Genomic DNA, 144179 nt, shown 5'->3' on the forward strand with positions numbered 1-144179 from the left:
TCATTGACCTATTGTAATACACTTTGCAGAGGAAACCCTTCAATAGTTCTATTTGATTATATTTAAATATTTACCTCATTTCCCCTTTAACGCTATTTTATCAACAACTGAAATACAGTACTTTAACTTTGCTAAGGCCACAACACAACACTTAAAAAAAAAAGAAATAAATGAGTGAAGTCATGTGATTGAGACAGTAAGGTTGACTTAATTATTATGTTGCATGTAGGTTTGGCAGCAGTATCCACGCATTGACATTTGCTTGATTTCGGTTTACTGTTAGGGTAATGTTGTGCTCTAGTTTCTAGTGGTAGAATTTATTTTTCCCATCACATCCCAAATCACCTTGAGTGTGCACTGTTTTTAGACATATTTGTGGTATATTTTTTTTTGAATTTTATTATTTCAGGACTTAAGTTCTATTGTCCAATTATAATTATGCAACATACTACATGGATCCAGCATACTACTTTATAAAGAAACAAAATAAAACTTGGAGTTATGCTACTCTCAATGACATTAATACAGAGATGAAGAAATGGAACCAGAAATGGAATATTGTAGTTTTTGGAACAATTGCTAGTTTTTGGGTAGCACCTTTTGTAACAACTGCCAGACAGTGATTCATCCACAAAACATAATGATATTCATCCATTCTCAAGATTGATTCACACTTTCACCTACATCCACATTTATGGACAAATGAGAAAATGATAAAAAAATTATAAGTTTCAAATCTGCTATTACTCCTCTGAAAATAATTTCATTTCCTTATATAAAAAGCATCATTACTGGCAGTATCTCTGTGTTTTATATGTGTGCAAAAACATTGATAGGATTTTTCACTATACTGCTCTAGGATGGCGCAGACTTATTCTCCCAACTCCTGAAACTGAAAATATTGCATATCTGTTCTTGTTTTTACCATACTTCTATTATAAAGGTAAAGGTAAATGTTCCCACACACATGCGTGCTAGTCGTTTCCAACTCTAGGGGCTGGTGCTCATCTTCATTTCAAAGCCGAAGAGCCAGCGCTTGTCCGAGGACATCTCCGTGGTCATGTGGCTGGCATGACTAGATGCCAAAGGTGCACGGAATGCTGTTACCTTCCCACCGTAGTGGTCCCTATTTTTCTACTTGCATTTTTACGTGCTTTCGAACTGCTAGGTTGGCAGAAGCTGGGACGAGTAACAGGTGCTCACTCTGTTACGCAGCACTCGGGATTTGACCCGCCAAACTGCTGACCTTCTGATCGACAAGCTCAGCGTCCTAACCCACTGAGCCACCGTGTCCCTTCTATTATAAAAGGGCCCATTTTGTGCTGTTGGTAGAACCATTACTCTCCATATTTTGCCATGTCAACATGGTCTTTACAGACACTGTTTGTAAACAATAATGTGCAATAATAGGGAATATGATAGCCTTTTTCAGCCTGATACTATCTGATTTGAAATTTTAACAGGCATCCTATCAACACATATGGAGGGTATCAAGTTGCAAAAACTTGACAAAGATTCATAAGAAAAAATGTATTTTAAAATGAATATTACTTCCTAACTTTGAAATTGACATGATCAGAAAATATAAGAATAAAGATTTCATTATGTCTTGATAGATAATCTAGTGAAATATATTTTAGAAGGAAGAATATTTTTATATGATGAATTTGAAAATACAGGATAGGGGGGGGGGAAGAAAATGAGAATAAGTATAACATAACCAAGCAGGATGGATAAAAAAAAAATAGATTAAATTTCCTGGCTGGAAAAAAAAAAGATTTTCGCCACTTAGGCCCAAGCATTTCTCATATACCTTTTTCACTTTACATTTTTGGAATTGTTGTTTTTTGAGAGTTGTTCTTTAAAAATCTTTTTTTTGAAAAAAGCTTATATGAAGCAAAATCTCAAAAGCAGAGTTTTCTTTAATATCCCAAAGGCCATATGCCTATCAACATCATGCATTCAGATAGGGAGTCCCAATTTGGACTTGTCTGGAAGAGAAATCTATTGGATCAATTGATTCTGACAGTTGCATTGGGTATTTTACACACTACTAGCTGCCTTTGTTCAGAGACTTTCTCCTTCTTGATCTTTCTCTTGAATCAGGTCAACTGAAGTGAAAGTGACAGTTCTGTTTACTGATCTTATTTAGGGAATTGGGATGTCAAGTCCAATTTCAGTGATTTCAGAGTGAATTGCAGCTAAGAAAATAATGTAGTCCAAATCAGAGTTTACACAATGGGAGTGTGATTGGATATGTTCATGTATTAAAGTTAACATTAATTTCATCACCATCATTAATAGTAAGATAATATTTTTTGAAGGGTATCTCTTGGTATTCTTGGCTTATGTGGCTAAAGTTATCATTATGAACTAAAGCTTATTCCTATATCTGCCATTATTTTTTTATTCCATTCAATCATGCTTGATTTACAAAGGCTGCTTGGACATGTGCATACAGCTTTCTTGGCAAGGTTTTTCAGAAGTGGCTGAAGGAAGGATACTGACCCAAGGTCACCCATCTGGCTTTGTGCTTAATTTAGGACATATTTTTAATTATTAATATACAAACCAATTATTAAATGAGATAAAATAATCTTATTATATAACTCAATTCTGGTTAATTTGATATGAACTTCAGTCTTTATTGTCAACAAAAGAAAAAGGAAAAGGAAAAAGGAAAAAGATAAAAAATGGTCCTACATTGATAAAAATGGAGACATAAGGGTAGGTTAGTACAGCTATTGTGTCTGCACAGTTACTTGATGAGTCAACATAGAGACTTTATGTTTGTATGCTAAATTATATTATGTTTATATCATGTACTATATTTTCTTTTATGAAGTATGAGACTGCGACCCATAATAAAGTTTTGATTGACTTATTTATGATGTTGTATATGAGTTTGTACATGCATACTTTCATTTTTGAGGAATGAAATTAAAAACAAGTAAACAAAGCTCTCTCTTATCAAACTGGGAAAAGCTCCAACAATCTGTTCTCAAGAAAAATCATAACCTGTTCTTGAATATTGGATGCATACTGGATCCAATACAATGCATTTTTGGCATTAAACCTGGGCCACCCACTACCATGACCTGTTTCATATATCATATCGCAAAGAAAGCCTGTGTTTCCCAATTTCTGATCTTTTGTGTGACAAGCCACCAGTTTCAAATTTAGAATATTTTAAATTAATTTTCACCATTTGAAAAATGGTCAAGTGATAGAAGAGGAATTATTTCCCCCAGAGTTCTTGAAAATAAATATTGGTTGTATTTACAAGCAACAACAAATCTAAAGACTGGAGCTATTCCATTACAATTCTAAAGTTTAAGGAAGGAACAAGAATAATTTAGACACACATTGTCCAGTTAGTCTGCTATGTGTAATTCACAAGCTTTATATGAAATACTTTTATAATTAATTTGTCAATAAAAGGTAAAGGTAAAGGTTCCCCCGCACATGCATGCTAGTCGTTTCCGACTCTAGGGGCCGGTGCTCATCTCCGTTTCAAAGCCGAAGAGCCAGCGCTTGTCTGAGGACGTCTCCGTGGTCATGTGGCCGGCATGACTAGATGCCAAAGGCACACGGAATGCTGTTACCTTCCCACCGTAGTGGTCCCTATTTTTCTACTTGCATTTTTTACGTGCTTTCGAACTGCTAGGTTGGCAGAAGCTGGGATGAGTAACTCTGCTACGCGGCACTCGGGATTCGACCCGCCAAACTGCCGACCTTCTGATCGACAAACTCAGCGTCCTAACCCACTGAGCCACCGCGTCCCTCAATTTGTCAATAGGAAGATCCAAAGAATATCCTGGCCACTGACCAAGCATGTTTTAAACCACATTGTTTGATTGCTAATAGGTGTACAATTTTATACCATCTGGCCAAATTGCCCAAGAGATTTTTTTTTTTTTTACACTGCCTTTATCAATGTGAGGGCTGCTTTTGACCCCAGACTTTTCAGGCTGATAATCCTGCTGTGTAAAAACACCTTTATGGAAATCAAATGTAAAAATAATAGGGATTTACTGTCTTCCATTTCAGTCTCTAAGAAAGCTATGTATGGATGCATTCTGGCTCTGCTATTTTTAATTTTTTATATTAATAAATCCCTTCTGGCCCTTGTCCAACTAAAATTTCACCCCTCAAGTCCTCACGAATTTGTCTATTTTCTATTTGGCTCTATGCAGATGATGTTGTCACTTTATCCACATCTCAAATTGCCGTTTGTAGATATTTAGGAGTTACAACATTCTTTTTTCCTAGGGAAACATGGAAATTAATGATGCTAAAACAAAGGCCCCAATTTTCACTAAAAACATTTGAACCTTTCTTATAATTTGCAAATCAATAATAAACCTGTCAAGCAAGTTAAGGACATTAAGTATCTAGATATTCATTTCCAAACACCTGCTTCCTAGAGTTCACACCAAGAGCACAAAAGAACTTTAACAAGATTATCAGATTTGCAAGACAGAAATAAAAATATCCCAGCAGGAAACAAATTATTCAAAGCAAAAGTAGTTTGCTGCTTCATGATGTTTAACCCTGTTAGTACAAAGAAGAAAAAAACCTTACCCTGCAAGTAATTCAAACCAACTTTTTGAAGGCTATTTTCCATGTCTCTTTTATCAAACACAAAGATGCTGTCTCAGCTGGAACTTGGTTGTGTCTCTCTTGAGGCCCGCTGGATCTTGCTGACTTAATTTCTGGCTAAAACAAACGTTCTGGTTTGACTTCGTATCCTGGCTTAGACTATCGGACATTTTCAGCTTCTCCTTGAAGAAACAAATGGACTTGAATTTGTCTGCCTATTTCCACCCACTAGCTATATGCTCTGTGAGTCTAGATCAGCAGTTCTCAAATTGTGGTCTCAAACCTCTTCACATTCTTAAAAATTACTGAGAAACCCAAAGAGCTTTTGTGGATGTTCCTGCTGTGTGGAGTTCCTTTGGTTGGAATATATGACCAAATGTGGCCTCACAAAGATATGTAATTGGAAAAAAGGAAGAATATTTTAACAGCCTTTTCAGATAGGTGTTGATAATCTTCTTCGATACTACACCAAAACTCTACAAAGTGTAGTTTCTTAAAAAGTTTATGAAATTTGAAGCAATACCAGCAAACTTTCTGTCTTCTTTTATATTTAAATCCTTTGTTCTATCATGTACTTCTATCATGCATTGGTGATTTGGAAAATATTGATTCAGGGAGTAATGCAGATCTTCCAAATGTTGACACATTTTATTATACAACATGAGAAAAATATAGCATTAATGCTTTATGCATTCTTCTCACTTTGGCACTCAGAATATTAAGAAGACAGTAGCCCAATTCAATAGATTAATACAAAACGTTAAAATACCCCTAAACCCATCAGACCAGGCCAGCTTGTTCAAATAAATATGTTTTTAGGTCACGTCGGAAGGAGCGAAGGTTGGGAGCCATCCGGAGCTCCACCGGTAAACGGGTCTAAAGGTCTGGCGTGCCCACAGAGAACGCCCTCCCCCTGGGGGCCGCCAGTCAACACTTTTTGACCGACAGCACCCTAAGGAGGACCTCTCTGTGGGAGCGCACTGGACGAAGGGAAGTTGATGCCGGCAGCAGATGTTCCCGTAAGTAACCCGGACCCATGTCATTTAGGGCTTTATAGGTCGTAACCAGTACCTTGAATCTTACCCGGAGGACAACCGGAAGCCAATGCAGCTCACGGAGTAGAGGTGTTACATGGAGTATCGGGAAGCCCCCACCACCACTCGCGCGGCTGCATTCTGCACCAGCTGGAGCCTCCGAGTAGTCCTCAAGGGCAGCCCCATGTAGAGAGCATTGCAGTAGTCCAAATGGGAGGTCACGAGTGCATGAGTGACTGTGCGCAAGGCATCCCGGTCTAGATAGGGCCGCAACTGACGCACCAGGCGAACCTGAGCGAAGGCCCCCCTAGTCACAGCTCCTATATGATCATCCAAGGAGAGCTGTGAATCTAGGAGGACACCCAAGTTACGAGCCCTATCTATGGGGGGTAATATCTCACCCCCCATAATTAGCGATGGAATATTCTGAATTTCCCGAGACGCCAGCACACACAGCCACTCAGTCTTGTCAGGGTTGAGTCGAAGCCTGTTCCTCCCCATCTAGACCTGGACCGCCTCCAGGCAACGGGACATCACAGAGAGGGCATCACTGGGGTGGTTTGGGGTGGAGATAAAAAGCTGGGTATCATCAGCATATTGATGATACCCAACCCCAAAACCACGAATGATCTCACCCAGCGGTTTCATATAGATGTTGAACAGGAGAGGCGAGAGGACCGACCCCTGAGGCACTCCACAAACAAGAGGCCTTGAGGCCGACCTCTGCCCTCCTGCCAACACCGACTGCGAACGTCCCAGGAGGTAGGAGGAGAACCACCGTAAACCGGTGCCTCCCACTCCCAACCCCCGAAGACGCCGCAGTAAGATACCATGGTCGATGGTATCAAAAGCCGCTGAGAGGTCTAATAGGACTAGGACAGAGGAACAACCCCTGTCCCGAGCCCGCCAGAGATCATTCACCAGCGCGACCAATGCCGTCTCCGTGCTGTACCCGGGCCTGAAGCCCGATTGGTACGGGTCTAGATAATCAGCTTCCTCCAGGAACAGAGTGAGCTGCTGCGCTTTAACATTTTAACATTTTACTGATTCCTCAAGGACATTCTTAAATGAAACTGTATTTTTTTTTAAAAAAATATTTAACTGCAATTGTGTATATACAAAGAATATTAGTACAATTTGGTGCTACTGTCTTGATTTGGGCTAAAGCGTTTTAATCCACTGTATCCTCATGAGAAAATGAGAATGAAAAAGGCAAATAAAGTTGTTTTGTTATAAAAATAATTTTAAACTCAGTGATCATTTCTAGGGGAAACTGAGAAATGCTGGTTCTATATAAGGCTTTGGCAGAGTTTAAGAGATTTGGATCTTGATATACCCAAAATTTCCATTATTGCAGCTTGTGTAGGCTCCCCTTTTCATATTTTATATATTTTTACCTTATACTCCATGCCCCACACAATAAGCTATTCCCATTGGTGTGATTTAGTGTTCTGCCATCAATGCTTTCCACAGGCAGATACCATAATATTATTTACCAGGATCACCTTTGCATATGTTCAGACAACATAGTTGAGTCTGTGGCAGATGTCTTGCTAGAGTGCTTTTTATATCATACCTGGGACTTTGAACTATATTGAATCTCTTGTTAGTCTGCTTTGCCACCTATCACAGACAATGATTATAAATAATTTGGTACAAGTTCAATCTCATACTGAAAAATCTAAAAAAGTGGCAACGTTCTTAGTTATATCTAAGTTATATCATTAGAGGTTGTTCTTTAGCTGCATCCAGGTTTGTTTTATTTTTATTTTTATTTTTATTTTTATTTTTATTTTTATTTTTATATTATTATTATTATTATTATTATTATTATTATTATTATTATTATTATTATTATTATTATTATTATTATTATTATTATTATTAATTTTCCATTCCCCTCTCTCAGATTGACTGACTGCCTTTTCAGAATGTCCTACCAATGCATAAAACCTCAATTCTTTGTCACATTTCCACTCTTTGCCAAGCTTGATTTGCCCATATTATATTGGCTTATATTGGCTTGATTTGCCTATTTACTGCATATAGTGCTGTGTGTTTGTTTTACATTATAATCACTATGAATTTACTAAATTTCATCTGCGGCTTTATAATTAAGATGATATAATATAAAACACCAAGTTATCAGGATTAAAATTTTATTAACAAGTAAATCAATAAGTAAAAAATGAATTCAACTCAGTCACAATTCCATTGAGCCATGATGGTGCAGTGGTTAGCATGCAGTATTGCAGCCTAACTGACTACTCAATGCCAGAAGTTTGATTCTGGGCAGCCTTCCATTCTTCTGAGGTTTGTAAAATGAGGACCCAGATTCTAGGGGGCAATATTCTAACTCTGTAGACTGCTTAAACAGGGCTGTAAAAGCACCGTGAAGCAGTGCATGGTGGCCTACCATTGCAGATGCTCGTCTCCCACTCAGAAGGTTAAGAGTTCAATCCTAGGTTACTCTACAGGGAGATTGTATATATCTGCATGTGTATATGTATATAAGTGTATTTATGTCTGTGTTTATATATATGTATATGTGTCAGAACCCACCTTATATTGGGGAAGGGGGGAATCTATTTTATTTATTTCTAATTCCTTGGTTATTCTGCCATTCTCCTGAAGGGGGGGAGATGCTTCGGGCTATCCCTTTGTTTCTCTGTTTTTCTACAATGTATCCTTTCTGCTATTCCTGCATACTTGCTCTTTGAACTATCTCTCCTTTGATGTTACCTTGGGGAGGAAAAGGAATGTGCCTCCAGATAACTGACTTATCTCTCACTACAGAAGGAAAAGTGTGAAGACCTGACAACATCATTGTGAGCCTGGGAACGGCCTGTGTTATCAGCTCCTTTCCCACAGCAGACTTAACACCTGAGGATTGGCCCATTCAAACTGACCGGATGAACTATTGGGGTGGGGTTTGCTTGGGACTCTTTTAACTTATTGATCTGAGTAGGAAATCCTCAGATCCTGCCTATCATGCCTGCTATCATCTTCTCCTAATAAAAGTTCCTTTGGGAAGAAACGGCTTCCACGAGTCCTGCTTTCTTAGGAAGTCGGCCCTGACAATATGCATATGTATATGATGTATATGTACAGTACATGGATTTTTGTTGTATTGAATCTATGCTCTGCAAACTATCATCGGCGCTAAATGGACTAGATTCACTTCAAAATAATTAAGCTTTTCTGATCTTCCCTATGCACTTTATGACAGAGGAAAATATGAGGGTATTTAAGTCGCAAATGAATTAATTGCACCTTTCAGATTGTGCGAGAATGTGGCCTTTGGAGATCAGAGTGAAATGGAGTGGAAGCTATCTGATACCCAGTTTGAAAGGATTTATGAGCCAAGCAAGCTTCACACTTTTTTTTTCTTGAACACACAAATGAAACTATGGTGTTATCATTAGATAATTCATAGGCAAAAACTGAGTCAGTGCAGTATGCTGCAACAAAAAAATATAGCCATTAGGGTTTTGTTGAATGCTAAATATGTTCTGGCCTTGCTTGTCCATCTGCTTACCCTCTGGCTAAGATTCATAATAAAAATGCAGCTTGTGCTCGTAAACTACTTTATCTTTCTTGTTGTTGTTTTCTTTAACACCTCAGGCAAGTCTTATAATGCTTGAGATAGGCAGTGTGTTACATATAAATCGCCTCATTTTCTTTCTTTTTTAGCAGAAGAAATCTTGCATGATTCTTCCAAAATTCAGATATTTGTGTGTATACACACACACACAGACATATAAGAGGGACACAGTGGCTCAGTGGGTTAGGATACTGAGCTTGTCAATCAGAAGGTCGGCAGTTTGGCGGGTCAAATCCTGAGTGCCGCGTAACAGAGTGAGCACCTGTTACTTGTCCCAGCTTCTGCCAACCTAGCAGTTCGAAAGCACGTAAAAATGCAAGTAGAAAAATAGGGACCACTACGGTGGGAAGGTAACAGCATTCCGTGCGCCTTTGGCGTCTAGTCATGCCGGCCACATGACTACGGAGACGTCCTCGGACAAGCGCTGGCTCTTCAGCTTTGAAACGGAGATGAGCACCGGCCCCTAGAGTCGGAAACGACTAGCACGCATGTGTGGGGGAACCTTTACCTTATAGGCATAGGTAACCATAGCAAAATTATTTTTTCTCCAAGAAAATCCATTTTGGCATATCAGACTCTAAACTGATCAAAAGAGAAAAAACTGTACCTTCAATGTACTTACCCATGATAGAAAATAAAACTATTTAACAAGAGTAGGTTGAACCTACTTCCATGGGAGTTGAGTATAACTAATAAAAGATGGACCAACCAAACCCAATTTGTGATTCAGCAATCTAGTTGTCTTCCTTTGCTATTCTGAGTGGAATTATATCGAATAATGGGTTCATAAGAAGACAAACAATTCTTACTCATACTGGTTTAACTAAACATTTTATCTATTCTTTCCTGTGTGGAATGATTCCCTATTCAGAAGGGAATGTACATATTGTCTTTTCCATATTACAAAATATAGCTAACTATCTTTATATGTATAAATAATCTAAGCATGCTGCATGTATTCATCCAGGTAATCATTATAATTTGATACTTCATTTTTTCAAGGTTAGATAATGATGAACTTATTCTCTTGGGCTTCCAATGATAACTTATTTATCATATTTCCTGCTGTTTCTGTTGCTAGGAGAAGATGACTTAAATGCCTGTTTTGAAGATATCTATTATTTGTGAGTAATTAATCTCAGTCCTGTGGAACTAATAGGAAAAAAGTGCTTTCCCAGAGCAATAACGATACCTATTTGATCACCACTTGTGTTTCATATACAGCTGAACAGTTTAGCTGAATTCTTATTCCCCGTAATTTTGTAGGCAAACATATGACAAATCAATCACATCAACTTGCCAGGGAATATTTCTGTGTAATACTTACAGTGCATGCTTCATAAAATTGTTTGTGTCATTAATAATAATACAGAGGAACAACAAGGGACAATGATTGAGACAAATAAAGTGGTTCTCCTTGAAACAGTAAAAAGAGAGGAACTAAACATTGCAAGTAAAAAAAATGCTTTTGTTTTAAATTGGACAAACAAATGGTTGTTGTTGTTAGCTGCAGAGTCATGTCCGACCCATCGTGACCCTATGGACAATGTTCCTCCAGGCCTTCCTGTCCTCTACCATCTTCTGGAGTCCATTTAAGCTCACGCCTACTGCTTCAGTGACTCCATCCAGCCACCTCATTCTCTGTCGTCCCCTTCTTCTATTGCCCTCAACCTTTCCCAGCATTAGACTCTTCTCCAGTGAGTCCTTCCTTCTCATTAGGTGGCCAAAGTATTTGAGTTTTTGCTTCAGGATCTGGCCTTCTAAAGAGCAGTGAGGGTTGATCTCTTCTAGGACTGACCGGTTTGATCGCCTTGCAGTCCAAGGGACTTGCAGGAGTCTTCTCCAGCACTATAGTTCAAAGGCCTCAATTCTTTGGCACTCAGCCTTTCTTATGGTCCAACTTTCACTGCCATACATTGCAACTGGGAAGACCATAGCCTTGACTATACGCACTTTGGTTGACAGGGTGATGTCTCTGCTTTTTAGTGTGCTGTCTAGATTTGCCATGGCTTTCCTCCCCAGGAGCAAGCGTCTTTTAATTTCTTGGCTACAGTCCCCATCTGCAGTGATCTTGGAGTCCAGGAAAATAAAATCTGTCACTACCTCCGTTTCTTCCCCATCTATTTGCCAGGAATTGAGAGGGCCGGATGCCATGATCTTGGTTTTCTTAATGTTAAGTTTCAATCCAGGTTTTGCACTCTCCTTCTTCACCCGCAACACGAAGCTCTTTAGTTCTTCTTCTCTTTCTGCCATTAGAGTGGTATCATCTGCATATCTTAGGTTGTTGATATTTCTTCTGGCAATCTTAATTCCAACTTCTGATTCATCTAGCCCTGCCTTTCTCATGATGTGCTCTGCATATAAGTTAAATAGGCAGGGTGACAGTATACAGCCTTGCCGGACTCCTTTCCCAATTTTGAACCAATCAGTGGTTCCGTGCCCAGTTCTCACTGTTGCTTCTTGGGCCAAGAGACAAATAAGATGGTCTGGTATGCCCATCTCTTTGAGAACTTGCCACAGTTTGTTATGATCCACACAATCAAAGGCTTTAGCATAGTCAATGAAGCAGAAGTAGATGTTTTTCTGGAACTCTCTAGCTTTCTCCATGATCCAACGTATGTTGCCAATTTGATCTCTAGTTCCTCTGCCTCTTCGAAATCCTGCCTGTACTTCTGGTAGTTCTTGATCCACATACTGCTGGAGTCTAGCTTGTAGGATTTTAAGCATAACTTTCCTAGCATGTGATATGAGTGCAATGGTGTGATAGTTTGAACATTCTTTGGCACTGCCTTTCTTTGGAATTCGAATGTAAACTGATCTTTTCCAATCCTGTGGCCACTGTTGAGTTTTCCAAATTTGCTGGCAAATTGAGTGCAGCACTTTTATTGTAGCAGTTGCCTTAGAATTTAGAAGTAATTAAAGTGGGGTGAAGAACAGGGAAGTCTTTGCATCTTGCCCCTAACTGAATTCAAGATGTTGATTTGTACAAAGCAAACTAACTGCGTTGACATGGAATAGTTTTTCCAGATATGTGGTGAAATATATACACCAAAATATTAAGTGGCCCTAATCATGAAGTTCCCCATTCCTGTTAGACAGAATAAGAAAGCCAATTTTTACAACTAGCCTTGACTGTCACAAGTAAACAGGCAAGAATACTGAGTTAGTATTGTTATTTCCCTTTTGTGCTTCTGTCTAAACATCTGTAGGTCAATCTGTTCTCTAATATCAAATTCACAGGTCAGCTTTAGGTATTCTGCAGCCTGACCTGAGAGAATTTAGGCCATTTTGTTCATCTTCACATAGCAAAACGTCTTGATAATGCTAAAGTAAGAAACAGTTCATCAGCAATAAAATTTTAAAAATCTAATTTGGATTATCCAGGAGATTTGTAAATTATTAGAAAAATATGCAACATATATGATTTTATAACTTTGAAGCTGGCTCAATTTTCAAATAATTCACACATTTCTCCTTACTCCCTCCAAGTGCAGAAAAACCACTGGGGAAATCACATGCAAACATAGCAAGCCTTCAGATTTCATTACCGCTTTCTGTGCCTCAAGTTGCTATAAATAACATGTGATTAATTTTTGAGTGTGGCATATTCAAGTAAATGTGTATTTTAATCAGGGCAAATTCTGACAGTTTATAATTGGTTTATGCATTTTATATCATTTCATATTTATTAACTTGGGGGGGATATTGGGTAAAATTCAGCAATGAAGTACAGCTATGAACCCGACTGAAAAATGGAAATAATAAAATGGGAAGCTGACGGTTGACTAATCACCCCCTTTACTGTATATTGAAGTATTTATTTCATAACGGTTGGGTAGCGACCCTATAGGTTTCATTTAGTGTATTTACTTCCGCATTTCTAAGATTGTTGAATGAATTTATACTTGAGAACAGTGAAGAGGTGAAGCTTCTCTTGAACAAACAAAAACTTGGAAGTGAGTTGACATTTCCAACTTCTTTGCAATTTAATATGCAGGCCTACTTTTTTTCTAGTTGCCTCTTGTTCCTGAACTAACCAAACCCAACTTTCCTTGCCTATGAAATAAGAAGCTATTTGCTGTATCTCTGTTTATGAGGCCAAGCCACAATAACTGGTTTGCAAGAATATGAGGATATAAGTTAACTGCATATTGTGAAACTGAAATTTGGCCTTCAGAATTTGTAGGATAAGGGGACTTAATGTAGTAAAGGAAGAAACTTTTTTATTTATTATTGTATAAACCATATTTAATGCTGTTGCTATTGTCCTTTCCTGTAGCTTTTTGGTAAATTACATGGAGGCAGACTGAACTTTCTTTCAATTATGCTGTCACTACAACTATTGTGAGAGAAAGAAAGAGAAAGAGAAAGAGAGAGAGAGGAGAGAGAAAACAAGGACACACACACTAAATTAATCAGTACCCTTTATCTCTTGTTAATGGTAATGATCTGAACTAGTCAAGGCTATGGTCTTCCCAGTTGCAATGTATGGCAGTGAAAGCTGGACCGTAAGAAAGGCTGAGCGCCAAAGAATTGAAGCCTTTGAACTATGGTGCTGGAGAAGACTCCTGCGAGTCCCTTGGACTGCAAGGCGATCAAACCGGTCAGTCCTAGAGGAGATCAACCCTGACTGCTCTTTAGAAGGCCAGATCCTGAAGCTAAAACTCAAATACTTTGGCCACCTAATGAGAAGGAAGGACTCACTGGAGAAGAGCCTAATGCTGGGAAAGGTTGAGGGCAATAGAAGAAGGGGACGACAGAGAATGAGGTGGCTGGATGGAGTCACTGAAGCAGTAGGCGTGAGCTTAGATGGACTCCAGAAGATGGTAGAGGACAGGAAGGCCTGGAGGAACATTGTCCATAGGGTCGCGATGGGTCGGACACGACTTCGCAACTAACAACAACAATTTCTATTTTCCTCTTTTTCTTCCTTATTTGGATAGTTGCTTCAAGTATCCCTCCTCTACCACTGAACATATTAAAATTAGAATTTTTATTTTAACATTAGTTACATGGCCTAATATTTTTTTTTCTGATAAGATTTCACCTAAGTGTTTTTCATAACTTAAAATAAATATTTTGGGAGGGATGTCTGAAAAGTAAGATATTGTTTAGAAAGGATATTTTCAAGATTTTGAATTTTCATCCCCATTTTGAAAAAAAAGTCAATATTTTTGACTTTTACTGACAATCCACTTTCAATTTCCATTTGCCTTAATGTACTTTAGAAATCTGATTTAAAAAATTGGAGTGTAATAATAATCTCAAATGAGGAATACATACTTGAAGAGTTCTTTGTGCCCTCTGAGTTTGGTCATTTCTTTGCAGATATTTCATTACCCATTTAAATAGCGTCATCAGTGCAAGTGAGTTTGGAGTTTGCTGCCTGTTTATATGAGGAAGCCACACCCTCACTAAAATTGACAGACAAGTACTAAATATATACACCCACAAACACCTGCACACACCCTAGCTGGGTAATGAAAGAACCAGGCTGAGAGCTCCACAGTTCATCCATGAGCTACATATAGCATCTTCTATTGGAATATAAAATTACAACTGTTAAGGCAGAGTAATTTACCAAGTAAAGTTTTTAATACCATATTTAAGTTATTCTTAACTTTATTAAATCATTAGTTTAATAGTTGTTAAACATCAAAAGTTATGACAGAAACTATATATTCTACTAGATTATGCTACATTGAAGCTGCCCATATTTTATAAAATTCTATTGTTGAATTAATAGTTGCTCATGTTATGTAATCCATACCACATTTATTGCATTCTAGCATCTGGACTGAATCTTCCTAACTACAGGTTTTAAGGAAACATACAGGTAAGAAAGCAAAAACATATAAAACCTAACATGTAAATAATGTATAACACTGAATTGTATCACATTTACTATCATTTCTAGCAGAAGACCTATTAAATAAGAACATACCTTATTGGATTTAGTATTTAGGAAGTTACTGGGATTTGGAGGTTATAAATCTAAGGTAAATTGTAAAAAATACAGTACAAAAGTTGTTCATTTATTAACTTCGAAAGGATTACCCAGTGATTGAAAATGCCATGAACAATATAGGTCAGTTTATCCGTGGATGGTGGATTTTTCATGGTATTTTGCTTAAAAAATTGAAAGTCAGCTTACAGTATCTAGATTTGGACTTATATGTGTGTATATATGTGTGTATATACTTCTCAAAAAAATAAAGGGAACAGAAAATAAGACATCCTACTATTAAATACAGTACATTGTGTGGTTTAAGTACATACACACACACACACACACACACACACACATTTTGAAAAGGTATTATCATATATACTCCTACATAAGCCTATTAATAGACAAACCAAATTCAATTTTGGGGTGTATTTTGCCACCTAAAATTATTGGCTTATCCCTGAAAATATATGGGATAATATATAGGGCTTGACTGGGTAGATTTAATATAGACAGATATTGGTGAAGATGTACCTCTTTATGGGGCACATGAGAAGTAAAAGATGACCTGATGAACCAGGGGTAGGCAACCTTGGCTCTTTTATGACTTGTGGACTTCAACTCCCAGAATTCCTGAGCCAGCCATGCTGAGGGGAAAGGGAGAGGTTTCCAAGCTGAGCCATGCCAGCTGAGGAATTTTGGGAGTTGAAGTCCGTGAGTCATGAAGGGGCCAAAGTTTCCTCCATGCTGGCTGAGGAATTCTGGCAGTTGAAGTCTACGAGTCATAAAAGAGCCAAGGTTGCCTACCCCTGTCAGCTGAACCTTTTCCATCCACAGCACAATATTAAAAGCAGCAGCAGCAACTGAGTTTAATGTAATTCCATTATCTTTTAAATGTACTTCCTGTATTTTCAAGATTATAGTTTGAAATAATGAGGACATTGAGATATTATCCCAAATGTGTTGGTTCATCCAGACTGGTGTTTGAGAAAGGAATATTTCTAGCCCTAATTAAATATTGACCTAGATTATTTTTTTAAATGAAAAATATACTTGAACACATTTGCACAATTGCTCAGCAGTAACAATTGGAAAAATTGGGCTGGATGAGTATTATAAATGATTAAATTTCCTTTAAAAATGCCCTCCCCCCAGTTCAACTGTAGGCATGTGCAAACTGAAGGAAAGTCCTTCTGTCAGAGAGGGTATAAGAGTTCTGGAAACCAAAGACAGCAAACTTGAATTCAAATTGGAAAAGGAATGTCTGGGTAAAAAAAAAAGTATTATTTCTCATTCCTGCAATAAAATAACACACACACACCCTTAAGAAGACTCCAGCTGTAAGTTTCAAATGATAATATGTATATCATTGTTTAGCCATTGTCTATCCACTGGTAATATGTATATCATTGTTTAGTCATTTTTTATTTTATTTTTTATTTTTTTTATTTTAATTCCATTTATATCCCGCCCTTCTCCGAAGACTCAGGGCGGCTTACAAACTTAGCGGTAGCCTTCATTCAATGTATATGCCTGCTTATTAGGGCTTTCACACACACACCAAGCGGCATTATTACAAAGTCAGCTTAATTGCCCCCAACAATCTGGGTCCTCATTTTACCTACCTCGGAAGGATGGAAGGCTGAGTCAACCTTGAGCCTGGTGGGATGTCTAGCCACTGCAGGATGAAGGCCTCTTCCGCATGTTTCCAACCAATACACTCCTGAGCTTTCTTTTGCCAATCGGGCCTGCAATACTTGCTGAGATAATATGTATGTATTTGTGATTAAATGTGAAAATTAAGTAGAAAATACATAAATCCTGATTGTCTGTCTTTCCCCTTCCTTGGCGCTTTTCACTCTTCTGAGCTTTTAACTAAAATCTAAAAATCTAACTAAACTAAACTAAAAATCAGCTAAGCTGTTGATTAGAAAGGAAGGAATAGAACTGTCTACATAGCAAAAACAAATCCAAATTAATTAGATTAACATTAAGTTTAGAACTAGTCATTAACAACGGGGGGTTCCGTAAATAAAGAAAATGTTATTTCTTCTTCTTTTCTTTCCTGACAGAAGTATGTTTATTTCACAAAACAGGACAGATTACTTCTCTTTAGAAGATCTCTACTACCTAATTATTGCTATTTTTCTGGAATATCCTTTTTTTCTGGCAACCTCTCTGAATGAATGTAATGTATCGTGCATCATTAATGTATCTCTACCAATATTACTGAGATAACAGAATATTTTCTCTTTTTAAACCAATTAGTAGCAATAAATAGATTCTCTGCATTATAATTCTTCAGTCCATAAAATGGTCCTTTAATTTCAGCAAGAGATACCATGAAAGCATTGCAGCTGGTAATATTAAACATAGTCCCTGGCCTGATTATATAACGATAAAGTGCACCTGTGGCACTTGTCACAGTAAAACTTTACCTGTACTAGAGTAACATTGCTATTGCTACAACAAGTCATGCCTATAATTCTTAGAGGGATTTATAAATTACTTTCCAGTCAAAGGGTTCTTATGGAACTATAAAATTTAAAGTGCAGCATTAACTTGACCATGGAACTCCCTGGATGATTTTGGACTAGCTGCAATCTCTCATTACTGGATTCTTAGAATTGTTATAGAGATAAGAAAATAAGAAAGCAATCTCTTAAGTTAATAGTCATGAATTTATGTGTACTAATAGTAATATTAGTAATATCAAAGTATCCAGGATTACCTAGTTTTCTCTATTCCTGTAGACAGATAGAGATATAGTATAGTATCTTAGCTTTCGTATGTGGATGCAAAAATCTAGATGGATCACTGGATAGTAGCAAAGAGATATTATTTAATCCTCATTTAGATTTTGCTGACCAAAAATGATAGCCTTGCTATTATTATGGTTTCATGACATCCCATTAAACTTGAACGTGATATTTTGTAGGAAACAAACTTCTCAAAGCCGAATTTGTAAATGATGATGGATGTTCAGATTAATTGCTTTTCTATTTATTGTCAGTAGAATATAATTTGTAGGCTATAATTTCATTTAGAAACTGCTTTACAATAAGATAGGCCATTGTGTCTTCTAACTCAATATTGTCAACACTGCTTGTTTAATAGCTGCAAAGTTTCAGACAGGCACTGTCCCCAGATATTCCTTGAGATGCTGATGACTGAGCATATGATCTTTTTTATAGAAAACATAATACTCTACTAAAGAATATGGCCTTTCTAAGCCACAATGACTCTCTTTTAACAACAGCAAAAGCCTTGTGTCATCGTTCACCAAATCTGTTTAAATTTTTTAATCATAAAGGTAAAGGTAAAGGTTCCCCTGCACATGCGTGCTAGTCATTTCCGACTCTAGGGGCTAGTGCTCATCTCCGTTTCAAAGCTGAAGAGCCAGCACTTGTCCGAGGACATCTCCGTGGTCATGTGGCCGGCATGACTAGACGCCAAAGGCGCACAGAACGCTGTTACCTTCTCACCGTAGTGGTCCCTATTTTTCTACTTGCATTTTTATGTGCTTTTGAACTGCTAGGTTGGCAGAAGCTGGGACGAGTAACAGGCGCTCACTGTGCTAGGCGGCACTCAGGATTCGACCCGCCAAACTGCCGACCTTCTGATCAACAAGCTCAGCATCCTAACCCACTGAGCCACCAGAGCTGAAATTCTTTAAAAGGAGGCCTTCCTTCCTTCCTTCCTTCCTTCCTTCCTTCCTTCCTTCCTTCCTTCCTTCCTTCCTTCCTTCCTTCCTTTCTTTCTTTCTTTCTTTCTTTCTTTCTTTCTTTCTTTCTTTCTTTCTTTCTTTCTTTCTTTCTTTCTTTCCAATCCTCATGTTATTTTAGAGAATAATCCCACTAGCTACAGCCATGATTTCTAACGGACTTCAAAAATAAAGATTATATTCTTTCAAATCACTTGGAGACAACTGACTTGGAGAAGCCTGTTCTAGATGGAAAATACAGGACATATTCTAAAAGAACCAATTCAGAAAATGGGGGGGCGGGCGGAGGGGGACACCTTTAGCAGTTATAGTTCTCAACTCAAATGCAAATGATCTAATTAGAATTTTGGACAATGTATATATTTTTAACATGCAAAACTTCCAGTAAGAGTTGGATTTAGGCTATATTCTTAGCTTACCCTTTCCACAAATGTCATATCGGCTAAAGTGGGGAAGATATCAATTGCTCTCCCCCCCCACTCAGCTTTATAGAATATACTTTGATACAACAGTTCTTTCAAAGGCTTGAAAAAATCGGGTTAGTATTTACCAGATTTATTAATATGTTGAATAATATAAACTTACATAAATAAGCTCTTTTTTTAAAAAAAAATAAAAGTACCTGATTAGCTCCAGCCTATTTTAAGGTTGACAAAATGGGAACCAAACAAGTTCTTGAATGTCTTGCAAACACTCCAGAATAAATAAAATATATGACAGGAAAGCATTGGTGAGGTCTGTGAAGATTGATTCATATCTTTAAGGAAAAAAAATTGAATCAATATTTCCACCAGTAGGCTCAGACAGTAATATATTCATCACTCAAAAACCCCATATCTACTTAGTCTTTTCAGAATAAAAAAAAAAGCTTATTACTTCTTGAATTTAGAGTTATCATGCAATATACTCACACTTTTTATTTCCATTTGTTGGAAGTAGGTCTTGCACAAATGTATAAAAATATGTTTACATTTACATTCTTGCTATAATATGGTTGTATATATAATCTCTTTATTTGCATACACATAGAGAGAAAAATAAACTACCATATTGCTATTATACAGTATTCTCCATTTGAATATTCTCCAATATCCCATTACATAGCTTTGTCTTATTGTTTTATGACATAGGACAAAAATATTCAAATAATGTTTCTTTTCTTAAAAAATGAATATTATAGTAATACTGTTGAAGCTTGGTGTATCAATTTATACCAGGAACAAATGGAAAAAAATTGTTTTATTTTTATTTTGATAGAAACTGATCTAATTAACGTTTCCTAAACTAATATGAAAACTAGAGCACAAAAAGAAACATTTGCATTTCTCCAGAAGTTGAAATATTGATTCAACCAAAATATGTAAACAAAGGGGTTTATATTGAGATGTGGATGCAAAATGTTTCTAAAATTTAACTACAAGGAAACATTACATACATTTTTATGATGAGAATATTACATTTTTTGTGCTGAGAAAAACAGCTAGTAGAATTCAATTGTGTTTGACAAAGTGTAAACATTATGAACAGTGGGGGGGGGGAACAGAAATGCATCCCTGTTTTCTCTTTTAAAGTGGCTTTTTTCCCCAAAATATAGACTTACTGTGGGAAGGATTTACTGTTTCAGCCAATTGCAGAACAAATAGAACAAATAGAAATAGCATTTAGGCTTATATACAGTACTTATATAGTACTTTACAGCACTCTCTGGACGGTTTACAACGAAAACATTGTTTGCATATTGCCCCAACAACCTGGGTCCTCATTTTATTGACCTCAGAAGGATTGAAGGATGAGTCCACCTTGAGCCCCATAAGGATCAAACTCCAGGGTATGGGCAGAGTTTGTTTGCAATCCTGCCCATTAACCATTGTGCCACCAGGGGATGGACCAATATTTGTATCCAACATTTCAGTTCCAACCAGCACACTTTTAGAGACAGGATGGCAGTTTGGTGCTCAGGACTATGCTGATCCAGCTGGAAGTTTAAAGTCCATTTATTTTAAATAGAAACTGGGGAATGTTTTTAAAGGGAGGAGAGCAGAGAAAGATATGCCTGAGTGCCTTAGAAATAAGTGGAAGTAACAGGAAGCATGAAACATAATGTTCAGGGCAAAGATGAAGTGAATAAGGCTGTGGATAAGAAAAATGTCATGTAAGATAATAACCGATGCAAAAGTTAGTATGAGAGAAAGACAGCATATAAGTACACACGGAGAAAACAGTTGCAATGTACACAGAGCAACAAGCAATTATGATTAAAAGAAACATGGAACTGCAGAATGATTTTGATGGAAATAATGTTTTTTAAAAAAAAAAATTGCAAAGAAGCTGAAAAGATCCAAACAAGAAGCTTCCAGGAAAATGAATAGAATTAAAAATGAAAATGTTTAAATGATTAGGGATGAAATTAAAGTGAGAGAATACTGGAAGAGGTTTATATGGCACTGATTATCATATGTTGGAGGTTGGATTTGAAATAAATACTATTAGTGCCAAGAAAAACAGATAAAAATAAAATTATCAATATTATTATAATATTGAAAAAATGTAATGTAGCCAGTATAAGTGATATAGCATGGATATGGCAATTGCATCCATATCTGACAATAATAATAATAATAATAATAATAATAATAATAATAATAATAATAATAATAATAATAATAATAATAATAATGTTATTGTTCCTTTATACAAAGGTAAAGGTAAAAAGATTGAATGCAAAAACTGCAGGGAGTGAGCTTGTTAAATGGAAGTTGTTTGGCAGCATGTGAATGCTAGTAAAAATGTTAGTAAAAACAAATAGAATATTCCATTTTTCCCACAATAGAGAAAATGATTGGCTCAAAGTCACCCATTCAGATTCCACAGGTGAGATGAATTTATACTTGAAACTCCTAATCCAAAATCTTAATTATTATATTGCACAGACCTAATGATAGTACTCAAATTTGTACATAACTTTTCCTGAAAAAAGATAGGAAACTGTTTCAAAGAGGAAGGAATAATTTTATTTTAATAATTTGTGAATAAAACTTGTTTCTTCATGATATTGAGTTATATATTCAGTTTGGGGATGGGGAACAATTTTGGTACACAATGAGTTCAAAAGATTGTACCAATAAAATATTTGACTCATTGATTCACCCTCAACATATGTGTATGTGTATAGATGTACATATGTGTGTATATGTGTGTTTGTGTGAGTGAATTTGTGTATGAGGAAAGCAAGGTTAGGCAGGAAAAACCAAATGTGCAAGTACAGATAAGGTGAAACCTGACTCAAAACAGTAACTGTGAGAGGGACCTTGGAATTCTAGTAGAACAGGGGTCCCCCAACCCCCGGGCTGTGGATCAGTAGGTAGGTAGGTAATTAGGTAATTATATTTGTATACCGCCCTTCTCCCGAAGGACTCAGGGTGGTGAACAGGGCACATATAAAAATACAGAATACAAAAATTTAAAAAGAATTAAATAGGAGCCCGAGCTAAAACAATAGATGGTAATAAAAAAATCCACAATAAAAACCCCAACACATCCCCCATCAGGCCAGGCCGGCTTGTTCAAATAGATAGGTCTTCAGACCGCGTTGGAAGGAGTAAAGGTCAGGTGCCATCCGGAGCTCAACCGGCAGCTGATTCCATAAAGCCGGGGCGCCCACAGAGAAGGCCCTCCCCCTGGGGGCCACCAGCCGACATTCTCTGACCGGTGGCACCCTGAGGAGGCCCTCTCTGTGGGAACGCACAGGGCGGAGGGAAGTTGACACCGGCAGCAGGTGATCCCCGAGGTACTCCGGACCCATGCCATGTAGGGCTTTGAAAACCATTACCAAAACCTTGAATCTCACCCGGAAGACAACTGGTAGCCAATGCAGCTCGCGGAGCAAAGGTGTAACATGGGAGTATCGGGAAACTCCCAAGAGTTTCAACTCTCTCTGAATCTCTACCTACATCCACTTATTTTAGAGTAGTAGCTGATCCAGCCAAATAATTGATTTGTATAACATGCCATTACACATGCGTCCCCCTTGTAGTATCAGGGAAAACGTTGCTATCATCCTTTCTGCTGGGTGACTGTAGTGAAGGAGTAACTGAGCATTCTTTACAAGAGTGTCATGTTTCCCAGCATTAGTTGCGAAATGGCAGCATAGGTGGAACAGCAACAACAATATTCATCTATCTTTTTAAATGACAGCAAAAGTACACAAACAATTGATTTTTTATTAACATCTTCAGAAATGGTAATAAATCACACTTGAGTGAAGTGACGTATTTCCCCTCTTACAGCCCTGACATTTTATAATCAACTTATATGCAGTATTCCATTTTCTTCAAACTGGATTATCTGGTTTGTATGTGTCAGGGTTTTTCTTTTGTGGATTGCATGAAGAATAAAAATATCACTTTTGCTCTATCCTTAGCAGTACTGTATAGACATTTTCTCTGTCCCAAATGATTTGCTCCTAGGTTTTGTTTTTCAGTGACCAGAATTTGTATATGTATGCAGTACATACATACATTTTTGAATATGTGTGTGTAGGTATCTGTGCATGTCTGCATCCTTATGTATATTAATCCCTATATACATTACTATAGTTAATAGGGTAATAGATCTGTTTATGGGACACGGTGGCTCAGTGGTTAGGACGCTGAGCTTGTCGATCAAAAGGTCGGCAGTTTGGTGGGTCAAATCCTGAGTGCCACGTAACAGAGTGAGTGCCTGTTACTCGTCCCAGCTTCTGCCAACCTAGCAGTTCGAAAGCACGTAAAAATGCAAGTAGAACAATAGGGACCACTATGGTGGGAAGGTAACAGCGTTCTGTGCGCCTTTGGCATCTAGTCATGCCGGCCACATGACCACGGAGACGTCCTCGGACAAGCACTGGCTCTTCAGCTTTGAAACGGAGATGAGCACCAGCCCCTAGAGTTGGAAACGACTAGCACGCATGTGCGGGGGAACCTTACCTTTACTAGATCTGTTTATACGTTTTCAAGTTTTGAAAGGAGCTAGAATTTAATTACTAATAAGATTTACAGTACAGGGGCAAAAGATATCATAATTTCATATTACTTTAAAAAATATAGAGCAAAAGAGTGGTTAAGCCAAATCATGAAAAAAAAAATTCTCCATGATAGCAGCAAAACAATTTCAATGAAACAATATCTTAATTATATTTAAGGAATAGGCAATACTAGATAGGAATAAGTAAGACAATAGTCAGAAAAGTAATAGAAAAAATAGTGGTAGATATTGCAATATCTACTGTCTTTCCATAATATAAAGGAGATTTATGTCCAGTGTAGTACAAAACACTAGTAAAAATATTATTGAAATATTTATGATTGTTTCTTTTCAAGTCTGGAAAGTTGCACGGTGTGAGACTTCTCACAAAAACTTTCGAGGTTGACCTATATATAAAACACACACACACACACACACCACTACACAAACCTTAGGGTTTTTTTTTAAATTTATTTTCAGTGCAACTATTTAGTGATTCTTAAACTTGACAGATGTTTGAAAATACATGAAGATGAGAAGGAAACTTTATATCAGTCAATATTAAATTAGTTATACCAAGCATATATGTCATTTCCTTTAATGATTTGGGGTATATTCTGTCCAAAACAGGATATTCCAGCAAAACCATAAAGGAGGAAATGCTGTCTATTATAGTGAGAATAGGAAGATTTATATGCAACTGTAGTCTTCAGTCAAAAAGCTTTACCTGTAATTTGCAAAATGTGTACCATGCTTTGTTGCTTTACATTAAACATGCTAAAACGACAGAGCATGAATAAATATCAATGTTTGAATTCAGCCATATAGAGAAATTATTTCGTTACTTGGAAGGATTGAAGCCTGTTATAATTCTATACTTAAATATACACATAACACATGAACAACCATAGTCTATTTTATGGATGAATTTACTAATATTAAATTAAATGCTGAAATGTTAGTGATTGCTCTGTATCTTTTGTCATAGTTAACAGATTTTTACTAACTACCAGAATATTTAACAGCATTATATATATTTTTATTTAATTTATAAACTTTTCAAATTGATTAATATTTAATCAATAGATGATACACATGCACACACATACACATTCATATATTGTTAGATTTCCTATTTTTGTTTCATTTTTATTGTTTTTTCTCTTTAAGTTTTGTTTTTTTCTTATTTTTTGAGTGGTGGCAGAAAAAACTTGCTAAAGTGAATAAATAAATAAATAACTACAGAATATTAACAAGGATATTTTCTACAACCAATGTTTGACATTCCGTTTTGCCATACTTCCTTGATCTTAAGGCAACACATTGTTTGAAAGAACACAAAGTTTTATAGCTCACTGTAATGCACAAGCACCCATGTTTAGTGCTTATGCATCATGCAAACCAATAAAAAGGAAAATATTTAATGTGTTTTCAGAACAAAGGAAAAAAACAGTTCGTCTGAATACCTCTTTCTCAAGTTCAACTATGCAGCAACATTATATTTATTTGGGTTTCAGACAGTTTGTATGTCTGTGTCTGTTGGAGTAATAATGGTGGAGAGCTGCACTTTCATTATCACCATCAAGAGCTTTTGCCTTCATCAGATACTGAACCTATTTTCCTGTTGCAATTTTTCTTGATGACTTTGTTTCAAAATAGGCTACTAGACTTGATCAATGGGACTGCAGTTTATTTTTCATCTCAACCGTTCCTGTTACAATGTATATATCAGCTAGGTTTCTATAGATTTCCAATTTTCTAGAACAGGTAATTGTCTATGTAGTTCCCAGTCTTATAAATCTGTAGCTGTAGTGAAAGAATATAAGATTTTTGACATCTATGTGAATCTACTTAGGTCTGATGTCTGATGTTCCTCATTCTGTTATAATATTTTATTACAGTAGTCATGTACATATGTTGAGTAATAATCGACACTGGCCATTAGGTTCAGGTATTATTTTCTTCTTTTTTAAAAAACAAGTTTTATTAGTTTTTCAATTTACAACCTATATATTTAGAAAGCATCATGATACCTGGGTAGTCATCAATTGAGTAACAGAGTTTTCAATACATATTTCAGGTTACCTTATCATAACATTTTTCTCCGTTTCCCTCAACATTCAATACAACGTATTTAAACTAAAAAATTTCTAGGAATAGCATGGTAAATTAGAGAAGATTTTGTTAATCCAATTTTGATAGGGTTTATCTATATCTAATTTTGATGTTAATTATAGTATCCAGGTTTAACCTTTAACATTCCAAGTAGTACTCACAACCCAGAGTTCCCTTATCTTATTACACCAAAGATTGTATCATCTAACATACACCAATAGTTAAATAGCTAGCTTCTACCTAATAAACATTGTTTATTTCATATCCTAATACATCACAAGTTACCAATCGGAGAGTCTATATTTATTAATCTACTTCTACTTATACATAACCAAAATTTTAACATCAAACATAGGATCCATAAGCCAGATTTCCATTATATCAATATATAAATTTATAGTATTTGGAATAAGCTTAATAAATACTTAAATACATTTTAATTCTATCTCATGAATATTTTCTATTGCAGGTCCTAATAAGTCACTAATTACTAACAAAATGACCTACGATGATTCTCTAGGAATTCATTTTTTAAATCTAACTCTAGGTTTCTTTTTTTGCCAGTCAGGTTTCCAGACCCAGGACTTTAAATTGGCAAGTAGGTCTTCATTTACTCGCATGCATATTATTTGCACCAGAGGAATGTCACTGCGTTTTTCTGTTTCTCAGCAAAGCAAGTTATAGTTTGTACTTTGCAAGCTGTCTTGTTATCTTATCATTGTAACCATGGTGAGTGTCACATGTTCAGCCAGTTTACTACTGTGTGCGCATGCCTAAAACAAAAGTTACTTTCTCTTTCCTCTTCTTTGTTGCTCTCTGGTGAGATAGACATGTAGCCCTGAGTCTTTCTGTGTTTTTACAAGTTTTTTGTTCATCATGCATCAAAAATGAACCATGATTCATCGCCCTCTGATAGGGTTTGATTTAACTCTTCTGACAAGGAGGCCATCCAACCATCAGCAATATACAAAGGTTGAACCATTTATAGTCATTATATTGTTGCCATGTTAATTCCACTCTCTTTATTTGCTCTGACATCTCTGTCTGTAGTTCAATCTGGATACTTCTTCCATCTGGGTTGATCTGTTTTGAGTAGAAAATCTTATCCAGTTTTATAGTTAGTAATTGACTGTCCAAGCTTTCCACAGGTTGTCTTTGTTGGTCTTCGGCGTCTTCTATGTTGGCATCACTATCTTGCACGTAGTGTACTTCTGAAGTTGTAGGCTCTTTAGAGAGGGTCAGAAGTTGAGTATTAAGTTTTTTTTCCTAGTTTGTTGTTGGTCTTTAAGATTGTCTCTCATAGTAGTAGTTCCTTGTACTTTAAAAATTGTAGGTCCTTTGAGTAAAGTCAGGTTTTGGATATTAGTTTTTTTTTTCCAGTACTTTGTTGTTGCTTATATTCCTCTGCCTCAGTAGTAGTATCTTCCAATTTTATTATATTCTGAAGTGTAAGTTCTTTATTTGCGGTCTGGGTTTCAATTTGTAACTTAAGGTTGGCATGTAAATTATTAAATCTGGAGATAGACATCTCAGTGACTCTATAGATTGTTTCAGGTATAAGGTTATAGTCAAGCGAGGTTTGTGGCTGATCCTTCTCCATTTTGTAGTATTTATAAATAGTCCTTAGTGGAGGTTATTTTTCAAACAAAAATCAGTAAGTATCCACCTCCACAAGTCTAAGCCAGATTCATCTCCAGCTGTTTCAGGTTTTTATCTCAAAGCCAAGGTTAGTCCAAAATGTAAACACTTGCTGTAACAGGCTTAGCCACTAGATTTCCCCAAAGTACTTCAAATCCTTTTCAGAGAGTCTTTTTCTTTATTTCTTTATTTATTTTTTTATTTACTTTTTTAGATTAATAGCTAGAATAGTCCATTTCTGTGAATACAGGAACTTTGGGCCAAAAGTAAAAAGGCAGTAAGTCCATTTAATAATTATCCTTTAGTAATTATCCTTTTTCTTTTCTCTCCCAATGTAGACAAAGGCTGCTATTAAGGAGGGTGGGGGAAAAAAAGAGAAATCCCTTCCCTCTCTCCTCGCAAGGGGAAGCAAATTCGGAAAACTTTTGACAGGCAAAGTAAATGATTAGGAAAAGAAGAAGGCAATTCTCACCCAGTTTTCAAGTGCTTTCAAGTGTTTTGTTGTGCTTTTGACTTCGGCAGGAAACGGCTAAACAATGGGCCATGGGAGTGGCCGATCCTTTCTTCAGTTTGGAGAGTAGCTCCAAGCCAATGAGAGTGCCGCCACCCTTCTACCGCCGATTGGAGAGAACTCTCCCCCGCTCATCACCCCTCTAGGGTGACTTTCGACCCCTTTACAGCCCCCCCGATAAAGAAATCCAGGCGACGCAAGGAGCGATTCTCTCGTGCATCTGGCTGCACTGAAATCCGGAACCGGAAGCCCAGGTTCACATATTAATTTCCATTTCTTCTCTTGTTGACCTATGTTCTGTGCAGTAGATGTATTGATTTAACTTTTTGAAGGATTACGTGTCTCAGGGTCTGAATATCAGACAACCTGCTCCGAATTGTATCTGTCTGTCTGGTAAAGACAAGATCCAATTTAATGTCATCTGCATATACCCCATTGCAGAGCTTCCTCGGTAATTAATCCCCTATGGTGGAATAGCTTGACATCACTGTGACATTACCATTCACTTATTAACTTGCTTCTGAAGAGCTGTAAAATTGTGGCTTCTTCAGAAGAAAATTCGCAGACAAATTTCACTCCAAGAAAGACACACCAGTTTAGTGAGTGTCAATGTTTATATAGCTTTGTTCTGTTTTTAACCTGAGGGAATTGTGTATCATATAGAATATAATAAATAAACAAATGACATCATTTTACCCTGCTAAAGGTTACAGTTTTTGGTACCAAGCTATTGCTCATGCAACAGAGACCAAATGTTTTATACTGTCGTTCAAAAGGGAGGGAAACTTCATTCAAAGCTCAACTTCTAATCTAAAGTTCTAAATAATAATGTGACTTCTTTAGCTATTTGTCCATCTTCGGTACATATTTATTTAAGATTAATCTATAAAAGTGAATATGAAATGAATGTTTGAAATGTTATTTTCAAACTAGTATTAGAAACTATACTATAAAGGTAGATAAAGGTTCCCCCGCACATGCATGCTAGTTGTTTCCAACTCTAGGGGCCCGTGCTCATCTCCATTTCAAAGCCAAAGAGCCAGCGCTTGTCTGAGGACGTCTCTGTGGTCATGTGGCCGGCATGACTAGACGCCAAAGGCGCACGGAACACTGTTACCTTCCCACCGTAGTGGTCCCTATTTTTCTACTTGCATTTTTACGTGCTTTCAAACTGCTAGGTTGGCAGAAGCTGGGACAAGTAACAGGCGCTCACTCTGCTACGCGGCACTCAGGATTCGACCCGCCAAACTGCGGACCTTCTGATCGACTATACCTGACTTCTAATTTGTTTTTAAAAATAGCTCTAGACCTACAGTACATGGCCACATAAATATTTTACGCTTAATAGCATAGAATGAAAACAAAGGTAAATCTGGGAAATATGAAGCAAGATAGGTAAATTCTCTTTAAGTTGATTTCAATTCCTAGTAATTTGATGGACAATTGATGTAAGTGTTTGGTTTGGTTTTCTTTTTGACAGCAGAGAGCTGTCACTGCTTCCTTCCAGAATTTATTAAAAGAAAATCTTTGGTTGTCAATAGCTGTTTGGCTCAGTGGGTTAGGACGCTGAGCTTGTCGATCAGAAGGTCAGCAGTTTGGCGGGTTGAATCCCGAGTGCTGCATAACAGAGTAAGTGCCTGTTACTCATCCCAGCTTCTGCCAACCTAGCAGTTCGAAGGCAATGCAAGTAGAAAAATAGGGACCACTACAGTGGGAAGGTAACAGCATTCCGTGCGCCTTTGGCGTCTAGTCATGCCGGCCACATGACCACGGAGACGTCCTCGGACATGCGCTGGCTCTTTGGCTTTGAAATGGAGATGAGCACCGGCCCCTAGAGTTGGAAACGACTAGCATGCATGTGCAGGGGGACCTTTACCTTTACCTGTTTACCTTCTGAAAATCTCCAATCTAAATGCTTCACAATGCTTTGGTTCTGCTTCACTGTTTAAGATTATATATATAATTTTCAGAAATATATTAATCAAAGCCTGGTTATAAAATCCCAGGAATTAAAGTTTAAATTAAGCATAAGTTTATGTTTATTTTCCTGCATTCCAAAAAAAGTTATTTGGTATTCATAGTAATGCCATCTATAAATTGTTCTACCTTTTGCTTTTGGCTTCCAGTCTTAAAACACCAGATCTTAGATTAAAACTGATTCCTCTGAAAAATAGAAAATAGAAAAATAGACATTCACTATAGCAAGACAAATCTAAAATTCTGTTAGAAGGCTTACCCCTGGTGAAAAATTTGAGGGATAACTAAAATAAAATATTGCATTCTCAAGTGCCTTGACCTATTGCTTTTTCTCCCCACACTGAAAACTTTAGAATACAGATGACATGATTGTTCCATATTCATTTAAAGGTACATTATCTGAATGTCCTTGATTAATTCATGAAATTTATTGTCCTAAACTTTATGGGTGCATTTTTCCTTTATTAAGGTAACTCAGGTAAAGTGAGTTATAGGAGAGCTATAGATCTTAGAAATAAGTGACCACCCACCTTACCTCATGAAGGAGTTCTGAGGGAGATTTCAATTGAACCTTCATCAGACGAAGAATTCTCTGAAAAGTATGAATCTCTGCTCAGTACTGTTGTAAAGAAAATTACATGGATAGGTCCATGAAGTTAATGACAGTCAAACTAGACTCAAAGGAGATTTTTCTTGATTTGATACAGCATGCTACATGACAGCTGCCATTATAATTACCAAGACACCAGAAAACATAACTGTCATGACCTTCAGCTTTCTGTCTATTAATATATTCCCTCTGCCCTGAATTATTTTACAGTTATGAGTATGACTTTCCAGTATTATCTTGTAGATAATTTCAACCCCAAAGGATGAGTCGGTCATGATTGTTGTTGCTGCTGTTGTTATTTTAAATGTATATACTATCTTTGATCAGACAGAATTCACATTAATCTCACAGGGGAAAAAACATTGTGTTGTACGGATTTCTTTGCTGAGTTGTTTTTGGAATTAATCATTGTGGCTTCTCCTCATGAATCATCGGTAGATTTCTAAATGGACTATAGATCTTTTTTCTCAGGCAACAATTCTTCCAAGAAAGGGATAATCCTTGCTGTGACATCTGGTAATCAGCTTCCTGAGATGCACTGGCTTATATTTGCTTGTTTTAAACATATCACTTCTATAAAATTAAAATCTCTATTTATATTCAGGAGATGCCATGTATACAGTCTAATTAAATTCTCAAAAGAATTGATGAATATGCAGAATACAATAATCCAAAAAGAAATGTGATTTTTAATGCAATGCTAATTATTAAAAGTATGCATGAAGACTCATTATGCATTAGATGTTGGTTTATTGTTTGTTGTTTCTTTGTTTATTAAGTATGAAAGCCTATCTCTTTAGAATTTTCATCCACTGTTAGCTATAGTAATTTATATGCAGTAACCTTGGGGTCCCGAGTGTGGTGACTATCAATATAAGCCCATGTGTGGATAATTTTTTTTCCGCAGTGTCCAGTAGATGGCCCCCTGCTTTTGCTAGTATTCTATAAACAATTCATTTTAAAATTGTTATTCCATGTACTACTTGGATAGTGTGCAGTAATAGAACCCAGCTGTTTCCCAAAATAAAGTTGATAATGCATATAACAACAAAGAGAATATATGCACTTGAGGAAAAGAATCAGAGAGAATCATGGGGGAAAAGAACTAGGAATTGGAACTGTACAGCTAACTAATCAATAGTAGAACAAGAAAGTACATGCAGAATAGTTAGAAATCCAGAAATGAACTAGGGTAATTTTAAATCAGACTATCTTTCCCCAAGATGGAATGCCTATCTCTCTTTCCTGTTTTTGTTTTGTTGTACAAAAGAAAGAACACCAATTCTACCAAAATAAAGATCTCACAAATTGCTCAACAGTCATTCGATCCCCAGGCCTGGAGGAATAGTCATCCTTTAAGGATTCCTTTATGTTATGTCAGTAGCTTTATTGCAAAAAGGTTCCTTTGAAGCGGGAAGCCAGGGTGCAATTATTGGCTAACGTTGTAACGGCGGGAAAGTCCGGGCTAGGGATTGGATACAGTTCAAACGGCTCGAGTATATAAGCCGGAGTTATTGTGACAGTTGACAGTTGACATATGTGTATTAATAAACCTTATTGCTGTTAAACCTCACTGAGTCATTCGTCTGTCAGAACTAAACAACTGGCGACGAAGGTGGGATAGACGGCGGACTAGTGAAGGATCGGCGACAACCAGCTGCGCGTAAGGCGGTAAATTTAAAAATTCACAGTCAACCGCAAGCGGCTGCGGCGGAATCAACAAACCTCCGAATGGCGCAAATTGGCTCTTTAAAAGAATTTGATCCAAACTACCCAGAGGACTGGGAAGAATATGTGGGACAGGTCGAAGGGTTTTTGCTCGTGAACGGCATAACCGACGACCGCAAGAAGGCAGCTGCCTTATTAACTATCTGTGGCACACCTGTGTACCGGGTTGCCGTTGGACTTTGTCAACCGTTGCCGGTATCTAGCGTTTTGTACGCTGACTTACTGGCCAAATTAAAGGTACATTTTACGCCGAAAAGATCAGAACTCTTTTGGCGGTGCATTTTCGAAAAACGGAATCAGAGACCGGGCGAGTCAATCACGAAATTCGTTGCTGCAGTTAGAGAAGCAGCGTTACGTTGTAAATATGACAATTTAGAAATAAGGATTCGTGATAGAGTGGTGCTGGGCTTGCGAGATGAACAGTTACAAAATAGAATTATCGCTAAGCCCACCGGCGACTTGCAAGAAGAACTTGACGAACTTTTGACGTATGAATCCACTGGAAACCGCGACCCCCCCGCAATAGCATGGCTGCTTCTTCCGAAATAAACCAAGAAAGCCATGTGGACAGTGGGGAGGTGGACCAACAATGGGAAGCCGACATAGCCGAAGTCTCCAGAAGGTTTGGGAAATTGGCGGCAAAACCATCCCGCAGCGAAGGACCAGAACTGAGTCGCCGATTCCAAACAACAGCACCACAACGACAACCGAGAGACAATCCAACAAGACCGTGCGACAGTGACAACAGATGTGGAAGCTGCGGGGGCAACCATCCCAGAGCAACATGCAGATTCTGCTCTGCTAGATGCAGATTGTGCGGAAAGACCGGCCACATTCAAGCCATTTGCAGGGGTCGCGCACGCGACAATCGTCTTCACGAAATCGACGTTTGGGCCGACGGTAAGGTAACCCCTTACTATAGTGGCAATGAGACCCCTAGACCTTGGGCACAGTACCCCAACCGCGGGGAGGTGGCGCGAGTCAACCACATAGGAAAGGAAAAAATAAACCACATTTTGAAACCAAAATTAAAAATCTTAGTCCAGTTGCAAGGAATTCCTTGCAAAATGGAAGTTGATTCCGGGGCCTCGGTATCAATAATTTCCATCGAGACCCTTAAATTTATTGAACGGAAAAGTGGCCAAAGAATTCCACTCAGTTCAACAAAAATTCAATTAGCTGATTTCCAAAAAAACCCCAATTAACATCAAAGGGAAGGTCAGTTTAAAAGTTAAGTATAAGGGGTTTAATGGCTTCTTAGACTTATTAGTCACCGAAGGCCAAAGAACTAGTTTAATTGGACTTAATTGGTTCCCAGCTCTGGGAATTTGGGTTGGGGGAATAAATACCATTAATAATAATAAGACCCTCAAATCTGTCTGCTATGAATTCGCAGACGTATTTGATGGATCTTTAGGAAAATATAAGGGGGCCCCAATTAACTTTAACCTAGACCCGGCAGTTAAGCCCATCAGGCTTAAGGCCCGACGGGTGCCTTTTGCCCTGAAGCAAAAAATCGAGGCCAAGCTCGATAAGCTTGTAGGCCAAGGCGTTTTAGAACCGGTCGAGGGTGGCTTGTGGGAAACACCAATCGTCACACCCCTTAAACCTAATGGGGATGTGAGGATTTGTGCAGATTATAAAGCCACCCTGAACCTTGGAATGAAAAAGCATGCTTACCCGGTCCCGACGGTGAAACAGGTCCTCGCGACGATCCAGGACGGCGCCATCTTTGCCAAGCTTGACTTGGCGCAGGCGTATTTGCAACTTACTGTTTCCAGGGAAGCTGCTGAAGCTCAAACTATTGTTACCCACAAGGGGGCGTTCCGAGTCCATAGACTGCAATTTGGTATTGCAGCTGCTCCAGGCATCTTCCAGGAGGTGATGGAGAGGACTTTAAAGGGCATACCTGGTGTATGCCCTTACTTTGATGATGTCCTAATAGCTGGGAGAAATGAAGAAATTTTAGCTGAGCGACTGGAACAGGTACTGGGGAGATTCAGGGAGGCTGGACTTAAATTAAAAAGGGAAAAATGCTGTATTGGAGTTAAATCCACTGAATTCCTAGGATTTAGAATAGATGAAAATGGAATTCACCCCACAACTGAAAAAATTAAAGCAATTAAATTGGCACCTGAACCAAAAAACAAGGCTGAATTACAAGCATTTTTAGGATTAGTCAACTTCTATCACTCATTCTTGCCACATAAAGCTGCCATCGCGGAACCATTACACAGACTATTAGATAAAAAAACCCCATGGCAGTGGCAAGAAAAACATAGAGTCAGTTTTCAAACCTTAAAAGATATTCTATCAAGTCAGTCCACAGTTACTCATTTTATTGAGAACAAACCGATCTATTTAGCTTGTGATGCTTCACCTTACGGGGTGGGGGCTGTCATCAGCCACATGGATAGTCAGGGCATTCAAAAGCCAATTGCATACTATTCTAGAACGCTCACCAAAGCTGAATGGAACTATGCACAAATTGATAGAGAAGCATTAGCCATTGTGGCAGGAGTAAAAAAGTTCCATGATTACCTTTATGGTAGGAACTTTACCATATTCACTGACCACAAACCGTTACTGGGACTATTCACCACTGATAAACAGACACCCCAAATAATGTCTCCCAGGATGCTGAGGTGGTCAATTTTCCTCTCAGCATATTCATTTTCATTACAACATAGACCTGGTAGGGAAATGGGCCACGCGGATGCCCTTAGCAGACTGCCTCTAACTAGCACCGAGGGAGACCCTGCCCTGGTAGGTCAAATTATGTCACTACAGGAAATTCCTGAATGCCCCTTAACAGCTAGAGAAATAGCTGTGGCCACTAAAAAAGACCGTATTCTCAATAGGATTATGACCTGGGTACTAGGGGGATGGCCAAGCAGTAACCCTGACTCCAAGTATACCCCATATTTTAGGAGGAAAGATGAACTATCTTCCCATTTGGGGTGTATATTGTGGGGTAACCGTGTTGTTATTCCTGAATTCCACAGGAATACAATTCTAACTGAACTACATGAAGGTCACCCTGGAATTGTCCGAATGAAGGCATTAGCCAGAAGTCATTTGTGGTGGCCGGGATTAGACAAGAATATAGAAGAATGCGTTTCTGGGTGTTATCTCTGTCAGCGTTCTAGGCCTGAGCAGGCACACGCACACACGCATAAGTGGGAATTGGCCAGGAATCCTTGGTCTAGGATTCACGTTGATTTCGCAGGGCCATTTCAAGGCCTAACCTTCCTAGTTGTGGTGGACAGCTTCTCTCGGTGGCTGGAGGTTGTGCCCGTTACTTCAATGTCTTCTAGTAGAACAATACAGGTATTAAGGGGCCTCTTTGCCACTCATGGGTTACCTGATGTGATAGTATCTGATAATGGGCCCCAATTCACCTCTGCTGAATTTCAGGGTTTCCTCAAGGCCAACTCGATTAGACATGCAACATCAGCACCATTCCACCCGTCCACCAATGGCTTGGCTGAACGCAACGTGAGAACCACCAAAGACGCCTTGAAGCGAATCATCCGTGGCGACTGGCACCAAAGACTTGCAGACTTTTTGCTAACTCAACACACAACTCCTTGCACGGCTACCGGGAAAAGCCCTGCAGAAATGAGGTGGGGCAGACGCCTTACTACTAAATTGGACCGGTTACACCCTGACAGACTACCCTCCAATGCTGAACCGGACATTCCTAATAGGTCCTTCAAGATTGGAGACTTAGTTTGGGCCAGGAACTATGGGCCGGGGGACAAATGGGTTCCAGGGGTAGTCACTGACATAATGGGGCCGTTGTCTTACACCATTGAGGGGGAAGGGAATAGAGTAAGTAAAAGACATATTGATCAACTAAGGAAGAGGGTTCCCGAAAGTGTGTCAGTCAATGGGGGTCAAGTTGAGCACAGGGGTGATAATGCATCTTGGCTAAATCAAAATGACCCTCCAGATAGTGGAGGAGAAGCGGAAATTCAACCCAGTTTAGCTGTAGCAACCCCACAGCACAGCCAAATTGATTGGGAGTTGTTTCCTTTGGACAGGCCAGCAGTACCTGAACCTGAACAACAACATCAACAACAGACACGACAACAATTACAAAGAGTTAGTAGGGATTCCTCAGAACCAGTAACCCAAAACCCCAGACCCATAACAAGCAGCCAGTCAGTTAACAATGACGTAAATGGCAAGTCTAATAGATACCCATCTAGGGTCCATAAGCCACCAAAATACTTGAGAGATTATGTAAACAAATAACATCAACTGGGGGGAAGGGGTGTTATGTCAGTAGCTTTATTGCAAAAAGGTTCCTTTGAAGCGGGAAGCCAGGGTGCAATTATTGGCTAACGTTGTAACGGCGGGAAAGTCCGGGCTAGGGATTGGATACAGTTCAAACGGCTCGAGTATATAAGCCGGAGTTATTGTGACAGTTGACAGTTGACATATGTGTATTAATAAACCTTATTGCTGTTAAACCTCACTGAGTCATTCGTCTGTCAGAACTAAACACTTTATATATGATGAAGGTGATAAGCTTTCATGGGATATCATTGTACAGGACAGATGCTGCAATAAGGAAAGCTGTCTTCCTTGTACATCTAGTGACATTAAGTAATTAATTGGACTATGAAGAATGCCAATGGTGCCTGAGGATATAGGATGGGAAGAAACTATAGAAGAAGCGATTAATGTCATTAGCTCAAATTCATTAAATGAAGTATGTGAAAAGAAGGTTTTTTAAGATGCAACTGGACTTTCTTGTTTTTCTTCAATTTTGAATAACCCTCTCTCAACAGAGGGGGAGGGATACAACATCATCTATCTCAAGTCTACAACACAGTCCTTTCAGCAGTTTCAAGAAGGCTCCACACCCATTTGCGCCACTCAGGTGACCTTGAGGACACAGATAAACCTCCAAGTGGCCTCAACAACTCTAAAAGTATGCAAATGAGCAGTAATCTGCGAGGAATATAAATCCTTCCATTCCCTACCATCTGGTCAGAACTGGAGAAGGTTCGTGGATGAGAAGCGAAATGTCTTCAAAGAAAAACAAGAAAGTCCAGTTGCTTCTTTAAAAAAGCACCTTTGGGACAACCATGATCTGGATGACTGAGAATCACCATAGACATATGGGAAAAGAAATATTTTCTTTGTTTTGGCAACAACTCTGGTATCATAAATACAAAATAAATAAACACAGTGCTTTTTTTTGTAAAAAAAAAAGGTGCCGGAACTCAGACATGTCATACAACCCACCTTGCCTACCCTACAAGGTTCCATCCAAAAAAGGTGCCGGAACTCCATTCTGGGTGTTCTATGACAAAAAAAGCCTGCTCTCATGTGAGTATAACATGGGGAACCTCTGGAACATTTCAGAATGATTCTGTGACAACAGTTTTATGCAGTCAGTTTTATGAATAAACAACATTTCACTATGATAGTGCTGTTGTTGTTGTTAGTTGAGAAGTCGTGTCCGACCCATTGCGACCCTATGGACAACATTCCTCCAGGCTTTCCTGTCCTCTACCATCTTCTGGAGTCCATTTAAGCTCACGATGATAGTGCTAGCAGAAAATAAAATATATAAGCATAGAAAATACTTGATATTAGGCAATTATGCTTTACTTAAAATATTTTAATTACATATATTTTCTGGCAAGTATTTATACAAACAAAATTGAGCCTCAAACTTTTGAACAGAGAACAATGCAGTTTCTTATGATGCCATTATGTGTTTATTTAGAGTTACCATACCCAGAACAATTTTTGTTCCTAAAATAAGCATTACCAGAATACTCTGTGGGCTTTTCAGCTGTGCTGTATGCCCACAATCAATTCTATTTAGCTGATAGTAACTGCTTGGAAAATAAATAACCCAAAGTGGTGGTGTGTCTAAACATGTTTAGTGCAAAAAGTCTACATAGAAATGAAATTAATTGCAAAGGAAAGACAAATTTAAATTTATTTTCATTAAAATACTGTAAAGTTTTTTAAGGCAGCCCGTGTATCTGAAATGAATTTAATGTGCCATTTTATTAATTTAATTTGACACAACAGAGCTAAAATTGTTCAGCCAACAAACAAACTGCTGTGCATTTAAGTCTGTCATATTGGTTTCATGATGTAATATTGATTTTTTTCCCCTTCTATAAGAAGCAATGACAAAGTCTCTGACCTATGATTACTGACGTGTCCATCTTTGGAAATACATAAGATTAGACTGTTGACAAAATAAAATCTTACACATCAACAGAATGGAAACCAGAGGATGCTTGAAGCATAATGTGATGCATATTGCTCCAAGTCTTTTGTCTTCACCAACAAATCCTTAATCTCATCTATCATGGTCTGACAACTATTCATCTTGTCTTTTGGCACTTGTTTGATTTGCTTAGAAGCATACTTTTTCTTATTCCATTGGCAAGACATGTGTACATTAAAGAAGAGAGAAAGGTTTTGCAGTATTTAAAGGTTAACAAATTTATTGCAGTATGAAAGAAAATATAAATTCTGGGCAAGTGTGTGCTAATTAGTTTTCTCTTCCTGACAAAGAATGGAGGAAAGACAAAGTAGTAGGTAAAAATAATTTTAGATATAATCCTAAACTTAACATTTTGAGTATCGATTGAGATGTTCGTATTTCCCACATATTAGATATGCCTCCCATGATAATCTTCACCCAATTCATGTCATCCCTCTTCTTATTCACCTCATAATATTTGTATGTTTTGCTGTCAAAGCAAATTGTATTTTCAACGACGCAATAAGGAAGCAACATGAAGAACCTAATTTATGAGGAAAATGTGCTAAAATGGCTTAATTTAGAAAATGTGGTCTATACATTTGAGGCATTTTCGGATTGTGAATACTACTGCATTCAAGTGATCAATACAAATGGTCAATTCCTGGATCACATTAAAAAAATAATAAAGGAGGAAGTGTTCTATAAGTCAATAGTGATTTTAATAAACTGCAGCTCCTCACTACTAAATCTGTCTGCGTCTGATCTGAATTCCTATTACCTGTCAAAAATTCATCCATCATAACTTAGCTCTAGAGACACATTCTGGTGGCAGATGTTTCAGGAAAACTATTTCAAATGGGAAATATATCTTTTCATGTATAGAGCTCCCCCCCCCACAAAAAAAAATAAACAAAGAAGGAAAACAGCAAGCATTTCAAATACATGCCAATCAACAAAAACCACATGCAAACATAGTATAATTTACATAATTTATAGTTGCATCAATTGTAAATCAATATTAAAATTTTAAGCTCGTCTGATTTTCAGATATGAATAATTACATATCAGTGCTGGAAACTTGATGACATATTATTTCCATCTATCTTTACATAGTGATCGTGTGGGCATTTTAAAAGATGTAATGTTCTAAAAACATATTGCCATGACTTTTACGGTAACAGCAGCAACTACTACAACAACTGCTGCTACAACCACAACTACATAGAGCTTCTTAGTATTACTGTGACTTAGTTGTTATGTCTGTGCAAAGTATTAGGAAGGAAGGAAGGAAGGAAGGAAGGAAGGAAGGAAGGAAGGAAGGAAGGAAGGAAGGAAGGGCAAGAGGATCAAACAATTCTCGATATGTTACTAACTTAATCTGACACATTATAATCAGAATAGTATTTGCAGAAAGAGTAAAACCATGAAAATTGTTCTAAACTAATATTGGCTATCATATCCTGACGTTTACTTTGTCGCAATAAAAATACTTTTTCACAAGCATAAAAAGTGCATACATTTTAATTTAAGTAATATGGAGAATTGTTTGATTCCCCTTGACCTACCTACCTTCCTTCCTTCCTTCCTTCCTTCCTTCCTTCCTTCCTTCCTTCCTTCCTTCCTTCCTTCCTTCCTTCCTAATCCCTGAAGACAGTGGGTAACATTGTCCTTGAGTAGAGCTCAACTCATGTAGTTTTTTTGGAAATTGCACTTTGCAATCTCTTTCTTCCAAGAAGCTTCTTTCCCAACTTTTTTCTTTCTTTTTTTGGTTTCTAGTTTAATCTACTGTAGTTCCTTGAGGAACCCTGATGGTTCCTTTTCAAGTACTAATCAGGGCTACCCTGACTTAGTCTTTTTTTGGTCTCCTAAAATAAGCAATATGACTGGTTGCATACGGTCAGGAAAGGGAAGTCACAACAATGACAGCCCTTTTCTATCTAGACAGGAATAGTGCCAGACTGACAAATTTAGGAAATAAGAATGATTTGGATTTCTGGAAAGATCTTTATTGCTAGTATGATAATGAGGAGAATCTTGAAAGTCTGCCAAAGCAGTTATTTTGTTCAACTTTGACTTTCTTTTTTCATGTTTTCCCTCTTCCCTGGGTTGAGATGTCTCTGCGATACTCCTCTTTTCTTGTCTGCTTTCCCATGATCTATTAAAATTCTACTGTAGGTAAAGCTTATTTAAAAGTAGGGGAATACACCAAAGATGTATGCTTGTATAACTGCATATGCAAGGACTACACCTGCCTGGGCTGCAAATATCCAGAAGAGTAGTAGACAGAAGCCTCATTGTACTGATTTTTTTGCTTAGATAGGATAGCTGTAGCATATGCTTAGAATTCTTTCCTACTTCCTTCCTCTATAGAATTATGTTTATGTTTATGTTTATGTTTATGTTTATGTTTATGTTTATGTTTATGTTTATGTTTATGTTTATGTTTATGTTTATGTTTATGTTTATGTTTATGTTTATGTTTATGTTTATGTTTATGTTTATGTTTATGTTTATGTTTATGTTTATGTTTATGTTTATTGGACTTATATACCACCCTTCTCCCGTAGGACTCAGGGCGGTTCACAAGGAATTATGTACAACACATGGAATGACAACGATTAGACTGGAGAAAATACTGCTGGAAAAAAATCTTTACAGGTCCATTTCTGAGCCAGGAAGAAGGAATGAAGGCAGTTGCTTGAATTGGAGGTAGAGTTTATTCCAGGAGAGCAATCTACAATTGGTTGTCAGAGCCAGCAGTACTGAGCTCTCCCTAAAAAAAAAACTTTTACATAGAGAAACCTTGCCTTTGTTCTTCAAAAGAGCCCAAAAGTGTGCCCACCATTTAGGATTTCCAAGAAAGTGCACCTAGCTAGCATTCCCAGAGGGAGCACTCTGGTCATGTACCCTGCTGTGTAGTAGTTTCTGCTCATTTAATATTGCAAGCATTGCACAATCTCTTTGCAGAATTATTTATAAGCCAGCCATCAACACACCCCAAGCAACATTGGAAAAGCCACTTACAACAGGCACTCTGAATACCACACAGAAGCAGCACAAACTCTGCTAGAGAGCATTCCAGCACAAGTCCAAAAGCTCAGAAGACAAAAAGCTTTGGTCCCAGTGACCGACCCAGATTGAAACCTGCAAAAGTTTTTATGTTTATAAGTTTGCTTTGCAAAGTAAAATTAAAGAGCAAAACCAAGAAAGACTTTACAAAAATAACAAACATATCTCAAATCAAACATCTATAAATTTATTTAAAAAGGAAAATTCAATTTCTATATTTTTCACAGGGATGGGATAGATTGTGCATTAAATAGCAGGGTAAATGTTTAACCAAAATAAAGTGAGTTTTTTAAAAAAATAAAAGACAGCTTTCTGAAATAAAGGAATGTTTTTTATAGTAAAGGATATATGGTCACTGCAGCTGTAATCTTTTCTTAATTATAAGGATAATGGTTTTATCTGCAAATTATTTGGATTTATGCCCATAGTGAGCTTCAGATTTGTTGATTAAACACTAACATCTGAGAACCAGAATGAAAATTAAGAAACCATTTCACTTGACTTGAAGTATTACAGCAGATTACTGAAATGATCAGTTATCTCAGCTGTACAATTTAGATGCTGGTAATTACAGATAGAAGATTTCCAAATTAACTACATTTATTTGCAGTTAGAATATTGTAGAGATAGAAATTTTCCTGTCATACCTGGTAACAAGCTTAGCTTGTGAGTTTATTCATACATATAATTATATAAATCAGTTATAAAAGCATTCCAGATTGTTTAAAACAGTGGGGCTGAAATAGATTTATTATTTTTTTGCATCTTCTTTGGAAATGGCAGAGACTTAATTCTTTTCATGACAGATGAGGAAAACCTACTTGTAAGTCTGTATACTTCTTGATTTAAAATAGCAAGCTAAACTGGCCAGCCATAAATGTCTGTACAAAATATATTTCTGATATCCCACACGGATATTAAGTGGGCGGTCTTTTAAATTCACAAAGGTCAATTGAAAAACTAGCGTTGGTTTTACTGGAACTATTATTTCATTATCTAGAAGGTCAGAGTAAAGAACAAACTACCGGTAAGTATCAAAGGTTTTTGCTTTTGCTTTTTAATATTTTCAGAATTGTATCTACTGTACATAGAGTATATTTAAATTGTGACAGATCCGGTTTGGGGGATAGTGACAAAATCTGTCAGGAAACAAAACAATTTCTTGTAGGCTGTACAAAAATGTTTATAAAAGGTTTCAAACCAAACTTGAGGATCCATCTCATATGTTTGATTATTTTAGGATGTATTATGTAAAAACCCAGCCATATGGTTGATATGTCAACCATATGCCAATCCCAAGCCCAGATAAACGGGGAGGGTTAAGGAAAGCAATGGTGACCCACCCTGTAAAAAAATCTCATGGCAATATTTCAACATGACTCAAGATTAGTAGAAGTTACAAAAATGTTGCTGCTTCAGTATTGTTCACTGCTTTCCAATTTAGAAACATATTTTAGTTGATTAAGCTTTTGATCTGTAGATGGATATCCTTACTTACTTGAACTGCTGAGCAATAATACTATAGAAAGGGAAAAAAAGTGTTTGTCATGATGCAGCAATATGTTTCTTCCAACTTATTAAAAGCTTCTAGTGAGATTACAGTATTTTTTTTTTTACAAAGGACTGATCAACGATCAACCAATAAACACAAATTGTAACTTGGTAAAGACATTTTATCCTGTTTTACATGTGAAGTTTTCATCACATTTGTGGATCTGGAAATGAACCTATTAAGTGTTAATAAACAATCATTCACCACACTTCAGAGACCTATTGAGTGTACTATACTGGTATCCACTGTAGCTTGACAAAAGCTGACTCATTTGATATTGTGTTGATGTGCCTCTGTATGAAATAAGAAAAATTCCATTTAAGAGACAATTTACATGGAAATATTTTTGGACAGAATGCCTTCCCCATTTATACTTTACTTTGTAACTGAATAGCAATAGATCCAAAGATGCATTGATTAGAAGCAATGGCTTGTCTGTATTTCTATAGCATTGAATGAGGTGTCAATGTGGCTGTGAAAGCTGACTACACACGATGCATTCCGTTTTGCAGGAATTCATGATCTGAAATGGCCCACCATCATTGACATCTACCAATCTCTGAAGCAAAATTGGATGAAATGACATATGTGATAAACCTTTGCAATAAACTCAACCCAATTGTACAGCAGTTATACTGATGTGGAGCAATGATAGTGAAGAATGTTTCAAAAGTACAGAAATAAAAATGACCCTTTCCCATCTCCATCATGCAAATAATGTCAGATTCTTTGACTGACTATGTGCCATCATGATTGACTCTTATCAGCAACATAGTTAGATTTTCTTCATGAACATCTGTCCTAGCCTGGTACTTCAGATCTTCTAACTGTGCATAAATTACTATTGAAATTGATTCCATCCACCTTGCTTATGTTCATTATTTTCTTCTCTTTCCTTCCACTTTACTCAGCTTTATAGCCCTTTCTAGAGAACAGGATATTCACAAAAATGATAAAAAATAAAATAAAATAAAATAAAAAGATAAAACGAAAGATGAAGGGTAATTTAAACCTACTCAATGGGGCTTCAAGTAAGAACTCTGTGTTGATTTGTTCAATGCTTCATTTCTTAGTTTTCTTGATGTCCCAATGTATTCTCAGGAATCTTCTCTAACATCAAATCTGAAAACAACTTCCTGTCCTTTTCTAAAGTCCAACTTTCACTTTCACAGAGTGTCTCAGGGAATACCATGGCTTGCACTATTCTGACATTTTTTTTAATTTATTTTAATTCCATTTATATCCCGCCCTTCTCCGAAGACTCAGGGCGGCTTACAAGCTTAGCAGTAACCTTCATTCTATGTATATGCCTGCTTATTTGGGCTTTCACACACACCACAGCGGCATTATTACAAAGTCAGCTTAATTGCCCCCAACAATCTGGGTCCTCATTTTACCTACCTCGGAAGGATGGAAGGCTGAGTCAACCTTGAGCCTGGTGGGATGCGAACCTGCACTAATTGCAGGCAGCTGGTGTTACTTAAGGAGGCATTAGCCCACTGCTCTTATAGATATAGACATATCACAGTATCTGTATATTTTTCTAAGACAGTTATAGCTGCTCTACCAAGTGCTAGTCTGCAAGCAGGATATTTCATGACAGCTTCTTCTTTTACCATTGAAGGCTGATCCTAAAAAGCTGAAGCTATCTACCATTTCAATATCTTCATTGTCAGTTCTTTCACACTGGTTTTTCTGCCTGTTGTCATTAGTGTGGACTTCTCTACACTTAATTTTGGCAGCTGCCTGAAACTGAAGATGACGGTTTCAAAGCACGAGTCTTATCATTCTGGGAATCAGTCATTATAAAAATCTCGCCAGAGATGAAACAAAGTTCTTTAACTGTTAATATCTAGAGATAGATAGATACATATATAGATATATATATATATATATAGACAGACAGACAGACAGACAGACAGACAGACAGACAGACAGACAGACAGACAGACAGACAGAGATAGAGATAGAGATAGAGATAGAGATAGAGATAGAGATAGAGATAGAGATAGAGATAGAGATAGAGATAGAGATAGAGATAGAGATAGAGATAGAGATGATAGAGATAGAGATAGAGATAGAGATAGATAGACTGGTAAAGAAACCTACAGCAAACCTTTTGCTTTTTAATGATGTCCATATGGCTTTCAAAGATATTTTTTAACTGTAGGACTTCATGGTTAGGTGATATTACTTTGTTCCCTCTTCCACTTTCCTTTTGGGATATTTTACTCAAGAAAATTAATTCATTTTTTTCATTTTCCTGTTTTATGAATACTTTTTAAAAAAACACAAAAGTGAACACCATCCACATTCTATATGTTTTAAAATCCATTGATTTCTGTCAGGCTGCATTTATTGTGCATTTGTATACACCACACAATAAATATACTAAAGTTCTAAATTTTATACTCTATCTATCTATCTATCTATCTATCTATCTATCTATCTATCTATCTATCTATCTATCTATCTATCTATCTATCTATCTATCTACATCTCTCTCTCTCTCTCTCTCTCTCTCTCATCCTTTCACTTATTGTCATAGTGTCCCCATGGTCATGTGATCAAAACTCAAGCACTTGAAATTTGGCATGTTACAATTTTACAGCACTTACAACGTCCTGGGATCACTGGGGGGAGGGTTTCTGACAAGCAAAGTCAAAGGTCTTTGCAGTTTTAAGTTTCTGCCTGCCATTGGGGATGAGCTGGATCATACAATGATCAGAGAGACCTAAAGCCACATCTGGAAGAGAGTGGTAAGCACAGATGTAACAGTGATCCTATATGTTATTGCTTCTAGTGAAAGAGCTGATGTGCTGAGTGTATCTGGGCAGCTCAAGAGTGAAATTAGCTCTGCTAAAAAGGTTGTAAAATTGGACACAACTCACTCCATCACTTAGTGATGGAAGTTCCAGTCCTAACTGTAGCAATAAGGACTATTTGTATATACTACTTATACTAAAATACTTGAAAACATGTTTTTTTTCCCCAGCAACCTTGTGGATATCATGTTTAGATGGATGTTCTTTTTCCACAATCTTGCTTTTATATTTTTTATTTTTTTCTTAATTTTAATTTTTAATAGCTGTGACATTGTCTTGTTGGTTGTACACTGCCCAGAATCATATTCAGTGAGAGGAGCAGCCATATAATTCTGTTAAATAAATAAATGAACTTCCAGGGAGGTGTGGTTGCAGGACACTGCATGTACAGTATATGAGCTCCATATGATAATTCTAAAATTTATTTTATAAATATTGGGTAGGAACTTTTTTTTTAATTGAAGCACACAGCATCAGTATCAGCATGGTTTGACCGCAACAAGCTACATTACTGCAGCAGTGCAAGTATGCCGGTAACAAAGAATGTAAACTAAAGGTGGAATTCCAAGTGTTTTATCTTACAAAACTTACTGCAACTAAAATACAGCAGCCATTGAATAAACCTGACTGCAGGAAGATGGAAGAATGTTTTGAGAACGTAATGAGTAGGAAAGCTTTTGCTATTATTATTTCTTAGAAACTTAAAATGGTCCTCACAAGAGGTGGCTATCATTGACTAAGATTAGAGCCAGAGACTGGAGTAGTAGATTTACACAGAGGGAGGAGGCCAGGCCAAGATCACAGAAGTTTGTTTTTTTTCCAACCTGACGTAACTCTTCTGTAGAAAATGGCTTAAGTAACCCAAATGAATGCCCTGTAATGAAGTCATCTCATGACTGATCCCTGTAGGTTTACAAGAGGGCTGGTTGAAATTGGTGTAAATCTAACCAAAGAATATGCCCTCATGAAATAAATAAATAAAAAAAGATATAGCACTGAATTCATGGGACTTAATAGATGGATGGAAACCAGAGCATCTGTACATCAACAGAGATGTTTGGTCATTCATACTCAATGCTTAGGCATCTTGTAATGAAATTAGTGTATGCATACAACATTTCACTTGTGAGTATTTTTAAAAAATTCTTTTCTTTTTTTGTAATTCAGCAGCTTTTTTCATTCTTCAGAATGAGTGAGAATCAATCAGATTTTATTTTTCTTGGCCTTAATTAAAAGAAGAGGATAATGAAGAGGAGCAAAAAAAAAACAAATGGTGTCAGCATTATATAATTGTACTTGTTATTTGTAGTTTATTGTCTTCTTTGTCTTATCATTTTTATCATTCATAAATCACACAACAGTCATGAAACATTCATAAAACCAATGTTAAAAAGTTTAAAAAGCTTAAACTGTAAATCAGGGGTCTTCAAATTTGGCTCTTTGGCGACTTGTGGACTTCAACTCCCAGAATTCCTCAGCCAGCATGGCTGGCTGAGGAATTCTGGGAGTTGAAGTCCACAAGTCGCCAAAGGGCCAAGTTTGAAGACCCCCGCTGTAAATAAAGGGAAAATGGAGATTTTGAAAATTCTTTTATCTTTGGACATTAAAGAGATAATACTTTTAATGGCATTTTTCTAATTTGCTCAAGTAGCCATTGACTGAATTTGTGTTCAGCTTGATGAAGTTGCAAATGTGCTGCATGCAAATGTTATACATATATTATCACCCTGGTTAGCTAAGATTCTTTCAATTTTGTTCTTTTGTTCGGTATATTTCACTGTACTGAACAAGATTTTGGAGGTACTGGAATTTGTTTCCACTTCGTTGGTAGCATACAATCCATAAAATGCCTGAAAACACATTTATCTATCATCCCATGAAGTGATTTGGGTGCAACACCTGAGCAGCACCTGTTCATAGCACTTATTTTTGAAAATGTATTGATTGCCAAATACATAATCTCAATGTTATTATTTTTGGTTTTGTAGTTGTCAGCTCTTGCCCCTTTTTAGTATTTAGTTCAGAATGTACATCAAGGCAAATCAGAATAGGGGTGTAACTGAAAGATCCACTGGGGTATATTCAAGGTTTGGAAATGGTGTGCATTTTTCAGAGACACAAAAGATCTAATTGTTTCCACATTTGAAGAACATTTAAATGTAATGCTGTGGCATTCAACCTGAATGGACCCACTTCTGTATTCTAAGAGCTGCCTTCAGGATTAAAATTATTTTAGGAAAGAAATTCCTCTTCTACATTTGTGAATCTTTTGTTGCCATCTTGACTTTTTCCCCCCACAGTGTCTTTATAATGTCTGCAACATGTTTTCTGAACACGTACCATCAAGTAAACTTCTACATTTCTAACTGAGAGTCATAAAGCTATATATGGCATAGAAAATCCATTTTGATCATGGGCCCCATATTTTAAATGTCATGTGTGGGCAAGGCAGAGGTTAAAGCTGACACATTCAAAGTAGGCATGCTGAGAATAAAAACTATGTATTTTATTTATCCCAAGTTGATTTTTTCCATCCATGCTTACTCAATGTCTTCCAATTTATAAGATTAACTGCAAATTTCCAAAACAGGTGGCAGCTGAAAAGGAATCTGAAAGCCTACCTAAGACTTAGAAACCAAATGAAGTCTCAATGCTGTTAGCTGTACTACCCTGCTTAGATCAAGGTTTTAAATCACGGGTGTCAAACTCACCACATCATGTGACGTGTCATGATGTATCACTTTTTTTTGCATTGCTTGCAATGTCTTATATTTCAACATCTTCTCAAGAAATACATCTCTCGGAGTACTGCTTCACTCTATTCACTTTGTTGATCTTAAGCAGTGTTTGACTCTATATCAAACTAAGTTATGGAACAAGCTTTATAATACAATCGATTGCCAACAGTTGTTGTTGTTGTTTTATTTGTGCATTGCATGAAGAAACAGAGCTTAGTGTAAGATGCGCCTCTCAAGGAGACCTGAAAGCACCATTGCAAATATCAAGGGTGCAAAACAAGGCTACATATTGTTTAACTTTTATATAAGTGATGTGGTAGAGTAACTGAAGAAGCTGAACTTACATCCACCCAAACTAGCAGAGAGATGTATTACTCTACTGGTCTTTGCAGATGATGCAGTAAATCCTCTCAAGGACACCCACTGGACTCAAGAGAGCTTTGAACACATTCATACATCATAGTAAAGAGAACTAGCTGGAAATAAATTATTCTAAAATTAAAATAATGGCATTTGCAAATCAGCTCCCCAAACAGTCCCAGAATATTAATAATCATGCTGTTGAACATGTGCAATGTTTTCCACAACTGGGTGCAATCTTTAAGGCTATTGAAAATAAAACGGCTAAAGCTACTTATTGTCATGGTTCCGACTAATGAGACAGATCAAAGAACATTCCAACATTGTTTATTCTAAAAAGTCTATAATGATGAGAACGAAGCATCGGCACTCATGGATAGATGCCAGAATCTGAATTCTCCTCCCCTGAACACATTGTATCAAACACAATTCCCTCCCTTATTTTACACATCATAAATCACATTCTCCAATTAGTTTAACATGCGAAGTTTCACTTCCTTTCTATAACCCATCATTCCTTATCTTATTAAAACAACCGGGTTAGCCTTCTCCTCCCTCCCCCCAGCTTCACTTGATTTAAAGCAAAACAGTTTAAAGGAAAAGGCTGCCTCTTATATTGTCAGAGCAAAAACATCCAATGTTTGCAGTGGTGACACTTATGCTTCACAAAGTACACATAGGAGTGCGGCAGTATTTTAAGATTTCACCATTCCAAAGTAGGTCAATACATACCTGCAGCAACTAAGGTCTTTGAGGCCGAGCCCTTACCTGAGTTGCTATATGGCACACAATTGGGACCTTTCCTCCCATGCCCCCCCTCCATGTTATACCATTGTTACTTGTTTAATTTCATTTTAAGAGCAATTTTCCAAGTTCCTCACGGTATTTCCAAAGCTTCACTATCCATGGTGGTGGAGTAAAGAGTATGAAGAATAGAATAAGGCTAGCTGTATTACTCTATTGGTTGAAGCTGACCTATTCCCTATAGTCTCAGCTCCACTGACATTAGAAGACAGATTTCAAAGAAAGTGAAAACAAGCATTCTATAACAAGCTGTCTCTCCTAGGATTTATCCCCACATGCCCTTATCCCCACATGTCCTTAGCCCCATTTATCTTTGGGCTAAGGGCAAGCAAGAGTAACACTTAAGCAAAGTCTGTTTGACATACTATAGACCAGGGGTAGGCAACCTTGGCTCTTTTATGACTCGTGGACTTCAACTCCCAGAATTCCTGAGCCAGCCATCTGGCACAGGAATTCTGGGAGTTGAAGTCCACAAGTCATAAAAGAGCCAAGGTTGCCTACCGCTGACATAGACTCAAACAGATGCTGGTAATGCCACTTAGTTTCTCATGGCAGATATCAGCTATGTATTTTATACAATTTAACATCCCAAATCAGAGAGGGTTTTTTTTACCTGAGCCCAAGATAATGCTTTCCTCTCCGCACTTCTTGCTGGAACATACAAAAATTTCTCAACTAATTACAAATATGTCCTTTTGATTCAGGATAGGTAGAAAATACTGAACGTGACCTTCTATATTGCCATTTTTATATAGAACCTTGAAATGCTCTAGTTCCCACTTCTGACTAGCCAAATGGGATACAATAATCAACAGTATAAACCTGACATCAATTCTAAAATAACACAAAAGATTGCCAGGGTATGGATAGCCAGGGATCAGCATTAACCATTGGCTTTGAGTTATGTTAGCTATGTTAACTATTGCATGATATTATTTTTTTTCTCAGGATTGACAGGTGCTTGTAAGAGAAGTTTAACATTCTGGATAATTTTATTGTTTAATTTATGAATATACAGTACATGTATATATGTGTGTGCAGTATTTTTATACTGCTATTGTAAATTTATATTACCCAAATTTGTAATTTTATTTTCTTGTTGTAGCCTAAGAAAGTAAGTTTATTTTCTTTCTTGTAGCCTAAGTAAGCCTTTTAGCATATTTGATTTAATATTGTCATTTACCTAAATTTTTATCGTATGTACATTTCTTAACTATCCTGGCATTGTCAGTTTAAATTTGGATATTTTTAATATTTAAATACCAATTCTTTTATGCTGTTTAATGATTGCAATAAAGTTAGGTATATTATTAATGCAGGATTTTAGGTATTTTTGCACTGAGGCTTAGCAATTTTCAATTGATCGATATATTTCACAAAACTGTTTCTGCATTGTTAGTGGACCAAGAAGTTGTTGCCATGGTCACTTCATGCGGAAGGGATGTTAAATTGATTGTTTTAAAAATGTGAATCCTCACATTCATGGGAAGTGGTTCCCATCACTCAATGTGGCCTCGGGATGCCATATATCTTTGAGTTGCACTGATTGTAATTAATAATTTTTGCCTGTCTCATTAAAATTTTGGGGAAGGGCTCTGGAGATATTATTTCGTGTTTCAGGAGCCACAGGTAGCTTTGGAAATTCACTTTAAAATATAAGTGACCTATTTCTTACCTTTCCTATTAATCATATTAATCTTTAGTATGCCAAAGCAAGTGCAGCCTGCAATTGACTCATTGCATTAAATAGAAGGCACATTTATTCATCTCATAGAGTGGCCAAGAATTCAAAGTGCTCTCACTTTGTAAGGGATTAAATTACAGCCAATAATGTGGATGATAAAACAAATTGAACTACTTTAAGAATACATATAACAAAAATGATTTTTTTGTATTTGGTTCTTTTGAAAGTAGTGCAAATATTTGGTGGCTCAGTGGTTAATGTGCAATATTGCAGGCTCTGCCCACAGTCTAAAGTTCAATCCTGTCGGGGCTCAAGGTTGACTCAGCCTTCCCTCCTTCCAAGGTCAGTAAAATGATGACTCAGATTGTTGGGGGCAATATGCAAATAACACTGACATTGTAAACCACCCACAAAGTGCTGTAAAACATAATGAGACAGTATATAAGTCTAAATGCTATAGCTATTTCCAAAAAAAATGTGGCAAAAACAATGTGTTGGTCATAATATACTCATGCACACATGGATTTATACACATGGTAAAGGTTACTCTGAATATAAATTTAGGGGCAACTGAGGCACAGATCTATTAGTGTAACTAATTTCTTTGAGAAGGAAAAGCATCCCAAAAGTTCTCTTTCATAAAACTATTCCCAGCCTGACATAGCCTTTTAGAAAAAGAATAAATCATACTATATCTTTTTGTAAATTGACCTGTAAGTTACTGGCAGCAAATCAATTGAGTGCAAATGAAAAATAATAATGCAATAACAGTGCTGTATATAATCTTGGGCTGAGATAGAAATGAATACTCTGATCAATATGAGGAAGATCCGCTGTTGCTACCTTTTAAGAAGAAGTGACAATGAAACTAATTCATATAAACATATTGCTGCTAAGTTCAGCCTTTTAAAATCAGCCTTTAAAAAAGGGAATAGAAATGTTTATCAGTTTCAAAGTGCACTTGACACATCACATTTTTTGCACTAATTCTTTTGTCAAACTTTGCTGCACACCATGCTGATGAAAAACATTCATTAAATCACATCTTTGTTAACATAAGAAGAAAGCCTAGTAAGCCTTAAACATCTCCTTACGTGTTTCGATTTGGCTGCAGTCCATTTAAGTAAGAGTGGTCTTAGTAGGCAGAAGTAGAGTTGCTTCCACTGTTGGTTGCATTCTGACTATTCCCCAATATTTTGAGCTCTGCAATTCATAAATTGCATTTTTGAGTCTAGAACAACTTGCTGCAGCCAACCCGCCATAGCCAACTCACTGTGGGACAACTCAGCATAGCCAATTCTTTGTGGGACAACTTGAGGTGGGAGAATAGTGGCCCCATCCACCTCTCCTCTCCATTCATATGAACCAGCCCTGAACTTCAATAGATGCTGATCTTGCCTGCACCAGCCTCTGCTTTCCCAAGATGGGCGGTGACTGGATTTTGACCTAGGTGTAAAAAGAGAGTGTGGGGCATGGAGGGGAGCCCTATTTCTCCTACCCGTCCCAGAGACCTAAGAGAGTAGAAAAGGCAGCAGGACTGGGACTTTGGGACCTTGACCAAAGCTGGAGCAGCAACTGTCTTCTCTTGCTTAAGGTAGCTTCTTGATCACTTCCACTAGCCAGGAGCCAAGCTTTCACTTGTGCCCAGGCTTGGCAAGAAGCCCCTCCCCTGGTCAGTGTGCTGAACTGGACCCTGAACCCTCAGGCAGGGAGAATGGCAAGCAGGGATGGTGACAGGAAGACTTGCTCCTGATGGCCATTGCCATGAAGGCTCTTCCTGTTGAAGCAACCAGCCCAGAACAATGAACTCCTGCTTAGCGAGAGGGGGGCATTGCAAAGCAAAGCTAGGAAGCTTTCTGAGAAGGAATGTGAGCTGGCAGGAACTTTTGCCTTCCTTAAGCTGGGCCAGCTTTGGAAACCAGAGCAGAAGACCCAGGCCTGGTTTAGTTTAACAGACACCAGTACAACCATGGCCCCCAACTTCACAGTGGCCAGCTCCAGTTCTCCCTATCTCTGCCTAGCCATTTTTCCTAAGTGGTTCAGCTTTTCCTAGGGATCAGAGTCATGTACTAATGATTTTAATAAAACTAAGAAAGGAGGAAGAGGCGCCTGCCCTTTGGAATCAGCTCCCCCGAGAACTTCGGATGGCCCCAGATCTCCGGTCCTTTCGTCGCGACCTAAAGACATACCTTTTCCAACTGGCCGACCTGGACTGATGTTGGGGGTTTTAATCATGCTTTTAATTTTTACAGGTTTTAGTGGGGCTTTGTAAAATTTAATTTCTTTTAATATTTGTATTCATTGTTTTTATTGTTGTTTTTATTGTTGTTAGCCGCCCTGAGTCCTTCGGGAGATAGGGCAGCATGTAAGTCCCATAATTAAATTAAATTAAATTAAATTAAATTAAATTAAATTAAATTAAATTAAATTAAATTAAATTAAATTAAATTAAATTAAATTAAATTAAATTAAATTAAATTAAATTAAATTAAATTAAATTAAATTAAATAATATTAAGAGAGGAACGGGTCTAGAGTACAGTTACCTTGCATTGAATTATCCCGCAGTGAGTTGCACCATGGCAAGTTGGCTGTGGCGAGTTGGCTGTGAACTGGCTGGGGGTGAACTGGCCATGGCAAACTTTCCCATTCTGTGAAAATTGGCATCAGCTGCTTCATTTGCTTGAACATATAGGAAAGAACACATTTTACTTCCATGATGAGAAGTCCCTACTCTGATAGGGTGGACACACATGCTGCATCCATTTTGGGAATAAATATGGTGTGCAGGAGTTGTACATTGAAAGGGGATAATTCCTTGGGATGATTAGAGTTCTTTTCTGGAGAAGGACAATATATTTATCCCTGATCACCAATTGTTACATCTGTTTTTAGCTGGTATGTTTGTTTGTTTGTTTATTGGTGTATTGTATGCTGCCCAGAATAAAATGAATGGGGAAAAAAAGATATATTTCCATCAAAAGTTAAGAAAATAAGACCAGGGCTTTTAAAAATTAATAGAATGCAAAATACCTGTGGTGAAAAATCTGATGTAAAATGTAAATCCAATCAGATCACTTTCACTATCCAGGAAACCACTGTCAACTTTCATACAGAAAAAAGCAAAAGTGATACACAACAGCAAAGTAGTAAAAAAAACATTAAAATCCACAAGTCATTAAAATAAGCCAGAATTTGACCAGTTGATTAGCATTTAAAGTTAAGAATCAGAATGATAAAGGAAACTTCAAAATGTGTAGTTAAAACTGAGACTTGCTTAAAACAAACAAGACAGCTGAAAGAAAAAGATGGAGAACTGACTCTCTGGCTCCAACTGTTGAGATTCCTCTTCCCAGGTAAGTCCATGGTCATCTGAAGGTCATCTTGGGTCATTCCTAGTTACCTCTGTTCAGAATTGGGGAGCGTGTCACCAAACAGCCTGCTTTGGTAGCAAAATCAGCTGTTTGTCGGTAGAGAGAAAAAATTGCCCTGCCACTCAGCATACCATTTTCTGAGAATTCCTGAAGTCATGCATTTAGTTCTGAATTTATTAATTTAAGAAAAATGCTTGACAACTAGAACTATGTTCAGAGGATGGCTGGATGATATAGATACAGGGCTTTTTTTTCTCATAGAACGCTCAGAACGGAGTTCCGGCACCTTTTTTGGATGGAACCTTGTAGGGTAGGCAAGGCGGATTGTATAACATGTGTGAGTTCCGGCACCTTTTTCTTTTACAAAACAAGCACTGTATAGATATGATGATCAAGTCCTCTTCCAAGGTATATAGATTTTCTGCACCAAAGGTTTTAGTTGAGTAGAGTACTAGGGTTGACACTAAAAACTAAATATGGGGGGAAACTGAACATGATTCCCTTTCATTTATATGTTATTAAAATTAGAGGAGGCATGAGCAATTCCTAGATCTATGTTTAATATTATATTAAATACTTTTCTTTTGCTGTCTTCAGAAACAATTTGGTAACAAGTCTTTAAAGCTTCTGGGCTGAACATTTTTAGTGACATTATATATAACCTTCAGAACCCATGAGTTATGGACCAGTATAAATTGGGAATTATGTATTTCTTTGATGTAAATTAAACAAATATAGCAATCTTACAGAATTCTTGTCAGTTTAATATTTTGGGTCATCTGTGTCATCACCTAAAGTTGCATGATGGAAGTCATTGTCTGGAAATATTGTCAGCCCCTCAACTAGGTGACAAATTAGCCTATCAAGCATGATAGCTATTATATTAAAACAAAACAAACTTTTAGAATTTTATTCATTTCAGATGGTATAACAAATTCTGCTATAATCATAAATTTATCTGTGATACTCATCATCTCAGCTATTTGGGAGAGCTTCAGATTCATGCATTTTTACTTCTTCCATTTGAGGGCAATAAATATAATATAGGAATTAATCATTAGCACTAAGAATCTTTTCTTTCTTTTTCAGCAGTTCTGAATTAATAGTGCATGATACAAAAGGTTTTACTTAAAGATCCTAATTTTTCCCAAGGTACCCTCATTTGAAAATGAACTGTGAAATTATATAAATCTATTTGTAGCTTCATATTCAATTAGCTTAAATATTCTTGAGGGCTCTAGAGCTTTGTATTTATTAGAAAATAATTACTTTGCTGCAAAACAATCTATCAAAAGGTTTCAAATAAACTTGAAGAATTCACAGAAGGAGTATGCAGGATTCTTTTAAGCCTGTAGAAAATTGTTTTGACTTTATTACTGAAAACACTTCTCTCTCTCTCTCTCTCTCTCTCTCTCTCTCTCTCTCTCTCTCTCTCCTGCCTGCCTTGTCAGCAGATTGTCAGAAATCTATCCATTTCTTCTCTTCCATGTGGAGACAAATGACACAATAATGAACTTGAAAACAATATCAATAGACTGAGCAGTTTGGCAAAAAGATTAAGAAAGTAACTAACCAGTGGAACAACCTGCCTCCAGAAGTGGTGAATGCTCCAACACTGGAAGTTTTTAAGAAGAGACTGGACAGCCATTTGTCTGAAATGGTATAGGGTTTCCTGCAGGGGGTTGGACTAGATGACCTCCAAGGTCCCTTCCAACTTATTATTATTATTATTATTAAGTAGCACAAATGGTGTTTTCATCTGTACTTCCAACAAAAGGTCCAGATCCAACAAGGGAACATTTTTTTTTAGAAATAAACCACTGGTTTAAGGCATGGTGCCACCTAGAGAACTTCGGATTCCTAGGCCACAGTCTGCCTTACCTTCATGAAGGGCTCCTGGCAAAGGATGGGCTGCATCTCACAAGAACCAGGAAGAATGTATTCCGAAAATGACTGGGTCAACTTATCAGAAGAGCTTTAAATTAAAACTGAGGGGGAAGGGAGATCAATCTTTAGCATCTTTAGGGCCTAATCTCAATATAAACCACAAGACAACCAATCAAACAAGGAGGTAGGGAGTTGAGGGAAGAAAGAAAAACTCAGCCATAAAGGACTCAGATGCCTATACACTATCACTCAAAGTTTGGGGGACAAGTAGGGTGAATGTGAAGTCCTATTACAAGAGGGCAGGAATGGCATAGTTGCCATTACCAAAACTTGATGGAGTGAAACTCATGATCGGAATGTACTGCTGAAAAGGATATAAACTGTTCAAAATAAACAGACCTGACAAAAGAGGAGGTGGAGCTGCCTTCAGAAGTTGTGGATGCTCCATTACTGGAGGTTTTTAAGAAGAGATTGGACAGCCATTTTGTCTGAAATGGTACAGGGTCTCCTGCTTGGGTTAGAAGACCTCCAAAATCCCTCCCATCTTTGTTATTCTGTTATCTTTCTTTCTTTCTTTCTTTCTTTCTTTCTTTCTTTCTTTCTTTCTTTCTTTCTTTCTTTCTTTCTTTCCTTCCTTCCTTCCTTCCTTCCTTCCTTCCCTCCCTCCCTCCCTCCCTCCATCGCCCAGAATTCCAATGAGCATTGTTACATACATACATACATACATACAAACATACAGTACAAACACAGCTTCTTATCCTCTTTATTAATGTGAAAATGCTGTGTTACAAATACATTCTATCAGTTACTTCAGTCTTTTGGAAAGCTCCATTCCAAGATCTTGTGACTTGTAAAGTGATCCTGGCTTATCCAGAAAGTCAGGAATAAGACTTTTGATATTACCTCACAGGCAGTAACTGAAACAGAATAATTTAACTCACTCATGTGACCTTCCTCTTTCTGAAGATCTGTGGTGAAGACAAACTCTCCATTTCGTGTAGTGTATGTGTTCACTTCTGTATTTTAAACATGTCAGTGAGTAACTTAGAATTTTCAATATTTCCATCAAATTTTGTATTTTTAATACTGTTATTTATAGATTATTATATAAGTTATAGATACATTTTAATACATAAATTTAAGTAAAAAAAATGTGAAACCTGCAACATATCCAATAGGATAAGAAGAACAAAATCTTTATTTAAGTTACTATCTAGTAGGAGTTTGCATTCAAATCTTTGTTTGATTCCACATCAATTTTCAAGATACTGATCTACTTGAAAAGACAAAAAGCTATAACGTGTTTAGACCAGCTCCACATATTTTAAATTATGCATTATCTTAATTTGTTAATTTTAAGAGGAACATTTGGATAAGCGTAGTTCTAAAAATTATTTTAAGCACAAATGACAGAACTCTTTCACTTTCCTCCCATTCCCAGAACGACACCTATCAAAATTTTCATCAATGTGGGATTTTAAACACTTGTTGGAAATTCTGTTGAGATTTATTAACAGATGGCCACATATTCTTTTTGGCTTACAGTGAGTGGAACATAATGAAAAGCTGTCAATTCTGGAAAAACAGAAGCTTTGTTCTATTTTTCCTTTCCCCCTTCAGTTTCATTGAAAGATTTACAGCTGTATCCTTTGGTAGGAGGAATTTTTAAAAAAAAAAGAAAAAAAAAGAATGGACTAATGTGGAAATTTGTAACTTTTATTTTCAGTTAAAATTTCATGGGGGACGAACAAGAAGAAAAGAGTTATAAATTTACCTGAACAGTGAAAGCTTAATAGATCCAATAGATTACAATAGTAGATTTTAATGTGCTTGCTGATTCTGCGTATAGGATTCTTCATGTATCTGTGAGCATATACATGATGAGCAAATACATAATACTTACTTAATCTAAAGGTTATATATACCTGACAAAGTATGTATCAAATGTAAACTACAAGCAACATGAACAGTTTCAAAAGATCTTACCTTGGCCCAGGGCTTTTTTTGTCATAGAATGCACTAGAACGGAGTTCCGGCACCTTTTTTCAACAGATTTGTGCATGGTAACATTAATAGTATTAACTTACCTTGAACAAAATCCTAGTCTTTTAGATACACTAAAAATTGAAGGGTTGTTTTTTTTCAACTACAAAAGTAAACCTTGTAGGGTAGGCAAGGCAGGTTGCATGACGTGTGTGAGTTCCGGCACCTTTTTTTTTTTTTACAAAAAAAAGCACTGCCTTTGCCTACTCCATCCACTCAAGAATTATATTCAATAATTGGAGCAATTGGCTGTCCTTTTGTATCTTTTTTCAGGTGATTAAATTTATGTTTGCTTAAACAAGGGGTCTAAGTAAGTGTTCCATGTAACAATGCTTTGCTAAGACTATAGATGGGCTAACTCTAGGGATAATTCTAAGCTATTCAGCACATAGCGTTCCAGTGAATTTCTTGCGTCAATTAAGATATTTTCAAAACTATATTTTAAAAATATCTCAATTGATATATTTTCAAAACTATATTTTATTTCAATGCATCAGTATGTTATGATTATGAAAACAGAAACATCATTTCACTGCAATGTAGATCACACATTTTGCAAATGGAATTGTCCTTTCAGCTCCTGGAAACATCAAACAAAAAGTTAATATCCATGATTTAGCCTGTTCTGAATATTTTTGTCTGCTAGTAGCCATTGGCAATCATTCCATCACTGCGTTCTCCAGCCAAGCCATCAGCCAGGTTATTAGTCTGCCTCAGGGTGCATACTAATAGACTCCATCTTATTACATTTGCAACTCACATAACAGGACAACAGGAACAGATCCCTATACTTAAGTCAATGTCCAGTAAAAGGAGCGTGACAAATCTGAAGGACCCTGGATTTGTTTTCACTATGTATTTCTTTATTAAACTATCTAAAATAATGGTCATTATCACATCAGATGGCAATGAGTACTATATTTTAATTTAAATATTCATTATATGTCAACACAATAAACAGTACTTTATTTTATGGATCTCTGAACATTTAATTTCAGTGAATATTTGTGTTCTAATTCTCTCATAGGAGTCCTGTGGATTTTACACTGCTAGTCATTGCCGACTATAGGGGGTAGTTTCAAGGCCATTGAGGCAGGACTGAAGACATTTCTGCAGTCATGTGGCTGGCATGACATGACAGAGCATTATTACCTTCCCACTGAAGTGGTACCTATTTATCTACCTGCACTTGCATGCTTTCAAACTGCTAGGTTGGCAGGAGTGGGGGGGGCAAGGATGGGAGCTCACCCCATCGTGTGGTGCTCAGGTCTCAAACCTGGGTTGCCGGCTTTCCAGCTGACAAGCCCAGCATCTTAACTGCTGAGCCACCAAATTCTACAGCATTTGTGCCAATTTTACTTCCTCATGACAGAATTAGGGGTGTCATGGGGAAGTAAAATTGCCACAAAGGATGTTGGTTGTTCATACAGTATTTGGAAAGTGTTCTAATCCCAGTGTCATTTTGGCTGCCTTCCTTTTTCGGTTCTTTGTAAGCCTAACAATATCTGCAATACTGTGTTTTATCTAAAGCTGGGGGGGAAAAAACAACCAGTTTGAGCTAATTCTATTAAGCATACTTACAAATTATAGTTTTATTTTCTAATGACTTAGGACATATGTATGTTTGCATGTATATGATAGCAATATAAAAATGTTGCCAATTGCTGTACTATTCACAATGAATAGAAGGGCAAAAAAAAATTCAAGAATCCCTAGGGCATGACAGAGACAAAGACAAAGAGAGAGAAATAAACAGACAAACACTATCATAAAACTGTGCTGTAAGAGTTTTATATCTATTGAGATCCAAAAAGGGCATAGGAATATTGACTATCCCTATATTTTGTCATCAACATTTGTTCTAGTCATTTCCCATTGTCTATGTCTCATAATTCAAGTTACAGGAAACATCTTTTACTAATCATAGTCATTGATTGTTAATTTTTCCATCAATATATGTATTTTTTTTTTCATCTGAGTTGGTTGAAATTTCTATTCGATACCTTCCTTTTATACATAGGCAAAAAATTAATATGCCAAATAAGGAGCTTCGTAATGTGGTTTGTATGGCTTTTTAACTTGATACAGGTAGTCCTTGACTTACAACCACAATTGAGACCAAAATATATGTTGCTAAGTGAAACCTTTGTTAAGTGAGTTTTGCCCCATTTTGTGACATTTCCATTGCTAAGTGAATCATCACATTTGTTAAATTAGTGAGATGTTTGTTAAGTGAATCTGGCTTCCCCATTGTCAGAAGTTCGCAAAAGGGGATCACGTGACCCACTGCACTGCAACCGTCATAAATATGAGTCAGTTGCCAAGCATTTGAATTTTGGTCATGTGACCGATGCTGCAATGGCCATAAGTGTGAAAAATGCTCGTAAGTCACTTTTTTCAATGCTGTTGTAACTTTGAATGGTCACTAAGCAAACTGTCGTATGATCTCAGCCAGTTTGTGGTTTATAAAAAATGAATAGGGATTAATACGGTGTACAAATCTAGATAAAGAAATGGATGGAGATATATATATATATATATATATATATATATATATATATATATATATATATATATATATATATATATATAAATATTATAAGGCTCATATGGCATTACTCAGGAATATAACATTTCTTCTGGGATCATTCAGGTAATGTTTAGCTTTATTACAGAGAGCATCATTATCTCGTTTAGCTTAAATTGACAAATTGCCAAAAAATGTTATTTTCTCTTTTTTGAAATTTTATGTCAAAATGGCTGAAATAGTCCAAATAAACCTCTAACTTCTGAAGTCACCAATTACTCCTCTCCTAATTCCTCAGTAGTAGAAAAGGTTTATTTCTAATAATCCCGCGTGGCTATAAGATTCTGTGGTGTCCTGGAGGTATATACAGAGGCCAGCAAACTGGCTTGTCAGTCAATGAGTTAATGAGTCATTGACAAAGCATTGACTGAAGGCATTTACTGCTCTGCTACTTGCAATTTTGCATTTAGTCATATCTGCTTAGTCAACTAATTTGTGTTGTTAACTGCTGGCGGCAGCAATTTCTAATATGTTGCTTGTAAAAGGGATTGTTACTTTTAGGATGTATGACTGATCAAGTGCTTTTTCATAACAATTAGTAGGATAAATGTAGCTAGCTAAATGAGAAATACTGAAGGAAGTGGAGCCGTGTACACATTTTGATGTCAACGCTGCTAAGATTGGATGTTCTTGCTTCAACCATGTATGTGGTGAAGCTATGTTTTTCTATTATATACTCTAGGTATAGCATGTGTGAATCAGTTCACTTGTGGATGGGGAAATGAGGGATTCACAGTGGGTGATAACTAAATGAAATATTATTTCACAAAATACAAAACCATAATTTGGTGTACATCCCGTTGAAAGTACCCAACTGTCAAGAAAAAAAAATCTATAAAATAGGATTATGAATTATACATAGGAATTTAGATTGGATGAAATCATTCCGACTCAGGATATATTTGGAAATCCTGCATTTATGCATAAACTGAAGCATAAGTGTATACAATTTTTTTTGAAGATTTTGTGTATCTAAACGTATGCATACAGGAGAGAATGAACAGCAAAATGTATTTTATTCATGATTATCAGGATCTTTCATCATGACAAAAGTTTCTACTACAGATCATTGCTTTCACACATGGGTGGTGACCCAGTGGAGAATTGGTATATTCATTTGCATTTTCAGAAGTTACATTTTCTTTCAGCTTCAGCAATAGATACCTTAAGTCTTTCCTACTTATCCCTGTTTTAAAGGGAAGGCACTCTCTATGAATAGCTATAGGTATAGGTAGCTATAGGTATTATTTAGATAAACCACCACGGGATGAATGAGTGGATGGATGGACTGATAGAAACAAAGAGGCAGACGGATAGACAGAGATACAAAAATAAGTATCTACCATATTTTACGGCGTATAAGATGACTGGGCATATAAGACGACCCCCTACATTTCCCGTTAAATTATAGGGTTTGGGCTATACTTGCCGTATAAGACTACCCCTCTTCCAACGCACACCAAATAAAAATTAAAAAACATCAGATTTTATTTTAATATGGTAATTTTAATTCAAATGCTTATGGCATGCAGGTACTTAGTAGGAAAACTGTCACTTATAAATATAAGGCTGTTTGTCATCAAACATGTAAACATAAAACAGTGCAAGTAGATTAAACTTTTCTTAATTCACTCTAAAGCTTTCCCTGCGCAGACCAAATGGGAGATCCGCTCCAGGTTTTCCAGCCAGCCCTGTCCCTAAAGTTTCAGCACCCGGCGTATAAGATGACCCCTGACTTTTGAGAAGATTTTCATGGGTTAAAAAGTCGTCTTATACGCCAGAAAATACAGTATATATTAATAATTTGAAATATTTAAATGTTTTTTTTAAAAGAAATACTATTATAAACTCCCATTGACAAAAAATAAATTATGACAGGGCTTTTACCCCCTAAATTCATCAAACTGTTCACACCAAGATAAATATTAACATCTGAAGAACTTTTATATTCATCCACTGAGCCTTGAATCAGGAGCATTTAAACAAAGAACAATATTTGTGACTTTATGCTGCAGCGTACCGACTGAATATATATTTTTCTCATGAGCTGGTATGGGGTCCTTTCCAAACCTATTGTTATCTGTTACTGTGCAGTTATTGTGACTTGATTGACATCATTTTGACAGAATTGTCTGTCAATTACTGCTTTTTAGGTTTTATTTATTTAGTTAGTTAGTTTATGCTTGTATCATCAACAGCAGTATCTAGTCAACTTACTGTTGGTTGGCATCTTTTTCAATTACTCATGATTCCATCAAGCATCAAGACCTCCAGACACTCTTGGCTTTCCATATGTCCAAAATATCTCAATTTTAACATTAACATATTGCTCCTAGTGAACAATTTAATTTTAATTCATCTTATGATCCAAAGAATTCTTAACTGTTTTATTTATCTTCACAACTGAAAAATATCATTTTAATCTTTTCTAATTATTGAGTTTTCATAGCCATTTATTACTTTGGGGAATACCAAATGGCATGGGGCTTCCTGCCTGAGCAGGGGGTTGGACTAGAAGACCCCCAAGGTCCCTTCAAACTCTGTTATTCTATTCTATTCTATTCTATTCTATTCTATTCTATTCTATTCTATTCTATTCTATTCTATTCTATTCTATTCTATTCTATTCTATTCTATTCTACCATAGATCTGACAAAATGTATTTTGCTTTGTTTATTTTGTCCAAATTGGTCATAAATTTTCTTCCAAGTAGGTATCTTATTTTAGGCAATAATCATCATCCTTGTGAATTATTTTTTGCCCTAAAAAAATAAAATCTGTTACTACTTCAACTTATTTTAAATCTATTTGCATTGAGTTGGCATTGGTGACTGATATAAGCTTTTCCATTATCCACTGGATGTTCACTAAATCATCTCAGTACCTCTACTGAATGCAATTGTACATCTGGCAGCTCTCACTGAAATTCATATTGTAAAAACATTACATAACTACTATATGAGACACATGAGAAACATGTGTTCAGTAGTTTAAACATTCTTTAACATTACCCAATATTGTACTGTAAATGATCTTTTTCAGTCCTTGACTGTTATGTGATTTCCTTACTTGCTTACAAATTGTGGATAGCACTTTAACTGCATCATTTTAGAAGATTTTAAATGACTCTGCTAATGTTCCATCAACTCCTGCAGTTTTGATATTAGTAGCACTTTCTAGGGCCCATTGAACTTCAGTTTCCAGAATTTCTGCCTCATTTAATGATCAAAACTTCATACATGTCAGCAATTTTGGGATCTTCTTTGTGCAGTTCTTCTATAAATTTATCCCCTCTCCTTCTGCCTCCAGTACTTTTTTGGCTTTCTTGTCTATCATGTTTTCCTTGACTTCTGACATAGTCTTAAATAACTTTATTATCTTTCTTTTTAGAGTGCTAGCCTTGACTTCTTTTCATTGCTTACTTAGATATTTAGTGCATTTAAACAACATATTAAAGATCTGGAAGTCCAACAAGATTGAGCTGCTCTTCCCAAGAATGTTTATTTCAGCAGTCAAACTACATTATTATTTATATACAGTATAATAAATTTGGATTGCTGACACAGAAGTAAAGGGAGACTGATATAGCTATTTCAACCTTCTTTACTCTCATCAGTCAGCAACACCCCTTCTGAGATTCGAACCTGGGCTGCTTTGCATGTTAGGCAGTTGTTTTAACCTCTAGGCCACAGGCTCTTTCTCACTTTGTCAGCTGCATTAGGGAGGGAAGAGATGAGGGGAGGAGATATGTCTTGACCCATATTTGGATCGATGAGGTGCTCAAAAAACACTCAACACACACACACACACACACACACACACACACACACACACACACACGTGTGTGTGTGTGTGTGTGTGTGTGTGTGTGTGTAAATTTTAGGTTGCTAACAAAGAATTAAAGGGAGTCTGATATGCATTTCAAACTTATTTGTTTTCATCAGTCAGCCCTACCCTTCTGAGATTCGAACCTTGATTTATGCTTAGATTGTAAGCCGCCCCGAGTCTTCGGAGAAGGGCAGGATATAAATGGGATTTTTTTAAAAAAATCATTCCAGAGTTCTTCAGGCACTCTGTTTATTATATTTAATCCATTAAATCCATTACTTATGTTCATAACATAGTCACATGGGATGTTGCTGCTTTCATTCACCATCCCCCCCAGGGTGGGGGGCTAATTTGTTTTCTTTAGTTTCAGTTACAATATTATAAAAAGGAGTTCAGGATATGAGCCACAGCCAGCCACAGGACTTGTTTTTGCTAACTGAATATTGCTTTGTCTGAAGTCTATGTAGTCAGTATGAATTCGGTATTTTCCATCTAATGGTATCCATAATAAAGTCATCCTTTTGGATGTTGGAAAGAGGCACTTGTTCAAAACATTTGTTTTTCTTGGCAATTTTTTTAAATTTGTCTCCTGCTTCATTTTTCATACTGAATCCAATTTTTCCTTTTATTCCAAAGCCTATTAGAAGACAACAACTAAATTTAAAGTGACTATATGAAATTACATTTCTGCCTTCTCCATTCATCATTGAACAATTACTTAGGTTCTCCATTGGGATGTAGTAATCCTATTAATCCATTTGGGCACCTCTGATTAACTTCAAGCAATACACTCTCTCCTCTGTTTTATGATTTTTAAAAAAGAAAGAAGAGAGAACATCAAATAGTATCAGTCAGATAATAAGTCTACAGGGAGAATCAGAGTTTATTATACAGTCTGTGATCATTATACATGCCTCCAGTACCAATTAATTCTTCAGTGGGATAGACCTGTTTGCTTTTATTCCTGCTATTATTGATGGTAGAGATTCTTTTCTGATCTCAAATGTTGATTGCACTGTCCAAAAATTAGTAGGAGAGATTTAAGCCAAACAGTGTATGAAAATATTCAAAAAGTATTTCTATACTTCATTTACTCTAATAAAGTGACAAAATAAGAAAATGACCTTTTGCTGTTTCAACTACACTTAGACTCTGTTGACTGTGCACAAGCTTTTTTTTTAAAAAAAAAGAACATGGACATAAAGAAATATTGCTTCATATTTATTAGTATAGTATTAATTAGTATAATTAAAATGTGTAAATATTTATTATTTCTTATGATTTCTGTACATGTAAAAATCTATTTTATGTCAGTTATAGTTGGCATACTGTAAATAAGGACTACTTATCTTATTCCATTCAATTTATGTAACTGAACAATAGTTGGTATTTTCTTTGCATAATTAAAATATTATTCAAGACAGCAATGAGTTTTACAGAGTTGGATGATAAAAGAGGATGGATCAGTGTTATTCCTTATCTCATTAAGTGAATAGTCACATTGACAACTGCCACGTTGTCACAACTACTGAGCCAATATATCATTTCTTCTGCTTCTAGATTTGCAACCGAGTTTGCTATAGCTTAACGAACTGCATTTGATTTTCAAATGGTCATGTTTATTATATGATAAAGTTTTTAACTGTGTCACCTTCAAATGTGTTGTACTGGAAGATAAAATCATATGTATATTAGCCATGGAATTATACCCTAATGTAGTATTTTCAGTGCAATCTCTAAGGTTGTAGATTGAGGAACATATTCCTAATAATTTTGCAATTCATTTATGTTCCCTGGGTGCATAAATTTAAAAGAAAAAAAAACAAAAACTGAATTGTCTTGAGGGACGACAGCGAGGCAGCAGGCACGGTTCCAAAACAACGTTTATTTGGGCAGAGGTCCCGGGCGAAACAATACCGGGAACCTCTCATATTTATAGTAAACAGGATAACAACAACATCACTCAAGAACCAATAAACAGGCAAGAATCTCCCGCCAGACTAGGACACCCAATAAGCAGGAGACCGGCTGAAGGTAGGCGCGGCTGAGGCGGCTTGTTGCCGGGGCCAGCTGGCAGCTTTGACAGCTCCGGCCGAGCTGCGCATGCGCGGTTCTCTGGAGTTTGACAGCTGTCAGTGTACTGCACATGCGCGGCAGTTTGACAGCTGTCAGAGTCGGCCGGTTTGACAGCTGTCAGTGCACTGCGCATGCGTGGCAGTTTGACAGCTGTCAGAATCGGCCGCTCGCCACGTGTGTGTGGGGGGGAATGCCGCGGCAGCCTTTTGACGGCTGTCAACGGCTGCCGGGAATCCCTTATGAGTGTGAGGGGTTGTTTTGTGTCAGAATATATAACACCCCTTCCCCCCTTGCCCCTGGAAGTTTAGGTGGGGTCAGTTCCTCTAGTCCTGCTGACGGCCCATTCATAGTCCGCCAAGTACAAGGGAGCCTTCCGCGTTCTGGTGGAACGGCGGAGGTTTGGGCTGGGCTGGCTTGTGCAGGGCTGGTCTTCCCTTTCCCCGGTGGGGGGAATTTCGGGGTTGGTAGGTTGGGGGTTGTCGGCGGCGACAGGAATGAGCGGCAATGGGCTGGGTGGCGTTGACGGTGCTGCTGGGGAAAATAGAGTGCCCGGTTGAGGTCGGGAACTGTGGTTCTGCGGTGTGCGCTTCCTCAGTTGGTCAGCGTGTCTTCGGATGAGCCTTCCGTCTCCTAGGTCGACGAGGTAGGAGACTGGGCCGGTTTGGTTGGAGATCATGCCTTGCAGCCACTTGTCGCCGACCCCGAAGTTCTTTGCCCAAATGGGCTGGCCGGGAGGGAAGATCTTGGCAGACGGTGCAATGGTTGGTTCGGCGGCCGCCCTGTCGGGATGCAATCGGTCCAGTTTTGTGACTAGGCGGCGCCCCCAACGGAGTTCTGCCGGAGACTTGCCGGTGGTGGTGCATGGTGTGGAGTGCTGGGCCAGGAGGTATTTTGCCAGTCTGCAGTGCCAGTCGCCAGAGATGATTTTTCTTAAGGCATCTTTGGTCGCCTTTACCATGGCCTCTGCAAGACCGTTCGAGGAGGGGTGAAAAGGCGCGGAGGTGGCGTGCCTAATCAAGTTGGCCTTGATGAAAACCTGGAAGTCAGTGGAAGTGAATTGGGGGCCGTTGTCAGATACAATGACATCAGGCAACCCGTGTGTGGCAAACACCCCCCTCAAACCCGTAATTGTGGTTGCTGAGGTTGTGCTGGTGACCGGGATGACCTCGAGCCATTTGGAAAAACTATCTACAATTATTAGAAAATTTTGTCCCTGGAAGGGGCCGGCGTAATCGACATGGATTCGGGACCAGGGGTTTTTTGTCACCTCCCACTTATGGACAGGGGCGTGAGGGAGCGGTGGCCTGGTCTGTTGGCACATGTTGCAGGTTGCGACAAAGTGTTCGATGTCTGCATCGAGCCCTGGCCACCACAAGTAGCTGCGGGCGAGGGATTTCATCTTGACCACCCCTGGGTGGCCTTCGTGAAGGGAGGCTAGAACTTGTTGCCTGTGTGGGGCGGGTACGATGACCCTGCTGCCCCAAAGGACGCAGCCGAGGTGGGCTGACAGTTCCAGGCGCCTTAGGAAGAAGGGCTGAAATTCTGGCCCCGGGGATGTGGATTGCCAGCCGCTTTGGACCCAGGTCAGAACCCTGCCCAGGATTTTGTCCTTGGTGGTTGCTGCAGCTATCTCTTTGGCTGAAACAGGATGGTTAGGCAATTCCTGGATGGCCATGATTTGGCCGGCGGGTGCAGGGTCTGGGTCGAGGTTGGGCAGGGGCCGTATAAGTAATCGTGAAATTTCTTCACGCTCGCCACTAGTGCTAGGGCTTCCTTGTCAATTTGCGTGTAATTGCGCTCGGCTTTGGACAAGGTCCTGGAGTAATATGCGATGGGCGACTGAGTCCCATCGCTGTGGAGGTGGCTGAGGACGGCGCCTATGCCATAGGGGGAAGCGTCGCAAGCGACACAGAGGGGCATTTTGTCTCTGTAGTGTGTGACGGTGGACTTGCTGGAAAGAAGTTGTTTTAATTTGTTGAAACTATCTTCGTGGGTTTGAGTCCAGAGCCACTGGGCTCCTTTGTCTAATAGCCTGTGGAGCGGCTCTGCTATGGAGGCTTTGTGGGTGAGGAAAGCATGATAGAAGTTTATTAAACCCAAAAAGGCTTGTAATTCAGCCTTACATTTGGGGGGTGGTGCTGCCCTGATGGCTTTGACCTTGGAATCCGTAGGGTGGATTCCATTAGCGTCAATTTTGTACCCCAGGAATTCCGTAGAAGGAACTCCGATGGAGCACTTTTCTTTTTTTAATTTGAGGCCGGCGGTGCGAAATCTTTGAAGCACCTCTCGCAGCCTGTCAGCTAGTATGTCTTCCGATTCCCCTGCGATGAGCACGTCATCAAAATAGGGGCAGACCCCAGGGATTCCCTTAAGAGTCCGCTCCATGGTTTCCTGGAATATTCCAGGTGCTACAGCTATTCCGAACTGCAGGCGGTTCACTTTGAACGCTCTGCGGTGGGTAACTATAGTTTGGGCATTGGCGGTTCGATCTGAGACTGGCAGCTTCAAGAATGCATGGGCCAGGTCCAATTTGGCAAATATAGTGCCTGCCTGAATAGAAGAAAGCACGTCCCTGACAGCTGGGACTGGGTAGGCGTGGGGGTTTAAAGCCCGATTCAGGGTGGCTTTATAGTCCGCGCAGAGGCGGACCTCCCCATTAGGCTTGACAGGGGTGACTATGGGGGTTTCCCAAGTGCCCCCGTCTGTTGGTTCTATGACTCCCAGCCCGATTAGTCTGTCTAGCTCTGTGTCAATCTTGGGTTTGAGGGCAAAGGGGACTTTCCTAGCCTTGATCCTGATGGGCAGGACTTCTGGATTTAATTTTAGGTCGATGGGGGGGCCATTGAATTTCCCCAGCGACCCGTCAAACACGTCTGCGAATTGTTTGCAGACGGTCTGTAAATGTTGAGGCTGGAAGTGGTTCACGCCTAAAATTTTTATCCCTAGGGGCTCGAACCAGTCGAGGCCAATGAGACTGGCTCGTTTACCTGTTGTGATTTGGGCTGTTAATTCCCCCTGGAAATGTTGATAGCTAATAGAGAGCCTCGTTTCCCCTTTTATTTTGATGGGGGCGCCCTGAAAATCAGCTAGCAGAATTTTTGAGGGGGTAATGGGGAAACGACGCCTGCATTGGCGCGCGATCCCTTGGAGAGTGTCCCAGGACAGAATGGAGACTGAGGACCCAGAGTCCACCTCCATTTCGCAGGGAATTCCCTGAATCCGGACCTGAATTTTAATTTTGGAGCGGATAAAGCTGGTGGTTAGGCCCCCCTGGTCCGTATTAGTGGTCATGACAGATGACCGTAAGGCCTTCCCTGGCAATTTAGGGGAGGGAATATTACCTTCCTGGGCCGCCTCCAGGTCGTGAAGGGTCTCGCGGCCGGTGCTGCGGCAGGCGGAGCGAATGTGGCCAGTTTTGCCGCAGCCATGGCACTTGGCGTTTCGAAATTTGCAAGACGCCCTGGCATGGTTGCCACCACAGCTGGCGCACTTGGAGCGGTTGGTGGTCTCCCTTTGGCCTCCGGCCGGACGATCTGGCCCTTTGTCTCCCTCCCGGCGAGTTTGGGGGTTGATGGGTCTCGGACGGATGGCGTCCACATCAGTCTTCTGATCGGTTGTTCCTGGGTCGGCACTTCTAGGGCAGTCGTGGTGGACTGACCCCGTGAGGGGATTTCCAGGTGGCAGCGCATCTTCCCGATGGCTGTCTTCATATGCCATAATTTCTATAGTTAGTTCGGCCAGGTCCATCGTCGGCTTTGTGACGAGCTTTTTTTGGAGCTTCAGGTTTCTTAGACCGACGATGACCTGGTCCCTTATACGGTCCTCGAGGTCCGGGAAACGACAGCGACGGGCCGCTTGTCGGACCGTGGCTATGAATGCCTTGGCCACCTCGCCTGGACGTTGGTACTGTCGGGCGAAGTTCAAACGCCAGTACAGCTCGGACCGTCTCGGGGCAAAATGACGGTTGAGGCGGTTGACAAGCTCGGCATAGGGCACAGAAGCCACCGGAGCAGGGTAGCAGAGTCCTACGGCGACATCGTAGACCGCTGGGCCACTGAGGCAAAGGAGCGCTGCGGCTTTGGGGCGATCCTCGACAATGTTGTTGACGAGGAGGTACCCCTCCACTTGCCCGAGATGTGATTCCCAGCCCTCGGGCTGGGAGACATCAAATTCTCGGACGTGCCCAAGGTTTGCCATGCTGTCAGGTCCACGGGTCTGCTTAGGGTGGTGTGCGTGGAGGGCTCTCCTGACCAGCAAGTGACTTCAGCGGTGTCAGCTGGTGGGACGGCTTCCCTCCTTCACTTGTGGCTTCAGCTAGTGACTTTCAGCTAACAAGCAGACCTGTATCCCACCTTCGTCGCCAGGTGAATTGTCTTGAGGGACGACAGCGAGGCAGCAGGCACGGTTCCAAAACAACGTTTATTTGGGCAGAGGTCCCGGGCGAAACAATACCGGGAACCTCTCATATTTATAGTAAACAGGATAACAACAACATCACTCAAGAACCAATAAACAGGCAAGAATCTCCCGCCAGACTAGGACACCCAATAAGCAGGAGACCGGCTGAAGGTAGGCGCGGCTGAGGCGGCTTGTTGCTGGGGCCAGCTGGCAGCTTTGACAGCTCCGGCCGAGCTGCGCATGCGCGGTTCTCTGGAGTTTGACAGCTGTCAGTGTACTGCGCATGCGCGGCAGTTTGACAGCTGTCAGAGTTGGCTGGTTTGACAGCTGTCAGTGCACTGCGCATGCGCGGCAGTTTGACAGCTGTCAGAATCGGCCGCTCGCCGCGTGTGTAGGGGGGGAATGCCGCGGCAGCCTTTTGACAGCTGTCAACGGCTGCCGGGAATCCCTTATGAGTGTGAGGGGTTGTTTTGTGTCAGAATATATAACAAAAACCAAGGTAATACATACAGTACTTGAATCTCTGTTCATGGTACAATCTTTCCAGTTTTAAAAACTGTAAACCTATCTCTCTCTTCCCCCTCCCCCTCACAAAAAAATCTTACAATGAGATCAGATCATAGTTAATACAACATTGAAATGGTATCTCTGGGAATCAAACAAGTAAATTATGAATACAACCGTATTCATATTTTTTTTCCCCTTTACCCTCTGGAATTCAAGACAGAGTGGACTTTCTTTCATCCTGAAAATATAATTATATTTAATATAACCATTAAATACAATGGTCAATATAATATAACCTTTTATATGATTATCTTCATCTAAAACACTGGGAAATATAAAGTGCTACTTGTTTCCTTCCTCCAGTGTGTTACACCCTGAACTGGATGTACAGTATAGTAAGTCACTAGATGTGTCTTCTTTTGGGAGAAATATATTTGTCCCCTTTATGCAACTAATTTCTAAGAGATATCACATTTTCTGAGTTAAGTGCTTTATCCAAACCTTCTGTTTTCTCCTGCCTATTTAACTCTCTTGGATAATCTTGCTGGGATGAAATGAGACAGTCCATTTCTCTTGCTAGGTTTCTGTCTTTAAGGGATATATGCCACAGCATTGTGACAGATGTTCCAGTGAATCCATGAAGAATCCGCTGTCTTGTTACTTGGGCAATTTCTGCTTGAGTTAAATAGCTTCCAAACCCTTAGTTTTAAAGGTTGTCTAGTAACAGCATCTTTCGTCCTTTGCTAAATCTTAAATGGACAGAACTGATTTGGTAGCAGATATACTGCAGTTTCCATTTTTCAGAAGAAACAAGGACACTATCTCCCCCTTTATGGGAACGTTTTACTGATCTAATAATTACACAACCTGGTATTATTTATTTTTGCAGACAGAAAGGTAAAAGCAAAGATATTTATAAAGAATCTTAAACTATCTGATTTCAATAAATGAATATATTAAGAAGAGCAGAGAAATTCTGCCTATCTCTCACAAAGGTCATCGGTTGATTATAACTGTTGTCACACGAATGCCATGCACCATTCTCTTTCTAGAAGTGAAACTAGTAGAAATTTACTAAGGACAGTTAGAGTGGACCCGTTTTTATTAGGGAAGAGGCAATGCCTCCTTAAGTAACACCAGCTGCCTGCAATTATTGCAGGTTCGCATCCCACCAGGCTCAAGGTTGACTCAGCCTTCCATCCTTCCGAGGTAGGTAAAATGAGGACCCAGATTGTTGGGGGCAATTAAGCTGACTTTGTAATAATGCCGCTTGGGAGGGGTGTGAAAGCCCTAATAAGCAGGCATATACATAGAATGAAGGCTACTGCTAAGCTTCTAAGCCGCCCTGAGTCTTCGGAGAAGGGCGGGATATAAATGGAATTAAAATAAATAAATAAAAAAATAAAAAAAAAACCTTTTGGTGATATATTGTTGTGGACCTTCCCAGCCAGCATCAGTCAAACAGTGATAAGCTTAGGAACTGAATGGCCACAGTTTAGTTTTCTGGTGCCCTGATAATTTGCCAGAAGTTGTGATTGGCCTCTTCAGAGGCCATTAGCTGCTTTGTAGAGTACTTCTTGACAGCTCACAGTCAACTGACTAGATACTGACTGGGCTCTTTAATTTGAATCTGGCAAGATTTCTGACTGGTCTACTTTGAAGAGGTTTCAAAACAGTCTGTTTCTGATCGGCCTATTCTTCAGCAAGAATGTTGATTGTCCTTTGTATGACTAAAGTCTAATTGGTCTACTTTAGAGAAATCCAACTGATCTGTTTTGAGCCAAGCTCCTACAAAACAATCCTTATGGTGAGTCTGCTGTTGTGATTTGGGTGATTAAGGCTGTTTAGATTTTGCATGGTATAAAACTGGGATTCCTCCTTTGCTGATTTTCAAATTCTTCTCCTTTCTCTTAGATTCCATAACATTCTGACATTCTGACAACTTCAATGGGAGGAAGAGTTTGGCTTGTTCCTGCCATGGAGCCATAGGTGGAAGCTTATCTAATATAGCCCAGGAAGTGTTCTGGTCATAGCAAAGGGTGAAGGGAAAACCTTCCATATTGAAATCCCTAAAGAGATGTACTTCGAGATAAAACCCATCATTGCCTAAATATGTTGGGTCCAGGATTACCAGGAAGAAGCCTATGATAACCAAAGCTGCCATGCCTTTCTGAACCCTCCATGACCAGGGCATGGAAAGTGAAGTCATTAAAAGTTGAGGAAACAATAAAACCAGTCCAGAGTCAAATGAAGAACTTGGCAAGGTAGTATGCAGCAGAGTGGCTTGCATACTAACGGGATTCTGTGGTAACATATAATCATTCATGCAGAATTATTTCAGAAGCAGAATATCTGATCACTGGCAACATATCTGTAAAGAACATTCTTTACCCTGGCATCTGAGGTACAGAAGGACTTGAAATCTATCACTGGGGTATGTGGCATCACTGCCTTCACCCAAAAAGGTTTTAGTAATATTACTTGGATGCAAGTTGTTTGGCATCCACAATTGGGACTGACAACTCAGCTGTTAAGTGAAGTGATTGCTAATTGAAACATCAAAATTTTACCATTTTGCTTCAGCTTTCTTTTGCTTTGTAGATTTGTGAAAGTCCATGAATATGGGCATTGGTCATAAAGTTACTTTTTCATCACTGTTGTAGCTGTCTGGATAGTTGCAGTCCAAAGTAGTCACTAAATGAGGACTAGTATATTTGTTCACCACTACATCATGGGTGGATTTCTTCAGGAATCTCTGATGTAGGGGGAAACCATGACCATCCACAGCTTTCCCTTCTTCCTTTACCAGAAACCAGAGATAATAAAGCAGTAATGGGGTTACAGAGGACAGGCCAAAAGTTGTGCTGTCCACGATCTAAAATGTGGCAATGATCAGTCCTGGTTCTGAAATCATTCAAGCACAAAATGACTGGAGGGACTTGCCCAAGTCCTAATACCTTCAGAAACTTCCATGTGGGCTGCCTTCTCCTTGACAGCAGCCCAGCCCAGTGAAAATAATAGCCTCACATTGTTCTGAAGCTCATCTGCCATCATGATTCAACCAGACCATAGACATCCACTTAAATGTGTAGCACCACAGCTCAGACATCTAAAAAACAGGTTCTGGACAGCACTAATAATCTTCCATTTTTACAAGCCAGCAAACCAGACATAAACTTTTTCTTCCTCTTACTTTGTGATCTGGCAGTTTCTGACTACGTCTTTGCAATCCAGTCTAACAGCATGTAACCCAATCCAATCTTCAGTTGCCTCTTAGCAACCAGATTGATATCCTCTGCAATCCATCACAGCTTCTACTTCTATGAGACCTGACTTTCTAACAAACATCCACATCTTTAAAAAAGAATCTGAATAATATTTTGGAAAAATCAGCCACCATTAAAAACCATTTGGGGAGGGGGGACACCTTAAAGTAGAATGCAGTGTTGTATTTTTTTTCTTGTGTCATTGTTAGTATTGTTTTTCTTTGTTCGTTTATTTCAATGAGAAAAGGTTTAAATAGATATTTATATATTTTAACCTTATTCTATGAATCCATTCAACCAATCCAATCTCCATATAAAGATTGTTAAATGTTTTGGGCTGCCTGTTTGAAAAACCTGTGCTTCTTACTGCAGTGCAGTAATTTCAAATCTGAAAAGGCTGATGAATCGCACAAGGTGATAATAAAAACAAAGTAAAAAAAATCATGTATATTTTATAAAGCCCTACAAATATTATGCTTTTTTAGAAAAAATCAAATGATCCACCAATTTGACTTTGCAATGTCATAATCTGGAGGAAATTTGAATCTAAAGTTTGCTGCTGAAACTTGTCTGATTTTAATAGCACATTATTTTAAAAAGTGAAGTAAAAGAGATGAGTTGGTGTTGCAATATTGTGGAATCTTATTTTTTTTTTCCCTTGGTGTGAATACCCGCCTTCAAGCAAGCTATAATTTCAGAGATTTGAAATGGCATGTTATAATTAGTCTATCAAACTGTCTCAGATTTTTACTGAATACATGTTAATTCTAATAAACTGAAAAGAACAAAGCTTCAGTGTAAGATAATGAGTTAGAGAAGAATAATTCAGTAAATGTTTTGAAACTTTTGAATATCTAAGATAAAAGTATTTGTCCTTGGTAAAAAATAGAAAAATGTTTCCTTTTAGATACTTTACTTTTTAATTCCTTTTTTTTGAGAAATACCATACATGAGAGAGATTAGATAGTAAGCACAAAATAAATTGCTATGTTTTGCATTCTCATATGTAATGAAGTTAAAGAGACAATTATACTTTTGTTTATCTCCAAAATTTAAGTCTTACTTTATTATGTTGTTGTTGTTAGCTGCAAAGTTGTGTCCGACCCATCGCAACCCTATGGACAACGTTCCTCCAGGCCTTCCTGTCCTCTACCATCTTCTGGAGTCCATTTAAGCTCATGCCTACTGCTTCAGTGACTCCATCCAGCCACCTCATTCTCTGTCATCCCTTTCTTCTCTTGCCCTCAATCTTTCCCAGCATTAGGCTCTTCTCCAGTGAGTCCTTCCTTCTCATTAGGTGGCCAAAGTATTTGAGTTTTAGCTTCAGGATCTGGCCTTCTAAACAGCGGTCAAGGTTGATCTCCTCTAGGACTGACCGGTTTGATCACCTTGCAGTCCAAGGGACTCGCAGGAGTCTTCTCCAGCACCAGAGTTCAAAGGCCTCAATTCTTTGGTGCTCAGCCTTTTTTATGGTCCAGCTTTCACTGCCATACATTGCAACTGGGAAGACCATCGCCTTGACTATATGCACTTTGTTTGACAGGGTGATGTCTCGGCTTTTTAGTGTGCTGTCTAGATTTGCCATGGCTTTCCTCCCGAGGAGCAAGTGTCTTTTAATTTCTTGGCTACAGTCCCCATCTGCAGTGATCTTGGAGCCCAGGAAAATAAAATCTGTCACTACTTTATTATAGGTGTTTATTTTAAAATACACAAGCAAAATATATGCCGGGGAAAAAACCCATTTGCCCATTTTGTATATCCAGTTCCAAATACTTCAAGCCAGAAAGTCTCAGTACATTTTTTACCTTTTACCTCCCTCTGATCTAACTTCCATTTCTCTCTCAAATATATAATTTTCCAATAAATTCCACAGCAATATAATTCTCAAGGGTATTAGAGAAATTCTGACTTTTTAAATTATTATGTGCAAAATCCCTCTCATTCATTTCCAATAACAGCAATTCACAGACAAAAATCATAATTTATCTCATGATCCAATTAATAGCCAAAGACAGCAATTAAGGAACTCAGAAGGTGATCTTCAATGCTTGAAGCTTTGTAAGATCCACAGGTTTCTTACAGGCCACAGGAGACAAGATTCAAGTAGTTTCATGGGCTCTGGAATTTCACCCTTTTTAAGGCATCCACAGTTTTATAAGTAAGATATTAAGACATAAATTCCACAGGGAGCTTTGGATATACATAATTTGATGGCATAACTTAATTAAAGAATGAAAGCAAACTCTCTTCTCACACTTTTATTTCCACTGGTATGTGTTGGAATCCCTCTCTCCCTCCCTCCCTCCCTCCCTCCCTCTCTCTCTCTCTCTCTCTCTCTCTCTCTAGCTCTGTGTGTGTGTGTGTGTGTGTGTGTGTGTGTAAAAGAGAGAGGGGTGGGGGATGATAATAAGGATACTCATAAATTAGAAAGTTCTAGAACAACTTCTAATTTTTGGGTTTCTACTTTCATAATAAATCAGTTCATTTGGAGAATGTGGCTCAAGGTGTTTCTGATGATATAACACAAATTCTGTTATACCTGATGAAAATTAGCATCGATGTTACTCTAAAATAAAAGATTCCAAACATTTTCTAATTATCTCATTGCATGTGAACCAAGGTGAGCTTACATTTATTGCTTTATTTTACAAATTAACATTCTATTTTGAATTTTCACATTCACAAAGGCTTTATTAGAATTTGTAGGGTGGAGAAACTACAAGAGAAGGGAATGGTATACTATGTAAGCGTCCGATGTTTATTTATTTTTATTTTAAAAAAGCTCCTGGCCATATTCTCAGTGGCACTCAAGCTCATTACTTTTATCTTCTTTCATTAATGGTCAAATATCCACATGGTGGTTTGGGAATCATATAGCATTTTATGGCCAACTGATCTTTGTGAGATGAAAGATGAGGGAGGCCAAAGACTTTTTGCATTCTTCAGACATCCATCTGTTTATTTATCACATTTTCTGGAATCATAGCATAACCAGTTATCATCTCTCTGGCAGAAACCCTAAATTTATGTTCCATTTTTAAAAGGCACCATTTCAACTATTGGAAGTTAAATTCTCCTTCTCTTCATCTTGTCACCCACAGTCAAGTTGAAAAACAACAGTAAACTATCATCTGCCAAGAGTAAAGTCCTGAACTTTTCCTATGAAGACTAATAACATCTCTATTTCTTTTAGCATTGTTTTAGTCGGGGACTGCAAGCCACTCATGACTTTCTCAAGGAAACAACAGGATTATAATAAGGTTTTTTTTGTAATTTTTTTTCTAAATTTCTACTTTCTAGCAGATCCCTTCAACTATACAACCATCAGAGTACATGGATGAAAAAAAATGAACTGCTTCCCATATTTAAACATAACAATATGGTTTTCATACAGCTTCCACCTATACAGTAGCTCACAATCCTGGAGTAACTATCTTGTGCCTCTCTGCTCCACCATTCTCATCCACTACCCTTGATGGGAAAGAAAAAGTTGAGAAGAATTTAAGATGGAATGTATTTTGCACTCTCAATAAAGGTAAAGGTAAAGGTTCCCCCGCACATGCATGCTAGTCGTTTCCGACTCTAGGGGCCAGTGCTCATCTCTGTTTCAAAACCGAAGAGCCAGTGCTTGTCCGAAGACATGACTGGATGCCAAAAGCACATGGAACGCTGTTACCTTCCCACCATAGTGGTTCCTATTTTTCTACTTGCATTTTTACATGCTTTCGAACTGCTAGGTTGGCAGAAGCTGGGATGAATAACAGGCACTCACTCAGTTATGCAGCACTCGGGATTCGACCTGCCAAACTGCCGACCTTCTGATCGACAAGCTCAGCGTCCTAACCCACTGAGCCACCGTGTCCCTGTATTGATGGAGGGACCAAGATACAGAGACATTAGGGAACCAGTAATGTTTATGATTGCTGCCTTGCCTAATAATTTGCAATACACTCAACAAGTTCAAATTGTCTGACAAGCCTAACACTCTGACTGTATAATTGTGTATGTGTATGTGTGTGGGGGGCAAATGGGCATTTTCCTAAGGACTAACAAAGCTATGGTAGAAAAGTAGTGTCCACAGTTATTCAGGCACCCAGGGGAACAAAATTATAGTCTCATCAGAAGTCAGTGGTTTAAATGGCCAAGGTTTTGTGATGTCAGGAGTTGGAGACCTTAATGCCTCTAAAACAGGGGTCTTCAAACTTGGCCCTTTTATGACTTTTGTACTTCGACCCCCAGAATTCCTCAGCCAGGCATGCTGGATGAGGAATTCTGGGAGGTGGAGTCCACAAGTCATAAAAGGACCAAGTTTGAAGAACCCTGCTGTAAAGTTACATAAAATAGTGGGAGGAGAGAAATTGCTCCTGCTGATAGGTCAAATTGCTTTGGCTATGGAAAATAGACAGAATAAAACCAATAGCCCTGCTGAAGGAAGAGCTATTAGCATTGGCTACAAAAATTGGGAGCAAAAGTTGTGTTGTACCCCCTTGCCCACCCTCAGACTTGAAATGAAGCCAAAAGCTTTTCCAATGTAGAGGAGACAAGAAATGCTGGTAGGAGCATTCATTCCTGAAAGAGTAGAGAAGCCCAATGGGACAAAAAGCAAACAAAAAAAGACAAAAAAAATTCTCCACCTACTGATTTTTGGAAGATAAACGGGGAAGAAGAAAAACCAAAGAGATAAATTGACAAGACTCTGTTGGAAAGCAATCAAGTACGTAGCAGAAATATAAACGTATAATCAGGGGTACATGGCTATAGCAATATACAGTGCTTTTTTTGTAAAAAGAAAAGGTGCCGGAACTCACACATGTCATACAACCCGCCTTTCCTACCCTACAAGGTTCCATCCAAAAAAGGTGCCGGAACTCCGTTCTGAGCGTTCTATGAGAAAAAAAGCCCTGGCAATATACATATAATCAGTGATTTTTTGTAAAAGAAAAAGGTGCCGGAACTCATACATGTCATACAACCCGCCTTGCCTACCCTACAAGGTTCCATCCCAAAAAAGGTGCCGGAACTCCGTTCTGAGCGTTCTATGAGAAAAAAAAGCCCTGCATATAATATATAGAGGGTACATACTGCGATTGAAAGTAAAATGAGCAACAACAGAATAGCTTTAGAGAAGTGGTTTGGTGTAGTGGTTAAGGCACCAGCTTAGAAACCAGGAGACTATGAGTTCTGGTCCCACTTTAAGCATTAAGCTAGCTGGGTGACCTTAGGCTAGTTGCACTTTCTTAGCTCTAGGAAGAAAACAATGATAAACCCCTTCTAATAGCTTGCCAAGAATATATTTATTCTTTTATTGTTACCAAAACAGTGATAAAAAGAAATGAAAAAGCAAAATGTAAATATAATAATACAAATATTTTGTATTTGAAAGAATAGAAACATGTAAAGTACTTTTTACAAAAGTGATGTAAAACACAAGGACAAAAGTATATCATTTTAAAAGTTGTAGTCCCCATATTTCGTTATATTTATCCATAGAAAATCTACCTTTATAGATTGGATAGAAAAGATGGAGGGCATGTAAATTTAATAAAGATATAAAATAAAATAAAAAGTAATTTGCTTAGATTGCTAAGTGCAAAGAGGTCCAGTGAATGAAAGGGACCATGCATTTATCTTTCCAATGCTGCAATATCAGTCTTTTGGCCATCATGAAGACATACAGTAGATAATCCATTTACATTGTTCAATTGTCAAATTCTAAATACTGCAGATACAGTTCGAAAGAATATATCATCTGAAAATTTTAGTTTTTGTCATAGAATCATATTTATATGCAGTGCTTTTTTTCTAAAAAAAAAAAAGTGCCGGAACTCTCATCTTGGTGGGCACAGGAGGCGGGGCTGGTAGTGCTGCTGTGGTCACGAGTGTGAGAGGTGTCAGTGGCGGGCTGCCCGCCAGGGCTGGAGCCAGGGCGGCTGGTGCTGTGGGAGCTGCAGGGCCTGCTCTACACAACAGAACTGCAAGAAATTGATGGTGATCAGCACGACCATGGTGGAGCACATCTGGAGGCCAGGCACTGAGCACAGCAGCGGCCATACATCCACACACTCTCACAAACACTCCCCAGTTTCCCCTCGCGCACAGGAGAACAGCAGTGGCCCAGTGTGTTGCATAACACCAACATGAAGATCATCTCCCCGGAAGGTCTCACTCCCTCCATTTTGTGATCCTTTTCTTCTTCCTCCTCTTCATCCACTGCCACAACGTCCCCGGCCTGCTACTCTGGCTTCTGTCTGGCATCACTGTTGTGCAGCTCCCTAAGCGGTGTGGACAGCTATGCCTTGGTGGTGGAATTGCCCCATGTGCAGAAAGAGACCTCGTCCTCCAGGACCCAGGATGTCAAAAGCGAACGGCCTCAGCTTGAGGCCAACCTCCTGTTCACCTCAAAATTGCCCGTAGGGCCCAACCTAGAACAGACACCTTCGCCCATAAAAGCTACGAAGCCCGAGGCTTTGTCCTCTGCTGGGCCAGGGGCGGTCCACTCATTTAGCAGAGGTCAGGGGAAAATCCAGCTTTTGCATCACACACCCCCTAGACCCATCACTGCATGCCATTTCAGCCCCCGAGCCACTGAGTAGAGAAAAGAGTAAACCCTTTTCATTGCAGGAGCAGGAGCTGCGAGTACTCATTTTCCGTGGGAACTACAGTCCTGACGGCATTGAAACCATAAGCCCAGGCAACTCCCCCTCTGTCCTCTATGACAAAGGGATGAAGCTGACTGTGTAGAGTGGGCCCTGTGGTTCCCACAGCACCAGCCGCTCCGGCGCTGACTCCGACCTCAGTGGGTAGCCCACTGCTGCCCCCCACCCCACCAGCAATGCTGTCCGCCCCGCACAGAGCACGCCCCATGGCTTCCACAGCACCAGCCACTCTGGCAATGACAAAGGCCTTGGGGAGCAGCCCGCTGCTGCCACCTCCGCTCGCAAATGCCTCGCCAGCAATGCCGCCCACCCTGCACAGAGTGTGCCCTGCAACTCCAACACTGACTCAGGCCTTGGGAGGCAGGCCACTGCCACCACCACCACCCCACCAGCAATGCCATCCACCCCACGCAGAGTATGCCCTGCGGCTTACACAGCACCAGCCGCTCCAGCAATGACAAAGGCCTTGGAGGGCAGCCCACTGCCACTACCCCCGCTTGCAACTGCCCCACCAGCAATGCCGCCACCCCGGGCAGAGCACACCCTGCAGCTCCAGTGCTGACTCTGGCCTTGGGGGGCAGCCCACCACCGCGACCCCTGTGCCTCCACTCACAACTGCCCTGCCAGCGATGCTGCCCATGCAGAACCCACCTCCCACTCCTTGTCCTCTCTTACTTACCTAGTTGAGATGATGTAGTTGGGCAGCAGGGAGGGGTGCAAAGTTCCTGCCAACTCATCTTTGTTGCAGACAACTTCCCTGTGCAAGTTGTATTTTGGCACACTCAGTAGCAATTCCTATTGGCTTTTGAAAGCCAATAGAGGGAGTAGCACAGCTTGTGCAAAAACTTTTTTTTGTATGTGCAAAAGAAAGGTGCCGGAACGCCGTTCTGAGCATTCTATGAGAAAAAAAGCCCTGTTTATATGATTTATATTCATATAAGCCATTGCTTTCTCCCAAAACCCAAAGGATCTTGTAGAAACATGTGTTTAAAAGAAGCACTGTTCTTATTACATCACCAACAAAATACTGTCCCAGAGAATGTCTTTCTATACAGACTCCAATATTGTACATCTGTAGAGAAAGGGATATATTGTGAAAAATAGTTTGTCAAACTTCAGGAACTTGTCCCAGCACTTTCTAGGAGTAAACACTAACTTGGAGGTACACATACACACATTAAGGGGAAAAGCAACACAAGGGCAGTAAGCAGAAGTAATAATATATGATATGTATCAACAAATAAGACAAGAGCTATAGAACATAAAACCAAGGTACAGAAAAAAATCAAGCAACATGGCATTCATCTCTACAATCAACTGAACTGTCCATAATGTATTTTGTAAAATATCCTTATTTTATGCAATGTGACTTTTCCCTGAGCTACTGAAGACAGATAAACACCACAACTTCAAATTTCCATAGCATATTGTATCTTTGTTGAATCCGGAGTCATCCTGATTAATAGTAGCCCAAAAGAACCTACAACACTATGTATACATGCACATTCCAGGCATTGTACTTTCAAAAACAGTACACAACTGTCAAGTTATCTGACATGAACTTTTCACCTTAAGTAGTGTTTCATTCCACCTGGCACAATCCTTAACTGCAAGCAAGTTGGCAATTTATTATATTAGCTAAGTGAATTGAACCACCTTGGCATACTTTTCCACAAACTATATGCCAATTTTTAACAGTTGCCTCCTCGGAGCTTGTAGATTATTGTCACATCTGCATTTGGGAGGCTGTGAAAAAAAGCTGTCTTAATGACTGTATTTCATGCATATGGCTGCTCAACACTTTTTCATGAATATGGAATCCAGTTATTATGAACAGGTGCAACCAAGTAACTACATTTCATGCTCGGTGAGTTATCACAAACACTTAAATATGAATAAGTTAATGCACCAATGTAGACTGGGGTGCAAAACAATATATTAATGTACATTCATGAGAATGCAAACATGGCACTTGAGATTCTCAGTTTTGTGGATGTGATCAGGAGTCATTTGCAGTAATTTTTCAATAATTATTTAAAATCACTGCTTTATTTTCCCCCCAGAGTTGTATATTCCTACCAAATGCATTAATGCTATTCTTTCTGAATGAAGACTTGCTTTGCTTTTTGTTTATTATATGCTGATTTAAAAAAGGAATATGCCATTGCAAAAGCATGCAAAGCTTCATTGTTGCTACCATATTATTAGTACATGGTGAAGTTTTAGTGGTACCAATGGAACTTTTAACTGCCAGATTTAGGAGGAATTCATTGCAATAGTAATTCAGTTGTTGGTTGATTACCAGCCTAGGAAACCTCTATTTCATGAACTAAACATTTTGGGGTGAGCCTGTAATGTTGAAATATTGTTTGGGTTTTCCAATGCTATATTTTTGAGATAGATCATTAAAAAGAGGCAGGCATTTGTATTTTAGCTTCCAGATATATATACTACTAAAAATCATATTATCGTGCCCTTTACCTAGGTGAGCAGCACATCACAGAGCAAAAGTAAATGCCAATTTCAGCAAAAAAAACCCTGAAGTCGTGTGACTGTGGGACTTCCAAATGTCAAAAATAATTTTATTTTATCAGATAAGAACAATTGTGTTGTATACAGTGTTACAAAGCATTTCGTGGCTTCTAGAAATATCCTCAGCCAAGTAACCAGGAGTTCTACTGAATAAAAATTATAATATAATATAAAAATTAGGTAATTTTACCTATGTATTTGTATTTAACATTACTTTATCTCAACCTGCTTATGGTCTTTGATCAAAATAAATTGCACTGATTAAATTCTGAGAAAGAATTGTATGTGCATGTTTTAAAGAAATTGATCTATAAGATATTTCTTGAGAATTCACGGCAAAAGAGTGGGATGTAAATTATGTGAACATTAATATAAATGAGGGGTCCTTGGTGCTCTCTGAGCTTTCTTGTTTTCTTGCAGACATCTCATTACCCTAACTAGGTAACATCATCAGTGCTAGTAAAGAGTGCTGTTAGCCATAGCACTTTCACAAATACAACCGAAAATATGGATCAGATATGACACCTTCACCATAATACAGGGGTGTCAAACTCAATTTCATTGCGGGCCGCATCAGCATTGCAGTTGCTCTTAGGGGGCCGGTTGGGTATGGCCAGGGTGGGCGTGGCCTACTGGGTGGGCATGGCCAGCTCTACATCATTTGCAACAAGGGTGCCTATGAGGGCCTGGGCAGGAGTGGGACAGATCTGAGGGTCTCTGGCAGAAGGAGGGTCTCTGGGCCAGGGCCAAGGCAGTGGGGGCCGTTCCCTCACTGTTTCCAGGATGGCTTCATGGGCCACATGAAACCACTTGGCGGGCCGGATCCGTCCCCCGGGCCTTGTGTTTGACATGTCTGCCATAATAAAAAAGGACAAACTAGAGAACACCCACAAAACTATCAACAATATTTTTAAAGGAATCCAGTTTACTAGACAAGAAGAAAAGAACAACTCGCTACCCTTCATGGACATCTTGATCAACAGAGACCATAATGGCAAACTGGAAATGCAAGTCTAGAGAAAAACCACCCACACTAATACTAACCAGGTGGTCCACTACCAAAGCAACAGCCCAAACTCCCACAAGAGAAGCTGTGTAAGGACTTTATTTAAATGAGCCCAAACACACTGCAGCATTCCAGAACAGCATAAAAAGAAAATGGAGCATCTGTACAGCACATTCCAACAAAATGGATACCCACGCAACTTCATCAAAAAGTTCCTGATCACCCAACCCAATACAGTACAACCAACACAAACCCTAAAATGACTTGCGCTGCCATACATCAAGAATATCTCAGAAACCGCAAATAGACTAATTACAACCACATGGAATCAGCATAGCACACAAGCCAACTAAAGCCCTTCAGAACATCCTAAGCAAACCAAAACATCCAGCAACCCCAGAAGAAAAAAAAACAACAGGAGTCATCTACAAAATACAATGTAAGAACTGCAACAACCACAGTATGTAGGACAAACAGGCAGAAGACTGGCAGAACGCATCCAAGAATACCAACTGCCAGTCAAAAGGCATGATGATTTTTTTTTAATTTCACAACATGGTGAAGCAGTGGGCTTGGTGGAGCAGTGGGCTAATGCCTCCTTAAGTAACACCAGCTGCCTGCAATTAGTGCAGGTTCGAGTCCCACCAGGCTCAAGGTTGTCTCAGCCTTCCATCCTTCTGAGGTAGGTAAAATGAGGACCCAGATTGTTGGGGGCAATTAAGCTGACTTTGTAATAATGCCGCTTGGGGGTGTGTGAGAAAGCCCTAATAAGCAGGCATATACATAGAATGAAGGCTATTGCTAAGCTTGTAAGCCACCCTGAGTCTTCGGAGAAGGGCGGGATATAAATGGAATTTTTTAAAAAAATATAACCATTGTATCAATTGGGAAAATGTGACAATCCTAGACCAGGCCGAATCCAAAAACGCCAGGGAATTTCTAGAAGCCTGGCACTCTAACCAATCAGCCATCAATAGACCCATAGACGTTAACAACATCTATGGACTATCCAAAAGAGACTATCACCCAGTCCAAAAAGGAACAAAAAGACTCCTGCACCTCTCCACCAGCAATCAGCACTCAGATCAGCATACGTCAACTCCAAGGTCAACTTCAGACCAACAATCAAGTAAGCAATACCCCAATCAAGAAACTGCCACAGAGCCATTATAAACAGCCCGACCAAAGAATCCCTAAGATTACTCCCACCCACCCAGACAGGCAAGACACCAGAAGATAATCCGACAGCAAACAGCACTAATGATGTTACTTAGTTAGGTAATGAAACATCTGCAAGAAAATGTTGTGATTCAGGGTCAGCCTGTGGGTTCGGCAGTTGGGTCGGACGACTCAGAGGAGGAGGAGGAGGGGGTGTTGAAGAGCTTGATGAGAGCCCCCAGCCAGGCCCCTCTCATCTGGTCACCACGCAGACCCAGCTGTGTGAGCCTGACAGCGTGGATGAAGATGACCCACAGCTGGCCCTGTTCAAGGACGCCCGACGCAGGAGGCAGTCAATCAGGAGTAAACAGAGGAAGGCAATGGGGCTCCTTGGAAGGAGGCAGAGAGAAGCCACGCCCTGAACTGTATTTAAGGGGGAATGCGTGGGAGGGCTGGTTTGCTGAAGGCAACCACTTGAATAGTTCCGGTTTCATAGCTCCTGTTTCATGGTTGGTGTCTGTTTTATGTTAATAAATTTGGCAGGCTTTATTCCAGCCTCTTGCCATTTGTAAAGGGGTTGTCCCTGCCTTTTCTGCAGGGCCGGTAGCAGGCTGGTACAGAACAGAAAACAAGTAAGCTTAGAAAGCACCAAGGGCCCCTCATTTCAAACCTGAGCTACAAATATTCTCCTTCATTAATATAAATGAATATTCAAACAGAAATCTTTCTGAGGTCAACCACACTTATTCCCTGATAAATGAATAGTAGTCAAAATCACTTATAACACTCCGGTGCACAATTATGTGGAAACGTGATGACACAATAGGACAATTTTCTTTTTCAAGAAACGTAACCATGCAACATGCTATATATAAAATAAATATCTATTCTGAAATTATCTGAGGAGAACAATTTCGTAAGTGTTGTTCCTTAAACAGTAATTTTCATGGAAAACAAGCTTACTTCCCATCTGTCATTTAAATATAAGCTGGGGTGAATTTAGAAAACACTTTGAAAAGACAGGGACTGGAAATCAATTCCTATGAAGAATGGTCAAAGAAACTAGCTATGTTGAGCTTGCAGATCAGACATGGAAATACACCAGCAGCCTCCAGCAAGCTAAAAGATTGTCATATAGACGAATATTTTACTCTCTATTGCCCCAAATGCCAAGGCCACAACTAATGGATGAACTACAAAGAACTAGATTTGGGTTAAATAGCAGGAAAATACTGTAGTGAGAGCTATCAAACAGTGAAATCAGTTGATTTTGGAAAAAAATGTATTTTCTCCTTTCACTGACAGTATTCCAACAGGCATTTCTGTCTGAAAAACTTTAGCAGATCATGGATTGAAGAGCGAGTGGACTAGATGACCTCTGAGATCATTTACAGTTCTATGGATTCTAAGATGTATCAGAATTATTAAGGAAAAAGTCCAAACAAGTCTGCCAAGAAAATATTTTTGTAGATTTTATTAGGTCTGTTTTATATTTACCTTAAATAAGACACTCTGTAGACTCTTTTTAACAATGCACTGATTTTATAAGAAGTGTGTAAAGCAAATAGATCTTTTGGATGTGAAGGTAAGACCCTAATTTTTGGAAAAATCAAAAGAAATTGGAAAAGAGGACAGCATAAAACAAGGTGGCTAGTTACTATCATTGATGGCACTTACCAGAAGTCAATGAGGCAATTACTGACAGTCAGTTGTTGAGAAATAATGTCTATTATGTCATCAAAAGCCAGTTGGGAATTGAGTGAGTAGATAACAATTATAAAATGGAAGGTCTGAAGAACATATCCAAAAATTCTGCTTTGCAATCAAACATTTGAGCAGATGGTTTCTCATTATAAAAACCTGCCATCAGTTTTCATCCATCAATAGCTTAGAGACATGGCACTGATTTAGCTTTGCAGTCTCTTAAAAATGAGCCTTAATCTTTTTTCAGAAGTTCCCATTGAGTGTTCCTACCCCTTGTTTTAAAACGAAGAAGGACCACTCCATCAAGCTTGATGAAGATTAGATTAATCAATTACAGGTGTCATTTTTCCAAACATCTTTTTTTTATTTGCCTGGAAGAGGCAGATTTGACCTGTATAATCGAACTATATAATATCATGTAAAAATGGATCACTTTCAGATAAAAACAATAATATGCTACACTGCACTGAGAAATAACAGTAGGACCCGGGGTCTGTCAGAATGTGCTTATCACTCATTGATAATAGTGCTTTTCCCATGTGCATGGCTGTCATAAGAATAATATGACACTTTTGCACATAGATGCAATGTTACCAAAAAAAGTCACTCTTAATTTATGACCTGCACAAATCTTTTTGCAACAGCATGCGTTGTTGTAAATGTAAGTTCAGACAAAACTTTGGTATGGACAAAACTACCCTTTCAAATGACATCTAATCTAGTCCAGATTCATTATCTTCTACATTTGATTTTTTTAAAGGTCAAATTAGTTCAATTCTGATTATCAAGAAAGTTGCAAATGTTGATAAGCTGAAATAAAATGACCCTGAAATATTCACTTTTCTTTGGTACTGACATTTAGGCAAGAAAAATGCACAAGTACAGAAGAGGCAGTACTTAGCTCAACATTAGTATCTAGATAGGGATCAAGGTATCCTGGTGGACCACTGCTAAAGTATGAGTCAGTAGTGTGCTTTAGCTGCCAAAAAGGCCAATGCAGTCCTAGGCTGTATCAACAGAAGGACAGCATCAAGATTACAGGAAGTGATAGAACCGTTCTTTATTCTACTAGTGAGGCCACATTTAGAATACTGCAGCCAGTTCCGGTCACCATGGTACAAAAAAAAAAGATGCCAAGCACCTAGAAAGACTGCACAGAAAATCAACAAAAATGATAAGGTGCCTGGAGGGTAAATTGAATGATGAAGAGGTAAAGAAACTCGGTATGTTTAGCCTAATGAAGAGAAGGCTTAGGAGTGACTGTCACAGGGAAGAGGGGGTTGACTTATTCTCCATAGCACCTGAGGCAAGAGAGAGATTCAACTTGGAGCTAAGGAAGAATTTCTTGACTGTGAGAACAATTAATTAATGGAACACCTTGTCTCCCAGAGTCATTGGTACTCCATTGCTGGAGGTTTTCAGGAAAAAGATTGGATAACCATTAGTCTAGGATGATATAAGGATTCCTACCTTGGGCAGGAGGTCTAGAAGACCTCCAAAGTCCCCTCCAGTCCTATGACTTTATGATTCTATAAAGCTACATCAATATTGTTTTTATCAGAGGTAGGATTACTCTTAAAGATCTATTCTCTCTCTCTCTCTCTCTGTTTGTGTATGTGTGTCTCTGTGTGTGTGTGTGTCTGTGTGTGTGTGTTCTAAAGTACCAGATTTGGTATGATTTAAAGTATGAAGCAGCTCTAGAAAGGGTGATTTTAATCAGAGTAAGATAAAATTAGTCAAAAGTTTTTTGTGTTTTTTTTCTGGGGAAAAAACAGCTTCTGGGACATAGTAGAAGTTATAAAATGGTATACTCGCTACTGGAGTGAATTATGACGCCATTAATAAAAGCAAAATAAAATAATATCAAGTTTTAAAAAGAGATAAATAAATTGAATAGATGCTATAATTATCTATGAAACTCCATCAAATCTTGATCCTCATCAGTATAACTTTTAAAAAATGAAGGAAGGTCTTCAGCATTATTTCTACTTGCAGCATTACACTAAGTAATAAGTAAACAGGTGCCTATGTTATACTACTCCATCTACATTTGCACTTATATCTCATCAGTCTGCCCCTTGTGTTGAAGACAAGGAGGGGGAGGAAAAAAGAATCTATCAATGTGAAGCAGAATGTATTGACTGGCTACTGGGAGTTATTTTCTAATGCATTAATAAAGGAAAAAAAATAAGCCACAAAAATGTACTGTTTAATCTGAGTGCAAGAACCTTCTAAGCAAGCTGTCAGCCTGTCCAATGTAATGATACTCTGCCAGGCCACATGCTCCTCACATTTCTCTTTGCAAACATTGCTGCTATTCTTCTGGCTTCCCCTTCAAAGTTCTCTTGCAAATGAGTGGGCAAGCATCCAGTTTGTGGGAGGAAAGCAGTCTTTCATACAAATGTCACCACCAAAAAGATTGGAAGTGATAGATAGTATGGACATTTGAAAGAGAAAATGTCCAGGGCCAGATGTTTAGTGTGTAATATGGATACAGGTACAATGTAGATTTCTACCTATATTGATTACAATTAGCTATATGTCTAAAAGTTTAAGCACATTTTCTTAACCATTTTTCTTGCTCCTTGATTGATATATTATCTACTGCTTCCAACTCACAGATGGCTAAGTACAATAATATTTGGTCTGTCTCAAGACCTGGAATATGAACCAGAGCTTTACTTCAGTCACTTAGTATTACAATGATAATTTCATATTTCAAGACCTTCTAATCTAGGCAGAGAGCTAAATCAGATTTCTGATTGGGCCAACAATTCATTCTTAAAGCCTCACCTTTAAAAGAACCTTTTTTTCTGGGCATGGAGAAGATGGAGGCATAGCCACTCTGTGATGCCTAATGCCCAGAGGATACAGGTAATCCTCAATCCTCAATCCACAATTGTGAACAGAATGTCTATTGCTAAGCAACATGGTCACTGAGTTGCATTTTTTTGGATTAGGATTAGTTTTACATCCCTGATCTTCAACCATCCACCCACACAAAATGTTTTGATGGTATCAAAGCTTCTGATCCAATTGTCCTTGCCTGTTTGAATAACTCTATGAATTTTGTATTCCCAAGACACTCATAGCAATTTGGATCTATAAAGGGCTATAAAAGTAGAACATAGCTTGAAATATGTACTTCCTGTACATGTTCTTGTGAATTCATGCATTGTGCAATAATCTTGGGAGCAGTTAGGGCATTCAGCCTGTTCAAAGAGCAGAGCCTCTGTCTTTCAGAATTCCTGGGAGCCTGAGAACTAATATTGTCCATCAGTTATATATAACCACATAAATCTTTCTGTTGGCTCCAATGACCTCTACATCCACTGACCATCAATATAGCAAGAGGCAATTGGGAACTACAATTTTATCTCCTTTTTTTTAAAGTCTCCTGGGATCTACTGAAGTAGAATAGTTGATGTCACCGATGCTTGGAAATATTTCTGGTCTTTTGTTGTTGTTGTTTTGGGGAAAGATCTGGCATATTTTCCTAAAGGAAAATGTGATCTAGGAGGAAAATAATTAAATACAGGTAGTCCTCGACATATGACCAGAATTGAGTCCAAATTTTCTGTTGTTAAGTGAGACATTTGTTAAGTGAGTTTTGCCCCATTGCATGACCTTTCCCCCCACCCCATAATTGTTAAATCAGTCACTGCAGTTGATAAGTTAATAATCCAACTGTTAAGTGAATCTGGCTTCCCTATTGACTTTGCTTGTCAGAAGGTCACAAAAGTTGATCACATGACTGTGGGACACAGCAACGGTCATACGTATGACCCAGTTTCCAAGTGTCTGAATTTTGATCACATGATCATGGGAATGCTGCAAAGGTCGCAACTGTGAGAAACGGTCCTAAGTCACTTTTTTCTGTGCTGTTGCAACTTTGAACGGTCATTAAACGAACTGTTGTAAGTTGAGGACTACCTTATATTATTGATTTTTAATTTTAAAATTTAAATTAACATCCTAGTCTCATGTGCTTTTTCAGCATGTTTACTTATGAGGAAGTTCAGCACAGCACTTGGCCTCAAAAAATCATGCACCCTTTTGTTAAGCCATATGACAATTAGTCTGGCTTCTACTGAGCATATTACATAAACACAGCAAGCATAACGTGAAACCACGTTTTATGGAGGAGCCTAATGTGTGAATGTAAGTTTTAATTCCCTAGCTGTAAAATGGAGGTAATAGAAGTGGGAATCATATTAAAGTTGTGGAAATGACTTATTCAAAAGATTACTAGACACTATCGTTATATGACGGTGAAGGTTCATTCTCCGAGCTTGTGAGTTGTTTTCCGAACGTTTCATTACTGGGCTAGGTAACATCTGCAGCGGCATTTAGAGGATGTCTATAGTTATACGTCTCCTTTGAATTAAATAAGACAATGCAAGCAGAGCTTTTCGGATGGCTTCATTCCCTCAAAACTGATCTTGTACACTAGAGTGGAGAATTAACTAAGATACCAGTCTGGGTATCAGTTGCAATATCCTAGAACTATACTTGGCAAATAAAAATAAAAATCCAAAGTCTGTACAAGAATGTTGTATAAGATTAGCCCATCTCCATTACATGGTTCTGCTATATGACCTTATATGTCTGACACTAGTTCAGAAATGAAATTTATACTTACAGGCAAGTTTTTTAAAGAGGGACCAAGGCGTTTGGACTTTATTTACTTACTGTTTGAGTTTGTTGTGTTTACTCATCTGGGCTTAGGATAGCAGTCACTTTTTATAGCTTCATTCTTATTTATTGCAAATGATGTTGGCACTGGCAACCAATGTTACCAACAGCCTATTACAAATTTCCTTCCTCCTTTTTTCTCCACCTTACATGTAATCTTTCAGCTTCCTACATAATCCTTTAGGAAAATCAGTGCTCAGTTATAGAATTTTTATTTTAGTCTAAGAAGTATAGAAACCAAGAGCCTATAATGACAAGAAGTATGCTGTAGTCCTTGCATGAATGAATACTATTTATCATCTATTTGCAGGTGGTGCTGCACTCAAGGTGACTGATACTGATTCCTGCAAACTTATAGCTGTTCTATAAAAGAAATGTACTTCAAGTTATCCATAATGCATTGCACATGCTGAGTGGAAATGCAAAAAAAAAAATATATTCTTACAAAGGATGAAATAATCTAGTATCCAAAACTAAATAGGAGACAACATCGCTGTGAATGCTTCACTGAATCAATTTCCAAAGCAAACAGTGTTCAGGTTCTCAGAACAAATTATAAAATATTTTGTTGATTATAACATGTTAGATAAGGGGGGAAAGAAGCAAAGCAAAATTATTTTTGCACAGTATGAGAATATATGTAAAGCAAAAGGCTGTATTTATGTTTGTCAGAACAAATGGATGTTTTATGATTCTTTCAATCTGAAATGAGGATTTACATTCAGTGTATTTATGGAAAACTTGGATAGAGTTAATAGCAACAATGCCAGGCAGTTGCTTCAAAGCAAATCAGATGATATCAGAAATATTACGTATTAGTTGAAGCTAAACAGTTTTTTTAAAGGAAAATCCTATTCAAAAAGCATTAATATAAAAATATCCAATGTGAGTACAGTACAGGTTAGCAATTAAAGTAAACAACTTATCATGCAGTCTCTGTCTCTACTTGGAAACAATATTTACAACTGAGACGCAGAAATATCACGGCGAAATTTCTCAAGCACACATGCCTTCTAGATGTGGTTATGCAGAATCTTCATCTAACATGACCATTGAAGGGCATCTGGTGGAGATTCTGTAACCATGTGTTCCTGCATGGAAAATTCTTTCTCTCCTGATTTTGCACATCTCCATTTCGGTTCTAAAACTGTCTCATGCAGGGATTCTGGCCAGGTTCTAATGGGGATCTAAAAGCTGAGGTCAAAATTACTTTACCCAATAAATCTTCCTTTCCCCTTTCATCAATTTAACATATAATCACATCCTTTCCTCACATTTGTCTTTGGAATCTTGATAGCCAAAAATAAATTTTGTGATGATTCATCTTTATATTTTTTTAGACATTAGCCACTTTCTGAATATATTGTTATGATCCAGGTTGCCTAGGCAGAGGCAGGCTTTGATAAAGTCCTTTTGTCAGGTCCCCAAACCCTTATTCTTTACCTTGCATATATATATATATTCTACTTTGGGGGTCTGCCATTCTGTTGGGGGAGGGGGAGCTTTGCATTAGCTTGGGATAACGTCTGCTTTCTGCTCTCTCCTCCCGCCCTCATCCCTTTGAGAAAGGAATGTGTCTCCCTTATCAGGGAGATGGTTACAGAGAAATGAAACTGGAGAAGACCTTGAGATGCGTGCCAACTGTGCCAGTTACCCACTCTTCAGACCACATGTGGATTGGCTGGATTTCAAATGGACATTACGACTTTGGTGGGAGAAGGAATATTGCTTGCTTAACTATACCGTTTCAGCGGGCTTTCCCCCAGATCTCACCTTGACTTCTCTACTGTCACTGACCCCTAATGAAAGTATCCTTTTGAGACAATGCCAGTTTCAAGAGTTCTGCTTTCATGGGTGTTAGTTGAAGTGGGTCCTTACACCTTGATTGCTCTGCTATTCCGTGACAAATGGCCCTAGAATAGCCAGTAACACTCCACCCCAACCTTCCCCAGAGGCAAACCACCCACAGTCTGTGCAACACAGGCCCATGAACAAAAGTCACTAGTCACAGAGCCTATTCACAAAGGCGAAGAGGAAGTCCAAAAACAAAGTGCAAGTCCATAAAGCAAGGTCCAGAAGGCAGAAACACGATTCAGAACAGTTTTTTTCCCAAGGCCAGGGGGAAGTGCATGTTATAGCAAAACAATTGTTCCTGACAAAGACACCCTCCCCCTGGCCTCTGCTTAAATCAATTCAAGCCAGGCGTTCCTTGTGAGGATGGGTGGGGTGGCCTCCTCACCAGAAGCCTGATAGACCTCATTTGAGCTTGCCTCCACTCTATTTTCTGTGCCCTCTGATCGAGTGGGGGAGGCAGCTGTTCCTCATCAGAGGGGATCTGCTGCCTCTCATCACCACTGCCTGTCTGCAGCCAATCCTCCCCCTGTGTGTGTGTGAGGGCAGGCAGTTCCCCATCTGATCAACCAGCTCCTCCCATGCCAGGGGGCCTGGGACAGCATAGTTCTCAGTCCCTGGATTCTCCAGACATTCCAGTGGAGACGTTCCATCCTTGTTAGATGGTGCCAGTTCCAACTTCTCCTCCTCCTTTTCCAAACCGGGATATGGAGCCATGATACCATCAGTATTCATAAAGCAGGACCATCTATTGCAAAATTTATTTCACAACTGCAGGGTGCATTTATCTTAGAAATTACCCAAACTGGATAGTTTTCTTAGCTATCCACCGGAATATGCGATAAGCTGAAAATGTGTAGAGAACAAGGACAAGGATACACAACACACACACTGTCTTTCCCCATGAAGTTGTCGAGGACTGATCTTGTTGAGATATTTAGTTTACGATATCTGATCAAGCTGGTCTCAACTATTAGGAAAGCTCTACTCACGTTCAAGTGAATGCAAGTGCCGTGCTCCTTCAGTTTTTTTATGACAAATGTGGAGTGATTGGAAATAATGTGCAGGGCTGTCTGCTTAGCCACGCTCACCGGTTCTTTTCAATTGAAGACATAGTTCTTTGCCTTGCTGGGTTTTCTAGCCTTCTTTTCCTCTTTTTTTTGTACTGTCTGCTCCTGAAGGAAAAAGGCCTTCTTTCATTTCACTGATAACTCTGTTTGCTGGTAGTTGCAGAGCTCCAAAACATTTCTTTCCTCCTCCTATCTCCTCCCACACCTGTGTCAAGGTTGCAGCTTTATTGGCCAGTGTGCTGTGACTAGAGGAACAGGCTCAGATGACAGGGAAAGAGGGCAGCACGCGTGCCTGCAATTTTGTTTCTCCGCTTCAGGCCTTGCTAATAAAATAGTTATCTCATGGGACATTGGAGATGAGACTTTTCTGTCATTCCTCCTGACTCTTGGAATAGAATGTCTCCTGAAGATTGCATGACCTCAAGCCTATTGTCTTTTAGGAAAAAAACGCAGAACTCTAGCTTCTCCTGCAGGTTTTTGGTCAGGGTGATTTTTTCAACCCATATTAGAAATGTGAAGCTTTAATATATATATATTTTTCTATTTCTCTTGCCTTGATGTTCTGTTATTTCATTTTTACTTCTGGTTTATGTCCTATATGTTTTTTATGATATATTTTCGTAGTTATTGTTGTTTTTACTATTCCCCTCAACTCTTTTGCCATTAAGCAGCTAAAAAATTAACATATAGCATTTTAAAAAAATTATAAGAAACTACAAATAGTGGATTTTCCTCCTCTTCCCCAAGATACTTGTGTCTAGCTGAAGCTTCCCTGAATGGAAGGTAGACGTATGTTTACCTCTGTGCTCTGTAGCTCTTCAATAACTATATAAATTTATTTAATTAATAATAAATAGTCAGGCCTAATCCCAGATATGACATAATAAGATCCAATTAAAGTCACTTCTTTATTTTCTTATAGAACCTTGCCAGATTAAAATTATAATGTAACCTAATAATTATACCCTATGATGTGGCTAAAATCTGTTCCTCCATCCACCATCCATTTGAGGCCTGTGCTGTCTCTCATCTTGGGCCCTGCTCTGGAATGTTCTGCTTCTTCCCTGAGCAACTGTGGTGTTACAACGGCCAAATATCATCCACACACACCCCCACACCCCCACCCCTTCAGGTGCACATTTAACCACACCAATATTGTTGAAAGGGCAGTCTCATATTAACGGGTTGGAAAAGGGTGAATTTGCAGAAGTAGGGAAATTGCTTCTCTCCTTCTGTCTGGGTAAATTTGACAGAAATATATTTTTCAATCAGGTCCAGGAAGTTTACAGTCATTTGTTGTATTTACACAACAAAACACTGGATGCAATAAAATAAGGCAAAAGTTGATTCAAGTGAAAGGACATGGTCATGATCATTTCACTAAGTCCACCACAAAGCTATTTCAAAGATTCTTTATTTACAAGATTAATTGTAGCTAAGAAATTCAGAGAAGAGCAACTAAGATGATCAAAGGCCTGGAGACTAAAACATATGAAGAATGGCTGCAGGACTTGGGTTTGGCTAGTCTAAAGAAAAGAAGAAATAGGGGTGACATGATAGCAGTATTCCAGTATCTCAGGGGCTGCCACAAAGAAGAGGGGGTCAAATTATTCTCCAAAGCACCAGAGGGCAGGATAAGAAACAGTGATGGGAAACTGAACAAAGAGAGAAGCAATCTGGAATTAAGGATAAATTTCCTAACAGTGAGGACAATTCACCAGTAGAACAGCTTGCCTTCAGAAATCCTGGGTGCTCCATCACTGGAGGTTTTTTTAAAAGAGACTGGAGAGTCACTTGTCACTTGTATAGGTCTGTGGTGGTGAACCTATGGCACAGGTGGCATGCAGAGCCCTCTTTGTGGGCACACGCACCATCGCCCCAGTCCTAGGCCTTCAGCTGATCTTGCAGAGTTGGAATTGATTGATTGAACCTTTTAGTCCCACCCAGTCTGCCATTACCACCGCAGCCACGCCTACCCAATGGGCCATGCCCACCCGGCACCCAACAATACATAAGTGGGGTTTGGGGTTGCAGTTTGGGCACTCGGTCTCTAAAAGGTTCGCCATCACTTGTATAGGTTCTTTGCTTGAGCAGGGGACTGGACTAGAAGACCTACAAGGTTTCTTCCAACTTTATTCTATTCCAGTTGTTCTGTACACAACTGCACCGCCTTGTGATTGGCCAATCCAGCCGGCAGGAATTCCTGGGCACCGGGTTGGGTGCCTGAGGCAAGGCGGGAGATTCTAGCCGGGTGGTTGGCTAGCGTCCGGCACTTGCCGGACATATAAGCAACACGGGGCCAGGCGAGGTCAGTTCCTACCACGTGCAGCTTAATAAACAGTCTATACCCAGATCCATCTCCGTGTTATCTGTCGCTCCAACTGGACACAACACCAGTATTAATACAACACCGTTTAAAACATAATTCACAACACCTTTTGTGTTTTTTGAAAGGGACCATGACAAAGTTTACACCTAGAAATGTAGAAAAATATTGAGAATCTGTCATATATGAAATTATTACCAAAACAAAATAGGGGGGGGGGAAGTATTTCTGAGCTATTTTATGTTTTCTAAACAAGACCAAAGAAGTAGAAAACATTATGCAGGCACTAATTATTGACAATTAACCTTGTCAATTAGCTTGCCCCAATGCTGCACACAAGTCAATTTTCAGCTTAAAATGCTAGTTCCCAAACCATATCGGTTTCATAAGACAGTTTCTTTAGATCCCTCTGGAATGATAGAAGTGCTGCAGCTCTCAATTAATTTTGCTGTCATTTCAGGAGATCCACAATGCAGATGGCAATGTGTGTCACTTGAATGCAGAGTGGAGAGAAAAGCTTGGTTTTCCAGATGGGACAATATGATCAATCCACAAGATGTCACTCTTTCTCCAGAGAAATAAAAAGATCTTTTGTGTTTGTAAAATTGTGCGTGGAATACTTGTCCAACACCTGTGCATGTAATTCATAATGTTCTAATTCTAACTCCAAACATGGGCCTTGCTGCTAAGTTACAGTTTATGGGTAAATCACAAATTTTATGTCAAAAGTGAATGAAAAGGCTCTTAATATTTGATAATGTTGTAAGTTCACATAACAAGAGACATGTTTTCAAAGGAATCATGCATATATATCCACATACATATACATCAAACTCTTCTCTTGGGGGATAAGCAATATTACACAACCCACAGATAAAAAGTAAGAAGTAATAAGCAAAACCAGTTAATAGCAGGAGACAAAATAATTATCTAACTAAACATTTGCAGTAACACCATTCAATATACCTGTTCATAACTCCTTATCCATGCAAATCAGCCTCACTTTAATCCTGTCTATATAGTGTAATGCTTCATAACTTGCTTTTTGTTCTTTACATTCTAACCACACTGTTTACATCTGGATCTCATGAATTCTACCCATCTTAGCTATTTCACAGAATATAAGTGAAAAGCATCAAAATTTATTAAGATGTTTATATATATGACTAAGATGTATATATATGACTAATAGTGTCTCCACAAAGTTTACTACCAAAATATTCAGATAGCAATTAGCAGCTGAGTGGGGGGGGGGAAGGAAGGGAGGAGAAAGGGAAGGACACTAACAAAATGAGCGCCATCTATATATGTGTGTCTGTATGGGTCTATAGGGATGCAGTGGCTCAGTGGGTTAGGACGCTGAGCTTGTTGATCAGAAGGTCGGCAGTTTGGTGGGTCAAATCCTGAGTGCCGCGTAGAGTGAGCGCCTGTTACTCGTCCCAGCTTCTGCCAACCTAGCAGTTTGAAAGCACGTAAAAATGCAAGTAGAAAAATAGGGACCACTCCAGTGGAAGGTAACAGCGTTCCGTGCACCTTTGGCATCTAGTCATGCCAGGCACATGACCATGGAGATGTCCTCGGACAAGCGCTGGCTCTTCAACTTTGAAACGGAGATGAGTTGGAAACGACTAGCACGCATGTGCGGGGGAAGCTTTACCTTTACCTATGGGTCTATATGTATGAGTGTATGGGCAAGTGTATGCCTTTTTTTTGTTTCTAACTAAACTAATAGGAAAGAAAAGCAGATAGTGGTCTAACCCTTTTCCTCTCTTCAGTCACTATCCCTTTCCAGGTACTTTTCAACTTACAAATAGCTGCTTAGGACTTCAAAGTTATGATGAACCCAAAAAAGGGAACTTATGACCTGGATTTAAACTTTTCAGCTCAAATCCCCCCTTCCCTCATGAACACATTTTGGGCAATTGACAACCAGCCTGCAAATCCAGGAGAATTTGCTCCATGATCCTGAGCCATCTGCCTGCCCTCAAGGATGCTGGCTCTGCGTAAATAATTTACAATGGCGTCTGAGGCACCAAGTTCCCAAAACAACAGACCAGGACTGTATTGGACTGCTCTGGCCAGGGCGAGGGCTTTGGACATTGGGGATTGCTTTCAATATATGATTTCCGCCCAGTTATTCTTCAGAGCTTGCCTCACTAATGCTGCAATCAGTATCTCTAGTAAAAAGTACCTTTTCTCTAACATCCATGGAGTCAAGGGTCATTCTTTCCTAGGGAGTAAAGTGGGGCCAGCCTGACAGGAACTGAGGGTTTTGAAATGGGTTAAGAGACATCTAGAGTGCTGCTGGAGGAAAACGAAGGATGACTCCAACTGGACACGTACGTCTTAGAGCCGCTATTAAGACCTATCTCATGGTGATAAGAGCGGCAAAACAAAACTATTTTTCTGCTCTTATTGCATCTGCAGACTGAGGCCCATTGTCCCAAATGCAATTGCATTAAACTTTAATAACATTGCCAATACATGTGGGGTGGGCCAATCCCAGAGGTATAAGACTGTTTCTCCAAAAACCTGGATCAATACCATGAAGGGCTTTAAAGGTAATAACCAATATCTTGAATTGCTATTTTGTATATATATACATTTATATATACATTCCCCTGAGATACACAAATTCACTCATTTGCTCCATTTTTTATCATTTACATATGACTTGCAATCTTTTTTTCAATTTTTTATCCCAAACACAATTGCATCAATCTTTAATAACATTGTTCAGATGAGTTTGTTACAAATCATTGGTTCTCATCACCAGATACTTTTTTAAAGGCAACATCACATACAGGACCTCCTCCTCCTCCTCCTCCTCCTCCTCCTCCTCCTCCTCCTCCTCCTCCTCCTCCTCCTCCTCCTCCTCCTCCTCTTCTCAACTCCATAGCAATATTGGGCAACTTGCAGATAAAAAATTAAAAGCAAACATGGTATATTAAGAAAAAGAATGCAACTGATCAGAGACAACATTCAAAAAATCATACACCGAAACAGAAAACAAAACAAAACAAAAAATAAAAGGGCTCAATCACCATCCGAGCAGAAGGTCTGAGAGAATTACTAGCAGCTTGCAGATTGTCAAAATGAGGGAGTAATATAAATCTCTTAGTGGATATAATTCCACTGACCAGATAAGACCGAAACGTGTAAAATGTTTAGCCATCCACAAATTGTAAGTGTGAAGTAAAGAATAATTGACCCAGCTTTGTTTATAATGCATGATATAAATTTAAATGTGACATAGTTTATTTTTGTTCATTTCCTCCCCCCCCCTTTTTTGAGTTACATATTGTTTCAGGCTGTACATTTCATGAGAAATCTGTGTTCAGTTTGAGATTTAATCTATCAGTTATGGAAAATGAAATAGAATAGAGATAGAAGAATTCGACCAGTCCAGATGATACGTGGGGAAAATCCTATTTTTAAATACATTTTGCATTATCTTCCTAGGATATTTGGGGGGGGGTTATCCCTCAAAATTTTATCTAGATACGCTTATTTTTCATTTTCCTGTTATAAAACAGTGTACTTGTGAACATTTTACATTTGCATCCCAAATTCCCTCAGAGGAAAGCGTCTGAATATTTTACACTTATACAACTAATCACTTCCAGATGTCCCACTGTTATTATCATAAGACTTGTCAGGTTATTTTATATGGTCACCAGATGTGATGCTGCCCTGAGAGGCATTTTCTGTAATAAGGAAATTATATTATATTAGGAAACTTCCTGAAGGAGGTTAGAAAGGTATTTAGAATGCCAGGGAGAAAGGATAAAGGAGAAGAATGAAGGGTATTGCATAAGAAGAGGGTGTGAGCAAAATAAAATGGAGTGCCTTAAGGTAAAGCAGCCTGTGCTAATTAGTATTTGCAATTTAGTATCAGATATCTTGATAGGGACGCGGTAGCTCAGTGGGTTAGGACGCTGAGCTTGTCGATCAGAAGGTCGGCAGTTTGGCCGGTCGAATCCCGAGTGCTGCGTAACAGAGTGAGCGCCTGTTACTCGTCCCAGCTTCTGCCCACCTAGCAGTTCGAAAGCACGTAAAAATGCAAGTAGAAAAATAGGGACCACTATGGTGGGAATGTGACAGCGTTCCGTGCACCTTTGGTGTCCAGTCATGCCAGCCACATGACCATGGAGATGTCCTCGGACAAGCACTGGCTCTTCGGTTTTGAAATGGAGATGAGCACTGGCCCCTAGAGTCGGAAACGACTAGCACACATGTGTGGGGGAACCTTTACCTTTACCTTTTTATCAGATATCTTAAAACATAAAAAGTAAGGAAAAAGCAGGTATCAAAAGTCAGCGCTTTAAATTTAAATGCCCCAAAATAAAACCAGCAAAATCAAACTGGATTATTCGAATATAGTCAATATGTTACTGGTAGGAAATCAGGTTTTGGATTTTAAAGCTTAAATTGTATGCTTATTTTCAAATTCTTCTCAGAAAGTCAACTTTTGACTTGCCTGGTTTGGCCTGAAGGTTGCCTGAAATTGTCTGAAGGTTGAATTATTGTAATGAGCGTAAGGCGGTTAGGCAGAGAATCATTTTTTGGGGGAAGAATTCAGCATTTGGGGAAAGAATCCCCTAAAGGTTTGTGTGGCAGAAATGGAATATTCCAATGACCCTCTCTGCCTAACCGCCTTGCGCTGATTGATGGAGTTGCCTGGATGGGCAGTGAAACATCTCTGAAACTAAAAATTAGTCCAGTTACAAGGACTTCATTGGTCAGTCTTGATGGAATATGGAGTCATATTAGATAGTTCAGTGATATTATTACCATGGTATCATCAGGGCCTACAGGTATGTGAAGGATGGGGATTGGAAACACTGTTCTACAGTGGTTCCATTTCTTTCTGAAATGATATTGCTGGGTGATGACAGATCAAGCAGTTGGGTGCTTTAATGTGGGGTATCTCATGTGGACTCAGCCATATTCTTTATTTGATTTAACACATACATGAAACAGCTGGGAGAGTGTGTCCATTAATTTTGGACACAAGTATTGTATTCTGTTGATTTCTTTCATTAAAATATGTCCAATTCTCAGAGACTTCCTGTACAAGTCCTTGCAGATTTCTTGGCAAGTTTTTTCCCCAGAAATAGTTTGCCATTACCTCCTTCTTCCCCTTCATGGACTACTGCCTTGTCGTGGCGAAGGGGCTTGCGTAATTCAATGAAGCTATGAGCTATGCCGTGCAGGGCCACCCAAGACGGAAAGGTCATAGCAGAGAGTTCTGACAAAACGTGATCCACTGGAGAAGGAAATGGCAAACCACTCCAGTATCTTTGCCATGAAAACCCTATGGACAGTACCAAAAGGCAAAACGATATGACGCTGGAAGATGAGCCCCTCAGGTCGGAAGGCATCCAATATGCTACTGAGGAAGAGCAGAGGGCTAGTACTAGTAGCGCCAGAAAGAATGAAGCGACTGGGCCAAAGCCGAAAGGACGCTCAGCTGTGGATATGTCTGGTGGTGAAAGGAAAGTCCGATGCTGTAAAGATTCTTTCTCCATAGGAACCTGGAATGTAAGATCCATGAATCAAGGCAAGCTGGACGTGGTCAAACAAGAGATGACAAGACTAAACATCGACATCTTAGGTATCAGCGAACTAAAATGGACAGGAATGGGTGAATTTAATTCAGATGACCATCAGGTATACTACTGCGGGCAAGAATCCCTCAGAAGAAATGGAGTAGCCTTCATAGTCAATAAAAAAGTAGGAAAAGCAATACTGGGATACAACCCTCAAAATGACAGAATGATCTCAGTTCGAATCCAAGGCAAACCATTCAATATCACAGTAGTCCAAGTCTATGCCCCAACCACCAGTGCTGAAGAGGATGAAAGTGACCGGTTCTATGAAGCCCTACAGCACCTTATAGAACTAACACCCAAAAATGATGTCCTTATCATCATGGGAGATTGGAATGCTAAAGTAGGAAGCCAAAAGATAACTGGAATAACAGGCAAGTTTGGCCTTGGAGTACAAAATGAAGCAGGGCACAGGCTGATAGAATTTTGTCAAGAGAATACGATGGTCATAGCAAACACTCTTTTCCAACAACCCAAGAGACAGCTTTACACATGGACATCACCAGACGGTCAACACAGAAATCAGATTGACTATATGCTCTGCAGCCAAAGATGGAGAAGCTCTATACAGTCAGTAAAAACAAGACCAGGAGCTGACTGTGGCTCAGACCATGAGCTTCTTGTTGCAAAGTTTAGGCTTAAATTAAAGAAAGTAGGGAAAAGCGCTAGGCCAGTCAGGTATGAATTAAATCATATCCCTGTTCAATATACAGTAGAGGTGACAAATAGATTTAAGGAATTAGATCTGATAGACAGAGTGCCTGAAGAACTATGGACAGAGGTTCGCAACATTGTACAACAGGTAGCAACCAAAACCATCCCAAAGAAAAAGAAATGCAAGAAAGCAAAATGGCTGTCTGAGGAAGCTTTGCAAATAGCTGAGGAAAGGAGGGAAGCGAAAGGCAAGGGAGAAAAAGAAAGATATGCCCAATTAAATGCAGAATTCCAAAGAATAGCTAGAAGAGATAAGAATGCCTTCTTAAATGAACAATGCAAAGAAATAGAAAAAAAACAATAGAATAGGGAGGACCAGAGATCTTTTCAAGAAAATTGGAGAGATGAAGGGAACGTTTCATGCAAAAATGGGCATGATAAAGGACCAAAATGGCAGGGACCTAACAGAGGCAGAAGAGATTAAGAAGAGGTGGCAAAATTACACAGAAGAACTATACAAGAATGAGCTTAATGTCCCTGATAATCACAATGAGGTGGTCACTGAGCTCGAGCCAGATATCCTAGAATGTGAAGTGAAGTGGGCCTTAGAAAAGCTGAGCAACAACAAAGCTAGTGGAGGTGACAGTATTCCAGCTGAGCTATTCAAAATCTTAAAAGACGATGCAGTAAAAGTGCTACACTCAATTTGCCAGCAAATTTGGAAAACTCAACAGTGGCCACAGGATTGGAAAAGATCAGTTTACATTCCAATTCCAAAGAAAGGCAGTGCCAAAGAATGTTCAAACTATCGCACCATTGCACTCATTTCTCATGCTAGTAAAGTTATGCTTAAAATTCTACAAGCTAGACTCCAGCAGTATGTGGATCGAGAACTACCAGAAGTACAGGCAGGATTTCGAAGAGGCAGAGGAACTAGAGATCAAATTGCTAACATACGCTTGATCATGGAGAAAGCTAGAGAGTTCCAGAAAAACATCTACTTCTGCTTCATTGACTATGCTAAAGCCTTTGATTGTGTGGATCATAACAAACTCTGGCAAGTCCTTAAAGAGATGGGCATACCAGACCATCTTATTTGTCTCTTGAGAAACCTATATGCAGGCCAAGAAGCAACAGTGAGAACTGGACACGGAACCACTGATTGGTTCAAAATTGGGAAAGGAGTCCGGCAAGGCTGTATACTGTCGCCTTGCCTATTTAACTTATATGCAGAGCACATCATGAGAAAGGCAGGGCTAGATGAATCAAAAGTTGGAATTAAGATTGCTGGAAGAAACATCAACAACCTAAGATATGCAGATGATACCACTCTAATGGCAGAAAGTGAAGAGGAACTAAAGAGCCTCTTGTTGCGAGTGAAGAAGGAGAGTGCAAAACTTGGGTTGAAACTAAACATTAAGAAAACCAAGATCATGGCATCTGGCCCTCTCAATTCCTGGCAAATAGATGGGGAAGAAATGGAGGTAGTGACAGATTTTATTTTCCTGGGCTCCAAGATCACTGCAGATGGGGACTGTAGCCAAGAAATTAAAAGACGCTTGCTCCTGGGGAGGAAAGCCATGGCAAATCTAGACAGCACACTAAAAAGCAGAGACATCACCCTGTCAACAAAAGTGCGTATAGTCAAGGCTATGGTCTTCCCAGTTTCAATGTATGGCAGTGAAAGCTGGACCATAAGAAAGGCTGAGCACCAAAGAATTGAAGCCTTTGAACTATGGTGCTGGAGAAGACTCCTGCGAGTCCCTTGGACTGCAAGGCGATCAAACCGGTCAGTCCTAGAGGAGATCAACCCTGACTGCTCTTTAGAAGGCCAGATCCTGAAGCTAAAACTCAAATACTTTGGCCATCTAATGAGAAGGAAGGACTCACTGGAGAAGAGCCTAATGCTGGGAAAGATTGAGGGCAATAGAAGAAGGGGACGACAGAGAATGAGGTGGCTGGATGGAGTCACTGAAGCAGTAGGCGTGAGCTTAAATGGACTCCAGAAGATGGTAGAGGACAGGAAGGCCTGGAGGAACATTGTCCATAGGGTCGCGATGGGTCGGACACGACTTCGCAACTAACAACAACAACAACCTCCTTCTTAGGGCTGAAAGTGACTGTCCAAGGTCACCCAGTTGGCTTTATGCCTAAGCTGGGACTAGAATTCACAGTCTCCCATTTTCTAGCCTGATGACTTAACCAGTACACTCAGCTGGTTCTCCTTCTGAAGATACCCAACTTTGTACCTCCTCCAGGCTGAACAGAAGATATGCTAGAAATCTCAGGCCTCTAATGAATTTAGTAGGGCAAAACTAACAATGGCTGAATCCCAGCAATATAGAGCTACTGTTTGAATAGCCATTTTCTGGGACTATTTATGAACCATATCTTGTTCATAATGGCACTTCACTGAAGAAACCAGTACATAATTTAAGGTTACTTCTAGACTAACGATTCTTATTAAAACAGTAGATAGAAAACCTAGGAATGATTTTGGCCAGCTTTGGCAACCATCCAGTTGTGCTCTTTAGTAACAATAGTGACTCATATCCTTGTTAATTGCCAGTTAAATTTCTGTAATTTGAATTACATTTCTGCAACTTGCTTTATGTGGGAGTACCCTTGAAAATTATTCAGAAGCTACAATTGGTAACCTTTTTGGAAGAATATTTGGGTAGTAGGAGATCACCTAATGGTAGCAACAATTTTAATAATATTGATGTTTTTCTATACAGATAGTCATCCAGATGCAACCCCAATGGAGCCTGAAGATTAGGGTCAGAGACATGTTGGGGCAAAATGGCCTCACTTAACAATTCCTATCCCTGCTCTCCTTGATGCAGGCATTAAATGAACTTGCGGGTCTTAAACAAAGCAAAGATTATCTTAAGGGGTGAAGGAGTCCCTTGCACAGATCATGTGCATGTTTTCGGGATCTGCAGCATGGCCCAAGTGCAGGGAGGCCAAGGAAAGAAAATGTAGATGTCTCAGTCTGTCCCAGCAGCAACAGGAAAAAGGCACTTCATCCAAGAAGCACAAAATGCCTGGAAAGCATGAACTGGGGCATGAAGCAGCCAGCCCCTCAAGGGCCAAATGCTCTGGATGTCTTCACAATGAAGTGCAAAGCAACTGCCCTGCATGAAGCTCCAAAGGGAAGCTCCTGGGAGATTCCAAGGAGCCCCCACCTTCGGAAAGCACCAAAAGCCAGGAAAGCTTCAAAGAGAAGAAAAAAAACGAGCCGCCCTTTCCTAAGGCTCTGCAAAAAGAACACATTGAGCCATGCTGCAGATCCCCAAAACGTGCACACGATCTGTGCAAGGGACTGCTTCACCCCCTTAGCCTCCCAAAGCTGTGCAGAGAAGCCCCAACTCAAACAGCAAAAGGGGTTGCATTTTTTCCCCTTCTTCTCTGAAAACTCTTCTGAGGGCCTGGCTGCTCCCATTTCAGTTGAAATGGTGTCTTCCATTGAAGCCAATCTCCTCTAGGAATAGTGAATTGGGCTCGGTGGTCAAGTGAAAGTCAAGCCAAGACTCCTAAAAACTATCATGCCCAGAGACGAGCCTTAGAAAAGTGAAGGCAGCTCTTCTCTCTCTCTCTCTCTCTCTCTCTCTCTCTCTCTCTCTCTCTCTCTCTCTCTTTCTCCCTCTCTCCCTCTCTCCCTCTCTCCCTCTCTCCCTCTCTCTCTCTCTCCTTCCTTAATGAAGCCAGCCCCAGTTCTGAAGCCCTTTCCAGGAAGATAGGAAAAGAGACATATTGAAGCACTGCAGCTGAGGTCAGGCTTTAGTATTTTTCTTTGTCTGCCTCTTCCTAAAAGACCAGGCTGGATGACCTTGTGGTAGAAAATGGTAAAGATCAGTGGATATTGGGCAAAACAAGGCAAAGGGATGGGCTGGAGCTTCCCAGCTGTTTGGGGCTTCACACCCTCGGACTTCTGGGCATTTGGATCTTCCCTTGTCCTGTTCTTTAAACACAGGAAGGAGAGGAACAATGCTTCTTTGGGGAGATGGTAGGATGTTACACAGAAAGAGAGAGACAGAGAGAGAGAGAGACAGAGAGAGACAGACAGCGAGAGAAAGATATTCCTTTAAATATTCCAAGGAGTGTTACAGACTATGTGTGTGTGGGGGGTGTGCGTTCGTGCACGTGGATACCACGCCTTCCTTCTCCCCATGTAGACTCTGACAGATCTTTATCTTTTTTTTTTGAACTGGAGTCCCTTGGAGAGCAAGGCAAACTCTCTGACAACTGCAGATAGGTGGACCCAGAGTGGTGCACATGAGGGGCTAAACCCAACCCTGGCAGTGGAGGAGGGCAGGCAAGGGCTGTCATGGTAGGGAAAGCCAACAGAGGGAAGGAAACAGTGGGTGGTGTTGTGACTCAGGGCCAGCCGCTGGGTCCGACAGCCGGGTCCGATGTATCGGAGGACTCAGATGTGGGGGAGGAGGGAAACGAACCGGCTGATGATGATTTGGAGGCTTTGCAGAGTCCTCAGCCGGGGACCTCTTCTCAGCTGTGTGAGCCCGAGAGTGCGGAGGATGATGACCCACAGCTGGCCCTGTTCAAGGACGCCCGACGTAGGAGGCAGACGAGCAGGGACAAACAAAGAAAGACTATGGGACTCCTCGGGAGGAGGCACAGGGAGACCACGCCCTGAGCTCTCTATAAAAGAAGTGTTTGGGGAGGGGCTAGTTGCTGAAAGCAACTTTTTCGTTTGAGAAGACAAGCTCTTGTGTTTTGTTATCTGCGTAAATAAACCTTGGCAGAAGCCTTTTAGCCTTGGACGCTTTCCAGACTCGTCTCTTAATTAGGGGTTGGGAGAAGAGGGCTGGTTCAGAACAGTTTGCTTTCAGCCACCCACCCCTTAATACTACGATGGAGCAGCTTCTTGCCGAGAATGCCCAGCTCAACCAGCAACTCACCTTGCTGGCCACTCAGGTGGCACAACTGCAGGCTCAGGTACATGCTGCCCCCCCACCCAGGAGGAAATGTCAGTTAGCTATGCCGGATAAGTTTGCTGGTAAACCAGAACTGTTTCCTGCCTTCCTGGGACAATGCCAGCTTTATATCAGCGTGAGAGCAGCTGATTTCCCCACTGACCGTGATAAGGTGGGATTCGTGTTGAGCCTTCTGTCGGGAGATGCAGCTCGTTGGGGCACGCCTCTGTTGGCACAGCCTAGCCCTTTGTTGGATAACTTTGGGGGGTTTTGTGACCATATGCGCCTCATGTACGAGGACCCGATTAAGGCGCAGACCGCCACCCGACGTCTGAAAGCTTTGAGGCAGGGTCAGCGCCCCCTACAGGCCTATATCAGCGATTTCCGGCTGCTTAGCCAGGATTCCGCCTGGAATGAGGCTGCGCTCGTGGATGCCTTTCAGGATGGCTTGTCAGAGGAGATGTTGGATGAGCTGGCCCGCGTGGACATTCCCTCAGACCTGAATGGGCTGATCCATCTTTGTCTGCGGATCGATGCCCGGCTGCAGCAGCGTAAGAGTCGCCGTGCCACCCCACAGACCCCTGCCGCCCCTGTTGTGCGTGAGCCCCCAGTCCAGAGGGAGGAGCCAATGGAGCTGGGTGCCGCCAGGTCCCGTCTATCGGTGACGGAAATGGACAGACGACGATCGGAGGGGTTGTGTTTTTACTGTGGGGACCCTGGACATTTGGCTGCTTCTTGCCCAAAGAAGCGTCAGCGGGCGTCAGTGACCAAGCCTGCCCCGAGAAAGTCCCCTGCTTTGCTATCGGGAATACGGCCCGAGCCCGATCTAGACGGTGTGAAAGATCGGGCGACCCACAACGATCACGCCGAGCGACGCCGTTCCGACGGTGCCTGTGAACCTCCACGGCATTTGATTTTGGAGGCACGACTGATCCTTCCTGGCAAGCCAGAGGGGATTCCGGTCCATGCCTTAATTGACTCTGGGGCTACCACTAACTTTATGGATTCGGCCTTTGTGGCCAAATGGGCTGTTCCCCAGTGTCCGGTGGATCCGCCCATGCTTGTGGAGACCATCGATGGTCGAGTGCTCCTGTCCGGGCCTATCACGGCCGCCACGCAACCCGTGTGTATGGCCATCAGTACCCATGTGGAGGCCATTCAGTTTTACGTCACTTCGGATCTGCACTTCCCCGTGGTCTTGGGACTGGCGTGGCTCCGGGCGCATGATCCACAGATCTATTGGTCTCAGAACTTGGTCACCTTCCCAAGTTTGCAGTGCGTGGACCACACCCGCCATATCTGTGCCGGCCAGGTGCGGCCAGGTGGAGGGTTCCTCAGGGGTTTCCTTGCCTCCCGTACTGTCCGACTTTGCTGACGTGTTCAGCGAGTCAGAGGCGGACCAATTACCCCCGCACAGGCCCTACGACTGCTCCATTGACCTAGTCCCTGATGCGCCTCTCCCAGTGGGGCGTTTGTACTCCATGTCGGAGCCCGAGTTGGCCGCATTGCGGGACTTCCTGACAAAGAACTTGGCTCGTGGATTCATCCGGCCCTCGTCCTCGCCAGTGTCTGCGCCCGTGCTCTTCGTCAAAAAGAAGTCGGGCGAGTTACGGCTTTGCTGTGACTACCGGAAACTCAACGCTATCACGGTGTGTAACCGCTACCCGCTGCCCCTCATCCCCGAGCTCTTGGACCGACTCCGGGAGGCTAAGATCTTCACGAAACTGGACCTGCGTGGAGCTTACAACCTCGTCAGGGTTCGGCCGGGTGATGAGTGGAAGACAGCGTTTGGTACTCGCTATGGACATTTCGAGTACACGGTGATGCCGTTTGGCCTGACCAACGCCCCCGCTGTGTTTCAGCATTTTATGAACGACATCTTTCGGGATCTGTTGGACCAGTTTGTTGTGATTTACCTGGACGACATCCTGATTTACTCCCCGTCGCGTGAAGCGCATCATCAGCATCTCCGTCAGGTCCTGCAGCGCCTCCGGAAACATCGGCTGTTTGCCAAGTTGGAGAAGTGCCAGTTCTACCAGGTGACCATTGATTTCTTGGGCCACCGCATTTCTCCCGAGGGCATCGCCATGGATCCAAGTAAAGTTGAGTCGTTGCAGAGTTGGCAACCCCCGCGTCGCGTGAAGGATGTTCAGCGACTTCTTGGATTTGCCAACTACTATCGGACATTCATCCCTGGCTTTGCTGCCTTGACAGCCCCCCTCACCCGGCTCCTGCAGAAGAAGACTCGGTTCCAGTGGAACGCCCCCGAACAACAGGCGTTCCAAGCTTTGAAGGACGCCTTCATGAAGGAGCCCATCTTGAAGCATCCTGACCCGCAACGGCCGTTTGTCGTGGAGGCGGACGCCTCCGACATTGCCATTGGGGCCGTGTTACTCCAGGCAGCGACGCCCAACGGTACCCTTTTCCCTTGCGCGTATCACTCTCGGAAATTGAATCCCTCGGAGCGCAACTATACCATCTGGGAGAAGGAGCTGCTGGCCATCAAGGCGGCGTTCGAGGCTTGGAGGCATCATCTGGAGGGGGCGCGGCATCAAATCGAGGTCCGGACGGACCACAAGAATCTGGAAAGTCTGCAGACCGCTCGGAATTTGAACCAACGCCAGATCCGGTGGTCCCTCTTCTTTGCGAGGTTTGACTTTCGGGTGCGGTATATACCAAGCGGGCACAACCAGAGAGCGGATGCTCTGTCCAGGAAGCCCGAGTACACCCGAGTGGAAGACAAGCTTCCGCCCAGGACAGTGATCCCCGTCGAGTCTTTTGCTGCGGTACGGGAGCCGGTGGATATACGGGCTCGGATCCGGGAGGCGCAGCAGCAGGAGGCGTGGGTGGCTCAGCGGAAGGAAGAGGTGGGGCCAGATTCGCCTTGGTCGGTCACGGATGGACTCCTGTATTATCGTGACCGGCTCTATGTTCCAGGAGGGCCACTCAGGGGACTCGTCCTCAGCCAATGTCATGATAACCCGGCTGCGGGGCATTTTGGCCTGTTCAAGACTCTGAACCTGGTCTCCCGTACTTTCTGGTGGCCCCGAGTCCGACACGATGTCCAGTCTTATGTCACCTCCTGCGTCCCATGCAGGCAGGCCAAGTCAGCGACAGGGGCCCCGCCTGGTTTACTGCAGCCTTTGCCAACGCCCAAGAGACCCTGGGGGGCTGTGTCCATGGACTTTCTGACGGATCTACCCCCATCCTCCGGCTTCACGACAGTGTTTGTGGTGGTGGACATGTTGACCAAGATGGCGCACTTCATCCCCTGTCTCGGCTTACCGTCAGCTCGCGCCACTAGTCGCATGTTCATCCAACAGGTGTTCCGGCTGCACGGCCTTCCCGACAGGGTCGTCTCCGATAGGGGGGCCCAGTTTACAGCCCGCTTCTGGCAGGAGTTGATGCGGGCGTTGGACATTAAGGTTTGCCTCTCGTCCGCGCATCATCCTCAGACCGACGGGGGTACCGAGAAGGTCATCGGCATCTTAGAGCAGTATCTGCGCTGCTATGTTAACCTGCAGCAGGACAACTGGGTGGACTATTTGGCCATAGCCGAGTTTGCCTTTAATAACTCGCAACACACCTCCACGCAGATGACACCGTTCTTGGCCAACGTGGGTTATCACCCCAGGTTCTTCCCTCTTTCTCCCGTGGACTCACCGGAGCCGGCAGCGAACGAATTCATGGCGGAGTTACAGGCGATCCATCGGTTGGTGCGACGGCAGCTGGAGAAGGCCAAGGCCGACTACAAGAGGTTCGCCGATCGGTCGAGAAGGGATACGCCTCCACTATCGGTGGGGGATCGGGTCTGGCTGTCCACCAGGAACCTACCATCCACTCGGCCGGCGAGGAAGCTGGACCACCGTTACCTTGGACCGTTCCCAGTCGAGGCCGTCATCAACCCGGTCGCCTATCGTTTAACTCTGCCACGTTCCCTGCGCGTGCACCCCGTCTTCCATCGGTCCTTGTTGGTCCCCGAACAACCGGCCTGTCCACTTCGCCAAGCGGAACCTCCCCCATCAGGAACTCGTGATGGAGGCAGCACCCCCGAGTACGAGGTCGCCAGCATCAGGGATTCCCGCTGGCTGAAAGGTCGCTTCCAGTACCTGATCGAGTGGAAAGGGTACGGGCCGGAGGACTTCACATGGGAAGACGCGACCGCCGTTCATGCCCCTGCGTTGGTGACTGCTTTTCACGAACAGTTCCCATCCCGACCGCATCCGGATCGGCAGACCCGAGGGAAGGGCCCTGCGGTGCGGGATAGTGTTGTGACTCAGGGCCAGCCGCTGGGTCCGACAGCCGGGTCCGATGTATCGGAGGACTCAGATGTGGGGGAGGAGGGAAACGAACCGGCTGATGATGATTTGGAGGCTTTGCAGAGTCCTCAGCCGGGGACCTCTTCTCAGCTGTGTGAGCCCGAGAGTGCGGAGGATGATGACCCACAGCTGGCCCTGTTCAAGGACGCCCGACGTAGGAGGCAGACGAGCAGGGACAAACAAAGAAAGACTATGGGACTCCTCGGGAGGAGGCACAGGGAGACCACGCCCTGAGCTCTCTATAAAAGAAGTGTTTGGGGAGGGGCTAGTTGCTGAAAGCAACTTTTTCGTTTGAGAAGACAAGCTCTTGTGTTTTGTTATCTGCGTAAATAAACCTTGGCAGAAGCCTTTTAGCCTTGGACGCTTTCCAGACTCGTCTCTTAATTAGGGGTTGGGAGAAGAGGGCTGGTTCAGAACAGGTGGAAAGCTGGGGTGGTTAAGTGGCTGTTTCATTGCAGATGCTTATAAAATGGTGCACACCTCTGGGTCAAAGACAAGCAGCCCAGAGACACCAAGGGATGAGTGGCACAATTGATGACTGAGATGGGGTGGGAAACAGCTCAAGGCATGAGTGGGTCTGGGCAGTGGTGGGATTCAAATATGTGAACAACCAGTTCTCTGTGTGGATGCTGCTTCCGGAAGTCCATTCTGGGCCTGGGCAACAAAAAATTAGCTAACGGTTCTACTGAACCAGTGCGAACCGGCTGAATACCACCATTGGGTCTTGAGGGAGAGAGGAGGTGGACAGCACTGCAGTTTTCCTGTGGTCGGTTATAATAGAAAATAATTTATTGAAATTGACTATAATAATTGAATCTTCAAAATTTGATTGTTGTGTAACTCTTACTCCATCTTATAATTCAGTGAATTAGGAAGGCATCTGCTTGAGCCACTTCTGAATGTTATCTTAAAAATCCTTCAGCCTAGGCAACAGATACTGCATATTTTCATCAAGATCATCTTCCTTACTCTTCACTCTTCCATTTATTTATTTATTTTTATCAAAGCTTCATTATTAGGTTAAATGTTACACAGAGGATCTACAGATGCTTTATATTTTCAAGACCCCTTATAAGATCCAGACAACTATTAGGAAAGCAATGTCTAGTTTGCTGCTGAGCAAAACCTTCTTCGTTTGAGATCAGCAATCAGTCTTAATCATAGTGTTCAAACTATGGCCACTAAAGCAGGATTTGCAATGCCAGTGAGCCCATCACAATTCCCCAATCACCCTTAAGCATATTAGAAACATTTTTGTATCTTCTTGACTGGGATTCGAAGGAAGACAAATGCGCAGTGAATGTATTATATAAAATTCAAAAACAAAAACAAATGCGTCCTTAGATTTTCGAGGATGACCTTGCATCAAGTGCATTGGACTGGATGATCTCCTTTTATGATTCTACCTACACAAACCTTACTTATACTTCCAGTTGAAAATGCCATGGTCTGGTCATAAAGAAATACAGTTTGTTTTATTTTTATTCTTTTTAAAGCAAATTCCTTGTTCAGTTGTCTATTCCCCCAAAAAATGTGTAATCTAACAAAACTATTCATGTAGTTCATAGTTACAGTTCATCTTTCCTCCTGGATCAGTTAGGCTATTTGTATTCAAATCAACCCCTTAATCAAATCCCTTGATAGTTGTAGACAAGCATACTGTAGATATTTATCATTTATCAAATATAATTGGAAACATTTCTGTTTCTAAGTAGCATATTTGTACCATGCGCTGACCCACTGGCCTGTTTATGCATATTCTTGAATCCCGAATTGTTCTTTATCAGTGTTCAGAAATGCTTTGTAATCTCTTCCTTCTCTCCTCTTGTAAAACATAGGAAATAATCATAAAATAAACTCTAAGTAACTATGCATCTCTCAGAAATGAGACAGAATATTTTCCATTATACGTTAAAATAAATTTTCCTCAAAATGCTTGAAATTTGAAAGAAAATATCACTGAATATTGCCTGTATCAATGACAAAAAAAGTGAAAGCTATACCGTATTTTCTAGCGTATAAGATGACTTTTTAACTCATGAAAATCTTCTCAAAAGTCAGGGGTCGTCTTATACGCCGGGTGCTGAAACTTTAGGGACAGGGCTGGCTGGAAAACCTGGAGCGGATCTCCCATTTGGTCTGCGCAGGGAAAGCGGGACCAATTGGAGAAGAAGCTGCAGTCTGTGATTTTTTACAGGCTGGGGTCTGGGCGTCTTTCCTTCTAAAGTTGAAGAGCAGCTGCAGTCTGTCCCAACTTGAAAGGCAGGTGGGGAATGCAGCAGTCAGAGCAGCCACTTAGCTCTAAGGACACATTTGACTCAGGAACTGGGCGGGCTGGCTGGAAAACCTGGAGCGGATCTCCCATTTGGTCTGCGCAGGGGAAGCTTTAGAGTGAATTAGGAAAAGTTTAATCCACTTGCACTGTTTTATTTTTACATGTTTGATGACAAACAGCCTTATGTTTATAAGTGACAGTTTTCCTACTAAGTACCTGCATGTCATAAGCATTTGAATTAAATTTTACCATATTAAAATCAAATCTGATATTTTTTAATTTTTATTTGGTGTGCATTGGAAGAGGGGTAGTCTTATACAGTGAGTATAGCCCAAACCCTATAATTTAACAGGAAATGTAGGGGGTCGACTTATACGCCCAGTCATCTTATATGCTGGAAAATATGGTAATTATTAATATTCAGGAACTCACTACTCAAAGCCCCTAAGAATACCTTCAGTTCCACCATCAGATTTATTTGTTTGTTCATTTGTTTATTACAGGTTTTTTTTATAAAATAACAGAGCCAGTTTATTGTAGTGGTTATGGTGCTGAATTAGAAGCCAGGAGACTGAATTCTAGTCCTACTTGAGGTGTGAAAGCCACCTGGAAAGCTACATAAATCTGATAAATAAAAATGTTGAATGATTTGTGTTCCTTATAAAGAATTAAAGTCAAATTTTAAAATTACAAAAAAGTACTTCCCAATCCTACAATTCTTGACAGTCTACAATAATAATTAAATGATGTTTAACAAAATGGGTTATTATGAAAACAAAAAAAAAATTAGATGTAGCAAACCAAGGACACGGTGGCTCAGTGGGTTAGGATGCTGAGCTTGCCGATCAGAAGGTCGGCAGTTTGGCGGGTCGAATCCCAAGTGCCGCGTAACAGAGTGAGCACCTGTTACTCGTCCCAGCTTCTGCCAACCTAGCAGTTCGAAAGCACGTAAAAATGCAAGTAGAAAAATAGGGACCACTACGGTGGGAAGGTAACAGCGTTCTGTGCACCTTTGGCGTCTAGTCATGCCGGCCACATGACCACGGAGAAGTCCTCGGACAAGCGCTGGCTCTTCGGCTTTGAAACCAGCCCCTAGAGTTGGAAACGACTAGCACGCATGTGTGGGGGAAACTTTTCCTTTACCTAAACCATGATTTGTTGAGTCTCTCTGAGCTAGGTTGTTTTGGATGTTTTATTACCCATCTAGGTACAGTAATTGTGGGTTTTTCTGTCTGTTTATAGATAGTAGCTTGTCCTGCTACCCTTCTTGGTAGGTCCTTGAATATAACATTATTTTCTGCCTGATACTGGTTTGGAGTTAATCCCTGCTTATCTTCTTCTTGGCTGATGGAGGAGATATGTTCTAATCTTTTTGTTTCATTCTAAGTTTTGACTCTCTTTTGAATGATGGCTTATCTTTATGTGACCTCTCGTTTAGACTACTGCAATGCTCTCTACATGGGGCTGCCCTTGAGGACCACTCGGAGGCTTCAGCTGGTGCAGAATGCAACCGCGCGGGTTGTGTTGGGGGTCTCCCGATATTCCCATGTTACACCTCTGCTCTGTGAGCTGCATTGGCTTCCAGTTGCCCTCCGGGTGAGATTCAAGGTGCTGGTGATGACCTATAAAGCCCTAAATGGAATGGGTCCGGATTATCTACGGGAGCACTTGCTGCCGGCGTCAACTTCCCTTCGTCCAGTGCGCTCCCACAGAGAGGGCCTCCTCAGGGTGCCCCCGGTCAGAGAATGTTGACTGGCGACCCCCAGGGGGAGGGCGTTCTCTGTGGGCATGCCAGACCTTTTGAACCGCTTACCGGTTGAGCTCCGGATGGCGCCTGACCTTCGCTCCTTCCGCCGTGATCTAAAAACTTATTTATTTGAACAAGCCGGCCTGGTCTGATGGGTTTGGGGTTTTTAATATTGATTTTAATTAATTTTATTGTATCAGGCACAATATTTATTTTTTCTTAACTTTTGTATATTGTATTTTTAAATATATTTATTGCCCTGTACACAACCCTGAGTCCTTCAGGAGAAGGGCGGTATATAAATCAAATAAATAAATAAATAAATAAATAAATAAATAAATAAATAAATAAATAAATAAATAAATAAATAAATAAATAAATAAATAAATAAATAAATAAATAAATGTTTCTATTGATGGCTGATTTGTCTGAATGGTGAGCTTCTGAATGTCCTGGATCTTTTGATCTGACTTGGTCTAAGTTGCTAACAGCTTAAAAAAACTGTTATTGAAACAGGGGTAGAATCTGTCCACATGTTGTGATAAAGAGAAATGTTCTTCATGTCTTCTGTGTGCTTGTTGATGTTCCTGGATGTGCTCTGCCAATAGTAGCAGTTACAGTCTTTCCATTGCATATTGTAAGTGATTTCTATTTTTCTTCTTCTTGGGTAATTAGGTCTTCCATGTTTAAAGATGTTTTGGAATCTTTATTTAGTTTGTGCTGCAGTAGTGCCATGTGGGTGTAATTGTTTCTGAGATGTATGGGATTGTTATCTTTTACGTAGGTTGTATTGCAGTACTATACTGGACTGGGTGCTCAGGCACTTTTTGATATCTATTTTGTTGAACAATGTTATATGTTTTCTCTTTCTGGTGTCCCTGGTTGATGCTGCTGTATGTGTTTTTGCTTGTCTGAATAAGGTTCTTACATAGCTCCTCTTATGGGAGACTGGATTGTTACCTTGCCAGTTGAACACTTGATTAGGGTAGGTGGTTTTCCAATAGATTTGGATTTTAATAATTCTAACATGTTTTCTGCTGATGAAGATACCCAGGAAGAATAGTGTGTTATTTTTTCTACCCTTGTGAAATTTATTTCTTTGAAGACCAACATTCCTCCAATGCACTTTCCTTGGTTTTCACTTCTGTCCTTACCCATAATTCTGACTCCCATTTTTATTTTTAGTCTTCTTTTGATTTTGCACTTTGTTCCTGAGTAAACTATCTATCCTTAATTCCCCTGAGAAATTAATATCACAAAAAGGTAGGAAGGATTTTACAGTGCTTTGGAGGAATGAATGTCATTAGATTGGATGGGCATATTTGCGTAATTTCAAGATTTTCTATTGATACAGGACATTAAAAATATTTTTTTTAGCAGGCTGAAAAAGTATGAGAACTGTGACATAGTTAAGCCTGTCCATCATATATTCTTCAATTTCACTCTGCCTTTTATGTCTTATTATGTACTTTAAACTTAGGCTTAAGACTAGGGCAGCACACATAAATGATTATTGATTGCCATCTGCATGTGTAAATATCTTATCAACAAAAAGATGGGTTCACATGCTCCTCTTGAGAAATCACTTCCAGCCCATTATATATACTTAATTAGTAATGTCTAATTGATTTTTTAAGTTAAATAGAAATCCTGAAAACCAACAATACAATACTATTCTAATGTATTTAGGATGAGATCTTGTGATCTGCTCGACAGCATCCTAGGAGCCAAATAATAATTTATTTCCTTCTGCCCAAATATTTAAAGGATTTGACTTGTTCAATGTTCTGGCCATTTATCTCCAGGTGTGCAATTTAGGTCTTTTTGCAAATATCATATCTTTTATGATAGTTTTATTATAGTTGATTTCAAAGGCTTCTTTAGAACAGTATCCAGCCAGAGTCTTCAAGGCTCATGTAAGTCCCCAACTGCCATAAATATGAACAAGTTGCCAAGCACCTGGATTTTGATCACATGACCATTGGCATTGCGTAATGGTCATAAGTATGAAAACTGTCAGAAGTATACACACACACACACACACACACACACACACACATATTTAAATTGATTTTAAAAAAACCAAAACTATCGCCAAAATTGAACATTTTAACAACAGAATAATCAGAGAAGCCATTGAGATAGAAAAACGCCCCCACAGCATGAACAAACGAGATGATACCTCTCGCCTACCAGCCATTTGGAAACCCGCCTTGATTGACAGACGAGTCCCAACCACCAAGAATGATACCAGACCCAAACTCATGATAACACCACATGACATCACCACCACACAACCATTCAAAAAGCAAATCCGAACTCACAATGATAACGAGGCACAACCACAAAACAGAAACCTAACTACAGCTGCAACATCAGCCACTTTAAACCCCTCCAAACCACACAATAAGCAAACTGACACCAACTATAAAAACATGGCACCACCACAAACACGAAGCCAAACAAAAGCAGCACAACTCACCAGCTCAGGTCTAAGGCTGGCAGCTGAGACCAGCCCATCCACTCAAAACACACCCCCACCCAATCAGAACACACCCACCATTCAAAACACACTCCCACCCAATCAGAACACACTTAATCCCCCACCCAATCAGAGCACACCTCCACCCACAGAACACACCCCCTCTGGCAGTTTAAAAAAGAGGAACAAACAGCCACATGCTTCTCCCAGAAGAAGGAAGCAGAAGCCACCAGCCTGATGATGATGGAAGGGATTCCGTCGAAACGTCGCTCCTACACCTTTAGTTCTACGCGGGGAAAACCCCGAATAACCAAAGATCCACATACGAACACCCGCGAAAACCTCAGAAAACAAATATATATGACGGATGAGATTTCATCGAAACGTTGCCCTGATACCTCCAATTCTATGTGGGAAAAAAACCCGAATGACCAAAGATCTACATACAAACACCTGCTAAACCTCAGAAAACACACACACACACACACACACACACATATATTTACATATATATATATACATATATATATATATATACATATATATATATATATATATATATATATATATATATATATATATATATATATATATATATATATATATGAAAACATTGTCCTCGTGTACTTAATTTCAGTATTTCACTATTTTTCCTTCCCATTGAAGTGGAATTGTTTAGATCAGACAAATATTGGAGATAACAAAAATTTAAGTATTCTGATTAGGAATTCTCCAGAGTCCATGGCACTTTCTTTCCTTTCCACTGAACTGTCCAAGAATAGAGTTTATTAGCTACAAGAAAGCTAGTTTTGAAACCTGGTCAAGAAGTACAGAAAAGGATCCAACTTTGAATTCTTCTGTCTTGAACTCCCAGAATTCCACAGCCACCAATTTTATTGCTGGTACTATTTTTTTTTTAAAAAAATCTATTTTATAATATTGTCGAACTTTGGGAGTATCAGTCAATCAATCACGATTTATTGCAGTTCAAAATCTGTACGAGTATTAAACAAATAAAATTTAGGACAGGATAAAAATGGTAAAATAACCTAAGTAGCATCTAAAAGTGGAGGGGCCCAAATACAACCCTTTTGATTTGAAACTGATTTTGAGAGGAGCCCTTGCATATTGCACCTGACCTTAAGAGTCACATTGGTGTGTAGTGCATAAATTAAATAGAGAAGATTACGGCTGATTGATACAACTTACAGTTTCTCTCATAATTTGGTCCTGCATACAGAATCAAAGATCAATGAAGGCAGCACTGAACTGAACTGAATATTTTTCATTCAGGTACTGTAGGACCAGTCATTGATAATTACTACCTCTAGCTTCTCAAAAAAAAAGGGACGCGGTGGCTCAGTGGGTTAGGATGCTGAGCTTGTTGATCAGAAGGTCGGCAGTTTGGCGGGTCGAATCCCGAGTGCCGTGTAACAGAGTAAGCGCCTGTTACTCGTCCTAGCTTCTGTCAACTTAGCAGTTCGAAAGCACATAAAAATGCAAGTAGAAAAATAGGGACAACTACGGTGGGAAGGTAATAGCGTTCTGTGCACCTTTGGTTTCTAGTCATGCTGGCCACATGACCACGGAGATGTCCTCAGACAGGCGCTGGCTCTTCGGCCTTGAAACGGAGATGAGCACCGGCCCCTAGAGTTGGAAACGACTAGCATGCATGTGTGGGGGAACCTTTACCTTTACCTTTTTAGCTTCTCAAAAACTAGCCTGTGGTTCCACTATCAGATTTCCCTGGTCCAGCCAATCCTTAACTTTATTGTAAAGGTTATTAGCCAAGAGTTTGCTAACTACATTAAGCAAAGGTAATTAGCCTGTAGTTTGTAGAGTCATCTCTGTTTCTCTTCTTATGGATTGGGACTTTAAATACCAGGATCAGGGATGCATCCAGTGGTGCCAATATCAGTAAAAAGTCATGCCAAGTTGGAGCCCACTGTTCAATGTTATTCTTCAATAGTTTTGGGGGAATGAAGTCAGATCCAGGAGAATATACTTTGTTTTTGATGGTAGTCAGCAAGTCAAAAATTGAATGATCAGTCTATGGGAAACATGAAATCCCTCAGAATGTTGTTTGAATATTTCAAATACTGTAGAAACTATATTGAGATATCATGAGATCTTAATATAGATCATGGGATTTAACTTCCAGATATTAATATATTAAATACAGTTACCTTACTAAAAGAGAATAAGACAGACAGACAGACAGATGATAGAATGAAATAAACAGAATTGCTTGGTAATAATAATAAAATAAATAAATTTGTTCTTTTCAGATGTTCTAGATAGCATTTCAGAATCAACTACTAAAGTTTGGCTATCTTGTGGAAATCTGTGACAATCAACTATATTAACAAGAAAACAATGTTTTGTCTTTTTTTGTCTAGCCATTCTTTTGTTTCAGTAAGATATCATCATGGGTAACTTACTGAATTCAGAAATATTACAGCCATCTACAGAAGGTAGGTATAAAAAATTAGTTGTTGAGCTGGTTAATTATTTATACTGCATGTGTTTGTTTATTCATAGCTGCCTCAAATTCATGACTTTGGACAATAACAAACAAAATCAAAACAGATTAAAATATTAAAAAGTATAAAAATCATATGAAAACCATGTAATGGAATCTGCAGCTGAAGTATAAAAGGCAGTCAGCAACATCAATATTCATTTTTTGTTTGGATTTATATAGCCACTTATCTCAAATATTAAATATTTATTCTATATATTTCTGAAACATATATTCAGGATATGCAGTGTTAAATGTCTTAGGTAAAAAATGAATACTTTTGTCACCCAGAAACCTACCTTTTAGGACATTTTGTCTCAATAAATATATTTTATAGCATTATACTTTTGATGTTGTCGGTATCATGGACCAAATTTTATTGTTGTAGTGATTCACCATGGAAGCAATTAATTTATGATCTGTCACAACTAATATTTATGACATAAAACTTAATGCATTTATAACAATTTGAGAATCATTTCATCATTTGTCTTGCATATGAGTGCACATACAGTATAACTTCAGATCTATATATAGAATTCCACTGTAAGAGCTCATGAGTCACAATGCTTAGATTGAAATCTATAATGTATCCTTTATGTAAATAATTCTTGTTCATTGCAGTCTTTCATTTCTTCTAACAGGTAGTGCTCTTGTTGAAAGAGCATCATCTGTGGATAAGTTGATTGGTGTGAAGAAAAGGTACTAATTTCTACATGCTCCAATTTTTAAGAACTGGGTCTCACTTACAGGGTAGGGAGGGAACACACAAGAATCTTGATTTGTATCTTAGGAAATGGAACATGATCTGGAGCTGGGAAGAAATTGTTAACAGATCCCTTATCCTAGATCAGGGGTTCCCAACCAGGGGTGCGAGACGATATTCCAGGGGGTATGAAAACTTGGGTTTTCACAATTATAGTTATATGCATAATTTGTTGCCATTATTTTGAACTTTTGTAAGGGGTGCGAGAATATATCAGAAGCGTTCTAGGGGTGCAGGATATAGGAAAGGTTGGGAACCACTGTCCTAGATCAGACATGTCAAACTCACAACATCACAAGACATTGCATGACGTATTGAAACATTTCCCCCTTTGCTGACAATGGGGTGGGTACGGTTTTCTCATGATGGGTCCGGTCCATGGGCCAGCAGTTTGATACCCCTGTCCTAGATGGATTACTCCTTGCTAACCCTAGAATATACTAAGACTGCTCCCCACTTCAGGCTTGCTAGGGTTGAATAGTTATTTGAGCTTTGGCCTTGAAGTTTAGATGCATGGTCCAACTGAGGTTTAATTGCAGCAAAAATAGTCTTGGACTGGATTGTATCTTTCTTGTTGGGGGAATCAGTCAAGCTCTGGTCCTGTTTTGTGGGATGCTTCATCACCTGTCCTCTACCCATTTCTTTTTAACATCTACATGAAGCAACAGGTTGAAGATATTCTTCCATATATTGTGTAATATTATCAGCCATGGGTCTTCCCTCAAAGATCATCTAGAAATCTAGAAGTTAGAAAACCATGTAATACCCACTCCTCCACAAATATATGTTTGGCTTTATCATGCTGGTCTTTGAAAAGGCACTAAAAACCTGGGTCTTTTTTTAATCATTGGGGTCAAGTAAATTGGAATTCCACCAATTCAATTGTAGCATTGTAAGGCAAATTCCACCAATTCCATTAGAGCATTGTAAGGCAAATTTGCAGGCCTGATAGTTTCATATGCTATTTTTAACTGTATAGGTTCATCATAGTTCATTTATTTATTTGGTTGTTGATTTTATGCTTTCCAGTCACAATTGTTCAAACTGTGTCTATATTCATATGCCAAATAAATAAACTCACATAGATAACACAACTGTTCCATATTTTCTTATTCCATTCCTTTTTCTTAAATGCCTATTTTGTCTCCTAACCTTCTGATATGTTTTTAATTCACACATGCACATACATATTCATATGCTCACTGCACTGTATACACGCTTATTTGTAATGTATGTCAATCATTCAGTCATTTTATTTCACTCATTGATCAAATACATGAATGCATTATTGGTATGATTGTACATGCAGGCATGCATGTACTTCATTAACACCATATATGCCTAAATGAAATAATGGCCTTATTATTGTTGAAGTCCTGGTAGAATCCATGTATATAAACTTTGCAGAACCATTTTATTTTTTATGAAAGTCGAGGTATATTGAAATACATTAAGACTTGATGGAGGGATTTTTTAAAGGAAATTTTAATCAGCTTAGTGTCATATAGATATAAAGGTTAAGATTTTTCCTTCTTTTATAATATTTCATAAAAAGAAGCTCACACTAATTCCAAAACCAGCAAAGCTGCATGCATGTATTTTCATTTTTGAATCAAAATATATTTGAGAATGATGCTGGCTATGAGTCAATGTCAGTGAAATTCTGGGGCTCTGATGGGTGACAAAGGTGGTTTCCCTTATTGGTTCTATAGGATAGGAACCATTAAAAAAATCCTAAAATTACCCATCAAAAAACTCCTACATCATGGGAATATTACTGGATATATTCTCTCTCTCTCTCTCTCTCTCTCTCTCTCTCTCTCTCTCTCTCTCTCTCTCTCTCTCTCTCTCTCTCTCTCTCTCTCTCTCTCTCTCTCTCTCTCTCTCTCTCTCTTCATCTTGAATAATGATAATCCCCCAACAAAAAATAAATAAATAGTGGATTCCATAATCCATGAAGGATCGGTGGCCAAGTCGCATCTCACAACTACTGGAATATCAGAAAGGTAAGAGAATCATCCTCACCATCCTCTTTTTCTTTTTATGCCTTATTGCTTTTATTCTAATATAGATGATCTATGTTTTTATGCAATGTGCATTCTGCATTTGAGATGAATTTGCATAAAATCTCTTATACCTCATAAGATGGCAGTTACAGAGAGATGATCCATCCCCACATTCTATCAAACTACATTCCATCCTTTGTGTGAGCTGGTTAAACATTATAGTAGGAGATCTCTAGCGATCAGAGCTATGGAATAAATTCTTGGGGCACTTTGTCTATCAAAACCTATTATTTCCTCCCTATTCAATGTGCATTACTGTTTCAGTGGTAAGATTCACAAATTCACAAAAAAAGCTGACTTAAAATGAACAGTAAATGCAATATTGTGGTTTAGGAAACACTCTTTGCATGGCTTAGCATTACAGATGAATATGGATGAAATTAGTTCTCTATTAGTTTTAGTGAGAACACTAAAGATTGAAACAATTTTAATTCCAATATGTCCCAGGGGCATGTCTTTTATATGGCCGCATTATGTAATTCCCACAGTATTTATCAGAGAGTAAAGAGCATGCCTTTGGGACATATTGGAACTAAATTGCTCCAATCTTGGTGTCTTCTGCTACTGAGAATTACACTTCTACAATTGCTTGTAAATGAATATTATTCTCAATCTGCTCTTCCTTAGTATTTCTGTAATTAACTTCAAAGCTACTGTATGAAATAATCCCTGTGTCAGTTATTTCACTGGAATTAGGCCTTTATTGTAGAAAATAAGATTATTGTTCCCAAATTCCCATGTGTGACATATCTTCAAACTCTCTTTATCAATCTTTCAGTAACAAAAAAACATGTATCCTTTCCTTTTCTTCCTACAGTTGAATATACCCTCCAGATCAATGATAAACTCTGGGTTAATTACTTATTTAGAGTCTGACTCTGAGGTTAACCAAATTGCTCACCATGTGAGAAGGGCCTGTTCCCTGTGCGGAGATCTAACAGAATTTTGAACTCAAACAAAAATTACACTGTTTTAACGTAAGCATTTAGCTAATTTTTTTTTTCAAATTAATCCAAACTGCCATAGCAATTATAGGTGAGCATTTTTTAAAAAGGGGGTTAGCCACAACTGTAGTTAGTTCCGGCAAACATATTCAGTAATCAAGTTGGAAACAACTCTATCCTCATCATAAAGGAAGGATCCCAGTTATTGGATCCCACATTTTCCACAATCAATGAACAAATTATTTTAGAGGCTGGGGGAAAAACCAGAAAGGTGCACCTTCAAATGGGCTTTGGACTTCCTATTATTAATTCAGCAGCTCTTAGTCATTAGAGTAGCCTGGGTTTGTTTGTTGGTTTTTTTTTCCAGATTTCTATATGAGCTTTAACTTTGAATGCAATGAATGGCTATCTTAAATCAATGTTTTTTTCAGGTTGGTTGTTTTTTTTTCTGGTGATATCAGAGCCACAGCATTATTTTGAATCTGTTTCAAAGTATGTATGCTCCTAACATATATGTGACACTTGCCCAAAGAATTAAGGATATAGAAGCACAAACTGATATAGCTATCCTTAGTAAGGTGGGTAACTTGAAATGGCTGAGTAAATACAAATGTACTTTTCAAGTGGACAGTTATTTGAAGTTACAACTCTCAAAACATCTTAGGGAGATATTTACGAGAGCGAGATTCGAACAGCTTGATACAATGGTCAGATATGGGAGATTTCATGCTATACCGTACAATGAGCGTCTCTGCATTTGCGGAGCGGCAGAGGTAGAGGACCTGGCTCACATTCTATTTGACTGTTGTCTGTATAAGAGGGTGAGAGACAGGTATCTTGGTCTATATACCAAACGAATGACCCATTGGGATCCCCATATCAAAATAACTTTCCTTATGTCTGGCCAGAACTTGAAAATAACATTCAACGTAGCACAGTATTTAAACAAAATGATCCGGTTAAGATCTGCATATGTGGGACTGATTGGGGTAGATTGTAAGGGCGACTCCGAAATATAATGTTATCATATTTTATCTATATCTTAAATTTGTATTTTATTACTATTTCAACTTAAATTGTATTTTAATTCCATTTTAAATTGTATTTTATCAAATTCCATTTTGGATTGCTTTTATCAAGTTTTGGTGATGGTTTGTTGCTGGAACTTTGTACTTTGATATGGCCCAAGGGCTAATCAATAAAGTTGTTGTTGCTAGTTATATGCGACACAAGAAGATGTGCAATAGTGGCGAATAGCTGTCGCTCGGGTGTAGGATGAGGGTGAAGTTTCATTCTCCAAGCTTGTGGGTTGGTTTCTGAACATTTCGTTACCAGGCTAGGAAACATCTTCAGCAGAGTTTAGGGGACGTCAGTATTCTTCTGAAGCCCTTATAAACAGAGGAACAGTGACACCCCCTAAACTCCGCTGAAGATGTTACCTAGCCTGGTAACGAAAAATTCAGAAACCAACCCACAAGCTTGGAAAAATGAAACTTCATCCACAAGAAGATCTAATCATATCTTCAATTGTTAATTCGGAGTGAATATCAAGACTTCTTAAATTTCAAGACTCCTTAAAATTTGCAATATATTAAATCCCAGCTGAGAAGCAAAGTAGCAGCAGAAGATATTTTTTTTTAATTCCATTTATATCCCGCCCTTCTCCGAAGACTCAGGGCGGCTTACAAGCTTAGCAGTAGCCTTCATTCTATGTATATGCCTGCTTATTAGGGCTTTCCCCCCCCCAAGCGGCATTATTACAAAGTCAGCTTAATTGCCCCCAACAATCTGGGTCCTCATTTTACCTACCTCGGAAGGATGGAAGGCTGAGTCAACCTTGAGCCTGGTGGGATGCGAACCTGCACTAATTGCAGGCAGCTGGTGTTACTTAAGGAGGCATTAGCCCACTGCGCCACCAAGGCTTTCTATCTCTTTCTAGAGAAACGTGAGACAACACTTTTTTGTGAGGGGAATGAACAGTCTTTCCCATCCATATTTTGTAGAACTTCCTTTACAAGTATAGTCCACCTAACATAAAATCAATTATTTATTTATTTTTTATCCCAGTTATATCCCGCCCTTCTCCGAAGACTCAGGGCGGCTTACAATCTAAGAAGCACAATCAATGTGCTTAGCAATAGCCTTCATTCTATGTATATGCCTGCTTATTAGGGCTTTCGCCCCCCCAAGTGGCATTTTTACAAAGTCAGCTTATTGCCCCCAACAATCTGGGTCCTCATTATAGTTTTGAAGACACATTATTGAGGATAACACAACTAATAAATTTATGGAAGTGGTTCATTCTGTTCATTTTAACTTTATTTACTGTACTGGACTCTAACAGAAGTAATGTGTTTATTTGCAAAGAGAAAAAATGTGAAACCGTTTGAACGTACAGTAAATTGCTATAGTTACTAGGACTCCTTTAAGAAATAGAGCTTCATTCTTGATTTCCATCTCCCTGTTTTAATATAATAATTTTATTAATTTTTTAAAAGTTACAGTCTTTAGTGCTTAGTAAACAACATGTTGTCTGGGTTGAGATATTTAACGTTAACTTTTTCAATATAAATCTGTTCAATAGTACACAATCCAGTATTTTTTTCTCTGCTCCTCCTTTCTTCTCCATATTTTTTCCCATTTTCCCTTCATTACACCATTACAATTTTTGGTTCTGTTAATGTATACAGTGTTAGATATAAGCATCTTCATCATATTTTACTAATATGATGAAGGGGTTGGGTTTTATTAATGTGTTTTAACCTATTTTTAATGTGTTTTAACTAATCGTAAGAGTTGTGGGCATTTTGTTTAATTCTCTTTTAATTTTTGTATTTTTGTATTTTGTCTTTTGTCTTTTAACAAGTACTGCCCTGTTCACCGCCCTGAGTCCTTCGGGAGAAGAGCGGTATACAAATAAAATAAATAAATAAATAAATAAATAAATAAATAAATAAATAAATAAATAAATAAATAAATATCAGACAAATAGCAATAATATCAATTCATAAATCAATCATGTCAATTCATTAATCGATATCCTGTTTTTCCTGTTCTTGTTAAAGTTTAATTCCCCATCGGTATTTGAAATGTTGTTATCAGTTATGATTTTCTCAATATGAATTACATTTATATAGCCAAAAGTTTTATTCAAATAATTCCTCCTCTTATCTTCATATTTCCCACATCAAAAAAAGAAAAAAATGCCATCTTAGTTCTAAATCATATCTTGCATTTTAAAGGTCTAATTATATCTAAGGGTATTCTGTTCTTTTAATCTTATTCAAAGAAGTATTTAAACATATAATGCCTCCTCTAAAAGGTCAAATTTTCTGTTTTTTAATTCTGACTCTCTCTTTCTTTCTTTGCCAAGTTGCTTTCCAAGACAGGGCAATTAAATCACCCGAGAATTTTCTTTCTATTTTTGTAAAAATTGCTTGGCATGAGGAAGACAATTTAAGTAGGGCATTTGTGTGTGGGGGGGGGGATTCTGCCTATTTATATTCCTTAAACAACTCCCAGTTACTTTCTCCCTCCATTTCTCTTTTCAATCCCTTTCCCCCAAGTTGTGATATTTCCCTTAACAGCTCTATATTCCCTTTTTAAAAATCTTTTTCCTTGCCATCAGATATATTTTGCAGACCTGAGGGGGTAAAAGGTCTTTTGGTTTTTGTTGTTATAGCTAAGTCTTGCAGTATTTTGTTTGTGTAAGTTGTTTGTATTTCCCTTCTTTTATCTCTTCCATCTCTAAGTCCATTTCCTCTGTTTCGACTTCTGAGTTCTGGATTGTTTGTTCATATTTTGTTGTCGTTATCTGGGAGCTTTCTAGTTGTAGATTTAATTTGGAGATTTGTTCATTTATATTGTCTAAATTGTTTTTAGTCTCATGATTTCTGTTTATGTCCTCTTTGCATTCAACAATTGTTTGGTGAATTAGTTGTAGCATAGAATATATTTCTTTCTGAAAGGTGTTTGTTTCATTCCTGGAGATTAGTTTTCTGATAAATGTATCTTTTATAATCCAGTAGATTCCAATGTATAGGTTCAGTTCTAAAAGCAATATATTATAGTAATCCCTTGTCTCAAGTATCCCAAAAATTGTCAGTCAGGCAAGGTTGTAATCCATAATCTTCGAAATGTTCAAAATGTTCAACCACTCTGAAAACAGCTCAAAAGTCTCTCCCAGTCTGTTGTAGTCCAAGGTCAATTTTTTCTTTCTCTCCCACTAGCTCTTGAAGTTAAAAATCCAACCTCAATAGGTATTTATAATCCAAAAAGGTCAGGATGATAACTATGTCAAAATATTTTCCTTTATTGCCAGCTGTTCTCCCAAGGTAGGAATCACCAAGCAAAGCAAATCATGGTGCTATACACAAATTTACCACTAGATGTCATGAAACATCCATTTTCCACTCTTAAAACAAAGGTTTATTTTCTTATATTTCATCTCAATGTTTTTTTCCAAAGAGAAAATCTTAACAGTTATCTCAGTTTTCAAATTTATCCAAACTGTAGCTTTATATTACTTCCACTTCAATATTGTATGTTTCTGTCCCCCATAAAATTAAAATGCTGCTTATGTTTACATTCAGAGGTTTTTAGCTCTTTGGGAGCCTTTCCCAGGAAATTCAGTTGTAAAATAGTAAAGAAAGGATCAATATTCTCACCCAGTTCCAAACATGCTGTTTATGATGTCTTAAGTAGTGCTTTTGTCAACAGCTAATGGCCGGCCACAGGGACTTCCCCCTGCTAATTTTGGAGGCTTTCCTTGGATCAAACAAAAAGACCACCAACTCTCCATGATCAACAAGGCACTTCTCCTCTTCATTGCCTCTTTGGGGTGATTTTAGGCCCTTTTCAGGGCCACCAGCAGAGTGAAACCGGGCACAGAAGGCAAAGCCCTGCCTTCCGGTATCCCTTTCTGCCGTGACACAAACCAGAAGTCCTCTATCTTCCTTTCCAATAGCCCACCTTGAGGCATTGTCTCAAAATAAATAAATTAATAAATTAATAATAATAATAATCATAATAATAATGATGATGATGATGATGATGATGATGATGATGATGATGATGATGATTTTGTTATTGTTAGTTGCAAAGTCATGTCTGACCCATCGCGCCCCATGGACAACGTTCCTCCAGGCCTTCGTGTCCTCTACCAACTTCTGGAGTCCAGTTAGGCTCACGCCTACTGCTTCACTGACTCCATCCAGCCACCTCATTCTCTGTCGTCCCCTTCTTCTCTTGCCCTCAACCTTTCCCAGCATTAGGCTCTTCTCCAGTGAGTCCTTTCTTCTCATTAGGTGGCCAAAGTATTTGAGTTTCAACTTCAGGATCTGACCTTCCAAAGAGCAGTCAGGGTTGATCTCCTCTACACTGACCGGTTTAATCGCCTTGCAGTCCAAGGGACATGCAGGAATCTTCTCCAGCACCATAGTTCAAAGGCTTCAATTCTTTGGCGCTCAGCCTTTCTTATGGTCCAACTTTCACAGCCATACATTGCAACTGGGAAGACCATAGCCTTGACTATAAGCACTTTTGCTGTCAGGGTGATGTCTCTGCTTTTTAGTGTGCTATCTAGATTTGCCATGGCTTTCCTCCCCAGGAGCAAGCGTCTTTTAATTTCATGACTGCAGTCTTTGTCTGTGGTGATCTTGGAGCCCAGGAAAATAAAATCTGTCACTACCTCCATTTCTTCCCCATATATATGCCAGGAATTAAGAGGCCCAGATGCCATGATCTTGGTTTTCTTAATGTTAAGTTTCAACCCAACTTTTGCACTCTCCTTCTTCATTCGCAACAAGAGGCTCTTTAGTTCCTCTTCACTTTCTGCCATTAGAGTGGTGTCATCTGCATATCTTAGGTTGTTGATGTTTCTCCCGGCAATCTTAATTCCAACTTTTGATTCATCTAGCCCTGCCTTTCTCATGATGTGGTCTGCATATAAGTTAAACAGGCAGGGTGACAGTAGACAGCCTTGCTGGACTCCTTTCCCAATTTTGAACCAATCAGTGGTTCTGTGTCCAGTTCTCACTGTTGCTTCTTGACCCGCATATAGGTTTCTCAAGAGACAAATAAGATGGTCTGGTACTCCCATCTCTTTAAGAAATTGCCACAGTTTGTTGTGATCCACACAATCAAAGGCTTTAGCATAGTCAATGAAGCAGAAGTAGATGTTTTTCTGGAACTCTCTAGCTTTCTCCATGATCCAGCGTATGTTGGCAATTTGATCTCTAGTTCCTCTGCATCTTCGAAATCCTGCCTGTACTTCTGGTAGTTCTCGATCCACATACTGCTGGAGTCTAGCTTGTAGGATTTTAAGCATAACTTTACTAGCATGTGAAATGAGTGCAATGGTGTGATAGTTTGAACATTCTTTGGCACTGCCTTTCTTTGGAATTGGAATGTAAACTGATCTTTTCCAATCCTGTGGCCACTGTTGAGTTTTCCAAATTTGCTGGCAAATTGAGTGTAGCACTTTTACTGCATCATCTTTTAAGATTTTGAATAGCTCAGCTGGAATACTGTCACCTCCACTAGTTTTGTTGTTGCTCATCTTTCCTAAAGCCCATTTCACTTCACATTCTAGGATGTCTGGCTTGAGGTCAGTGGCCACCTCATTGTGGTTATCAGGGATGTTAAGCTCATTCTTGTATAGTTCTTCTGTGTAATTTTCCCACCTTTTCTTAATCTCTTCTGCCTCTGTTAGGTCCCTGCCATTTTGGTCCTTTATCATGCCCATTTTTGCATGAAATGTTCCCCTGATCTCTCCAATTTTCTTGAAGAGATCTCTAGTCCTCCCTATTCTATTGTTTTCTTCTATTTCTTTGCACTGTTCATTTAAGAAGGCATTCTTATCTCTTCTAGCTGTTCTCTGGAATTCTGCTTTCAATTGGGTGTATCTTTCTTTTTCTCCCTTGCCTTTCAATTCCCTCCTGTCCTCAGCTATTTGCAAAGCTTCCTCAGACAGCCATTTTGCTTTCTTGCATTTCTTTTTCTTTGGGATGGTTTTAGTTGCTACCTCTTGTACAATTTTGCGAACCTCTGTCCATAGTTCTTCAGGCACTCTGTCTATCAGATCTAATTCCTTAAATCTATTTGTCACCTCTACTGTATATTCATCAGGGATATAATTTAGTTCATACCTGAGTGGCCTAGTGCTTTTCCCTACTTTCTTCAATTTAAGCCTAAATTTTGCAACAAGAATCTCATGGTCTGAGCCACAGTCAGCTCCTGGTCTTGTTTTTACTGGCTGTATAGAGCTTCTCCATCTTTGGCTGCATAGCACATAGTCAATCTGTTTTCTGTGTTGGCCGTCTGGTGATGTCCATGTGTAGAGCCGTCTCTTGGGTTGTTGGAAAAGTGTGTTTGCTATGACCATCGTATTCTCTTGACAAAATTCTATCAGCCTGTGCCCTGCTTCATTTTGTACTCCAAGGCCAAACTTGCCTGTTACTCCAGTTATCTTTTGGCTTTCTACTTTAGCATTCCAATCCCCCATGATGATAAGGACATCATTTTTGGGTGTTAGTTCTATAAGGTGCTGTAGGGCTTCATAGACCTGGTCAATTTCATCCTCTTCAGTACCGGTGGTTGGGGCATAAACTTGGACAGTCACAAAAAGGGTCAGAACCTGGCCAGTGGGTGCTCTCAGTCGGTTGCAGGACTGCTTTGAAACCACTGACTGGAGTGTATTTGAAGAACAAGATCTAAATTAATATACAGATGCCGTACTCTCTTATATTAGAACATGCACTGACAGTGTAACAACGGATAAGTGCATTAGAGTTTATGGGAACTGTAAACCCTGGATGACTGCAGAGATACGAACACTCCTGAGAGCCCGGGATTCTGCCTTTAAGGCGGGGGACAGGGAAAGATACAGAGAGGCCAGGGCAAATCTCAGAAGAGGCATTAGGATGGCAAAACAACAATACAAACAAAAGGTGGAGAACCATTTAGCGAACAACGATCCGAGGCAAGTATGGCAGGGACTGCAGCACTTAACCAACTATAAGGGCAGCACGAGGAGCATGGCAAACACCGATGCCTCGTTGGCTGAGGAGCTGAATATCTTCTTCACCCGCTACGAGGTTAAAAGACCAGACCCCGTAGCCTCTGCTGGCCGGCCTTCTGACTCTCAGCCACTCACCCTGTGTGAACACCAAGTGAGAGCTGTATTGAAGGCTGTGAATCCCAGCAAAGCCGCAGGCCCAGATGGGGTGCTGGGGATAGTGGTCAGGAATTGTGCTGATCAATTAGCAGGGGTCCTGACAAGGATTTTTAACATCTCCTTGCAAACGGCATGTGTACCATCATGCTTGAAGGCAGCTACCATTGTCCCAGTCCCCAAGAAAACTGCAGTTGAGTGCCTGAATGACTACAGACCTATTGCATTAACGTCTGTAGTCATGAAATGCTTCGAAAGGTTGGTTCTCCAACATCTTAGGACATGCCTCCCACTGGACTTTGATAAACATCAATTTGCCTACAGGGGAAATAGGTCGACAGACGATGCCATAGCTACTGCTTTACATTCTGTAGCAAGTCATCTAGAGAAACCTGGAAGTTACGTCAGGATGCTTTTTGTTGACTACAGCTCGGCTTTCAACACCATTTTGCCAAGCATTCTCATCGAGAAGCTGACTGACTTGAAATTCTCCCCTGCTATCTGCGATTGGATTCAAGACTTTCTTAGGGATCGGGTATAAACAGTGAGGGTCGGTTCTGCTTTGTCCACCCCCTGAAGCTTTGCACCGGCATGCCACAGGGCTGTGTGCTTAGCCCCTACCTGTACTCTTTATACACTTATGATTGTGCATCATCTGACCCATCCATTGCGATAATCAAGTTCGCAGATGATACAACTGTGGTGGGTCTTATTACAGGTGGGGATGAGACAGCATATAGGGCGGAGGTACAAAAACTATCCATATGGTGTAGTAACAACAACTTGCACCTAAACATCGGCAAGATGAAAGAGATGGTGTTAGACTTCCGGAGAAAAAAGGAGGAACCTGCCCCACTTTACATCGGGGAGGACTGTGTAGAGAGAGTTTCCTCCTTTAAATTTCTGGGAGTCTACCTCTGTGAAGATCTGACCTGGAAAGTTAACACAACCCAGGTGGCTAGAAAGGCCCAACAGAGGCTTCACTTTCTTAGGATCTTGCGGAAGAACAGGGTAGAACAACAGCTAATGACCCTCTTTTACCGGTCTACCATAGAGAGCGTCCTCTCGTATGGTATTGTGGTTTGGTATGCTGGTCTGACAGCCGCGGATAGGAAAGTATTGCAGAGGGTAGTGAGCACAGCACAAGACATTGTGGGCTGTTCCCTGACACCACTGGATGACATCGCCAGGGCTCGTTGCCTTGGAAGAGTGAGGAAGATTCTCAGGGATGACTCACACCCTGGACGGTATCTCTTTACTCTCCTACCATCCGGTAGGAGATATAGGAATATAGCCAGCCGTACCAACAGGCTGAAAAATAGCTTTTATCCGTGGGCTGTTAGGCTTTTAAATGGGACATAATCTTATGCAGAATTGACTTGGAAGGCTGGTGTGTGGTGTAGTTGGTTCACATAGTGTGGTGGGATGGAGGGTTTGTTGTCACTGTGTGTTGGGGAGAGAGAGCACAGGAGGAGGCTCAGCTAATCTCAATGTACACATGTTGTACTTTGACAATAAAGGTTTATTTATTTATTTATTTATTTATTTATTTATTTATTTATTTATTTATTTATTTATTTATTTATATTGAATGGTTTGCCTTGGATTCGAACTGAGATCATTCTGTCATTTTGAGGATTGTATCCCAGTATTGCTTTTCCTACTCTTTTATTGACTATGAAGGCTACTCCATTTCTTCTGAGGGATTCTTGCCCACAGTAGTATACCTGATGGTCATCTGAATTAAATTCACCCATTCCTGTCCATTTTAGTTCGCTGATACCTAAGATGTCGATGTTCAGTCTTGTCATCTCTTGTTTGACCACGTCCAGCTTTTCTTGATTCATGGATCTTACATTCCAGGTTCCTATGGAGAAAAAATCTATCAGACTTTCCTTTCACCACCAGATACATGAACAGCTGAGCATCCTTTCAGCTTTGGCCCAGTTGCTTCATTCTTTCTGACACTACTAGTACTAGCCCTCTGCTCTGCCCCAGTAGCATATTGGATGTCTTCCAACCTGAGGGGCTCATCTTCCAGCGTCATATCGTTTTGCCTTTTGGAACTGTCCATAGGGTTTTCATGGCAAAGATACTGGAGTGGGTTGCCATTTCCTTCTCCAGTGGATCACATTTTGTCAGAACTCTCTGCTATGACCTTTCCGTCTTGGGTGGCCCTGCATGGTATAGCTCATAGCTTCATTGAATTACACAAGCCCCTTTGCCACAACAAGGCAGTAATCCATGAAGGGGAATAATAATAATAATAATAATAATAATAATAATAATAATAATAATAATAATAATAATAATAATAATAATAATAATAATAATAATAATAATAATAATAATAAAGTTGGAAGGGACCTTGGAGGTCATCTACTCCAACCCCCTGCTCAGGCAGGAAACCCTATACCATTTCAGACAAATGACTGTCTAGTCTCTTCTTAAAAACCTCCAGTGTTGGAGCATTCACAGCTTCTGGAGGCAGGTTGTTCCACTGGTTAATTCTTCTAACTTTCAAGAAAAGTAAAACATTGTAGATGAACACAATTTTACTTTGCAAAGTTGCTTTGCCATGGTGGAAACATTCCTTGCGTTGTATGTGCAAAATTATACCCAAGTCTAGCAAAATAGTTGACGTTGTTTGGCAATTTGATCTGAAACATAGAAGTGGGGTGCTTCTTCATAAAACTGCATTAAATTGGAACCTCATTTTGATTCAAAATCATATTTTTGGAGAATTTATAATAACTCATAATTGGAATGTTTTGGAATTAATTCTGATGAATGTCTAGGTAGACTCTCAGTCATCCAGGTCATGGTTGCCCCAAAGGTGCTTTTTAAAATGTCAAGTGGGCTTCCTTTGTTTTTCCTTCAAGAACTTTTGTTTCTCAGCCAAGAAGAATCCTCAGTTCTGACAGAATGCTGGGGAATTGAAGGATTTATATTCCTTGCAGACATCTGGTTGTTAGCGCTTTGAAGGTGGGTCATTAGCTGATCAATAAATCAATGACTCTCAGAGAGCTAATGACCCACCTTCAAAGCACTAACAACCAGATGTCTGCAAGGAATATAAATCCTTCCATTTCAATTTAGGATTCTTCTTTCATATGGAATCAAAATCAAGTCAAATCGGAAATCAGTTCAAACACCTTCTTAGGGAGTCCTTTCCACAAAACAGTGTATATGCTTTTCATAGACATCAACAAGAAATTAATTGGACTTTTATTCATTCCAGAGAATAAAATTAAGTATACTTAATTAAGTATACTGTCATGTATACTTAAGTCTAGATTCTACTGAATTTGCTTGCTTCTCCAAATTTTTCTGTCTCTTATGTGGAACATTCTAAGGGAGACATCAAAATGCAACTCTGGGATAGAAAATGGCCAAAATGCAATCAAAGTTTTCACCCTTTTGTGATAGGCATTGCTTTCATATTTCTGTGCTTTTTGAAAATGGTCCATGATCCTATAATACTGTGCAAACTGAACTCTTGAAGCAATGTCTAATGTATCATTATGAAAAGAATAAGAAATGAAAAATAACGAACAACTGGAAGAAGTAAAAGAGATATTCAGATTCTCAGTACAGTAAATAAGAGATTTGAATATAACCAATAAATACAGGTTTGAATATATAATGAATACATATCTAAGAATAGCAATAGCTTAGCTTTTTAAAAATGGAAACTGAAAGAAATGTACAGAAGACACAGGTGGATTAAAAAAAACAGGCAGGGTAAATTTAATTGAATTAGTGCAAGCGTCTTTGATCTACATCTTATTAGTTTTGTTTTGGTACTTCCACAGTATCTTTGTTTGATCTAAATGCTTCTTTAAAAAAAGCGTAATTCATTATTGAATGATGGGGTGTGTCAAATTTCACAGTAGAGGTAGTCTTCAAGGTATGATAGGTCACTTAATGACAGTTTGAAGTTACAAAGACTCCCCCCCATCAAAAAAAAAAGTCACATATGACCCTGTTTCAAAGTTACAAATTCTGCAGAACTGACCTGGTCATTCACCCTTAGGATCAAGTGCAGAGACTTTGTAACGATCCCACCTATCTATTGACATCCCCCCTCATCTTATCCTGCCCAATCCCCAAAGACAGTGGGCCCAGTGGTGGGATTCAGCCAGTTTGCACCACTTTGGCAGAACCGATACCTAATTTTGTTGTTGCCCAGGCCCAGAATGGACTTCCGGAAGCAGCATCCACACAGAGAACCGGTGGTTCACATATTTGAATCCCACCACTGACTGGGCCTGCTTTGCCCCCCGCCAGATTGCACATGGTCCTCCTTTACCACTCACAACTGCTTACTTACTTGCCAAGATCTGCAGAGCTCAAGATGGGGGGAAAAGGAAGAGCAGGCCTTTTGTTGCTGGGCCTCATGGGAGAAAGTGGCATCTTTTCCTATCCAGCCACCTGTGTAGCCTAGCAGCCTTCTTCACTCAACATGTGTTTTGAAATCTCAGCTACTGGAGTTCTGCAAAGAGCAGCCTTCTCCCCTCCCTGCCGGCTTACCTATACATTTGAAATCTGAGCTAGCTCTACCGACAACAGAGAACAGAAACCAGGCAGAGGTTTAAGTAATTCTGATCAATTCCCAGACATGGAAGTCCATGAGAGGGGCAAGAGAGGGTCAAGTACGCAGGTTGATCCCACAAGCTCCTATGCAAGGAATAAATTTGCATGATGATATACTGCGATGCATCTTTTATCGTTCTTGATCAGATGCCTTTGTTCCTAAGTGCATATCGTCCCAAACTAATAGACAAATTGCTTTTTTTGGGCTGGGACATATGAGGCTCTGCAGAAGGAAAAGAAACTTGGGATACGGAATTTATGTATCTCCAGCCTCTTGAAGCTCCATCCCATGATTCCTTGGAACATCAGGCAGAGTCTGTACCAGTTCAGGGAAAAAAAAACTAGTTAAAAATACTGAATGACAAATATAACATGCATGTTATAATGGAATATAATAATGGATTACAAAAGGTATGTGCATGGAAACTGTTTATTTACTGAATAAATGTACAGGCTACCTATCTCATATACATGACTTTGAGCAGCTATAGAAAACCCCAAATGAAATGTCATGTCACTACCATTATTCTGAGATGTTAATAGATCAGTAGCAACAATAACTTTCTTAAAATAAAAGAATATAGCAGAATAAAAGAGAACCATGCTGGGCTAGGCTCCAGACCCCTCTGAATAAACTGGTATTCTTGCAGTTGCAAATAAAATTCATACAGCTAATCCTCGACTTACAACATTTCATTTAGTGACCATTTAAAGTTACAATGGCACTGACTGACTGTTTTTCTCACATATGACTGTTGCAGCAGCCCCGTGGTCACGTGGTCAAAATCCAGATGATTGGCAACTGGCTCATATTTATGACCGTTGCAGTGTCCCGGAGTCATGTAATCACCTTTTACAACCTTCTGACAAGCAAAGTCAATGGGGAAAGCCAGGTTCACTTAACAACCATGTCATTAACTTAACAATTGTAGCGATTCACTTAATAACTATAGCAAGAAAGGCAAGATTGATTACCAAACAAATGTCTCACTTAGCAACAGAAATTTTGGTCTCAATTGTGATCATAAGTCGAGGACTATATGTATAGGTTAGGAAAACACAAAGATGACATGAGGACAATCTTCTGCATGAATTAGCTAGCAACCATGGAGGCTTCCAGCACTGGAGGTACTTATAAAATTTGCTTTTCCCATTTCACAGTCTGCTATAAGGGTTGTCCAATGCAACCCAGAATTCTTTCTTGATCAGTTACCATCAGCTAATTGCACATAGTGGACATATGTATTGCTTTATGCTACCTAACACTGAAATGCATTTACCACTTAAATCTCCATTTCCCCAGTTTGGAGAAATCATTTATAAACGACCTGCATTCCCCTCTTTTTGGATGCTTCTAACAACCTAAGGAATTTGGTAGGCTCATGAAACATGGCCAGCTAATTTCCTGCCCAGTAACCCATGTACATTTATGAATAATGTAAAAAGCACTATTTTAATGGACATTGTTAGTCTACCACTGTTTATTTCCTCTACTGTATTTTTCCCTTTGCTTCCTGCTATTTCACCAGTTATTCTTCTGTTACAACTTGTCAGCTTCCCTCAGGAATCATAAGGTCCAATGGTCTTCCATTGAACCAGGCCCCTTTAGCTGCCTCTTGCTTCCCTCATTCCTGGGTAGACTTTTGATGTTGATTCAAATCTTCAAAAAGCACTGATTATGGACCCAGTTACAGTAGCAATAAATGCACCATTGGAAGACCTGAAAGATCAGGTTAAGGACAGATCAGAATGGAGAAGATCTTTCTTTGTAGTTGTTAGCAGTTGACAACAACTTGATGGCATATAATTAATTTTAAAATGTACATGAGGCTGTATCAGGGGTTTGTCTCATGCACATGTTATGTTTAAAGATGTACAAAGGCAATTGAACAGCAGAAAAACAGGAAGGAAAAGCAATTTTGGTAGAATCACTTTCATTATCATTATTATGGTTAATCTTCAATTTGATTCACGGTCTGGGACTGGTAAAAACTTAACAGTTCAAGTCCTAACCAAGGTCCTAAGAGCTATTATGGTAGCATCTGAGTGTCAACCATCTGATTAGCGAATTCAATATCTAAGAAACGTTATGGTCGTGTAGTGCCATAAGAGATAAACTTTATTAAATACACATCCTGCACTGAAGAAGCAAAATCAACTCTAATTTTCCCACATGAAAATTTGGTTAGTTAACAATAGCTTTTAATGAACCTCTTCCACCAAATGTTCACACTACCCAATCACATCTCTTCAGTTTGTTATTGGAACAATCCAGTTCTCTGTCAGATACCTGCTTTTGTGGCCTTGGGTCTCACAGTCTGTGGATGGCTTTTTGAAACTTCCATTTCTTTCCCAGACTTTCCCTCCCTCCTGTTTCTATGGCACATTGAGTAGTGACAGAGGTTAGCAAGCATTTTAGAAATTCAACCTTGACACTGAGTATTTAGGCAGTTCTGAGTAAGATGTGTTTTGTTTTTTTTGCAAAGTCAGGATATTAAGTTCTGATAAGTTCAATATAAGTATCTATGCAGCCTTTGGGGTACTGCATATTGCCATTGATTTCTTCTTCCATAGTCGCTCAACTTCAATTTGCAAATCACAATATTTTGTTATTTTTTTCTAGCTGTTTCTCCTCAATTTGTGTATTGCCTGGTGTTGCAGTATCAATGAGCCAGATTTTTTTTCTTTTCTTTTCCACAGTAGTGATGTCATTTGTATTGTGGACCAGATGTCTGTCTGTTTGGATTCAAAAGTTTCACAGGATCTTGACCTGTTCATTTTCAAGAACTTTTTATCAACTTGATGTTCCCAGTAATTTTTGCTGCATTTGATCCCAAATTTCTGGCAAAGCTTCCAATGTATGATTTTGGCAACTCAATCATGATGTTGTAGATAATCAGTCTGTGAAATCTTGGTGCAGCCACTGATAAGATGATCCATCTTTCTCATTGCATAAGTGACATTTGCTGTTATTACTGACGTGTTGAATTTTTGCTTTCATGAAATTAGTCTGTAAGGTTTGTTCTTGAGCAGCCAGATGAAGCTCTCAGTTTCTTTTCTCAGCACCCTTGATCTCAATCAGCTCCATGTTAGCTTTGTATCTGCCTTTCCTTCAATCTCCTTTAGGTATTGACTGTGCATAGGCTCCAGTTAGAAACTCGATGCTCAGTTGTTTCCTTTTGACATTCTGCTTTCAATCTAGTTGTTTTCAAGAGGTTTCCCTTGTTCTCCATCAGCAGAGGCTCTCTTGCTTTCTTTTTTTAAATAATATTTTATTAATTTCCTAATTTTCTATTTTTACATTTAGGTAATTTAGCTAATTTAGGTAATTTACATTTAGGTAATTTACATTTAGGTAATTTAGGTGGCTCAGTGGGTTAGGACGCTGAGCTTGTCGATCAGAAGGTTGGCAGTTTGGCAGGTCGAATCCCGAGTGCCGCATAACAGAGAGAGTGCCTGTTACTCGTCCCAGCTTCTGCCAACCTAGCAGTTCGAAAGCACGTAAAAATGCAAGTAGAAAAATAGGGACCACTACGGTGGGAAGGTAACAGCCTTCTGTGCGCCTTTGGCGTCTAGTCATGCCGGCCACATGACCACGGAGACGTCCTCGGACAAACGCTGGCTCTTTGGCTTTGAAACGGAGATGAGCACCGGCCCCTAGAGTTGGAAACAACTAGCACGCATGTGCAGGGGAACCTTTACCTTTTATTTAAAAAGCAACGTGTTAGCTGGGTTAATCAATAGTTTAATAACATACACAAATCTTTAGTACAAATCTCAAGTTACAACATCAAATATTTCCTATCTTTTTCCCTTAATATCTACTATCTCATATTTAAGCTAATACAGTTTTCATTATATCAACTAAGTAAGAAACATCATTATTACATTTATCAATAAAATTTTAGCTTATACATATCTTTATTACTTTTACATTCAATCTTTATAGACAACCAATGTCCTGTTATTGGTTTTTCCCCAATTTTTAGTTTCCCATCAATATTCAAATTTAACATTTGATATTTATAATTTCCAGGCTTTAGGCAACCAAAATTTCCTTTATCTCAATTCATAACAGAATCTAATGTTCAAAATACACATCTTGTCTATTTGAGTATAGTCTTGTTCTATTTTTTTAAAAGTTATCTATTTCCCACCATATTAAATCATCTAATTAACAATACAGTATCCCCTTTAATAAATCAAAACCATTATATATATTGTCTGGGTTAAAGAGAAGATCGGATCTCACCCAGTTTCATTCACGTTGCTTTAGAACTGCTTGATGGTAAGTTTGACTTCGGCTGTCTGCAGCTTAGTGACGAATCATATTGGTATGGCCTGTCTTTTC

This window comes from Vipera berus, assembly GCF_964194415.1.
Source record: "Vipera berus genome assembly, chromosome: 7".
NCBI lineage: Eukaryota > Metazoa > Chordata > Lepidosauria > Squamata > Viperidae > Vipera > Vipera berus.